The sequence below is a fragment of the Triturus cristatus genome, chromosome 1_2 (genome assembly GCF_964204655.1).
Source record: "Triturus cristatus chromosome 1_2, aTriCri1.1, whole genome shotgun sequence".
Classification (NCBI taxonomy): Eukaryota; Metazoa; Chordata; class Amphibia; order Caudata; family Salamandridae; genus Triturus; species Triturus cristatus.
Window position 1 is genome coordinate 109,672,013 of NC_140580.1, and position 144,179 is coordinate 109,816,191.

A 144,179-nucleotide genomic window follows, 5' to 3' on the forward strand; every position below is an offset into this window, starting at 1 on the left:
TGCAGGGGTGGGCGAGTTGAGCAACTCCACCCACTCATGGAACTACGCAGAATTCTACAGTTTTTTTGCAACTCGTGGAATTCTGTGTAGTGCATCTCTGCGAGCTCTGCCCACCCCTGATGATTTGTAAGATTTTCAAATGGATCCCCGTCAACACCAAGAAAACAGTGACTCAAGCCCTCTTTGCACGCCAAATGGACTACCGAAACACTCTCTATGCCAGAACAACCTCCCATATCCTCAAACGACTACAGACTGAACAGAACACCTAAGCCAGACTCCCCAAATGGACCAGCATCACTCCTAACCTCTGAATCCCCGTCCAGAAGAGATGCCAGTTCAAGCTGCTGACCCAAACCTACAAGGCCCTCCACAACACTGGACTCTCCTACATCAACTACCGTCTGATTTTCCACCAGCCAACCAGACAACTCCATTCTGCTTCCTCGCCCTCGCACACATTACCCGCATCTGGCGGGGATGCAGCAGAGGGCTCTCCTTCTCTTACTTTGCCACCAGGTCCCTGGAGCAACCTCCTGCTCCATCTCCGATGCTCCCCCTCACTCACCGATATCAAGAAGGGACTCAAATCCTGGCTCTTCCACTAAGGTTCCCCATTCCTCAGCGCCTGGATACCCCACGGGGTGATAAGCCGGCTATACAGATATTGATTGATTGATTGATTGACTTCTCTCCAAGGGAGAATTGGAGTTGGTGTTCAGGTGGTCATTTACCTTTAAGTTCAATGTAAAGAAAATGGTTTGAAGAAAGATAAAAATTAAACTACTAGTACAAACAGCTGTGGACTTTCATTCCTACAATAGCCATACCAAATCTTCCATAACCAAACTGAGTTATCCAAAGTACAACTTCCTCGAGCTATGCCAAGACCAATTAAACCAAGCTGTATCAAGTACAAACGAGCTAATGTATGCCAACAACAAGTGAACTCTGTTATAACTAATTCAGTGAATCAGGCTGTGCCTATTACCTTTGATGCAAGCTGTGCTAAGTACAACAGTTTGGAGCTGTTTCAAGCATAGCTGAACTGAGATGAACAAAGTTCATTCATCGCAGGCAGCGTCAAGTAAACGTGTGTGTAATGTGCAAAGCTGCTTTAAGAATATTTCAACCACACTGTGCCAAGTACTACTGAACAGAGCTGTGTCAGGCATATCTTAATCAGTGGTCAAAGTAGACAGGATCTGAGAGGAACTAGGAGCCCATACTTACTTTACTTGACCCTCTTTATGTTAAAAGACAACTTTCCTGGGACGATTAATTCCAACATTTAAGATGCCTCCGCTGAAGCTTCTGCTGTGAAGCAGAGCAAGAGAGAGACAGCTGAAAAAGAAACAGGACTTCTTGCCAGGTGTTTGCTGCCTGAAACAAATGTAAATGTGCATGTTTGGTTAATCTGCAAATGTAAAGTCTTCTTGAAAACTGGAATTGGCTTTAATTATTGGAGTCATTTGAAGATGGGATGTATTGCAGGGTGCAGTTGTTAATTGTAAAAAAAAAAAATGAGTGCTAGGGCTCACATTGGGAGGCAGCTTGCACCAGCCCATTTCTCCTGTTAGTACCGCCTAAAACAGCCAACTACTAACAATGAAAGTGAAGAGAGGGTGTGGCGTAATGGCCAGAGTTGCCAACTTTGGAGCTGAGGAAAAAGGCTCAATCCTCAAGGTCGGCTCGACATCCTGTGATTATGGGCAACTCACTTAATCACTTGGGTCCACCATAAATTAATGTGTCCTTAACTGGTGCTCATGAAAAGCGTCAGTGTTGATGTTTAACTGCTGGTGCTGAGCACCCGAAACTACTGGCTCAAGTTAACCCCTTGGCTGCGGCGGGAATTCCGCCGCAGCACTGGGGGGGGGGTTTGGGGGCAGCGCGGTGGCGCTGTGCTCATGACGGAGCCACTCCGTCATGAGCCACGGTTGAGCTGTGCTCATGACGGAGTGGTTCCGTCATGACTCCGCCCACTGCGCTAATCGCCCGCACAGGCGGGGAATCAGCGCAGCGTGGGCGGAGCGGCGGCCAACGGCCACAGCATGACGGAACCACTCCGTCATGAGCACACGGCACCCGTGGCTCATGACGGAGTGGTTCCGTCATGAGCGGGGAAGGGTTAAGCACTGGTACCTGGCAAAATTCAAAGCAAGCTTTATTAACTGTAGTATGAACATTGGTGCTCTGAATTGGCGGGTCTCCCATATGCTCGGTTGAAAGTTTAATTACACCGACATAATTGGCATAATTTTGGTAATTTCCCATTAGACTTGTCATTCCCGAAATGATGGCTTTACGCCACATCATGGAAGTACATGCCTTTAATCACAAAATTGTACAAGCGTTTATAAACAATCGAACAGGACGGAAGGCAAGCGGACGTTGTTCTCTGCTCTTGTGTATTTTGTGCTATGTTGTAGCTTTAGATGCATCCTTGTGACAAAAATTGACATGAAGCACTTCACGATAAAATATTTCACTAACTGGCGTATTTGCTTCTCATGCAAATACTCATCCTGCGCCACCGGGTGGTACCTTACCTGCAGATGAACCATACCGATCACCCATGGAGAGCCACCCTCCACAAGCCACCGTCTAGCCCCTGCCCAATCACATTCCTCTGCTTTCCTCCAAGACTGGACTTTGGAAGTAAAAAACAGGGGGTTGTTTCACCCTTGCCTGGCATCCAAACAGTCACTGCCCGGTTTTCCCTTCATTTAGTCTCTAATTTCACAAAAGGGAGTAGGAACAAGCCTGACATCTGAATAACATTAGATCTCCTTTTCTAAAAATTATTGAGGCCACTAACATTGTCGACATCACCCCTACTGACCTGGACAGACCATTATTTAGTCACCTTTTCTGTATCGTTGCATGGTGATAAAATAAATCGCCAGACCCATCCGTAGCCCCCAAAAACCCTGGAGTTGTATAAATGGCAAACATTCTCCAGACACTTCCTTCCACTGTCTAATGACCAAGATAAACCGTTATTAATCGCATTGAAAACCTCAACACTGCCATTCTTAGTTCTTTAAACAGGTGCGCTCCCCTGAAAGTAAATAAATTAGCCAGAGGCTCACTCTCATAAAAATGGTATTCCACCGAATTCAGACTAGCAAAAGGGAAATGCAAAAATCTTGAACATACCTGGAGGCACTTCAGAAACAAAACAGATCATCTAAAACATGAAGAGGAAGAGAAAAAATACCATAAGGCTCGGAGGAGAACCAAGAAGGACTATTTTATTAAGAGAATAGAAGAGAATAGCTACTCTTTAAAAGAATTGCTTAAAATCATGAAAGAGCTTGCCCAGCCAATATGTCTTTCCCAGTTGATTTTCACACAGCAGCCCACTGTAGGAAAATCTGGAATTTCTCTTATGACAAAATTGAGAAAATGTATTCATAATTTGAGATCCAACCCTCTCTGGATGAGCTCCCAGAGGAATTAATAGGCCCCCATCCGGGTCTTGCCACCCACATGGGCTCTTTCGAAATAATTACAGAAGAACAGGTAGTGAAGTTGATGGCTGAGGTCAAGTCTGGCTCCCCTCCTGACCCCTGCCCACACTTCATCTACTCTCGATTAGATACCATACTGAGCCCCACTTTATCCAAATTTTTAATCAATCCCTATCAGAGGCAACTTAACCAGACACATGGAACGAAGCCTTAATGCTACCCAAAAAAATGGTAATTGATGTTTCCAACCTTTCCAACTACCGGCACATATCTTGGCTTCCTTATATGTCAAAAATACTGGAAAATTAGGGAATGGGCAGCTAACTAATTTCTTAGAAAATAACAAGCTTTTAGACCCAACTCAAAAGGGCTGTCAAACAAAAAATAGTACTGAGTCTACTCTTCAAGCCGAACTGGACGATATTGGGTCAGTAGTTGATCAGGGCAAAGCTGCCGCCCTGATTCTACTTGACCTGCCTGCGGCCTTCGATACCGTCTCACATAGCCTGTTGACGCTGGGGAACATAGCATGTTGATTAACAAACTCCATGAAATTGGCCTTCATTCTAAATCTGTACAATGGTTTGGCTCTTTTAGAAAGAACATAACGCAAACCGTCCAACTGAGCACTTTTAGATCGCGCTCCCACGTACATAAATGTGGAGTCCCTCAAGGTTCCTCCTTTTCATATTTAAGTCTCCTCTCTAGCGAAACTTGTAAGAAAATTGGGTTTTAAGATCTGTTTGTATGCAGATGACACCGAGTTTGATATATTTTTTGGGGAGAAACATGACGAAACCTGAGGGAAACTAAGTCCCTATATGCAGTAGCAGGGTGGATGATAGATCACTGTTCAAAACTAAACGCTGGCAAAGTAGAGATCTTGCTTTTTGGTGGGGCCCACCAGATTTGGGACTCCCCCTGGTGGCCTTCTTCACTAGGAGTTGCACCAAAACCCAAGAAAAATAGCAAAAAATGTTAGAGTAATCATTGACGACTCGCTTTCCATGCAGGAACAAGTCAGTGTTACCTGCAGTAATTGCTTTGGTATCTTCAAACTCCTGAGAAGGTTGTTCAGGTGGATACCAGCTGTCTTGCGAAGAATGATAGTCAAGGACCTTATAACTAGCAGACTGGACTAAGGCAGTGCCCTGTACATGGATATAGCTGATTACCTTTTCACAGACTACAGGTGATTCAAAAAGCTGCTGCCAAGCTGGTTGTAATATGGACAGATTCAGCTTGGCTTCAGAGTGCTTGGCAACCCTACATTGGTTGCCAAAGCGAAAAAGAGCTAGCCTCAAGCTTCTCTACCATAGACACAAGGCACTATTTAACACTGGACCTTGAAATTCTACAAGCCACAGTAGAATTGTATAATCCAGCGTGATCTGAGGTCTTGGAACCTTGCACATGCCAAAGCCAAGCAGATTTTTTAAAAAGTCAGAGCTGGCGGCCGCTCGTTTTCTCATCTGGTAGCGACCCACTGGAATACTTTAGCCTTAGATCTACATCTTACCAACAACCATCTCTGGTTTACAAAAAAAATCTAAAAACATGTTTTTTCAGAGGATGAGCTTTTTCTGTAGATTATCATATCATTTCTATTCTCACTGTCGAAAGGATAGGGAGGCTTCTAGCATCAAGATTTCCCCTTGGGATGAATGTTGCAGTCTGTTAATACAATAAATAAACAAATTAAATAATTAATAATTACCAGCCAATATCAATCGTCTAGAGGCAATTCTGTTCGTAATAGGTGCAATTCAAGCTGCCAATAGGATTTGTTCACATAACTAAGTAGTATTTCTTAGTTGTTAAAATCACTGAGGATGTTACCGAGGCGATACTTGGGACTGAAATATTTGAGAAATGTGATAGAATAATGAAAGGCCTTCCACGCTGAGCTGAGCCTCTTCGTTTCTAAATGCAAAAAGTGTGGGTGCTGAACAAGGGGGCAAAACCAGGGTCGGATTGGTAACGCGGGCACTCGGGCAATGCCCGAGGGGCCGGTGTCCAGTTCCCGCTGTGGGCTGGTTTTTTTTTAGCAGTCTGGGGGGCTGATTTGGGTGGTTTCTGTGTTGTTCGATTTCCGCCAGCGGCCCAGTCGGGGCCTGAGCGGCCTTTCTGGAGGCAGATGGGCACCCAATACTTCCCTTTTACCAACGAGTAGAGGTGTCACTCCCTTTCTCTCGCTTGGCCGGCCCATTAGTGTATGCATATTGAACGGGGGCAGGGGGCCTGAGCAGAAGTGGTCTCACTTGTTTTCAGGTGTGTTTCACCAGTGTAAACGAATCTGTGCATTTGTTTTACCCTACGCCGACTTTTTTTAAATTAAATTTCGCCAAAGCAGTGTTTTGCGGAAAGGCAATATGCAAATGTGGGCCACTTTTTTTTAGCGTGCCCGGGCCGATTTTAAATTCCAATCCAACCCTGGGCAAAACACGAGGAAGGAGAGGGGTGGGGTCTGGAGGAAAAGACAGGCACTAGTGTCCATGATGGAGTCAAAAAACAGACCATGAGCTAAAAAGATCCAGGGTAGACCCCATGGAACGCAAGAAACCCCCAACTCCACTCCCCTCACCCGTGGGCTATGGACCAGTGGGTGGACGGACGGGTCAGCAGCTATGAGGCCTGAAACCAGTGGTCGAAGTGGGGAAAAAAAGTAGGGGAACTGTGGGCGGAGAATCAGAGGGCGGGAATAACCTGAGGATTGGATCAGTGGGCGGAGTTAGAGGTGTGGCCAGGATTGGCAAAACATCCCAATCTTTAGTATTTGTTTGGCATTTCACTGACCATTTACAGCTTATTATGTTATGTAATTCAACCAATGGATACACATGTTTATTTAACGATTAATATGAGTTATTGACATTAAAATAAATTCACAAAGTGGGATATGTTTCTAATCACAGAATGTCCCAAATATGCTTAAAAGTGGAAGAACAAGCCATTTGTTTCTGAGCCATGGATTTTCTGTTGTCAGCAATATACACAGAGACAATCAATTTTACGTGTGTAAATCACTGTATGGGAAATGTTACATCAGACAAAGGACTACAAGGTGTAGGAGTCACATGACAACCATATTAATAGGCAGTATAGATTAATAGTGATTGATCTGGAGAAACACAAACTCAGAATTTAAAACTTAATACCATGATTGGGGGTCACTTTAATAATCATTATTGATTTCTATCCAAATGAACACTTTTTGCAACATTAGGATAATCAAAGGCTTAGGGAAAAAAACATAAAGCTCTAGTTTATACCTTGCAGTTTGTATGCAGCTCTAAGATGAAAGCTAATAGCTCACTGTTCTTTGTTAGGATTTTAACTTATAAACTGCAAGTAGCAAAAGGATCTTACTGTCAAAACAGTAACCCACTAACCTATTTACAATATGTGCACTTTGTGATGGGCATGGTACATGTTCTTAGCAGCAGGCACATTAACCCTCTGCGCTATCTTTCCATTAGTCAAAACTTCCACTAGACAAAACTCCGATCTCGCTCTAGTAAGACGTTTATTCACCGGAGTTATCATTACATTTTTATTATTGCCGAAAATTGCTGTAGGCCAGGAAGGAGGCAGCAAGTGCTTTTAAATCCCATAATATACAATGCCCCCACTCAAAGTCAGCACCCGTTGCGGTCACACCGGTCGCATCACCCTAGTGCCAGCTCTTCTCAGAGGTCCTGTGACCTCACTGTTGCTCTAGGGTCTGCTACTTCTTAGGCCTGCCAGCAAGACTGGAGGTGAACTTCAGTATGGATTGTGGTGGGCAAGCCTTCAAGGTGAACCCACACGCCACTGCTAGGGTCCACCTGCTGGTGTTAAGACACCAGGGCTTTTCCGGATTTGCAGGGTCTTCTAAGGTCTAGCGTGGGAATGTGCTCCCTCAGGAGAGTGGTCTGGGGGACTGCTCATGAAGGCTGAACCTCGTTTCTCAGTTCTAAATTCGGCAGCTCTGCCCCCAGTGCTACATCCACTCCCTCACTGAACACCATACTGCCCCACTGAGAGAAATTCACATTGCCTTCAACTACAATCCAATTTGACCTGCTATAAACAACTGGATGCGTCTCAATTCAAATTAAGCATTGGCAAGAGCAATATGCTCCCTAAAGGTAAAAGTAACAACATCCTGGAAAAAGCAAACACTCATTGGGAATGAAAGATTAAATAAAGCTTGTGAAATGTAAGCAGGAACAACATGGTGAACTTAACACTTTTACACTCACTATTCAGAAATCGGTGAGTGCTTCTGCCTGAAAACTACAGGGCCCAGAAAGGACCCATTTCAATGTCCACTGCTTATATGCTTACAAAACGTAAGCAGTATGGTTTAAAAAGACCACATTCGTGAACACAACGCCGCCGTACACATTTTGTTTTCCAATCCACCCATCAACCAGGTATCGCAGTACCTCCAGGTTTGGCGCACTTCCCCACCGGGGGAAAACAGCGCTTCACTGGCAAACTGAGTAAAGTGATGCTAATGTTTTTGGGGTTTGAATAAAACTGATCTGGGCGCTTTAAGAACATTCCGTCTTGCTTCATTTATTGATTTTTCATATTTTGAACCTTTTATTTCCATGGCTGCACTTTGGAATAGAAAAATGTCGAAACGGCATTTCCAGCAAAAGTGTTTTTCTTTTTTGCATTCATTTCACAGGGGAACAAATGAACGACAGGAAGAAAGAGAGGGTGAGAACCATTTCTTGAGTCACGGTTTTCGGTAAGTGAGGAGGAGTTAGACAGACAGAGAGGGAATAAGAGTAAGAAAGAGAGGGGGGGGCAGCTGCCAGCGGCAGAGCAGAAGCGGACACCTTCCTTGTCTTGTCTGGGCAGGAAGCAAGAGACGGAGACCTTTTCCTTCTCTGCTCCCCGCCCGTCCCTAAACAGCCACTAATGCCAGCCTTCTCTGCAGTGCTTGGATATTTCTTACGTCCAGGGACACATGTTCCAAATAAAAACGTAGGGGCACGGAATCTATAGAATTAAAGAAGTAGGGGCACGTCGTGCCCTGCCGTTCCCGCCCCCATCCCGACACTCTATCCTCCAGGGGACATCCGGGCTCCCTCAGTAAACCCACTTTCTACACTCACATGGTGCCCCAGGGAGCGGGTGTGAACATGATTTCCAATGCTGCCTTTAGCTTTCTTCCACCACTGATAGAAATGAGAGAGTAATGGTCCGGGATGTTGGGGAATGAGAGGTGGAGTGCCAGAAGGCAGGGGAAGTTGAGCAAAAGAGCACTCCTGAAATTTGGTTCAGTTAACGCTAGCCTTTGACATCTGAATTGATCCTTAAGTCACAAGTCCCGGCAAGGCCTGCTCCGCTGTCGACCCTGCCCAAGTTGTTACTCAAGTGCCATTGAATTTGGATAGTGGTAACATTTGTTATTTTGCATCGCTAAGACAGCGAGGAGGCGCTATAAAAAATATCAGAATTATGTGAGAGGTGATTAAAGAGGAAATAGGAGATCACAAATTTGTACAGCAAGATGGGAATATCAACTGCTTTAACCAAGAGGTTTATAGTACATCCAGAGCTGCGTCACCAGCATGGAGGCTTTAAATGTTCTTCCGTGTTTCGACCCATGGTGAACACATGAGATCCCCTGAGTTTGTGCTCACTGGAAGGCCCTTCAAGTGTACGGTGTAATTGGTGTGAGTCACAGATCGTTGTTAGCATTTGTTCAATTTCATAGTACTCTTTTCTAATATCGCAGCTGTATTGCTGAGTGTAGTGGTCTAGTTGCTCACCGCTAGCCACCCTTAAGAACCCTACACGGAAGCACACCCATACATTGTAGCACCTTCTGGCCAGGCGTGGCCAGAGGGCTTAAATAAATGGGCCAGGGTTGCTCGGGACTTCTGGCCCACATGAGTGCTCAACCGACGTGTGTGTGTCCGTTATTGTGGCGCAAGCCTTCACCATGGCGCGACCCCAAGTGCGATAGGTCTGCATCGTGACACTGGTGACGAGGGTGGGATGCCAAGAAACTGCCATCCCCCAGCTGAGGTGAAATTGTCCAGCCCGGCGCCGAAACGCAACTGACATCTGTCACGTCAGCAAGTGAGGGTCCGAAGGCATCAGCTTGGCGAAGGGAGAACAAGAAGTTGCCGGCCGGTGGCTTAAGGTACCGCCTGACACCCCGTGCCCTACTGGGAGATAATGCCCCTAGCGTGAAGCGGAAGTGCGATGGTGCTCCCAGTGAGGCCCCAGTAGAGCTCGCGTCGAAGGCTGAGGCACGCGCATGCGCATCAGCGATCGGCCACGCTCAGCACAGAATCCTCAAGCCCTGAACTGCGCTGTCAATATATAGCAGATATGCTGCAGCGAGCGCGGTCAACTGCCTAACGAGGGAACAAACAAGCATTGGCCAGGCATCCCAAGCCAAATAAGGAAACAAACAAGCATTGGGAAAAACCCACCGCTAAAAGAAGCATAGAACTAAACAAACAAGCATTGGCAAGGCATATCACGTCAGTTGAAAGGCACCAACAAGCATTGGCAAAACCCACCGCTCTACCAAGCATAGAGCTGGGGGAAAAAAAAACAACAGAGAGCCCTGAGCCACGAGGACCATCGTGCCACACCCAACCATGACTGAACCAGCTACAACAGCAGCAGCTCCACAGCCAGCACCCCCGTGGCACCACCAGCGCATGTGCACTCTCAAGTCAGCGTGCTCCCACCATTTAGTGAACTGATTGATCCCGCCACTGCGTCACCGAGGTGGAAGGTGTGGATCGGCCGCCTAGATAACTACTTTATTGCCACGAGAGAGACAAACGGCGCAGTAAAGAGGTCATTGCTGCTGCATTTTGCAGGAGACGAAATCTACAAATTATTCACGCATATGCCAAACACAGGAGCTTCCATGGACTACGATGCTGCAGTCTGAGCGCTTAACGCTCACTTTGACCCCCAACTCAACCCTGACTATGAGCGTTTTAAGTTGCGGCAAGCCCGTCAAAGGGAGGGTGAGTCCATGGACACCTTCCATGCACGCCTTAGAGAGCTGGCCAGCACGTGCACTGAGGATGACCAAGACAAAGAAGTACGGGCGCAAGCCATCCAAGGTTGCCACAATAAGGCCCTGCAGACCCTCATCCTCAGGCGACCGCGCATCTCCCTAGAGGATATTCTCATCCTGGCATGCTCCCACGAACTATTGGAAGTCAGGGCTACGGCCATGAAAGCAGCACTTAGCCACCCGCAGAACTGACAGTGACAGTCAAGACGAAGCGAGTGGACGCGGCTCGCACTCCAGTTTGCGGAAGCCGGGGACGATGGCCCACCAGAAGACCACGGCAGCCACAGTGTGGATACTGTGGGAGAGAGGAACACCCCCAAAATGACTGCCCAGCAAAAGGCAAGATATGCTCAAAGTGTGGAATCCCCAATCATTTTTCGAGTGTATGCCGAGGTGGTATGCGAAACAAAGGGACTCCTGGACAAAGACCGCTGGCTAGATCAGTGAGACACCTCTCACTAGATGAGCACGACGCTTCGAGGATGCCGAAGACACCGACACAATGTAGACCATACATCGAAGACTCATCCACAGATGAAGAGGAAGAATGCTACCTCATATCTTTCGCAAGTGACCTCAATCGGAGGCGGCGTCCCCGGCCCACATGTGCCATCGAAATCGCAGCGTCCCCCGTCACCGCCCTCATCGACACCGGAGCGTCGGTGAACGTCATTGGAAGTCAACACTACAAAAAACTCAACCTGAGGCCAGCGCTCGTACCTTCTAAGGTGAGGATCCTCACATATAGTAGCCAAACACCACTCCCTCTGAAGGTGAAAATGACCGTCCAAGTGAAGTCAGAAGACCGCGAAGTCACAACGACGTTTCATGTGGTCGACAGGGAAGCAGGTATACTGGTAGGAAGTCATACCACAGAAGACTTAAGCCTGATAACATTCGCAAACGCCCTAAAGACACTACAGAAAGAAGACATTCTAGAACTATTCCCACAGCTGTTCAAAGGCTTGGGGAGCATGAAGCGACCACCAGTAAAGCTACACATCGACACATCGGTAAAGCTGGTTGCCCTGTGACACCGGCGCATCCCGTTTCATCTACGACCACTGGTGGAACAAGAGCTGCAAAAACTTGAGCAACAAGGAGTAATAGAAAAAGTCACTGGACCAACCCCCTGGGTGTCACCCATGGTTATAGCAGAAAAACCGAAGCAACCCGGTCAAATAAGGCTTTGCATAGACATAAGAATGCCCAACCAGGCAATACGCAGGGAGAGACACTTGACACCGACGGCTGATGACATACTAGCTGACCTCAATGGGTCCCAGTGGTTCTCAAAACTGGACCTCAATGCCGGATGTCACCAGTTAAGATTAGCCGAAGAAAGCAGGTACATCAGCACATTTTCAATGCACCTGGGGCTCAGGTGTTATAAAAGACTGAACTTTTGGATTTCGTCGGCTGCAGAGATTTTTCAGAACGCTGTGAGAGAGATTCTGTCCGGTCTTCAAGGGGTGCTCAATGTCAGCGGTGACATTCTAATACACTCAGCAACACTTGAGGACCATCACCGTCGGCTTCGAGCCACCCTCCAACGCCTTGCAGATCATGGGGTGACCCTCCACAAAGAGAAGTGTCAATTCTTCAAAAAGTCCATCGAATTCTTCGGATACGTGGTCAGCCAAGAAGGGTTGAAGGTCGACCCCAGGAAGTCTCAAGCCATCCAGTTTGCTCCTGCGCCCACAACAGCTTCGGAAGTTTGGAGTTTCTTAGGCATGGCGACATACTGCGAGAGGTTCATACCCAACCTCACCACCATCGCAGAACCTCTGCAAAGCTTGACAAAGAAAGACGCCGGATGGAGGTGGGGCCAGGAAGAAGAAGAAGCGTTCCGTAAGGTGAAGTCAGCCCTGCAAGAGAAGATGACCATGGCCTACTTCGACACCACATGACCAACGGAACTGATAGTGGACGCAAGCCCAGTGGGGCTAGGAGCCCTACTGACGCAGGAAACGGAACCAGGGACGTGGGTCCCTCTGGCATTCACAAGCAAAGCATTGACTGTGACGGAAACCCGATACTCGTAAATCGAATGAACGCGCTTGTCATCAATTGGGCATGCAACCACTTTCATCTATATATCTGCGGGCACCCATTCCGCGAGGTAACTGACCATCAACCACTGCTCCCGCTGTTCAAAGGTACTGCTCCTCATCCGCCACCCAGAATCGAGAGATGGGCGATCCAGCTTCAACACTATCAACTAGAATTGGATTACCGACCTGGCCCAAAGAACCCAGCTGACTTCTTGTCGTGCCATACGGCTGATCCCACCGAAGGAAACTCAGATCAAGAGAGGCAGACTGAAGATTTTGTCAACATGATCACTCAGTGGGCATTCCCAATAGCCCTCACAATCTCAGAAATCGAAGCCCACGCGTGAACTGACATGGTCCTCAAAAAGGTATTGGACGCATTGCAGAAAGGCTCCTGGGCAGGTATCCTCCACGATGTCAATGGGTGGAACGAGGCAGACCGAACTCGCTAAGGAAAAATCTGGAAAGTCCACGAAGAGCTAAGTGCCGCAGCAAGTGGCATAGTATTGAGGGGGTCACGCATCGTAATACCCCTAATTCTCCAAGAGCAAGCTACTACTCTAGCCCATGAAGGACACCAATGCACGAGAATAATGAAATCCAGGATGAGGGAAAAGGTGTGGTTCCCTGGTCTGGAAGAAGCAGTGGACGACTTTGAATGCAAGTGCCGAGCGTGTCAACTCGCTGGAAACCCAGAGTCGCCGACCCCGGTGATAACTGAGGACCCAGCTTCGTCACCCTGGTCATGGGTGAGTCTTGACTTCGGGAGTTTCCTAGATGGTCGGACCACTGATGTTCTGATTGATGGCTACACGAAGTACCCAATCGTGGAATTACTCCCCTCCACCACGTTTGACCATTTGCTACCGATGCTGGAAAAGACTTTTGGACTGTTTGGGCTGCCGCACGTAGTCAAAACAGATAACGGGCCCCCATTCTAAGGCAGTGAGTTCAAGGAATTCCTAACACGGCTAGGAGTAAAACATCACTGCATAACTCTGCAATGGCCCCAAGCCAATGGGGAGGATGAACGATTTATGCGGACCCTAAACAAAGTCTTACGCATAGCGGTGGCCAAACAGTCGGACCCGCAAATCGCCCTCGAGAGGTTTCTGTACCGGAGCACCCCTCATTGCACAACCCAGAGGTCCCCATGGTAGCTGATGCTGTCCGGACACCGATGTGACACCATCCCGTGGCTGAGAACTGGGAGCCAGAGCCATATGATCCCGTAGACACTCAAGCCAGAAGGTCAGCGACCAACGAGAAGGCCAGTCGGCGGCGAAAAGCACGACCACAGCGATAGTGCCTGGATGTGCTGTCCTGGTTGAGGAACCGTCGGAGTGGAGGAAAATTCTGCACGCCCTATGATCCGGGGCTGTGGATTGTTAAGACGGTCAAGGGAACTGCTGTCACTGCTGAAAAGAACGGAGAAGTCATTACCCGAAATGTCTCCTGGTTCAAAAGAGTCCTCGCTCCGGAAGGCAGAAGGATAAGGCCCGAGTCGTCCTGCAGCAGCGGGATGGCGTGGAAAACTCAGGCCCGAGCCCCGCTGATGACCAAGCGCCAAATCCAGCAGTGCCAGAATTGCTGTCCGACACGGGGTCGAGAGATTTGCCCAGCGAAATAGACGCAGCCATGCCGCAGACGCGTCTAACCACCCGTCAACGTCATTACGATTTGAGGCCAAATCCAAAGCCGAACCAAAGACTTGCTGATTCTGTGTGCTAACTAATCTTTAGTTTAGTTTTGAACTGATTTGGGATGGGATGTAGCGGTCTAGTTGCTCACCGCTAGCCACCCTTAAGACCCCTACCCGAAAGCACACCCATACATTGTAGCACCTTCTGGCCAGGCGTGGACAAAGGGCTTAAATAAACGGGACGGGGTCGTTCGGGACTTCCGGCCCACACGAGTGCTCAACTGACGTGTGTGTGTCCGTTATTGTAGCGCGCAAGCCTTCACCATGGCGCGACCCCAAGCGCGATAGGTCTGCATCGCGACACTGAGGATGTGATCAATACAAAAGTTTACAATCCAAAGTTCATATTGTCACCATCACAACTAAATCAGCCATCTGAATGCTCTCTTTTTTTCTGTGCATGTACACCAGGGGAATTATATTTGGAATGAAAAGGCTTGTAGCGAGAAGCAGATCGAAAGGGGGGAAGGAGGGGCCTGAAAGAGAGATGCGGGTTGGGGTGTGAGCTGAGGTTGGTGACGTATAGTGTTCGGTTTGTGGCACTCTATCTATTCTGAACATGCTCAATAGAGCCTTCAAAACAGACATTAAATATTGAGAAGCCACAGTGGAGGCCGCTCCTCGAAAGCCTGTGACGACCTTCTCCTTCACCTCCGAACTTCACCTTCTCTGACCGAGTTCAGAAAGGAACCCAAAACCTGGTTTTTCGAATGAGCGCGAGACCTCAGCACCTGGATACCCCTATGAGGGTGAACCCGCAAATATAAACATTGATCTTGAGAGATCGTGCGCTCGTACATTCGTGTTAAGTGTCCCTGAGGGATTACATTAGTTGGTATATTTCTATTTCCGTGTATTCGCCCCCAGCCCTCTGTGGACGCCCATAGGTAGCAGAAGCGGGTGGCCTTTAAAAGCAGCTCCAGTTATTTCAGGCCCAGAGGCCCTGCCCAGAGTGTTCAATGCACGCGACCCCTCACTGCCATCAGTGACGACAGCTCTGGTCGTTACGGTGACGCCATAACGTGGAGCCCATCCCTGCGCAGGCACGTAGTCATTGGGGGGAGGGTGGGGGGGGGGCAGGGCGAGCTCGACGGCACGGTGTAGAACGTCCGGTCTGACTTGTGGGCCCCGCCTGTGGGGACACGCCCTGGTTTGGGGGCACTATTCAACACTTTGTAAATGTGTTGTCCGCGCACACATATAGATGCATGTAATTACATATTTACTTTACAAATTGGAAGAAAGTTGGTCACAGTGAGAAAAGTCTATTTATATACTCACGCGATTTGAGTTCAAGGCCTTGGGGCATGGATTAGAGGTGCGGGTATAGAGCTGCAGAGTCCGCGAGGGATCTCTGGCCCACGCCTGAAGACAGAAATACTGACAAATATCTGTAGATATCGATAAGGCTAAACGCGGAGCTAGAGATACAGATAGGTGTCTGTGACGGCAGGCCCTGCCTCTGAGAGGCCACAACAACAGTGACGGCACACCCTGCCTCACGTCAGGATCTGAGGCAGAGCATGGACCAGCGCCGCCCGGGACGTGCGACCAGCACTACCTCCAGCAGTTCTCAGAGCCTGGGCTCTCCCAGCTCTCTCCCGCCCTGCACCGAGCGGGTTTAACGTTCAGACCTGGCTCGATTAGCTCCCCCGGGTCGGATTATCCAGATCTCCCAGCCCCGGCTCCCCAGCCCTGACCCTCCCAGTCCCGGCTCCCTAGCCCCGACTCTGACAGCCTGGGCTCCCCAGCCCTGACCCTCCCAGTCCCGGCTCCCCAGCACCGACTCGCTCCCCCTGGCTCCCCAGCTCTGACTCTCCCAGCCCGGCTCCCCAGCCCTGAGTGTCTCAGCAGCCCCTACTCTGCCAGTGTTGGCTCTCCAAGTCCCAGCTTCCACAATGCCCGTCCCAAACACTTCTGGGCGGTGCTTGCTGTTTACTGCTGGATGAACGTTCATTATATCTTTTTTTCTGACCAATTGCTGGCTTCCAACGCGGATCAGCAGCAGGTGTTTTGTACGTTTGCAATTAGTGATAAAACCCTGACCTGCTTTAGATCTATTAAGGAGGCTATGTAATTTAGCCACAGCAGGCAGAGGTGCCAAGAGAGGGCGCTGCTGGCGTCAGCGCGAACTGTGACACTAGTACGCAGATCACGCCGTGCGCGCGGACACGTCTGGTCGCCTGTGCACCGTGACCGGGCACTGGAAAGTGCAATGACGGGGAAAACGATGATAGTAATAATAATTATTGTTTTTATTATTATTATTAATATTGCTATTATTATTATGATGACGGTGACGGTAATAATATTGCGCACTCACATGCGCTGCCTTCTCTCTGGTGAGACAACAAGCAGACATTCCGTTTCCTTCGTTCCTCGGCCATTGCCACTATCTTGTAAAACTATTTAAAAAAATGTAATGTTTAATATTCCCCTTAAAAGGAGTACGTTTTGTTTCTTTTTTTTTTTCTTTTCTTTGTCTCTTGTGCACACTTTTTAAAAATATTTTTATTTTCTTGCATGTTTTCCCCTCACGAGGTAGCGCAGAGTCAGAGACTGGGGTCTCCGAGACAGTGATCTCGGTCCTCAAAGACTGACAGCAGGGGCGTAACACAGGCCCCTGAAGCCCCCGCGGTGCGGGGGGCCCCAAGCTCCATGGGGCCCCCGCAGCACAGCACTCCGGCTGCAGAGCTCCTGATTGAGCCCGGAGGGGGCCCCTGCACGACCCTTACAGGGAGGCCCCTTCGAGTTTCGTTATGCAAGTGACTGACAGGCCTCAGAGACCGTGTCACCAAACCCGAGATAAGGGGCAGACTGACCGACAGCCCCGCGAACACCAGAGACAGAGGCTACAGAGACAATTTGGTCTCAGATACCGTGTCCACAGAACAGAGAAGGGAGGTCAAGAGACATCGACAGGCATCAGAATTTCTGAAAGCGTCTCACCAGACCAGAAACAGGGGCGGCGAAGCAGACAGTCCTCGGAGACCGTAGCACAAGACCAGAGACAGGGGCCAAAGAGACTCTCGCACACCTCAGACACTGTGTCACCGGAGCAGAGACAGGGCCCAAAGAGAGTCTCACGCGCCTCAGAGACCTGCCACCGGACCAGACACAGGGGTCAGACAGTCTCACACTCCTCAGAGTCGAGACCATGTCAGCGGACCAGAGACAGGGACTAGAGAGATCTACAGCGAAGAGTCATTGTCAACAGAAGAGACAGGGGCCAGAAAGACTGTGTCACCAGACCCGAGACAGGTGTCAGAGTTACCGACAGCGCAATCTTATACAAGCAGTATGTTTATGTATTTTCAAGAGGGGACAGCGAACGCGTTCCTTATAGTGTGTATTTTTAACATATATAAATGTATTCTGCATTTGCATATGTGTGAATAAATGTGCAATGTGTCTCAAACTATGTTTTATGCCTGTATATACAATTAGCAACAAAGAACACAACAAAACTCCCGTATCCACTAAAACCGTACGTTCAATTACATTACGCACCACATACATGCGATGTAATGCTACATAACGCATTTATATAGAAAGAAAATATAAATATATGAGAAACTGTGTTAATTGTATGTCAACTTTCGTGACTCGAAATGGCATTGCTATCACCTCCGCGGCCCTGCGAACATGTATTTTGGTTTGTGCCGTCCACCCCACCAGCCACCTACGAATGTACCGTGAATAATGGTATGTTTGTGTCTGCACTTTTGTGCGTACGGAAATATGTGTGTACATCCTTGTGTATATGCGCCTGTGTGTTTGTGCACGTGTGTCTGTGTGTGTATGTCTGACTGCGCATTTGCATGCATGCGTGTCACTGTGTGTCTGAGTGAGTGTGCTTGTGCGTGTCAGCTCGTCCGTCTGCTTGTCTCTGCATAGGTGTCTACGTGTTGTTGAGCATCAGTGTGAGAGTGTGGATTGTGTGTGTGTCCGCCTGAGTGTGAATATGTATGCGTGCAGGGGAGGGGTGGCACACATTGCACGAGGGCAGTCGTGACGCCGTCGTGCCCCGACAGGAGTGCACTTTCCCGGGACACATTCAAGTCATTCAAAGGATATTTAAAGTCCGCCGTGTGGAAGAAGCGCACCTGGCCGTCGATGCTGAGGCAGCGGGGCTTGAACATTAACTGCCGCCCGGCACGGAGAGGCTTGTGGGGGAGGAGGCGGCGGAGGGCAGGCACCGAGGGCACAAAAGCAAGATTCACACAAACACACCAGAAGGCGTTTCCTTCCTTCACTCGGACTTTTCCAGGCGCTGGAAGGAGCCGTGTTGTAACTGCATTAATCTCAGGGAGATTTTGGATGGTTTGGGGAACTAGAGGGTCGACTCAGACGTTCATCCTTAATGTGTTGACAAAGGGCAGAGAAAGAAACAGTTCAATGCCGAAAACAGTGCGTGTCGTGAGCTGTTGTGCATTTTCCAAATATTGGAGAGAAAATAGATATGGGATAGAAATGCGAATTGTGGTGATTTGTTGCCCATTATAGCCCCCACCCCCACCCCGTTTAGGGGCCTTGGATATAATCAGTGTTTGAAAGAAAATGATGACATCCCGCTGTTTTAATACTATTTTATGGGAAGGGAACATTTTCCTGTGGCTGGAAAAACAGCAGGAAATCAAAACCCCCAATACCTAAACGAAATATTGAGTGTGTTGTTTTAAAAGTTTTTATCACGCCTCTGATCTCCTTAAATAAACTCGCATTTCTCTGGGAATTCTGTAATTCGAATCTCCGATCACGTCACCTTTGGACCGCAATTGAATTAGCCACTTACTTAAAAATCCTTTGTCCCAGCCTGGGAGGTTGTGTGTGTGTGTGTGGGGGGGGGGGGGGGCTGCAGGGAGGGGGTGCAGCAGATCGGCCAGGCTTTGGCCCCAGAGGTAATCCTGGCCTTTGGTGTGTTTGCTAGTGTAATCTGCCTCAGCACAGTGTGTGCACTTTTCATTTTGTCTCTCCTGTTTTTCTAAAATGTAGCAACGCTGCTCGGTGAAGAGTTACACAGCCGGGTTCTTGCATGCGCTGGGGAGGGGTGTGTGATCTGGCCCTTAGAGCAGTTAAGTTACACGATTTAATTCGTTATATGAGTCCTAAATAACGATAAATAGGTTTAAGCGTGCTCTAAAGCCTTTAAAAGCATATTAAGTTGGTAATGTATGGTAATTCATGCGCCCGGCCCAGCAGAGCCATAAAGTGCGTGTAAATGATCTCAGAGGCCGGGGCCGAGCCGTGCCGGGGCATAAAGCAGTGGGTTACTGAGTGCTAGACATGGAAGAGAGACTCCTGCTGCTCCGGGGACTGGGTGCTGCAGCAGAGAAGAGGGGCCCATTCACAGTAGGGGAGGGAAGGGGGGGGGGGGGGGTCCGACCAGGGGAGGGAGACCTGCTCCGGGGTAGGGGATGCTGCACTAGGGAGAGGGACCCGTTCATGGGAGAGACCTGGAGAGGGAGAGCTGCACTAGAGAAAGGGAGGCCTGCACGAGAGAGCGAGAGAGAGACTACCGCGAGGGACATCTGCATTCAGAGATTGAAACACGTTCACTAGCGAGATGGACACCAGCATGGACCGAGGGCACAGGGAGAGTTGGCACCTTCTCCAGGGGCAGGGCTAACTGCGCTGGAGAGAGGGAGGCCTGGGCCGGGAGTAGGGGCAAGACAGTGACATATTCACCAGGGAGACTGAGATATGCACTGGGAGACGGAGACCTGCCCCAGAGTGAGATTTCTGCACCAGGGCTCAGGAGATGCAGAGGGGAAGCGATGATTAGGGCGATGCACCTGGGAGAGGGCCTGGAGCACCCGGAGAACCCGGAAGGGGGCGCCGGAAACGTACGTCAGACAGCCAGGCTCCTTCACCAGGGCGAGGGATGTACCTGCCGTGGGGAGCATGGAGGGGGTGGGGGTTTCAGCTGCACAAGGGAGATAGACACTGGCTGCTGCAGCAGGAAGAGGGGCTCCTGCTGCGGGGGTGGAGGGGGTGGGCTGAAGGGAAGCTGCACCAGGAGACATGAAATGGGGCCCCTGCAGAGGGAGTGAAGGGCAGCTTCCCCGGGTGAGGGGCACCTGCAGCGGGGTAAGAACACCTGCAACACGGAAGAAGGGCTTCAGAGGAGGGAAAGTGACTGACTGCTCAGTAAGAGAGCGGGCGCGGCAGGAAGACGCCAGCTCAACCAGGGAGAGGTGGCTTTGACACCGCGGCGGAACCGGGCAACTGCATTCAGGACAGAAACTGCCCCAGGGTGGCTTGCTGTAGCATCAGGGTGGGCACACGTTGTTGCACCGCGTTCACTGGGCATGCAGCTGGCAGTGCTAGGTTGGGTATGGCAGCACCGAGGTGGCACCCGGGGCCCTGCTGACCGGACCAGGGTGGGGACTGGCAACACCAGGGACAGGACAGTTGAACTCGTGACCCCAGGAAGGGGGAGGGGGGAGGTTGGCAGCACACACAGGTGGGGGTGCAGAATTATTTCCCCCCCCCCCCCCCCCCCATCGCCCCTGCTAGTTTTTACAGAGTCTGTTCTCAGCCAGAGCAGCGCTGCCTGGCCCAGGACATCACGCCAAGGCACTAGATTGAACCCTGAGGGGGCTGCGCTGCTGGTTGTTGGCATCGATTTCATTTTTGTCTTATAATATACTTCTTTTCTGAAGCAAGACACAACCCTAAGCTCTTAAAGACTGTTCTATAAAATGCGGATAATTCTGCATCATAAATTAATGTTACATAACTGGAAGAAAGAAAATGTTGGATGGGAGTTGAGACTGCTGGTGGTGAAGGCTAGAAAACCATACTTAACAAGAAATGCCCGCCATAGAAACTTGTGGTAGGGCAAAATCTGTCCCGTCCTGGCAGATGTGGTGACATCGCTTTCCGAGGTGGTGCTGTCACCATAATGCAACACGCGACAGTCATAACACGAGCGTAAATCCTGGTGTAGCACACCCGTCGCAAACCTACCACATTCACGTCAAAGCCCGCATTTAGCCCAGGCCCAGAGCCTCAAAGATCTGAAATGACTTTACCTTAAAAATAACGTCACCGCGCCATACAAACACGCAAGTCGCGCTTACTACTCCACGTGACGTGTCGGTTCAGCGCTGTGATCACACTTTTCAAAGCACATTTATAGATGTGATTCAGTATTTAAATATTATACCCTTTTGAGGGTTGTAATTCCTTTTCAGCACTCAATCCAATCGAAAATGTATTTTTTTCAATGAATGTCCCTTTTAATCCCAAAGGCCATGTACACTGTCCAGGTTTCTTTAGTGATGCTCGTCTGAAATGATGTCCCCCCCCCACCCCCCCAGAATCAAGAGGGATAATTTTTGGGGTGTGTTCACTACAGTCATCTTTTAGTGCACCTGACGGTCTGAATGCACCACCTACAGGGAGAGTGCACGCGCCTTCCAATGCGGGGTGAAAGTTCACCTGTTTGTATACAGCAGCTTCCTCAGTGTGTTGGTCTCATGTCCTCGTGACCCGGGGTTCACTTCCGCTGACACCATCTGAGCATGACTCTGTCATCACGTCGTTTCCAGTGTGGCCTCGGAATGACTTTGGGAGCACTGGGCACCCCCTGATTCTGTCCAGTGCATTCCTGGCTCCCTCTTCACACACCCTCATTGTATGTGCACCTAAAGCTTATGATTTCCTGCAACGGATCGTTCACATTAAAAAAAAAAACCCTCTATATTTCTAAATGAATACGATTTTTAGTGAAATTTGATGTTGACGACGTGTTCTGTGGAGTTCATGTTTCAAATAACCTCAAAAGTGACCTTAACCAATGTTCACAAACTTACGTGTTATTTCAGAAGACTTCTGTTTAACAATTAATCAATATATTTACTGCATAGTTGATTAAAACATTTGCAATCAAGCAACCATAGTAAAAGACAGTACACAATACAAGTTTAAAACTAGAACCAATGCGGTCAACATTTCGTTTTTTTAAAACATAGGCGAGGCATTATTTTTTAATGGTTTATAATATATATAAATGGTAATTTAAGCAAGGTAAGTTATTCGTTTTTATTTTACCCAGAAGAGGTGCTGACGAATGAAAGAATTTGATGAAATTATAATGTTTATTTTCTGAGCCAGAAATATTGACACGCATTTTCAATTATGTTTACATTTTTACACGTGCATGAATATTTAGGCGGCACATCCGTTTATATCTTGTAGGTGGACTCTTCACACTGGAAGAATATTCCCTTTCTCACGGAATTTTAAGGAAGGAAAGTAACAGCTTACAATACTTCAGGCTGGGCTGACCCAGGTTTAATTTTTCCGGTCGTCATCCTTGAGAAAGGTTTATTTTTTTGTTGTTCTTGTGATGCACGAGGATGAGAGAAGTAGTTACAAAAGACAAAGGTGAATTTATGGTGCCCTCTCAGACACGCGCGCTCCCGCGTGCGCGCACTGTGCGTTGTTTACCAAGTGACGTAAATGCGCCACTCGGAATAAAGCCCCAGTGCTTCCATTTATTTTCCCTTGATATTGTGCTTTTTTGGTTTTTAAGAAAATTTCGCTTTGATTGAAACAAAAGAGACCGAAATTACTATTTTCGCGCTAGAACTGCATTGAAGTTCTGGCCCTTGTTCGAGCTGTTATCTTACACATCACGGCGGCGGCTGCGCGGCCTTATCATCTGATTACAGAAGCGGTTTATGAATAAATATATATGCAGAGCCTGCTGCCAGGCGACCGAGGCCGGGTAGCGATGCCAATCTCCTTAAATAAAGAAACAGCCGAGTCAAAAAAAAAAAAAGTGGCAACAATTTAGGATTGAGTATACGGACAAACACAAAAGGGCCAAAGACGTGTTTTTAGTTTTGTTTGAAAATGCACACCTTTATTCCGCCTTCACATGTATTCTATGAGAGGTAAAAATATGTAAGGAAAAAATGTATTTGTAAAGCTTTTATTGTTCTTATTTTTTTTACTGGCTAGCCAAGTGCCTCAAGAGAAATGTTCAATTTTACGCGCATTTGCACATTTAGTGCACACATTCCCCTGTAATTTGAAGACGAGTTTTACTAAAGTGTTTAGCTCACCAATAGAACACAATGAATGGAAAACGGTACCAATATGTATCTTTTTATATATATATATATATTTATACCACAATTTCATAATTTAGGGCTAAAGAAAGTGCGACTCAACAAACAGGGTCTGGAGTCATAAAGACGAAACATAAAACATTAACAGGATCCTTAAAAACACCTCTGCGGATGATAGAAAAAGCACCCGTTGAATTTTCACTTCTCGGTTTTGGATGCCGAACTATAATGAAAGAAATACAGCCTGGTCCATTGCCTGCCATAGTTTCCCGAAAGTATATTCTGCACATTTAAAAGCTTTTGTGTTTTACCATGAGTTGTTGGGGGTACGGCGCTTTCTTTCAATTTTTTTCTGTGAGCTCTCTCAGTGGACCAACAATTGCTCTTCCCTAGCAGATGAATACGTCCGTTGTGGCAGGGGACGAGCAGGCGGTGTTGTCTGCATCTGTGTGTAAGCAGCGACCCCTAGTGGCCAGAATTCCAAAATAAGCGTCTCGAGCCGGAGACAGTAAAACTCTTCTTAGTACTGACTGATTTTGATTTCAATACGTTTATTTTCAAAGTAGGGTTCTCCATTAACAGCCATCGAGATATACATCTGTCGTATACAGTATCTACTAGAGTATAGAGTGTACTATACCATTTTTCACCACTGTCGACATGAGAACAGAGGGGGACATTCTTTTATTCCACCGGGCATTTCCTTGGTGGGCTGGAACACCTGGAGGGCGATTTTGGAGAGTCGAGGGTCTCGCCTGGTGCCCCTGCCGCTTTCGCCAGTTCCCGAATTGCAGCAGACAAGGGGAGGCTTAAAGAGAAAGGAAGGGAGGGGGAAAAGAGAGAGAGAGAGACTATAGGTTCTCAATCATTCGACAACCCCCACACGCCCAGCAAGCGAATGTATCATGTTTTATATTCAGCAAACTTTCAGGGGTCACCTGTTCAGGGGTCAGGAATGTCCCCTGCATGGTGCACAGGTGTGTTTCCCTGCTCTGAATGGCCAACTGAGGGGGATATTCACAAGGATCTATCTCTGATTTAACGGCACTTTAGCGCAGCCAAAGTCGTGATAAACTTACCTCCCCATTAACAAGCCGGTGCAAACAGCCCACATCACCAGTTTACCCGCGGTAGCAGCCGAAAAAAAACATCGGCACCAATGACCCCCACAACTATCGCTAATGAGATGCAGAGTAGGCGTTACCGTGCTAAAAGTCGTGACAACACCACTCACAACATTCACAACGACCAGAGAGAACTGCGATAAGAACACGAAACAGGCGATAAGGCGCGTTAGCAGCAGGAAAATAACACCTGCTCTGAACTGGTGCAAAGTCGGACCACAGCCTGCACCACAAAAGGGAGCACAGCCCACAGCCACATCGGAAGGGCAACAGTTGCACCCGGGCAACTGAACATGCAGGCCGGAGGCCCGAAAGTGCAACAACACCCGCCGCCACCACCCCCAGGACTCCCCCTCCCCAGCACCCCCCGACAAAAGACATGCCATATTAGCTACACCTAAACACATCCAAAAGAATCCGTTGATGTCGCACAATCACAACTGGTGACATAAAAATGAGCATCACACATTCACTTTCGAAGCAACAAATGAAATCCTGGGCCCGCAGACATGGCCCCCTCAACACCATGCAGCCCCACTCCGCAGGCCACCAGGTCTAACGTTTGGTGCTGGGTCTTGATTACTCCATGGCATGGGACATACCAGTGCACCCGGCATCATCGCAGGCTGCACACCTGCTCAGCCCAATGGGTGCCACTAACTCTGGGAACCCGGAAGCGACACCACGTGGTGGTAGGCCCGCGCTGCCCGCTGGCTCTGGCCTACACTGTGGTCCAGCAGGGCACACAAAACCTGAGCTCTCCGGACTGCCGGGACGGGGCATCATCGCAGGCTGCACACCCGCTCAGCAGTTAAAGGTACCACTGACTCAGTGCACCCAAAGTCACCGTCCCGTGGTGGGGTGCCTGTGCCAGCCACAATGCTCCAGGTGCCACTAACCCTGTGCAACGCCAGTCAGCGACACGTGGTGGTAAGCCCATGCCGGCTGCAAGGCCTCGGGTGCCACTAACCCTGTGAGCAACAACTCATGTGGCCTTTATGATTGAGAACCGTGGAGCGTCTGTCATCCAGTCAACACCAGCAGAGGGGAATGTGACGTCGTCGGCCCCTTATGTTGGCAGAGTCACATGGCCTGTGGCGCCTGTGCCGGATGGGTGTGGTGTGCGTGCAAACCTGCCCTCAGGAATTGGCTGTGGCATGTGGACAACTAGACCAGTGACCTGCACACCACCAGCGTGTACGCCTGCGACGGGTAGCAATGATGGCCCCCCCTCGGAGCGAAAGCGGAGTGGTCTGGCCTGCCGTACGCCAGACCAGCGCAGGGCCTGCAAAAAATGACTCATGGGCTCTGGGCGTGGTTCAGTCCATGTCCGGACATTGAAGTGACTGATGCTTGTCTCCCTGTTGTAGTGTTCACAGGACCCGGTACACAATATGCAATGTGGCAACCTCTGACTGGCATCTCACAGGATGAGCATCATTGCTGCAAGAGAAATCAGTGTCCCTACATTCATCCACACATTCATACGTGAATGATGAAAGAAATAACACAGCAGTGCGTCACTGGATGTTTATTGCACATCCAGTGCAGTTCTGCAGCTGGAGCGGTACAGGGCAATGCCAAGCAGACTACACAATATGGGCATGTGGAGGGCCAGCCAGAGTCCATCTGGGGATGAAAAGTACTGCGGAAGAGGGAGGGTACAGTCCGCTGTCTGGTCGCTGTGTCATTGGTCATGAAACAGGATATGGCAGTCCATGTCGCTGTCCAAGGTGAGTGCATCGGAGTGTATCGGGGGTCAGTGGATGGTCCTGAGGCCATGTGCAGCACCAAGCAGAAACAAGCCTGGTGGCGTAAATGAATGCTAGTGCCTCCTGATCACAAACCCATCCACGTCCTCGTCCCCGGATGTGTGCTCTGCCCCACCTGTGGGTGCTGCAGTACCGGCTGAGGCACTGTGTGCCACTGACACATCAGGTGCCATAATGGATACGTCTGCTACACTGTGAGGCAATGGCACACCAGGGGGTGGAGATGTGGATGGTGTGGGGGCAGCAGCATTCATCTGCGTCACGCCTTGTGGCAGCAATGCCATGATGATGATCTGCAGGGCATGGTAGATCCCAGCTACATTTCGCTGATGTACAGCGGTGGCTGACATCCTTTCCGCCTCCATCCGCACCATGTCCTCCATAAGCCTCCGCATGTGTGCCAGCTCACTGCTGGTATCGCTGGTGCCCCTCTGAGCAGACAGGTGTTCTTCTCTCCACGTCAGGACTCCAGCGATGTCAGTCAGGGCTCGTTGGAGACCATGGAGCGGGCCTAGACACCCATGGATGGCGTCCAGTTTGGTGGCCATGAGATCGAACCCCACCCGCACCTGCTCAGCCGTCTCCCTCTGGGCCTCCAGCACGCGGCGTTGGAAGGCCGTGTGTTGTTCCTGGGGGTCTTGGGAGACTGCTGGGGCCGTGGGTGCCTCCTGCTGGGTGGTTTGGGTGGTGGATGGGGTCTCCTCGATGCAGCTGGTCAGCCCTGATCCTGGAGGTGAGTCGCGGATGATGTCAATGATGTCTAGGAGGGCTTATGCATTGATTCTGGGGCTGTTCTCTTTGTCATCAGTGAGGAGTGGCTGGGACTGCTCTGCAGAGGGTGTTGACGGTGGCCCTGCAATGTGAGGAGGAGATGTGTATTGAAATGTGTCCACATGTATGTATCCGCATGGTACATGTTGACATTCAGACAGCATGGCATTGTACATTATGACAGTTTATGGATCTGGGCAATGACCCAGAGTCATTGAGGGTGTGCACTGCGCTGTGCTTGATTGTGCATGTGTGTCATCATGGCCTTCTTCACCCGTCCCCCAGTACCTGGTGGTCACTCACCCTGTTGCGGTTGTGTTGTGTCCTGTCGAGCAGTGTCCGATTCCCCGACTCCGGCCACAGTATCCACACTGATGACTGTTGACACCAGCTCCTCCATGTCATCCAGCACGAGCTGTGGTGCTGGGCCCCCACCTCCAGTCTGCATTGCTGCCTTCTGGGTGGCTGTGAGTTTCTCCTTGGTCTTTCTCTTGATGTCATTCCATCGCCTATTGACCTCGTCCATTGTCTTCTTGTGCTCTCCGACGGCATTCACCTTGTCCACGATGTCCCGCGATATTCCAGTTTTGGTGCCCAATGACACGTTGGGGGTGATGAACAGTTGTTGATGGTTTTCCATCACCTCCGTGACTTTGATCCTGTTTGCCTGCGGACTGAACTTCGTCTTCGTCTTCTTCTTATTCTTGCCCTTCCCTGTCCCCGAGGTCCCTGGCTGGTTGTCCGGGGTGCTTGTGGTGTTGCGCTCATCCTCTGCGCCTGCTCTGGCTACCTCCATGGTGCTTGGTTGTTGGTCAGTTTGTGTTTGGGTGCTTTTTCTACTTTTATGGTGATTTTTCCCGCCTGCCAGGTGTGTGTTGCAGGCCTGGCGCTGCTTATCGCTGAATTCCTCATCGCGCTTTGGCCCATCGCAGGTTTTTTGGCGTTGGGGTTTGTGCTTTTATCTCCGTCGAGATGGTTGTATTGCGGGCATTGGCCGCGGTTTCGACAAACTATCGCATGGGGCCGCCTTGTTGTGAATTCCACGTTGACACGGGGTTGTTTTCCCGCATTAGGCTGCGATGTTGAGAGTTGCGTTACGCTACTCTTGCGGTAGTTATCACACATTCTTGTGAATATACCCCAAAGTGTATCTGGTTTGGTTACGTTTGAATTTGGGCCATGGCATTATGCTAATCCAGTGTGTGCAGAAAGGCCTATGTCTATTCCTAATGTTAGTAGGCCCTGGACTTGTCCTGTGACCTGGAGGGGTGCACAAAGTGTGCACTCATTTACTGAGAAGTGGACTACTGTACCTGTCATGAGCTTAGCACATAGAGAAGTGGTGGCAACATACTAGGGGATTTGGTGAATGAGGTCCGGATGCCAACGAGGGACACCACTTGGAGTCTGGTTGTAACCGCTTACTGAAGTGGTCACCACGCCGAACTTCATCGACCAGCATGCAGCGGGTCCAAGCCCAGCGCGAGGTGTATCACAGTATGCAGAGGAGGAGCTGAAACATCTAGCTTGTGGGAGTGGCTTCAGTAACACCAGGAGATTTAAACCTGCCACAGTTGTAACGAACTGTTTGAAACCAGGCACTGAGGAAAGCCTTACGACTGAAACGCGTCTGCCACAGCGTTTCTTGAACTCTGATCCCTACGCGCTGTAAGTGATTCGCTGAATAAAATCCAAATTGTTTTAATCCCTGCATGTGTCGGGCTCATTCCAAGGAGTGAATGAGTGTTGGACTTTATGTTTAGACCAGTAAGCAGGCACTGGTAACCGGCACGCCCTTTCGGTCAGGTGTGACACGTAAGCCAGCACCTTTTGGACTTTGTATTGAATACGTGTCACCCCCCCAAGCGGTTACACTACCACGGTGTTTATATTGACTGCACGGGGAGAGAGGCTGCAGTGTTTACTGCGGGGGATACAATTGGTCTCAGCCTGAAACCTTTCATCTTACTTGGATCCGCAGTTTGGTGAATGAGGTCCGGATGCCAACGAGGGACACCACTGGGAGTCTGGTTGTAACCGCTTACTGAAGTGGTCACCACGCCGAACTTCATCGACCAGCATGCAGCGGGTCCAAGCCCAGCGCGAGGTGTATCACAGTATGCAGAGGAGGAGCTGAAACATCTAGCTTGTGGGAGTGGCTTCAGTAACACCAGGAGATTTAAACCTGCCACAGTTGTAACGAACTGTTTGAAACCAGGCACTGAGGAAAGCCTTACGGCTGAAACGCGTCTGCCACAGCGTTTCTTGAACTCTGATCCCTACGCGCTGTAAGTGATTCGCTGAATAAAATCCAAATTGTTTTAATCCCTGCATGTGTCGGGCTCATTCCAAGGAGTGAATGAGTGTTGGACTTTATATATATATATATATATATATATATATATATATATATATATATATATATATCACTGAAAAAACCATAGGTTTCACACACGTTATAGTTAGGTGGATATTTCACTCGTAAAAAAACAATGAAATTCCCCCGTTATAGTTAGTTCAGATAACTATAACTCGCGCGCCCGCAATCCACTGCTCATGACGTCACATATTACATCACTCATGACATGGTCAGTAGCATCACTCATGACATCACTGATGACATCATCCTTGTGATAGAGTGGCGGTCGCGCGAGTTATAGTTATCTGAACTGACAATAACGGGGGAATTTCATTGGTTTTTTACGAGTGAAATATCCACCTAACTATAACATGTGTGAAACCTATGGTTTTTTAAGTGAATTTGCAAGGTTTTTTAAATGCTAATTCCTAACTATAACGTGTGTGAAACCTATGGTTTTTTCAGTGAATTTGTACAGTTTTTTAAATGCTAATTTATTTATGTATTATTATTTTTTTATATATTTATTTTACAATAAACTACGTATTAACATTTTTTTTGGGGGGGGGTTTTACCGTGCGCGCATGGTGCGCGCACCCCCGCGATTTAAAAAAAATAAATAATTACTGCCTTCGGGGTCCTTCAGGGACCCCCTGACAAAGGCTAGGGGGTCAGGAACTCTCTACCCTGCCCCCTTTTCACGTTCGCTACCTTCCTTTTTCACTCTCGCACTGAAAATAAACAAAATGGCGGCCGACACTTGCTGATTTCGACCGATTTGAACGTTGACTAACATGTAACCACCAATCAGAATTACGCTCGCGCACGTTAGGGTGCACGCACGGTGCGTGCACGGTGCGCGCCCGGTGCGCGCTTATAGATATTTATATGCTTTTAAATGCTATTTTCTCAGGAACTACTGAACAGATTGACACCAGACCTGCAAAAGGCACTTCCCTGACCTGAGGACTACCTCTCTGCCAAATTTCAAGTAATTCTGTTCAGCCGTTCGGGCTGTACCTTCAACTAAAGGTCCTATGGAAAAATGCATGGGGAAAACGCGTTTTGGGACCCCCCCTTTTTTCTCGGCCCCCGCTTGATGAATCACCCCGAGACTTTCAGGGTAGGAGCTGAACGGAGCGCCCCATTAGTTTTGACAATTTCGCGAGGATTCGTCAACCGGCGCCAAAGTTATTCAAAATAGAATTTTCAGATTTCCTATGGAAACTCGGTACTAACTATGACTATATATATATATATGAGGAAGAAGGAAACTTTGAAACGCGTCAGGTTGCCGAGAAGTCAGCTGTTGATTCAACCAACGGACGCATTCCCTCCATACCAATAAAGGCTTATGGCAGAAACGTGATGTCTCGAGTGCTGCCTTACTGAGGGGCTCTGGAGCAGAACATATGAAGGCGGCTGTCCTACCGCCAAAGCGCGCACCACCCCTTCGGCGGGGGCCATGGAACTTGGTAACTACTGGGTTTCAAATGTGGAGCATCACAAATGGATTGAGGATAGAAGCGTCGGTTGGGGGCCCATCTGAGGGCCTTAAAATACAGTTATAATGAGTGCAGCCATTTGGGGACTTAATTTCGGGACTCGAACTCCCAGCATGCCATGCATTGTCTCATACGAGCGTCCCAATCAATGGGCGTGCCATATGCATAAATTATGGGAGTAGAGGCTGTCCTGCACTCACCTGATATCGTCAGCCTCTGAGGAAGAAGGAAACTTTGAAACACGTCAGGTTGCCGAGAAGTCAGCTGTTGATTCAACCAACGGACGCATTCCCTCCATACCAATAAAGGCTTATGGCAGAAACGTGATGTCTCGAGTGCTGCTTTACTGAGGGGCAAACTCTGGAGCAGAACAAATGAAGGCGGCTGTCCTACCGCCAAAGCGCGCACCACCCCTTCGGCGGGGGCCACGGAACTTGGTAACTACTGGGTTTCAAATGTGGAGCATCACAAATGGATTGAGGATGGAAGCGTCGGTTGGGGGCCCATTTGAGGGCCTTAAAATACAGTTATAATGAGTGCAGCCATTTGGGGACTTAATTTCGGGACTCGAACTCCCAGCATGCCATGCATTGTCTCATACGAGCGTCCCAATCAATGGGCGAGCCATATGCATAAATTATGGGAGTAGAGGCCGTCCTGCACTCACCTGATATCGTCAGCCTCTGAGGAAGAAGGAAACTTTGAAACGCGTCAGGTTGCCGAGAAGTCAGCTGTTGATTCAACCAACGGACGCATTCCCTCCATACCAATAAAGGCTTATGGCAGAAACGTGATGTCTCGAGTGCTGCTTTACTGAGGGGCAAACTCTGGAGCAGAACATATGAAGGCGGCTGTCCTACCGCCAAAGCGCGCACCACCCCTTTGGCGGGGGCCACGGAACTTGGTAACTACTGGGTTTCAAATGTGGAGCATCACAAATGGATTGAGGATGGAAGCGTCTGTTGGGGGCCCATTTGAGGGCCTTAAAATACAGTTATAATGAGTGCAGCCATTTGGGGACTTAATTTCGGGACTCGAACTCCCAGCATGCCATGCATTGTCTCATACGAGCGTCCCAATCAATGGGCGTGCCATATGCATAAATTATGGGAGTAGAGGCCGTCCTGCACTCACCTGATATCGTCAGCCTCTGAGGAAGAAGGAAACTTTGAAACGCGTCAGGTTGCCGAGAAGTCAGCTGTTGATTCAACCAACGGACGCATTCCCTCCATACCAATAAAGGCTTATGGCAGAAACGTGATGTCTCGAGTGCTGCTTTACTGAGGGGCAAACTCTGGAGCAGAACATATATATATATAACCTACTGGCGGTTGCCAGTAGGTAGTTAAAGTTAGGACCTTGTTTCTATTCAAAAAGCTTTTTTTGTTTTCTCAATAACTTTGACGAATCTTCGCGGAATTTTCAAAACTTATGGCTTGCTATGGTCAGCTCATATTTTGAAAGTTTCGGGGTGATTCGGCAAGTGGGGGCTGAGAAAAAGGGGGGTCCCTAAACTTGTTTTCTCCATGTTAATTCCCATAGGAAATTTTAGGCACGACTACAGCCCGAACTGCTGAACGGAATTACACATTTGGCAAGAAGGTAGCCCTTGGTTCAGAAAGAGACCTTCTTTTAAATGGTGTAAATCCGTTCAGTAGTTTCTGAGAAATTAAAAAAATAGAGGTCGGAAAATCATTTTTCTCATAGGAAACTATAAACAGAATTACAGCTGACACTGCTGAACGGAATTACACCAAATTTGGCAAAAAGGTAGTGCTTGCTTCAGAAAGAGACCTTTTGTCTGAAATGGTGGAAATCCGTTCAGTAGTTTCTAAAATATTTGCGGGGGGCTCATGGCCCCCCACAGCCCCGGGGACCGCCACCCCCAGGGTTTGTATTTTAAATGGGTGGGGGGCCTCCAAGGTCCTCCAAGCCCTGGGGACCGGCACCCCCTGGGGCTTTCGTTACATATTTGTGGGGGGGCACATGGCCCCCCTCAGCCTCGGGGACTGCCCCCCGGGCCTTTTTTCCCCTTTAAACTACCTGCAAGGGGGGGCTCGAGCCCCCCTCCATGCCCCGGGGACCGCCACTTCCCCGGGGCACTAACTATGCAAATGTGGGGGTTCGTTATGGACCCCCGAGCCCCGGGGACCACCCCCTCCCCGGGGCTTTGCAAATGTTAGGAGGGAGACCGCCACCTCCCATGGCCGGCTCCTGCAGTGTCCCGGGGTGCCCACCCCTGGGACACTGCTGTTTGCAATGACAGGACGGGAACCTCGCGGCTCCCGCCCTGTCATTGCAAACTCTGGTTTGGGTTTTGAAAGCGAGAGCAGGAAACCTGCTCTCGCTTTCAAATCCAAACCACATTGCTTTTCCACACGGGGAGCTGCATTGTAGCAGCTCCCCGTGTGGAAAAGCAATGCCGGCTCCCGCAGGAGGTGGGGAGCCGGTGAGACCGTGGGGGAATTGGGGACCCCCCCATGGTCCCCAATGCGAGGCCAGGCCCCGGGGGTGGGGTCCCCAGGGCCATAAGTGGCCCGGGAGGGGGGCCACACGGCCCCTCTCTCCCACTGTTAAAAAAAAAAAAACGGAAAGGCCGGCCCCGGGGGATGGGGTCCCCGGGACTTAAATTGCCTGAGGAGGGGGGCCACGCAGCCCTGGGGGATGAGTTCCCCGGGGCCGAATATGGCCTTGGGAGGGGGGCCACGCGGCGACCCTTCCAATTTTTTTTTTAAATAAAAGGGGTTAGGGATCTCAGGGATGGGGTCCCCAGAGCCAATAAAATAGGAAAGGAAGGGGGCCACATAGCCCCACTTCTTAAAAAATAAATTTAAAAAAAAGACCGGCATAGCGCTGGAGGCCCCGCCCCCTCCCTGCAGCACTCTTCAAACACGCCCACTGGCGCGTTGCAAGTTGGGGAATTAATTCCCCTTGAATACTGAGGGTCCCTGGGGGCCAACTAGCCCACTAGGTAAATCCAGTATGTGCCAGGGAGCTGCGTTGCAGATAGGTGTTCAGAGGCCACGCCCCTTTTTACACCTCTCTGCAACGCAGCTTTGTGGCACTTACTGGAGGTACCTCATGGGATAGTTGGACCCCAGGGACCCTCAGGATTCAAGGGAACGTTATCCCCCAACTGAAAACACACCACGGGGTGCGTTTGCACAGTGGTGAAGGGAGGGGGCGGGGCCTGAGGTGACGTGTGCAAACACACCCTGCAGTGCGTTTTACGTTAGAGAATTAATTCCTCCTCAATCCTGAGGGTCCCTGGGGGCCAACTAGCCCACCACTTACCTCCAGTAAGCACCACTGTGCTGCGTTGCAGAGAGGTGGTCCAGGCCATGCCCCTTTTTACACCACTCTGTAACGCAGCTCTGTGGTACTTACTGGAGGTAAGTGGTGGGCTAGTTGGCCCTCGGGGACCCCAGGACTCAAGGGGACTTAATCCCCCAATTTACAATGCACCAGGGGGTGTGTTTGCGCAGTGGTGCAGGGAGGGGGTGTCGCCTGATGTCACCAGTGTGGAAACGCGCCCTGTGGCGCGTTTTAAGTTGGGGAATTAAGACCCCTTGAATCCTGAGGGTCCCTGGGGGCCAACTAACCCACCAGATATGTCCAGTAAGTGCCACAGAGTTGCATTGCAGAGAGGTATAAAATGGGGCATGGCCTCTGACCACCTCTCTGCAACGCAGCTCTGTGGTGCTTACTGGAGGTACATGGTGAGCTAGTTGGACCCAGGGACTTTCAGGATTCAAGGGGACTTAATTCCCCAACTTAAAACGTGCCACGGGCGCCTTTGAACAGTGGTGAAGGGAGGGGGCGGGGCCTGAGGTGACATGTGTGCAAACACGCCCTGTGGCGCGTTTTAAGTTGGGTAATTAAGTCCCCTTTAAGCCTGAGGGCCCCTGGGGGCCAACTAGGCCACCAGGTACCTCCAGTAAGCACCACAGGCCTGCATTGCAGAGAGGTGGTCCAGGTCACGCCCCTTTTTACACCTCTGTGCAACACAGCTCTATGGTGCTTACTCGAGGTACCTAGTGGGCTAGTTGGACCCCAGGGACCCTCAGGATTCAAGGGGGCTTAATCTCCCAATTTAAAACGCCCACATGGCGTGTTTACACAGTGGTGAAGGGAGGGGACGGGGCCTGAGGTGACGTGTGCAAACACGCCCTGTGGCACGTTTTAAATTGGGGAATTAATTCCCCTTCAATCCTGAGGGCCACCAGGTGCTTTCAGTAAGCGCCACTGCTCTGCGTTGCAGAGAGGTGGTCCAGCCATGCCCCTTTTTACACCTCTCTGCAATGCAGCTCTGTTGCGCTTACTGGAGGTACCTGGTGGGCTAGTTGGACCCCAGGGACCCTCAGGATTCAAGGGGACTTTATCCCCAAAGTAAAACGGCCACAGGGCGTGTTTGCACACTTGTCACCTCAGGCCCCTCCCTTCCTTCACCAGTGTGCAAACGCGCCCCGCGGCACGTTTTGAGAGGTAGTTTTAACCCCCCTGCCCTATTATGTACTAGGGTCTTACAGAGGAGGTCATGCTAATCACAGGGTTACCCCAACACATAGTGTTCCCTAGTGTATGTAGGTGTTTTCACTGTATTCAAAGTGTCTTTTAGCATAGCACTGGCTCTAGGCCTGGTTAGTCAGAGTCAGTTACCACCAGTACCCGTCTGAAAAAGTTGTGGGCACAGGAGGACTTTCTGCTCCTCTTTTGGTTCTTTCTGCACATCTCTTCTTCTTACTGCACTTTTCTTCGTCTTTGTGGACTTCTGTTGCTTCTTTCTGCATTTCTTTTTTTTCTTTCTGTGCGTTGATTCTTCTTTCATCACATGTCCTACCTCTATAGGCATAGTTAGAAACTAGCGTTTAAAAAACCTTTGAAATTCACTGAAAAAACCATAGCATTCAGGCACGTTATAGTTAGAAATTAGCATTTAAAAAACCTTTGAAATTCACTGAAAAAACCATAGGTTTTAGGGAAAGTTATAGTTAGTTGGACATTTCACTCGTACAAAACCATAGAAATTCCCCCGTTATGTTTAGTTCAGCTAACTATAACTCGCACCCCCGCAATGCACTGCTGATGACGTCACATATTACATCACTCATTACATGTTCAGTGACATCACTGATGACATCACTGATGACATCTCAAATGAGATCACTGATGACATCATCCAGTGACTGTGTGTTTCTGTAAAGTTTAAATATGTTTAATATATATGGGGAAATGTGTATTGAAGAATGAGTGGTTGTATCAGTGTCTGAATAGATGATTTAGTAGGTGCGTGACTGACTCTATAAGTGAGTGATTATACTTATGTTACTGAATGCATGGGTTAGTGAGTAAACTGTGTGAATGTCTGCATCCTTCTGTCTGTTGGTGTGTAAGCAGCTGCATGGGTTTGCGAATAGCTATATGAGTGTCTATATGGATTATCAATTGGTTTTCTGAGTATCTGTATGGATGCCTGAGTGTTTGTGTGGGTGGGGTGTGTGTGACTCTGTACATAGTTGTGTGAGTGGGTGATTCACTGGGTGCATGGTTTCAAGAGTGCATCTGTGATGGACTGTATGGGTGGGTGAGTGTGTGTATGGGTGTGTTAGTGAGTGAATGTATATCTCACTTGTATATGTGTGAGTAACTACATATGTGAGAGGCAGTATATATGTGTGTTGGAGGATATAAATGGCTATAAGTGAGAGTGTGTGATTGTGAGAGTGACTTGAATTAAGGCACTCGAACCGTGCTCCAGGAGGAGTTTGACGCGATTACACAACACCCGTCAGCGCTCTCGCGCTTTTAAAATCATAGTTGTTATTTTTTCGTAGCGCTTAGCGCTTTTTAATATTACCTCGTTTTTAACGTGTAAATTGTGTTTTCTGCCTGGACATATAGCGCTTACCCCCACATAATAGATAACAAGCACCGCTGTTGGGAGCGGACTCACTTAGCTCTCTGGACACACTCTCGGAACGGCGTCCGCCATCTTGGGTGAGGCAGGGACTCCTCGTGGTGACACTCGGCCAGCGCACTAGTTTTCCGCAGACCGGACTCCACGCCCTACTTAAGGTGAGCCTTGAGGTTCGTTCTGCCTTGAATTAAGGCACTCGAACCGTGCTCCAGGAGGAGTTTGACGCGATTACACAACACCCGTCAGCGCTCTCGCGCTTTTAAAATCATAGTTGTTATTTTTTCGTAGCGCTTAGCGCTTTTTAATATTACCTCGTTTTTAACGTGTAAATTGTGTTTTCTGCCTGGACATATAGCGCTTACCCCCACATAATAGATAACAAGCACCGCTGTTGGGAGCGGACTCACTTAGCTCTCTGGACACACTCTCGGAACGGCGTCCGCCATCTTGGGTGAGGCAGGGACTCCTCGTGGTGACACTCGGCCAGCGCACTAGTTTTCCGCAGACCGGACTCCACGCCCTACTTAAGGTGAGCCTTGAGGTTCGTTCTGCCTTGAATTAAGGCACTCGAACCGTGCTCCAGGAGGAGTTTGACGCGATTACACAACACCCGTCAGCGCTCTCGCGCTTTTAAAATCATAGTTGTTATTTTTTCGTAGCGCTTAGCGCTTTTTAATATTACCTCGTTTTTAACGTGTAAATTGTGTTTTCTGCCTGGACATATAGCGCTTACCCCCACATAATAGATAACAAGCACCGCTGTTGGGAGCGGACTCACTTAGCTCTCTGGACACACTCTCGGAACGGCGTCCGCCATCTTGGGTGAGGCAGGGACTCCTCGTGGTGACACTCGGCCAGCGCACTAGTTTTCCGCAGACCGGACTCCACGCCCTACTTAAAGCTCGCTATGACGACGCGCAGCGGAGATGCGCAGCGGAGTCGCCGGACCCACGCCGGAGTCCAGCCAGAGTCCTGCCCGTCTGGGCTCGTCCGGGCTCAGGCGGGCTCAGGGCATGGTACTATGTCATATGTTCAACCACGGCGTATCATCTACTCACGAGAAGAGTTACTTGCATTACGCATTAGTCCCCCGGAAAAGTACCCTGTTACCAACTTGGGTGTGCGGACACTCCCCCCACGAGGATGGGACGCATTGCTCCATCCTCCCCCTGATTCAAGTACTTTACTATGGGGCATGCTTAATTGCAGGTCACTCCCGTGTCATGCCGTAGAAATTAACATCCTTATCCAAGAGCATGAACTAGACATCTTGTTTCTGTCGGAAACGTGGATTACTCCTGGTTCTGATGCTGACATTGTACTTGCCCTCCCTCCAAGTTACCTTATTGGTCATGTGGACAGACCTGAGGGACGAGGGGGTGGACTCGCCGTTATCTATCGGGATAACCTTAACTGTAGGGTCTGGAGGGGCTTGGTGGCAGACTGTGAGAGTTGCCACTTTTCCATACAGGTATCACCAACGACTACATTGGCTGGCCTGCTTATTTACCGGCCCCCGGGTAAGGTCGGCAACTTCGTAAGCTCTGTGATGGAAACGGTAACCCTCTTGGCTACATCCACATCCTCCTTCATTGTGCTAGGGGACCTGAACCTGCACTTTGAGGACACTGCGGACATGATCGCGGCAGACCTCAAAGGTGATTTATCGGCTTGTGAGCTCCGGCTAGTCAACTCAGGAGCCACCCACGTGAAGGGCCATCTGCTGGATCCGGTATTTTCAAATATCCCTCGGCTGAAGGCCAGACCAGCTCTTCCGCTCCCATGGTCAGATCACTCCTTAGTGTCGATAGTATGGCAAATCAATCTGCCCTCTAAACCGACACCTCAAGAGGTGGTGGTGGACCGTATATGGTCCAGACTACCGATCGGTGACTGGACTCAGGCCCTGGCAAAGTCACAACCTGTAGCTGAGGCAGACCCGATTCAAGGAGATGCTGACCTCAACCGATGGCTGACCGCCTCGCTTGATGGCTTCATACCGCTGAAAACCCTACAGAAGAGAGAGAAACGAGTGGGTTCCGCCCCCTGGTTCACGGATGAGCTCCGCCTGCTCAAGAAAGGTTGTAAGAAACTGGAAAGGGCCTGGAGGAAGAAATTTGATGCGGCCAGGCGTAAGGATTATTGGGCAGCCATGAGAGCCTATAAAACGGCCCTCCGCCTGGCAAAAGCACAATTTTTTGAGGAGCGAATACAACTTGCCTCAAACTCCTCCAGGGAGACCTTTAAAGTGGTGCAAGAACTGCTAAAAGTCCCTGAGCCAGCAGTCACCCGTGACCCTGAGAGGTGTAAGGAGTTGGCTAATTTCTTCCACACTAAAATAGTAAAAATACTAGACTCTTTACCCCAGGTGGCTATATCTCATGGGATTCAAGAAGAACCCCTCCCTGTGGGGATAAAAAAGTGTCCCTTCTCTCTTGACATGTTCGGCCCAGTTTCAGAAAGTGAAACATTAAAAGCTATAGTTTCTATTAAAAGCGGTTCCCCCATGGACCCTGTCCCCTTTAAAATTCTAAAACAAGCGGCAATCGCTGTGGTCGGGCCCATTACGAACCTGATCAATGCCTCCTTCTCTCGTGGTTTGGTGCCACCCACCTGGAAAAAAGCCGTGGTCAAGGCTCTCCTAAAAAAATCTAATCTCGACGCGACTGAGCTGGCCAATTTCAGGCCCATTTCTCTGTTGCCAGGTCTCAGCAAAATTGCCGAGAAACTTGCCAACCATCGTCTGTCCAACTTCCTTGAGTCAAATGGTCTGCTCCGAGACTCGCAGACCGGCTTCCGTCCCGGCCATGGCACCGACACGGCCCTCTTGGCGGTCGTTGAGGAATCGAGGCGCATCTTAGATTCGGGAGGATCAGTGGCAGTGATCCTCCTGGATCTGAGTGCGGCATTCGACACCGTTGACCATCAGGTGTTGACCCAACGGCTGTCAGGGGTGGGTGTGACAGGTGTCGCCCTGAAATGGCTTTGTTCATTTCTGGAAGACCGCTCCTATCAGGTCTGGGAAGGAAGCAACAAGTCTCCATCTATTTCTCTCCAGTGGGGGGTGCCGCAGGGCTCGTCCCTGAGCCCGACATTATTTAATGTCTACATGGCCCCCCTGGAGGATGTGGTGACCCCTTATAACATCAAAATCATCAGCTATGCTGATGATACCCAGCTGGTGGTCGCCCTTCCTCAACTGGTGGAGAACCCTGACTTGTTGCACTCATGTTTGGCGGACGTCTACACCTGGATGAGCAGCTCAGCCCTGAAGCTGAACGGCTCTAAAACAGAGATCATGCTGCTTGGAAACAAAGCGCCATCATTGCCACCTTCATGTTGGCCAAGCTGTATGGGTGACTTCCCAACCATGAGAGAGGAGATCAAGAGCTTAGGAGTCTGGCTGGAGCAAGATCTTTCCCTTAGAACTCACGCTAAAAGAACTGCGGGAGTCTGTTTTGCCCTGCTGCGGGCGGCGCGGAAAATTCTTCCGCTTCTTCCTTTTCCATCAAGGAAGTTGTTGATTCAGGGTTTGATAACATCTCGCCTTGATTACAGCAACAGTCTGTTTCTGGGCGCCCCTGAATCGACTTTTAACAAGCTTCAGCAGGTGCAAAACGCAGCAGCCAGACTCCTTATGGGTATCCCCCGAACAGAATCCGCCAGACCCGCTCTCAAGGCACTGCACTGGTTACCGGTGCGGGAGAGAGTACAGTTCAAGGCACTGTCCATCGCCCATAAAACATTCCAGGGCGGTGGGCCCCCTCTTTTGGGGAGCTTGGTAGTACCCTATAAAGCGAATAGAGCTCTGAGGTCTGACCAGAGGTGTCTGCTCCAGGTCCCGAGAGTAAAAAGATCACGCACGGGAGGGAGGCGATTCTCTGTGCATACAGCAAGGCTCTGGAACTCCCTCCCATTAAAACTTCGCGCTGAGACTTGTATCCTGCGTTTTCGCAAATACTTGAAAACACATTTGTTTCCCCGGTGAGTTGCTATCTTCTCTCCATGGTCCCACGGTTGATGCATTGTTCATAGCGCCGGGATGCCCCAGGGTAGCTGCGCGCTATATAAGTCTTAATAATAATAATAATAATAATAACTGTATGGATGAGTCCGTGCTTGTATCAGTGATTGTATAAGAGCGTAAGTATGTGCTAGTATTTGTATGAGTAAGTGAGCTGGTGTGTGTATAACTGTGTAGGTGAGTAAATGGCAGTGTGATTAATTATTTGCGTGACTGACTAGGTGTGTGCGTTTCTATATAGGTGTATGAGTGCATATGATAGTCCTGTACTGAGTGACCATAAGTATGAGTGACTGTACAGGTGAGTGAGTGGATGTGTGAGTAAACCTAAGAATCAGTGAGTGGGTATGTAGTTATTGGTGTTGGAGTGTCTGTGGTTTTGAGAATGGCAGTCTGTAATTTAAAGTGGGTGTATCAAAGGTTATATTAGGGTGTGAGAAGATGCATCTAATTATCACATGGATGATGTCATCAGTGATGTCGTCAGTGATGTAATCAGTGATGCCATCAGTGATGTCACTGACCATGTTATGAGTGATGTAATATGTGACGTCATCAGCAGTGCATTGCGGTGGCGCGAGTTATAGTTAGCTGAACTAACTATAACGGGGGAATTTCTATGATTTTGTATGAGTGAAATGTCCAACTAACTATAACTTTCCCTAAAACCTATGGTTTTTTCAGTGAATGTATAAGTATTTTAAACATTTACCTCATTTCATGTCAATACTGCACAGCCTAATGCATTACATGTTTATATCCACCCAACCAGTATTCTGATATGTACCCAATCAAGCACCTATGATAAGCGATGTGCTAGGGTGCTATGTTAGATGAGATTACAATTTCACAAAGTTAATGAAATGATAAGAAGTATTTTGTAGTGAATGTATACTACAATATTACTGAAATCACGTATGGTGAGAAGAGTTCTACGAGTGATTAGTAGAATTCAAACACTGGTTGGTTGCTGCTTATGTTTTACAGGTCTCCTTCCCTGGTGTACCTTCCCTAAATTCCCTTCCCCCCATCTAGCCACTCTGATCCTGTGTTCTTTTATAATCATGATAATGGTCTTTCAGTGGCTGTGAGGTGGTCCTGGCCATGGGGTCAACTTCCCGTGAAGTTCTGTTTGGCCTGGTAGAAGTTTATTCACCACTGGGCTACCAGTTGCCGGTTTCGTGGTTGCTGCCAAGTCCTTCCCCAGGTTGATAACTTGTCTTCTGGGTGACCAAGCAGCTCTCTGACAACACTCTTATGTCTTGCGGACACATGTGCAGGTTTGAGCATTGGGCCCTTGTCTCTGGTACTGCACCACAGTGGTTGGGGCAGTGTGAAGATTCTGGGCTGCCAACCTGCCCCAGCAGGCTTCTTCATTTGTTGTAGCCCTGTACTGCGAACAGGAGGTCAGCCAACTGACCTTTACAGTCTCTTACTTCGGGTGGAATCCAGAGATTACTTCTCCGTGAGCAGTACACAGCTAGCACTGTTCCTTCTCTTTTGCTAGCCACCAGGTTCAGCATGTGTAGTTGACACCAGTGCAGCCTCTCTTTGCCAGGTCGTTGGTGCAGCAGGGCAGTTCTCCTTCAGTCCTTTTTCAAGTCCAATTGAGATCTGAGTTCTGGGTGAATGGGGTGCACATTATATGCTCAGAAAGTGCCCTCAGGGTAAACATGGTCATTAGCCATGGGGCTACTAGGCTCCCTCCCTCATGGTGACCTCTTCCTGGGAAGTGTGGCACCTTGCTATCCCAGGATGCACCATTCTGCCCACTCCCAACAGAGTAGAACCCATCTCTTGGCCTCTAGAGCTCCCTGGCCCAACCCAGAGGTGTGGCTACCATTGGGGCTTTGTGGTCGTGGAAAACCGGTTTGATAATTGGCTTCCCCATCCCTTTCCCTAGTGCCAGCCTGACTGTCTAAACCATAGAGGTGCCCCACTCCCAAGTATTTCCCCCTTTTCACACTTTTCTCACTTTCCCTTCAAAGGTGACTTCTCCTGTGAAGCTCGCCTTTTGGGCTAACACCCGTGTGACTCCCTGCAGGAGGTAGGTAACATCTCTCCTGTGCAGGCTTTTATTGTAAATTTACTGGGAGTATCAAGTCAAGCTTAATATAACGAGTTGTTTGATACCTTGGAGTATCAACTTTTCACAATCTTCCTGAGTTAGCACAGCTGAGGTGTCAGCGTGTAACTCCATATTCACCAATTGAGCAACTAGGTCTTTTCCACAGTAAAAAAAACAGTTTTGTGTTTTTACTGTCAGAACATGTAAAATACATGTTCTGCTGGTGACGTATGCCACACCCCGCCATAGAGATCTGTAGACCTTCCATAGGAATGACTTAAAAATATTGCAGGAATTGCCAGTGTTTTTTAAAGGCAAAGTCTGGCTAAAAGTTGAAAACTGCTCTTCAAGTCTGCAATGGCCGACTAGGAGACTCGTTTTACCTGTTTCACACCTCCCAGGGTGGTACTATCAGTGTTGCAAACCCTGGGATGACCCTATAACTTACATGCCCTGAGTACTTTGGGTACCATATACTAGGGACTTATAGGTAAGTTAGTTTATGCCAAGTGGGTATACGCCAATTCAACATACATGTTTTAGGGTCAGGGCACTGGCACTGAGGTCTGGTTAGCAGGCCTCAATGCACTCTCAAAACCAGCAACATCAGTCCAAAAACATGGAGGTGACTATATAAAAAGAGGCATTTCCTTACAGTTAGAAAGTAATATAATAATAATAACCCAGGCAGAATCACTACTACCTCCCCAAACATGCCGTTTAGAAGTCTTTCCACATTGGCAGCGCCATTTCTAACCTCTTTAGCAGGTCATGGTAGTTAGCTTTATATAGTGTGTCTATTTCCCTCATCAGGCTGAAACCCTAAAATCGCAAAACTCTGGCACCCATGGAAGTCCTACACCCCTTTTCCAGCTTGGCCCTCTCCTCTTCCATCATATTAAATCTAACATTTTGGACAGCTCAACATTAATACTGAAGTCCAGCACTTTTCGAAATACCTCTAGTTAACAAAATAGTGGTGGCAGAAGTTGGGCAGGCTCTGCAGTATGACCTTGAAAAGGATTTATGTTTTGCTCCTTAATCCCTAAAGTAAAAACAACAATGTTCTTGTCATCTCGTATCTTTGCTGGGAAGGATCCAGTGCCCTACAAGAAGGAGGGGGAAAGCAGAATCTCTTGGGGGCATATCATCAAGGCGATGCGATAAAATTATCGCCGCTTTAGCGTCCGTTTTTGGACGAAAAGCGGCGATAATGTTATTGCCCTATCAGCATGGACTCGCTAACGTGTTAATCCATGCCTTAGCGCCTGTTTCCTGAACGCCCAGCTTTGCATCTCTAATGAGATGCAAAGTGGGCGTTCCTCCCCAAAATAACTGGAGAAATGTCGCTAACCTACATTTCTCCAATTATCAATGGGCACGCTAACAAGCATAGCGATAAGAAAAGTAGCGCTAACCGCGGTTATCGCTACTTTCCTTAAGCCTGCTTTTAGTTTGACTTAGCCATGATATCCAATGGAAGGTGGATATCATGGTTAAGTCTGCCCTGCCCTATCAGCAAGCTATCGCCAAACGTTGTGCGATTATCGCTGGATTTCCAGCGATAATCGCACATTTGGCAGCTTGCGCCTGGTATTTTATCGCTTTTGAGATAAGCGTTGGTGATAGCACGCTATCTCAGCGATGAAATTCAGCGTTAGCCGGCAATAATTATCCTCGTGCTAGGCGTGCTGAGCGATAATTATCGCCCGCCCTTGCTGATATGCCTCTTGTTTTGTCCCTGTTGTACTTGGCCCTTTCTGCAGGGTCAACCTCAGACTTTTTGTCTTCCTCTTTCTATTTTTGCTGAATTTGTTTTTTTTGGCAATAGGCTCTGCACATCTTACCACTGCTAACCAGTGCTAATTTGATTGTGCTCTCTCCTTAAAACATGGTAGAATTGATTTACACTCACGTCATATCTAATTGACTTGTAAGTCCCTAGTAAAGTGGCACTACTTCTGCCTAGTGCCTGAAATGAAATGCTACTAGTGGGCCTGCAGCACTGATTTCACCACCCACCTAAGTAGCCCTTTAAACATGTCTCAGGCCTGCCATTTCAGCTTGTATGTGCTATTTTAAACTGCCATTTCGACCTGGCACAATAAACCTTTTACTAGGCTCAAACCTTCCTTATGTCACCCCCAGGCTAGTCCCTAGACCACCCAGAGGACAGAATGCAGTTTAAAAAAACCCACAAACATTGGAGTCACCTTATTACATTTATTAGGCTGTCATTTCCAAATGGTAGCAGGTAACCAGTTCATGTTTTGTGTCTTTGGAAGGACTTGTAATGAGAAATCCTTTTTCTTAGCGAAATCGGATTTTAAATTACAATTTTGAAAATGCCCCTTTGATAAAGTTGGTATTTTTCTGACTTAGCCATATAGGGCCTGCAGCCTGTCTCTGGGCCACATGGCTGGGTGTAGATTACAGCTGAGCTTTGTGTTTCCTCCTAGACAGGCACACACAATAGAGAGCTTAGGCATGCCTGGTGGGCCATCACTGGCAGGATGGGAGGACGGGGCTGGGCACAGTGCTATTTACACTTGAATAGGCTGTGTGCTGCTTTCACACAAAGGGGTGCATAACCCCTGTAGTTAGTCCTGTGCCAGGGCAGGGCAGGGCAAGTAGGATGCCTGTGCACTTCAAAGAGAATTTCTAGAAGCTTCTGCCACCTTCCAGAGGAAGGGCACCAGCTATGAATATTTGACCTCAGGCACCAACTCTTCAGTACAATTTTGGAGCTGTGGATATTCTGCCAGGAAGAAGGACTGCTATGCTGCTGAAAGGACTTCCACTCTGCTGGACTCCTGCTCTAAAGGACTGTTGCACTGATGAGCTGACGTTTTGCCTGCTACGCCCTTGCCTGGGTGAGACGGACTGGGCCTGCAATTCTGAACTTAGAACCCCAGAGTGACTCCAAGGGCTAGTCAGCTAGCCTTCTGATCAGAGGCCTCACGGACATAACAGACTTCCAACAACCCTGAACCCAGCATCTGGACTCTGCCATCTGTGATTTCTGCCCTCCCAAGTGGTGTCACCCCAGTCCTGGTCCCTTGGAAGTGGGCCTGAAGGTGCTCTACCCAGATGTGGTCCACATCAGAAATGACGTAAAGCAACATGAAGTGATGCGAAGCTCCACAAAGCCTCACTGCACAGCTGCCAGCCTCATCAAAATTGATGCAGAATGATGCAAATCCCTGCAAAGCCTTGCCACCCACCTGCCAGATCCATTAGAACCAATGCCAGCTATGCCACACAGCTCACAGGAACCAGTGCAAAGCGAAGTGAAACCCCGCAAAGCCTCACAGCACAGCTTCATTGGAACTGATGCAGGAGAACGCAAAGCCTCACAAAATAACGCAGCACAGATGCATACTAGGATTTAAGGTACTTTGCTCAGCGGGCCTAACTCAGTCCCTGTAGCAAGCCCACACTCCTTCACGGTCAACCTTAACTTGTGACTTTGTCCCAGTCTGGCACGATCAGATAACGACAGTTGGTGCTTTGAGCTTTTTGATGCTTTTTTACTTAAATCTTTGGAATTGCATATCTCTGGTTCTACCAATTGGATTGCTGTCATTTTGCTCTTGATTTATTTATTACAATTTGCTGTATGTTTGTAAGCTGGTGTGGGATTTCTCACTCCTTCACGGGCAACCTTAACTTGTGACTTTGTCCCAGTCTGGCAGGATCAGATAACAACAGTTGGTGCTTTGAGCTTTTTGGCGCGTTTTTACTTAAATCTTTGAAATTACATATCTCTGGTTCTACTAATTGGATTGCTGCCATTTTGCTCTTGATTTATTTATTACAATTTGCTGTATATTTGTAAGCTGGTGTGGGATTTCTCTTGTGTTGTGTTTTCACTTTATCTACTGTTTGAAGTGCTGTATAAATACTTTACACATTGTCTCTAAGTTAAGCCTGTCTGCTCTGTGACAAACTACCAGTGCTATGAGCCTCACTGTACCCATTATAGGGTACACATTTGTCCTATCTTGCTCTTCTTAACGGCTCTGGTGCTGATGTTTTACATAGTTAGGTGCCAAATAGATGTGTGTTTTTCAACAACTAGCCTAATGCATGACGATCCTTAGTATCACAGCAGGATTACCATCTTCTGCATAGTAACTCTGTACAAGAGTCACCACTATCGTCTTCTTTGGCTGACAGACCCACAGTACCATGACACATCTAGGTAGAACCCCGGAGGGAACCTTTCGGGTATATAAGTACCACATCTTCACTGGGCAAAAGAGAGGAGAGAAACGTCCATGCTGACACGCTGACATGAGACGTTGAAGTCCCTGCCCGCAGACACTCCATGACGCAGTGGTCTGACATCCCTTGCCGGGTGTCCAACTCGAGACCAAGGCGGGGTTCTTCGTTTTCTCCCATTAGGTAATGGAGTTGGATTCTTCCTAGGGTGATTCTTGGCTTTTACACCTACATACATTCTAGGCACACTTAGGTACATCTAGTTAGGGTTTGCATCTTAGGAGTACTCATGATTACTGCCATGTCTCTACATGCCTGCATATATTCATTGTTTAAGTTCCATGGTAGAATTCTGCCTTTTATTTACTCTGTTGGTGCTTATTACCGTATATATCCGTTTCTGTCTAATGGTTGTTGCAGCACACGTATTTCATACTAGAATGACGGTGGTTCAATAAATACTTATTAAAAACGTCCCCTCCATTTATTCTGTATATCTCTCTGAGACCGCGTGAGCATTAGAGACTGAGCGAAAAGTGCTGTGCTGTTTCAACAATCCCTGAGGGGTCAAGTTTGTGATGTTCAATAGTTGCCAGAAACTATTCGCTCCTTGGTAAGTTTGTGGGGATTATAGTGGCACTGTGAGCTAACTGGTCTACAGACTAACATATCCTTTGGGGGTGTCTGAAATCAGTCAGGACACCATTCCCTTAGTTTATGTAGTCTAAATACGCAGATGCTATATAGATTTGTAGGAACTACACAACACCAGAGGGCTCTGCATAGTTTAATTTGGGGCTCCTTGTGCCTTCACCGTGACAAGGAATGTGGTTCCTGCATGAGAAGGGTTTCACCCCTCTCAACCAGTAAACCAATTTCGTACACCCCTCTACCAGGTTCAAATTGATCCAAAACCCCTAGTCCTAGATTGAGGCCATGTATACTGGACATCGGGCTTTCCTTCTGACCGTATTGTGCACACCTAGACCAGATGACCTGCAGACTCACAGCGAACCCACTCTGCAAAGGGTAGTGTTGTGCACCGTAGGTATAGTGTGCATGACTTGGCCTTCAGCCCAGCCAGGTTTCTATGTCCTGAACAGTCACTTCACATGGGGGACCTATTCACAAAGGAAAATTAGGTCATAACCGTATGTTTTTGAATGATTGTACCTCTTATACACCTTCCCAGAATAAACAAAGAACTTGTGTGCATTGCTAAGCTCTTCTCCATTCCATTTCAACTCTGGAAATGATCGGAAATGTATTCCAGCACAGGATAGGATTAGCTAATTTTCTACGAAAAGCAGAATGGATCACTCCCAGATTTCGTGAGGGTGTAGGGTATGGAGTTTCTCCAGAGGAAAGAGGGCTTAATTCTGCCTGCCTGGACTTCTCCGCTATGGAGAACTCTACACAGGGGGATTAAGAGACTTTTTAAAAAGTTGTCTAACATCCTTGGTAGTGTACCTGTAAACTTTTGCTTTCCAGCCATACTACCACGTATGCTAGTGAATAGGTAATAAACATAAACGTCTGCTCCGTTGGAGGTGTAAATCTCTGCTGGTTTTTTTTCTGACACTCTTATAATTGTTGAACGATTTCACCTAAGTGCATCAAATTGGTGCACTTGGGCTTATAGTTTGTATGTTGCACTCCCACAAGTTTGGTTCAAATTTGTCACATGGAAAGAAAGTAAATCAATCAAATATCTTTATTCGATTCAGACAAAGTGAATCATAAAAGAGTACATGCATTTAAAATTTCTTAAAACAAATACATACATATAAAATTCATTGGTCTAAAAAATGAAAAAGTGCAGTTCACATTTCAGCCAAGAGAACATATATCAACACTTTACTACTATTGTTTTCATTCTTGCTTGAGTCGCCCTAAGAAATCTTGCAAGTACCACACACGTGTACAGGCTGGGGAGCAATTGTAGGTATAAAAAGGCCGGCCTGCATTGTTTAAACTGTAGTGATTTCAATAAAGGTACAATAAAAAAACTTCTCACATCCTTGTAGAATTTACAAAAAAGTGCGATGTGCATGGTTGATTGGTTTGATACATTATCAGATGGGCAACGTTGTAAATCTTTTGACCAGTCATTGGGGTTTGGGAAACTTATCAAGCGGTGGAAGATGTTTAGTCTAAAACGAGTTAAAACAAATGTTGTGCATTAAGAACATTAAAAAGGTATGGTTGCATGGAGAAAGTAGTCAGGACCGTTTGGTTGTGTTTCACAGTTGTTTTGCCTGATTCCACGCATAATCGCAGATCCGCCAGATGGTTTAGAAATTCTGTTTTTAATCCTTTCCTCTAGATGTTTAACAGGGATTCTGGATGCTCATAGAAATCCAAATGTCCATATCTGTCAAGGAATTCTTAGTAAACTTTAGCCAGGTGATCTTTAGGTCCATTTCAGAGTCATAGCAGTCCTTGACTATGGCACGATTCAAGTCCATATGTTCCGAGGTCCATATTTTGTGCCATAGCAAGAGTGGTTGAGTCCTTACCAAGTCTATTAGGTAATTAGTCCCCAGGTCCGAGTGACATACATAGTTTGAGCAACTCAAGGGAAGTGCTAAAAGGTTTTTAAAAAACACATTTTCCACCGCCTGTAATGGTTCAACGTTAGCATAACCTCAGATGTCCGAGACATACATTGCAATAGCTCTACACTTTGCATAGTAGATAGATAACATTTCTTTAAGTTGTATGTTCCCCAATTTTCTAGCAAAATTTCGAAGTGCCACAATCGATCTTAAAAATTGCAATCTTCTGGATTGAATTTCACTTTTCCATGTACCTTCGCTATCAAATAAAATACCCAGATAGGAAAATGTTTGCGTTTCGGGTACAATTTCCTTTCCTAAATCTATATTCCGGTATTTCTTCCCCCCCCACCCATTTTCATAACAAATGTCTTGCTTGTTTTAATTCGCAACCCTAGATTTTCCATGAACAGGGTAAATTTGTCAAGAAGAAGTTGCAGAGCTACAGGAGTGCGTGCCATGAGAACGGCATCGTCCGCATAAAGTAACACCGTAATTGGTCGCTGTTTTACTTGTGGCATATCCGCACACAAACTAGCCAGAGTGTTACCCAGATCATTTATATAAAGATTGAATAGAAAAGGGGTGAGCACACACCCCTGACGGACCCCTTTTTCTATTCTGAATGGGCTGGTACAGTCTCCTTTAATGCCAAACCGTACCCTGTCGTGGCTGTTCGAGTACAGTTGTCATAAGAGAGCAATAATTGCACCGTCGATACCCATTGAGCTCATCACTGACCACAGTTTCTCATGGATAACACATTCAAAAGCTGACGACAAGGCAACGAATACCGTGTACAGATTGCTATCTTTAATGCGTGTATACTGGCCCAGTAGCAAGTTCAAGTTAATTGTTTGCTCAGTAGTGCCTATACCCTGGCGGAATTCGTATTGTAGGGCAGACATCCTGTTGTTGCTGTCAGCCCAGCTTTGTAACCTGAATAAAATTATCCGACCCATCACCTTTACTAATGAGTCAAGTAAGGAGATTGGTCTGTAATGCGATGGGCAGTTAGGGTTCCCTTTTTTGAATTTAGGTACAACTTGAGACTCTGCCCCGTACGTCGGTAAGATCTAAAAACATCAGTAAGAAGGGGAGCCCAGAGATCGATATTAGCTTTGAATAGATCGATTGGGACACCATCTGGCCCAGGAGCTTTATTTCCCCTACTAGATCTAATAGCAAGGGAAACTTCTTCCGAAGTAAAGTTTAGAGCAGCCCAGTCAGGTGCGGGGACAGACACCTGTATGGCAGCCTCGTCACTTAATATCGGAAGATAAGGTGCACTAGTTTCATTAGACGAATAAAGGGCAGAGAAGTGTGTTACCCACTCTTCCTCGGTTACAGCAATCTAAATTTTGGGTGTATCATAGTTCATGAGGAAAGGGGAGTTAACCACACGCCAAAATGTTGTGCTATCATTATAACTGCTAGCCTCGTGCAATTTCTCCCACATTTCCACTTTTAATATTTTCTTACGTTTTTTTAAAAACGAGCTTATATTCCCGCCTCCAGTACTGAATCTCCTCCGTGTTTCTAGGGTGTTTCTTCAGTGCTCCTATAAGTTTTGTATGGGTCTTGCTACATGCGTGATCGAACCATCCCTTCCTGTGTTCTGAACCTGCCTTCTGCCGTGATAGTAACCCTGCCTTAATGGCACCAGTTATTTGTTTGAAGTATTTTGTAATATCGATAGCCTCCTTTGTGTTATCCAGACAAACATTAAAGGTGCTTTCATGTTTCTGAATTAAGTTCTCTAAAAAGACAATTGGTTTAACCATTGACCAGCATAGTGCAAATCCGTTGTTACAAGTGATCTCTAAATTCTCTGCGGCAAGAAACCCTCCGCTCATTTACTAATCCTAGATTTAGTGAAAGGCTCTGGGGGTAGTGATCACTTAGTGCACAATCATGTAAGGTGAAATTGTATATGTGAGATGAGTAGCGGTGTGGGAAGTGCAAGAAGTCAATAACACTTTTGCCCATAGTGCCGTCAAAGGTACAATGCACCTCAGTTGGAAATGTACCAAGCTCATTACAGTAACCTAGATCATATTTAAAAATGAGCTTGTTGAGCTTCTTACCATACTCAGAGTGTGCAAAGAGGGTGATATCTCCGTTTGTTGATAAAGTCAACCCACAAAGGGATTTTGAAGGCATTTTACATAATTGAATGTTAAAATCCCCCACCCAGAGTATTATTTTCTCCCCATCCCCCTGTAGGAGAATGGCATCCGGGTCACTTTCAAGGGAGGACAATGTGGCGAAAATATCAGAGCCACAAGCATTATTATAAAATTTTACTAAGCAAACCATGAGCCATCCTGAAAGAACAATTCTAACAATTTTGTAAAATAAACTACTAGCCCTAAGTTTTACGGGAAAAAATGAATATTTATTTGATACATACATACAAAGTCCACCCCTATTTCTACCATGCCTAGATTGAATAGCCGACAGGTTATAGGTTTTAAATCCATTTAGATGACAAGGATCTATAACCCATGTTTCTTGGAAGCAGACCATAGAAAATGTACTTATTAGTTTTAGCCACTCTGGTAGATTAAGCTTACTGCGCAACCCTGCTAAATTCCAGGAATTTTCCTTGATATTAGTAGGGTCTAGAAGCGTGGGGTCACACGAGAGCTCTTTAGTTTGCTCAAAAGGTGACAAGGTCGTTATATCTCCAGGGCTAGGACATAGCTGCGAGTTTGTATCAAAAACGGGGTGCCAGACCTTTGCATTGGAATGATCGTAGATAAATTATCATTGAGTCAGTCTACCCCAGCGAGATTAGAAAGGGTGTCATATCTATTCAAAGTGGGGATAGAAAATGGGGGGAAAATGTGCATAGTTTGCTCCAACAATTTGAGGTGGATGGTACTGTGTGCCTAGTGTTGGTGGGCAAAGTGGGGTCAATACAATCGGTTGACTATTACATTGCATCGGGGATTTGTAAAAAAGCTAAGCGGGAGAACCATAATTTGCTCTTCATTTAAACGCAGGGATTTAAATCTGCATAATATGTCATTAACTACTCTTGGAGATTTAAATGATAGAACAATACAGTCACCCGCAAACGCCTTAGGGTCTCTGCCGATCCAGCCTATCCACCTAGCCATTTTAAGGTCAGCAAAAAGTATGCCCCCCAGCCCCAGTTTAGAATTAAGACAGTTGAGGGATTTATTCCTTAGTGACTCCCAAGTGTCATACTGGGGGGACTCTGTAGGTGGAACGTTAGCCAAAATGACCACATAAGGGGTAGCGTCTGGTGGCAAATCTAATTTATCCCTTGCTGCAGAGGGAGGGTTGGGAGTTCTGCCCTCTTCATTCTTATTAAATTTGGGGATTAATGGAGTCCCCTTATTTGTAGGCCCCCTCATCTCTGTTGCAGGAGTAGCTGTCTGTTTAAGGGGTGCAGCCCTTGTAGCCTTCATGGTGATTTCTATATGAAAATCAACCCCCCCTTCGTATAATTTCATAATTGCCCCTGTCCCAGATAATATATCCACAACCGTTTTATGCATTAGTTCCACACTTGATTCCAGTTTTTTTATTCTAGCCAGGATTAGTAAAAAGTGTTGGGCAATAGTACTTTCGATACATGATATTAGTGTCGTAATAATTTGCGAGGATAATCCTTCATATTGGAAGGTTGAGTTAGTGTTAGAGTCAATCAGAGGAGGTGGACTATGCAAACTGTCAGCTGTGGCTTCTGGGGCCAAGACTTGAGTCTTTTTCTTCGATCTAGCCCGTATGGCCCTCAGAGGTTCCAAGTGTTTAACATTCTTTTTCTTTTTTGCTGGGATTTCAAGTACAGGAATAGTAGTGGGTAATGGGGAGGGGCACTGATCGGTGGGTTTGGCTGATGGGCTTCTAGTACGTACTTGATTTATTAATGTAGAGACACTTGCGGGGGAAACATGTATGATACCCTCCGCATTGTGGCCAGCTGAATCCCCTCCACTGACAAACGTCGCTCAGCAACCTGTATCTCCTTATCAATAGCCTTAGCGGCCCGTAGGAGGAGGCAGACTAGTGTGGAATTTATTGATGTTTTTGGGGTACCCTCTTTCCCCCCAAGTGGTTTCAATTTGGCCGCCATTCCAGGTAGAGGAGTAGTAGAAAAGTAGATCAACTTACTTAGGCAGAGATGTTCCTGTCAAACTACCCCTTGTTGTGTGACAAATATTGAAGTCAGTTAAGGTCAGTTTGATAGCCGGATCCAAAAAAAATAAGGGACAGGGCCCAGCCCAGCCTCTTCCAGGCTTCGACGGGCGTGGACGGGCCCGCCCTTGGCCCGGGCAAGTCCACACGTGTCCCGCGCTTCGGGAGCCATGCTGAAGCTTTGTAGCGCCTCCAGCGCGGGAAAGACGTCAGCGCCTCCTGGCGCGCATAGCAGCCTGAATCTGGGAGTCCTCGAGGGCTGGTGTGCTGGTATAGAGTTGTCTCGCGCTGAAGCTTTGTAGCGCCTCCGGCGCGGGAAAGACGTCAGCACCTCCTGGCGCGCATTGCAGCCTGGATCTGGGAGTCCCCGAGGGCTGGTGTGCTAGTATAGTGGCGTCAATAAAAAGTCATAAATGGGCCTATTCACAAAGGTAACTTACACTTGTAAGTCATTTAAATGTGTATTTTACACTTTTGAATAACTTTGCTACATTGAGCTATTCACAAAATCCGAGTGTAAAGTGTAGATTTACAGATTTCCATTCCCTGGAAAAGTGATTGGAATCAATTCTACAGGTGTAAGTTACTACTGTCAAAAAGTCCACCATCACAAATGGCCAACCGTTGATACTGCAACATCCTCCATTAGAAACTAATGGAGTTAAGGATTTAAAAATCCCATAGGAAAAAATACTTAATTAAATTAAATTATTCAAAATAGTTTGAAATATAAATAAATATCATTAAAAAAATGAAAGACATTTAACATGTCATCATTGTAAGCTAAGTTAACAAACTTTTTTAAATTTATAAATTCATGTAACATTATTTTTATTAAAACATAATTAAATTACTTTTAATTAATTCTTTAAATCACTTTTAATAATTATCAATGCACAATAAAACATATTTTTTACATTAAGTAGACATTTATTTTTTAATTAAAACCTCAGAAATATAATTTTCATTTTATTTAATATATTTAAATGAAATACAAATTTAATTCAAAATTAAATCGTGTTGTAGCATTGTATATTTTGCTCTACATTTAAAATATAAAATAATTTACATTAACATTTAACAGAAAAATATGTTTACTATTTACAAGTTATGGTTAGGACCACAATTAATAACTAACCCATAATTTGCCCAATAGACATTCAGACCATAACTGGAATTGCTGGCCACTCACAGCGGTTGACTGCAGCCAACCCACAAGCTCCACATGGCTAAAGATCATGCACAGCGTGGGCCTGGGTGGGTCAACAAAGATGAGTATTCATTGAAAAACTAAAGCTTAAAGTGTCATTATATTAGGTGTTGAAATAAAAACGAATGCAGAAAAAACAATAAACACTGAAATTCACCATTCATAGTTTACTGCAATAGCTGTAACATGCACCCCTACCATGCACTGCTTGTGACCTCACATATTACATCAGTTCATGGTATGCTAGACGATATCATTGATGACGTCACTGATGACATCAGAAATGACATCATTGATGACATCACTGATAACACCATAGTCATTTGCAGCCTAGAGTTACTGAGTGTACAAGTGTAGCTCTGTAGCATGGAGATAGCATAAGCCTTGGAGGCAAGTGGGATTGTGCTTGTTGAAAGCTATGTGGTGCACTGTGCTTGTTGAAAGGTATGTGGTGCACTGTGGGGGTGCAAGTATGCAAGCAATATTCCACATATTATATATATATATATATATATATATATATATATATATATAGAGAGAGAGAGATATATATATATATATATACACAGCAAAACGATACTCCTACCGGGGTGTTGGAATCCGAGGAGGGTGGCGTACACACCGGTGGAGCCAACCGGAAATGTAAATGTCCCAGAAACTAAATATAATTCGTACGCTCTCAGGAAGAAGGGCACCGCAACAGTAAGTGGGTCCAAAGTATTTAATTACACAACGCGTTTCAGCACACAGCCTTGTTCACGTGTAATAAGAACACCACCACATCGGGCATTAAATAAAGTTTCCTCATTTGACAGTCAGTCAGCAAAATCAACATAGGACTAATGCAAAATACATAAAGAAAATTCAATGGCCATCTTGGAATGGTAAAGATTACGATAACAGTACATAATGGAATCCCCTATCCCACTGTTCATTCCAGCCCGATTCAAAACAGTTTAAGATTTATGTAATCATGATTTAAGACATTCATAAATTCAAAATTGTAATTAAGCATTTTTTTAAGCATTTTTTGCGAACAAAATAAGCAGGCAAATGTCAAAATATATACGTGCAATCTCACAGTATATGCTAAATACGAATCTACAAAGGACTTCCAAATGGCGCCCTAATAAACGGACTGATCAGGCATATGTAGGGATATTTAAATGCAAATTCGCTGTATATATTAAATAAATACATACATACAGCCGAATGACCGATCACGTGACCGACATAACAGCACTGCATTGTGCTGTACATGGCAGTGTTCTAATATCCAAAATGCTAAATAATGAAGGACAATTGCCAATCAATAAGAAAACCGCTGTGTAAAGGAAATCCAAATACACAACCGTATGCCCGACCATAGTGCCTCCATAATGTTATAGGTCAACACTGATATCCCCATCTGAAGACAACTAACAGTCCAAAACCCTGACGGGATGTACACAGATCGCAGTGCACGTGCCAAGAAAATCACATTAAGCAGATATGAATAATCAATACTATTTGTTGTTCATGCCACCGAGCTCCTGCCATGTCTCAGTTACTAATAACAACATATTAACGTCACTCAGGCAAGTGCCCTAATGAGATTTGCACAGGTAGCAGTACGTTATTTATCACATAATGACCCATCTCGGGCAAGTGCCCTGATAGAATTGACAAAGGTGGCAGTACACTAGTGTCAAAAATACAATTCAGAGAGAAAATGGACAAGTGTCCAGTTATTGGCAATGAACAATCAATATTGCAGTTATAGATGACACCATGTTCATGCTATAGCTCTTCAAGTTCGCAGCTCATAATTCTTCATGCTAACAAAATTTATCTAGGGGCTTATACACCCTCATGTTGACAGCTGTTGAGGAAATATTTAATGTACCAATACCACGTGTAGAGGTGTAGAAAACTTAAACGGAGGAAAGGGTAGGATGTCCGTGTTGGTGAGTGCAATTGAGAGGGCTCCTTCCTTCGCTCCTGTTAAGAAAACAAAAAACATACATAACAATCCATTAAGATCAATATAGATACAATCATCAGCATAGCACATCAATAGAGTCATGGGAAGCAGAGAGAAATTCAATAAAACTTCTAAAAATTGGATATTCTAGAATAAACAGACACAGCAAAAAACGCAGGAGACAACAAGAATTACACAGCAGCACAGTAGTACATCTATAAAGATGAATCAAATAATTCAAGTTTATCAAGTTTTTAAATGAATGGACAACTCCTCATCCATATTAAGGCCTCCTGGGTTCTTAGTCGAAAACTCAACTATGTATCTAGATTCCTTTTGTCTTAAAATAAGAACCCTATCCCCACCTCTTGGGTTTCTCGGGATATGTTCTAAAATCACAAAACTTAAATCAGCATTGAGTTAGTGGGAATATCTTGACTTGAAATAATATATTTGTATGATATTATCGCTACTATCTTCCAACTATCTATAATACATGGTTTACTACATACTGTATACTATCTTTATCATCTTCTCCCTAGTCCACCTTTCCTATTTCTTCCTTTCCAGGTTTTATGAATACCTCAACTATTGTATCTTTTGATATCTGTATTATCCTTTTTATATTTAAAAATCTGAGAAGGTAACATTTCATAGTAATTTATTGTGTGGCCATAATTTGATTTGTTTATACTCCCTTTTTTATGTATTGTTTATAAACTGACATGTACTTCTCAATAAACATATACCAAAAAAAAAAAAAAAAAAAAAAAAACTTAAATCAGCAGCATTCGCAAAATGATGGTCATTAAAATGACGAGCAACCGGGTACTTAGGATCATTATTCACTATGGCTCTAAGGTGCTCGAGAACCCTCTTTTTTGCAGGACATGTAGTGCTTCCAATATACCACAATTTACACGTACATTCAATTGCATAAATAACAAAATTAGTACTACAGGTTAAAAGCTGAGTAATTTTTTTGGAAATACCATTATATTCGATGGTTCCCTTAAATTTGCTATTTCTGCACGCTTTACAGTGTCCGCATGGGAAGAATCCCACTAACCCATGTTCAGTGTTGGAAGGGTATTGAGTGATGTCATGTTTAACAACCAGATCACGTATGTTTTTATCCCTTCTATATGTTATAGTCGGTTGTTCAGGTAAGGTTGTCCCCAACACCCCATCTGATTTCAAAATATCCCAATGTTTAGTGAGAATACGTTTGATTTTTTGTGCCTCAGAGTTAAAAGTGAGGATCATGCGGGTGCCTGCCTTATCAGCATCCTCTTCAAGGGTAGGTTTATCTTGAAGGGTGTCAATTCTTTGTACACTATCTACCCGATCATTTGCTTTTTTGAGAACCCAATTAGGATACCCTCTATCCTGAAATCTTTTGATGATAATGTCTCTTTCTTCAGAAAAAGCCACAGAGTTGTTGCAATTCCTTTTTGCCCTCAGCAGTTCCCGATAAGGTATGCTCCATTTGAGGGCTTCTGGGTGACTGCTGAGGGCGTGAAGGATGCTATTACCAGCAGTTTCCTTATGAAATAAGGATGTACAGAGTTTGCCATGTTTTATCTCTAAGCAAACATCCAAATACTCAGGTGCCGATTCCGACTCGTATCTGTATTTTTTCCCGTACGAATCGTACAAGTCACGTCCGAAACGTGAAGTACGATTCGTACGGGAAAAAGTACATACGGATCTGCCCGATCCGTACAAATCGTAGCGGGAAAAGTTGTACGAGACGTACCCGGACACTTTTCCGTACGATTCGTAAAAATACGGTCCGAGCGTACAAATACGATCCGGACCGGCTATCCGATTTACGAATCGTACGGAAAACGTCCCGTACACGGTGAATGACTCTATCCGCTACGAAGCAAAGTTTGCACAACTCGTAGCCCGGGAAAAGTTGTTCCCGGGGTATGAGTCGTACAGGCCCCCACGTATGTACGCACCATACCCCCCCCGCATATGTACGCACCGTACCCCACCACCGTACCCCCCCACGTATGTATGCACCGTACCCCACCCGCGTATGTACGCACCGTACCCCACCACCGTACCCCCGCGTATGTACGCACCGTACATACGCGGGTGGGGTACGGTGCGTACATACGTGGGTGGGGTACGGTGCGTACATACGTGGGTGGGGTACGGTGCATACATACACGGGTGGGGTACGGTGGTGTGGTACGGTGCATACATACGCGGGGGGTATGGTGCGTACATACATGGGTTTGGGGGGCCTGTACGACTCGTACCCCTGGGGACTCAGCTTTTACGGCTGTTTTTGGCTCCCGTAAAAAAAGAGCCATACGGAGTGCCGTAGGGACGGATCGTACTTGCTAGGCCATAAAACGCTGCTTACATACGTACGGACGTCACGTACAGGCTGTTCCGGATCAGATTCGTAGGGTTTTTTTTACCCGTACGGTCTTTTGTATGATTCGTACGGAAATAGGCTTTCTGTAGGAATCGTACTTCCTAGGTTGTACGGACAGTTTACCGGGTACGAGTCGTACGGAGAAAACGCTCCGTATGATGATTCATAGGGCCTTTTTACAGGATAGGAATCGGCACCTCAGTCTTTTGTGCATTGATGTTACCTGACAGAAAGATGTTGTACTTGTTGGTATTAAGTTTGGAATATGAAATCCTCCGCTTCTCCCTTCAGCCCATTCCAAACGATGAATAAATCGTCAATATAACGAAGCCATTTGATTACCTTCTTAAAGTCATCGTGAAGGGTAGTGCTGGCAAAGATTTCCTGCTCCCAGTACCCCATGAATAAATTGGCGAAACTGGGAGCGAAACACGAACCCATCGCAGTACCCTTCACTTGCCTGTAGAGGGCGCCATTGAACGAGAAAATATTGTTGCTCAGGCAGAAGTGAGTCATCTCAATTAACATCTGACTGTGACCACGATATTTCAAGGGTCTATTCTGAAGGAAGTGTTCACATGCTTCCAATCCCTGTTGGTGGTCAATTATCGTATACAGGGATTGTACGTCCAGAACTATAAAGACGTAATTAGAATTCCATGTCAGATTCTCTATTTTGCCAAGAAAATCCTTGGTATCCCTGAGATAGCTGGGTAGTTGTACAACAAAATCTCTCAAAAAATTATCGACATATTTTGAAATATGTTCAGTCACACAACCTATCGACGAAACGATAGGGCGTCCCGGAGGTTTAAGTTTGTCCTTGTGAAGTTTAGGTAAAAGATACAATATGGGAAGTTTAGGATGGTCTTTCTTTAAAAAACAGAATTCTTCCCACTCAAGACGACCTTTCTTTCGCCATGTTGTTAATTTCTCCCAAATGCTAACAATACTCTGATTATATACGTCAGAGGAAACAGGTATATAGAACAAAGTGTCATCCAGTTGCCGAAGGGCTTCATTATGTAGTCTTCCCTGTTAAGTATGACCACATTACCCCCCTTGTCTGCTGGACGAGTCACAATGTTAACATCTTCAGTTAGTTTTCTGAGAAATTGTCTTTGGACAAAGGAGAGATTATTCTGAGAGTTATTATTACCTTTCAGGTTACTCTGTCTCAAATCCATCAAAGATTTTATAATGCAGTCATGAAAAGTGTCAATATCATCATGAGGAAGAGGGGGTACACAAGTAGATTTAACCCTAAAAGGAGTATGTACCGAAGCCCCTTGATCTAATTCCATATTGTCAAGAACCTGGGTGGTATTCAGTTCTGAGGTATTGCCCTCATTCTCTTGGGCCAAAACAGCTACAGTAATAAGATTATCTATGTCACTAATCGTAAGATTATCACCAATGTTGGTATTACAACTATTACTAGATTGGTCTTGACCTGATCTTCTAAGAATATGCCACTTTTTCAGTTTGAGTTTCCTCACATATTTAAATAGGTCAATCCTAGTATCAGTATACTTAAAAGGGGAGGAAGGGCAAAAAGACAGACCTAGACATAAAGTTTGTTTGTCCATATCACTCATAGGTCTAGTTGACAAATTTACCACTGTTTTGTTTACCGTGTCTTTATCCATTAGTAGTTTTTGTTGGAGCGTGTACGACGATTTCCTATAGCGCCCCTTCCTCTGCCGGTATTCCTACCGTTCCAAATTTGTCCAACAAACGGAACTGCACTCAATTGCAGGCGGGCCCCGCAGTCTCCCGCCTAGTCCTTTATTCTTTAAACACCAGCGTACATAGTTGGACACACCAAAGCCCAACGCGTTTCGGGGATCCTTCCCCTTGATCACTGGCATACGTTAGTAGGATGACGCGTGCACACAAAGTCTCATGCTATTTAAGTATCAGGCCCACAGATGGGCCGCCTGGGACTTGTAGTGCTGCTATTTCCCCACAGATGGGCTCCACTTCTTTAGTGAAGTTGTATTCCTTTATCAAAGCTCAAATGAGCCTCCAATTATTTCCGCTAGTGTTCTTTCTCGATACCTGCATTTCTGTATTACTTTCCGAAATCCTGAAGGCAACAGTCCGCCCTCTTATGGTGGCGGTGCAGTCCCCCGACCTTGGACAGGCCGGAAATATATACGCTCCAAATTTGTCCAACAAACGGAACTGCACTCAATTGCAGGCGGGCCTGCTAAGAAGGAGCCCAACGGCAGGCGAGTCAATGACCAACATTCTTTAATGGAGGAACACACTGGAAGCACTGCAACACAGGTGTGAGTCTAACCTGACGCGTTTCATGCCGAAGGCATTTCTTCAGAGGTGCCGAACTTGTGAGGCATCAGCACAGCATTTAATGTCAAAACCCATGGCTTTGTGGATCTTGTAGTACCAATTTTCCTACAGTGAAGTGTTGTGCTCAAACCTCCGTGCAAAATTTAAATATATATATATCCATCGAGCACCACAGAGGCCCAATACTGGAGTTCACAGCTTTATTTTCAGAGCAAAGCAGCACATCATGCCTCCATTCTCCTTTTGTGTTTCAGCCGTAGCCTTGATCACAGGTGGGGACACTTGTGCAAAGTGCGTCGTGCATGCTTTTAAAACCAATAAAACGCGTGACTTACTCAGAACTTCATCTCCCATAGTGCAATTTAAAAGTTATTTTTTTCATTTCATAGGAAGTCCTTACTTCTTGTGGTTTTATTTTGATATCACTTGCCACTTCAAAGTGCACCAGTAATAGCATAAATCCAGATGGAAGTAAGTCATACACTTCGTTTTGTATGCATAGGGCTGGAATTCTGGATCCTGGATACCTCGCTGGACCTGCGCCTGGAGCCTGGAGTGGGATGCGGAGGAGCTGTGGAGTCGATGAGCCATGGCAGTAGACATTGAGGGGCAGCAATCGTCCGTACCTGGTGGTGAAGCCTGGCAGGTTGCATGAAGACACGTTGATGACCTGTGTGAGAAGACTGCCATGAGCCCCTTGGAGCTGTGAATGGTAGAGGCGCTCCTGCGCACCAACGTAGGGAGGTCTGCATCGCATACTACGATCCACCACTACGCCGGGGTGCATGGAGGGATCACCAAAGGTGGGCGGCGCCTCTCTGCATCACAGGCTGGATGATGTTGCGCTGACCGGACACTGTGGAGGGTGAGGCCCCTGAGCTGCACCGAACTTGTGTGGCCGGAGCGCTGCAACTTCATGCCTAAGGGGGCCCTGCTGCATCAACTGCATTGGGAGGTTCACCAGCGGACTTTTCAGTGACTGCTGTACCCAGGCTTATGAAATCACACCTGGCTGAGGCTCCTGCTGGCTGAGTCACAGATTTGGAGAGAGTGCAGCAGATTGCGCCACTGTGTCAATGTCCGGGTAAGGAGAAGGTGGGATGCATTGCGGAGGAGGCCCGAGGGTCAAGTCGCCCAGGCCTAGCACATGTAGATGACGCATCCCCAGTGGCGGCTCATCCATATTGGTGGAAGAGCATCGTCCCACGGCTTCCAAGCAGTGCAAGAATAGGAAAAATCATCACATGATGATAACTTCCTAATGTAATCTTGCTATGTTTCCTTTGCGGGCAGGAGGGTGGGTTGTGCTGCTCCACTCACGGAGCAGGGCAGAGGCGGAGTGGCATGCCCACTCAAGTGCGCAATGACTGTTCGGTCAGCCCACTCAGGCCACCCAAAACCACCCAAAGCAGTCATGCACACTGTCCTTTTCGCAATACAGGCTGCATTATAGCCTGCATAGAGAACATGCCCACCCCTCCAGCCCCTGGCAGAACGCCTTAGCCCGACACCAATGCCCAATCCCAGCCACATTGCAGCATTGTGATTGGCTTAGGGGAGAGAGCCTGGCTGACTACTTCCTGTTCCTGGAAGCAGACTCAGGAGCAACGAAGACACGGGACCCGGCCTCGAGGTAAGATTTCTCTCATTTAAATATTCACAACACCCGCTCACACACACCCCCATGCGTCCATGCCCCATCCAGTGTCCTTTCCGGCGTTTTCCACCTCCTGGCTGTCCAGTCCCCCCGCAGCACTTCTCAATGGCTACCGCTGTGCGGCCATGCGCAGCAGGCGTACCACTGGTGTGTCAAAGGTATATATGAAGTTACGACGCATACCATTACATCGCACTCCGTTGCAATGCATACTAATACTAGGCATATTGCAACAGTAGGGAAGGTGTTGGATAGTGGAGATGAAATATTACTATTCCCACTTCAATGAGTGAAACCCTAAAACTAACCCTTGCACCCCAAAGCAAACCCTGAGCCATAACATTCTTCTTTGAGCCCCCAAAACACACTCTAAAAAACATATTTAACCCAAATGCACACCCCAATTTTCATAATTGACCCCAAAACACACCCCAAATTTCAAATTTTACCCCATAATTCACCCCAAATTTAATCTCCGACACTTAAAACCCATACCCTCCCCAAAACTTAAAAATGTCCCATTACTGTCCTCACAATGCGTTGTAAGGGCACCTGCATTGTTGGAATTACGTTGTAAAAGCATTACGATGTAATGCCTGCATTGTGATGGACGTCTACCGTGCCAAAGGCAAGCCATAGGCAAGCCCATCAGCGTCCGTCTGCTCTTGGACCACGCTCAGCATCAAAGACCTTTCCTCTCGGACACTCCACCGCTACGGCACCAGCCCTCTACTCGGCATCAACCCTGGACGCCACATCGCCTGTTAGGACCAACATCTGCTCTGGACCGGACATTGCCATCGCCATCACTGACGGCTACTAAATCACCCGCAAGGACCACCCGACCATCCAGGAGGAGGCATTGCCCTCACCTACAGAAGCACACTCCAATTAACCACACACTCTAATGACCCAACGGTGACCATGGAACACCTCAACTTCCAGATCTGGACCAACCCCAACCCCATCCTCTGCTGCATCCTGATCTGCATGCCCCCCGGACCATGGACCCCCATTCTCCGATACCATTGTAGACCTCATTGCACCCCAGGCTCTCCCAGCCACCAACAACATCCTACTCGGCGAACTCAAGTTCCACCTGGACAACCCCAGTGACCAGAACAACACCCCCTCCTGGGGAAGCTCCCCAACATCAGACTCAAGCAGATAGTAACCACAGCGAGAGGGGAGGAGTTGGCCTAATGGCTAGGGCGCTCGACCTCGGACCTGGGGAACTGGGTTCGAGTCTCGGTAATGACGCTGAACTTCCTGTGATTCTGGGCAAATCACTTTTATCTCCCCGTGCCTAACAAAAAATGAATGCGTGTCCTCATGTAACATAACTGGTGCTATGTAAAGCGCTCTGATACCTGATTGGATTGAGGTCAAGTTCGAGCTATATAAAACTATTTAAAAAAAAAACAAAAAAAAACAGCAAGCCACATAGCAGAACACACGGTCAAGCACATCTCCTCCACCAGCGGGAACTTCAACTACAACCACACCACCGGACTCTCCTGGACAGACCATTATTGTATACATCACGCCTTCACCATGCCCACCATACACCACCGCAGTCATGGCCCCCCCCCTCACAGCTGGATCAAGGCCACTGAAGAATGTCTTGTCAACTCCTTCAGCACCACCACTAAGCAAACGCTTACAGACGATGACACCGCAGCGCGTAACTTCCACCGATGGCTCTCCAACTGCGCAGACACCCTGGCTCCACTTTAGGACGGCACTGCATCAGTACCTTATGCTTGCCTCATGGCAGGCATAAGGGTGAGGCAGTGCCATAGGGATAGGCTGACCCCATGCATTGCTGGAGTTGCGTCATGGTTGTGACACAACTGCAGCAATGCGTGTCTTTAGCGCAGACAGATACGTCAGGATTCCAGACGTAACTGTCATTGCTTGCGTCATGGAGCGCTGTCCAGTGAATACAGCACACAGTAGTGTCGCAAGAAGGGGGTAGTGAAAAGTGCCTATAACTTTGGTGCCATTTGACCAATCTTCATGAAATGTTTCAAACAAAAGTGTCAAAGTAGGTTCTATGTGTCATTGAAAGTCTGGGGGTGATTTGTGCAGTGGGGACTGAGAAATAGGGGCATGAAAACAGGGTGCGTTTTCATGCCCAGGAACACGTTGTCAACCTTCAGCCCGAACCGCTGGACAGAATTACACCAGATTTAGCAGAAAGGTAGATGTTACGTAGATTGTGCTTTTTGTTATTTGGTTCAAATCCGCCCCTTAGGTTTTGAGAAACGTAAGCCAAAGATTATAGATATATCTCTGGCCACAGATATTTTGCGGTGGTTTTGTGATTAATCGTGGATGCGTGTGCCATCGAGAATGCTGTGATTGGCTGGACGCAACCTGAACAGAAAGTTGCGGCTGCCATTTTATCTTTCAGGAACAGTTCCCAGGGCTGAAAAGTTGTGTGAAAGTTAACATAAGGGTTCAGAGTGGAGATACTCTGACCCCATGTTTGAAAAATGGGTGTGTTAGTGACACAAGTTATGTGTCCAAAATATATTATTTTAATCACCCACTATATTCACGATGCCCACCAGCGTGGCCCGGGGTGTACCGTAATGGGGACATTGCAATAATCATGACATCATCACGAACATTAGTGAAAATATATTTAAAAAAATATATTTTTACACACTCGTCAGTCACTGTTACACACTCAAGTATCAACTCACAAACACACTCATACACCCATTCACATACCCATTCACACACTTATAGATCCAGTCATATTTCCACTCAGATACTTATGCACTCACTCAAATACTCAATTAGGTACTTATGCACCCAGTTACTGACTCACTGGGAGAGTGACACTCCCATGTATAGACCCACTCAGAGACTCATGCACCTACTCAGTCATAGACTCATGCCTACAGTCTCATACCTACTTAGAGAGTCTAACACCCACTCACAGTCCCACCTGGATACTCAAACACCCCCTCACAAACCTACTTAGATACTCATGCACCCACTTACAGACTCACTCGGAGAGCCTCACACCCATGTACAGACCCACTCAGAGACTTGCACCCACTTACATACCCACTCACACACTCAAGTATGTTCTCAAAGACCCACTGAAACACTCATACACCCACTTACAGGTCCACTCAGACACACCAATACAGTCACTCACACGCTCAGTCACAGACCCTCTCAGACCCTCTCAGACTTATGGACTCAGCCAGTCACTCATTCACTTAGAAACTCACACACCCACTCACAAACTCAGTCAGATATACACGCACCCACTCACCCACCCAGTCAAGGCTCATGTATCCACTCACAGACCCACTCAGGTACTCGCCCTCCCAGTCAAAGACCCACTCAGACACTCATCCCTGCACCTATTCACTCACCCACTCAGAGACGTATGCTCTCACTCACAGACCCATTGAGACACTCACATACCAACTCCCAGATCCACTCAGACACTCAAACATCCACTCACAGACCCACTCAGGCACTCGCACACCCATGCAGTCACTCACATCGCCTCTCATAGACCCACTCAGAGATTTATGCACCCAGTCAGTTATACACTCAGAGATTCTTGTACCCACTCACAGTTGCACTCAGAGACCCACGCACCCACTGACAGAACCACTCAGACACTCATGCTGTCAGCCATAGACCCACTGAGAGACTTATGCACTCACTCACAGTAACCACTCACTAATGCACCCACTCATTCACCCACTTAGACACTCATGTATCCACTCACAGATCCAGCCAGACAGTCATATGCTTGCTTTCAGATGCACAAAGGCACTCATGCACCTACTTACAGATTGAGTGAGAGACTTACGCAACCAATCACAGACCCATTGTGACACTGATGCACCCACTCATAGATGTACTGAAGCAGTCACATATTTTGTTACAGATGTGTTGATAGACTGATGCAACATCTCACGGATCCTCTCAAATACTTATACAGTGAATGAGAGACATAGTGATACAGTGATGCATGCAGTCATAGATTACACTGAAAAAGTTATGCACTTTGTAATAGAGATATTAAGGGAGTAGTACATGCTATTATACAGTCCTTTAGATAGTAATGTGTTTAGTGTTTTGGATATAATCAATATTGCGGTTATAGGTTTTGAATGTGTGGTAGCTATTGAATGTCTGCATTTGTTTTGTCATTTCGTGATGTATTTGCGGTAAGCACGGGTACCAATATCATCACGACACCCAGTGTCACCGCAAAAACAGAAAATTGGTTTAGATGGTTGTTTTTATAAAAACTCCCTACAAAAATATGACTTTAACCCCTTGTGTGCCCCGCCCTTTCCCCGCCCTGTGCCGGGCGTTGAATTAGCGGGCGGGGTTCATGACGAGATAGTCTCGTCATGGGCACAGCGCAACCGCGGCCCATGACGAGACTATCTCGTCATGGGCACTCAAGGGGTTAAAGTTTGCTGTAATAAAAGTGTCTGAAATACTGTAAAATGTGTGCATATATGTGTTTTGCACCCCCTAAAAAAGGCGAGATCATAGCAGTTACCGGAATCATCGCGACTCTGGGAAGTAGGGTTTAAAGAGTTTCTTATGGGGACGTGGCCAAGATGGTGAGCAGGAAAGACATGTCTTGATCGTCTCCCCACTCAGGTTCGCCCGCCGCATCGCTTCTCGGCACTCCTGAAACGCCACAAACACCTTAAAGGGACAGGGAAGATAGCGGGAGCTTGGAAGAGAATTTGAAAACCCAGGTTCAGTGCGAGAAACACCCCAAACGGAGAAGCAACGACCACCGAGCAACAAGTCCCAAAATGGCCGCACCGCTTGTGTCCAGGAACTGAGGGGCGGCACTGGGAAGGACATCGCAGCCGGCGCGTGTGCGATGGTGGACTCCGAGGTACCCTTAACAAACAGAGGGTTTTAATCTGCCACTCCTGACAAGCGGTGCCTCCCATGACCGGAACATAGAGAGGTGCGACTGGTGCACAGAGTGCCGCGGGGGAGTGATGGGAGCGGACGCCCATGCGACTACGGGCGGAGCCCCCTGGCATCTCAGCACAACAGGGAGACCCCAGCGTGAGATCCAGCATTGATTACGCTCTAACAACACTTGCCAGCCCCCAGTAGGTGCAACATTACAAGGATCCCCCTGAATCGGACTTACTGAAGAGGGGCAGGGGAGCCGGACGGCTTGGTCTGGGGAGCGTAAGGGATTTGCATCCGAGAAGAGCCTGGGAGCAAAGGTTATAGCCCCTCTGAGAAATACTCACAGCACACACAGCCCAGAAACTTGAACAGCCACGCGTTTCGTGAATGTTGAGAGGAAATGGCGGTCACAAGGAGCTGGGCCTGGGCAGCTTTCCCGAGTGAGGCGCCAGAGGCGACGGCAAAGATTTTAGTGGCGCACACAGCCCAGCCACACTACACAAGGCAGGAGGCTACCTGGAGCATCTCCCCTTATGGATGTGCTGATCCGGCGCCACCTGCGAGAGGACGGAAAGACATAGTGAGAGCTGGGCCATAGCCCATGGGCGTGCTGCAGGTGAAGGTGAGGTAGCCCAAATTTATCGGCGTTAACTGCACTGCTTAGGGGGAGCGATTGGAAGTGGCTGACCAAGAACACTCCTGTGACGGTTTGCTTAGTAGTTTAGAGCTCCCGCTCATACAGGGCGGTTGGCTCAGTGGCTTAGACCTCCCACCCATACGAGGGGAATGGGCCCCCATCACCACAGAGCAGCTCCCAGCACACTGCCATACCCCAGCAATGTCAACGACACGTGGGAAGAAAGACAGGAACGTGAAGGACATGTTCACTGAAATGGCCGGGGTGAGTGGAGGTGACAGCCGTGAATCACCAACTGTTTCAGGAGGGCAGGAGATTGAGATTACAGAGGAGCAAGTCACGTGCACTTTCCTGGCGCAACTGTTCTGTACCCTACTTGAGGATCTACAGGCCCTCAGAAAAGACTTTTCTAAGGAAATAAAGGATGGGCGCCACGATATAGATGAAGTAGGGGAGAGAGTCGCATCCATGGAGGAGCATGAACAAGCCCGGGACGAAGAGGTGGAGCACTTGCAACAAGAGGTGTTCCGCCTCCAGGCACAACAGATAGAAATCCAAGCCTACGCGGAGGATTTAGAAAACCATTCCTGCAGGAATAATATTCGTATTAGGGGTGTGCCGCCTAAAGAAGAGGGAGCAGACATCACTCACTACCTCCAGGGCCTCTTTAGACATATATTGCATGAATCCCAAGACATTGACATCAAAATCGACAGAGCTCACAGACTTGGCCTGCAGAGGAAAGCACAGGCATCTCCCCCAGATATCTTGGCATTCCTACCGGATTTTCAACTTAACGAACTTATTCTGAAAGCAAGGGACGCTCAACCACTGACCTATCAAGGTCATGCAATTGCTCTATACCACGACTTAGCAGCGATTACTTTGCAGAAGCCACAAGACTTCTGTCCAGTTACGAAGCACCTCCGTGGGGTCACCCCTTTCGAATAATCTTCAGATGGGACAGTAAATTGAAGCAACTTCGGTCCTTACAAGAAGCTTGCTGCTTCCTTGGCATCGAGAACCATCAGCAGGAAGAATCGGGGAAAGTAGAGAAAAAAGGACAGAGGGAAAGGTGGCGCCGAATACATGAAGGTAGAATTTCGAGGTGGCGTTGACACCGAGCTCAGAGACCATCGCGCAAGAGAGACAGGCCGTGCTGAACTCTTTGTCCCATTAATCTGGCTCCAGAGACAGCGATTGATTTGACGCAGGGGTCAGATAAGTGGTAAAATGCTGTGTCAGGGGGGCGGTGGACGGAATTCAAGGGAGCAGGGGGGATTATACTGGCCACAAGATGCGCCCTACAAACTGGTTCACCAATGATGCGCGGACGAGATCTGCGGACCCCGGACAACTCGGGGGTATATTTATTGTTTTTTCCGTTTGGGTTAGAGGGGGGCAGGAGATTCCTGTGTCCAAAGAGTAAGTGCTTCATGGATTTCAAACAGACGGTTACAGTTCAGACCAGAGGAGGGGGAAGGCGGGAAGGATCGATTTGCCCTGAGGCCCAGCTGATCACCGAACACCAACACCTGATATGGCCGGGTAGGTAGTAAAAGTACTCCCTCTTAATGTCAAGGGGCTTAATAACCCCATTAAAAGACGAGCAATTCTCTTCTATCTGGAAAACGCAGGAGCCGATGTGTGTCTCCTACAAGAGACGCACCTTTTATCCAAAGACTGGCATCAAGGGCGTTCCCTCAACAGTTCTTCTCTTCCACGGGGGAGAAGAAAGCGGGGTTGTCATCTTAAGTGCTAAACAATGCAGGGGGGAGGTGAAAGAGCAAGCGGCCGAAATAAGAGGGTGAGTGTTAGCATACACTATTCAGTTTGGGCCCAAACTATGGTTCTGGGATCCTTATATGCCCCTAATACGGGACAGGAGGGATTCCTTAAAGCAGCTGTAGCGAAAGCTATGGTCCTGCAAATTTACATGACATTGATAGGGGGAGACCTGAATATGGTTATGGATATGGGCAAAGATAGATCTAAAGCTACTTTTCATCCAAAAGGGGAGGTATCAAGGGAGGGGAAGAAATGGCTGCAAGAACTGGGGCTGGTGGACATCTGGAGGGAGACTCACCCTACTGCATCACAATATTAATTCTTTTTGCATGCACACAGATCACATGCCTGCCTGGACTACTTCTTAGGGATGACAGAGGTCAATAGCGCGGTAAAAGACATGGACATAGAACCCATGGCCCTCTCTGACCATGACGCAGTGACCGTGCAGCTACAGGTAACAACAACCCAAAGTAAGACGGGAGGTTGGAGGCTTAAGGAATTCATGCTATATAAGAAGGCAGTGGAGCAGCAGCTCACCACGAGTATTTAGAGTTTAATGACTCCCCTGAAGTGGGAAGCGATATAAGCAGTAGTCAGGGGGGAACTAATAGCTCTATTGGCGTCTGACAACAGGGAACGTAAAAAGCTATGAGTGTACTTGACTGCACAGGTTCGAGAGTTGGAGAGGGTACATAGTCTTATGGGGGCACCTAGGGTGTGGAGACAGCTAAAAGCAGCAAGAGGGCAGTTAAGGGTGGTAGACTTAAACAATGCAGAATATGCAGCGCTCAGATTAAAGCATTCCTATTACAGTGGAGGAGACCAGACGGGTCGCTTGCTTGCAAATAGGTTACGGCCCAATGGCAATATGCAAAGGTACTTTCGCTAAAGAGAAATGGACTGGGGGAGGCCACTGATGATCAGAGGATTGCTCACACTTTCCAGGGGTTTTATGAAACGCTCTACACGGCGGACACCCCACCTGGCTGTGACACGACAGCATACTGACAATCGGTTCATATGTCCTCGCTAACACCAGACCAAGCAAAATCCCTAGACGCCCCAATCAGGATCGAAGAAGTGATTTCGGGAATGGGTGGGATGTTGCTATGGAGCGCCCACAGCGTCAATCAGGGTTAATTGCGTTTCCTCGTGCCCCTTTGTTATTCAAAGGGGCACCAGGCAGGGATGCCCGCTCTCACCTTTCTTGTTTGCTCTGTGCATTGAACCCTTAGCACAGAAAATCTGAGACAATCCCAACATTAAGGGGATCCTGTTCGGAAGGGAAACCCCACCCTATTAGTTTATACGCGGATTATATTATAGCGGCACTAACGGAACCAAGAAGTTCACTGCCTTCATTTCTAGAGAAACTAGAGGCCTTCAGCTGGGTCTCGGGTTTCCGGGTCAACGTGGGCAAATCGCTTATTCTTAACCTGAATCCAACAAGTCAGGTACAGTGGTCTGCGGGGGGGTCGGCTCTCGGGTATACAGGTGGTTGACTCTGTTCCATATCTGGGACTGGAATTGGCGACGACTATGCTGCATATGGTCAGAATAAATTATGTCAGACTGGCGCTGCAGTTTAAAAAGGACTTAGGCAGCTGGGGAAAACATCATTTGTCACTGCTAGGGAGAATAGCTGCGGTTAAAATGACCCTCTTACCTAAGGCACTATACCTGTTCCAGACTATACCGGCATCACCACCGGTGGGAGCGATCCCCTCGCTACAGCAGGACATTATTCATTTTATATGGACTGGGGCCCGACCACGCATGAGCAGAGATATAAGCTGCATGCGACCCAAACACGGAGGTCTCGGGATGCCGAAGTTATTGGATTATTACAAAGCAGCCCAATTGCGCTACTTGGTGGAATGGAATAGGCCCGAGTCCGAAAAGAGGTGGCTTTTCCAGGATAGAGCACTCGCGGGAAGTCCCTTATGGAAGGTCCCATTCCTGAAAAAAGCACATAGAGCCTAAAGCCCACTGGGATTGCCGATCACAAAATTGGTAATGAATGTTTGGGATGGGGTGGCGACTGCAAGGAAGCTCACAACATTTCCTTCGCCCTTAATGCCTCTATTTGGAAATAGTGAGTTTACCCCGGGAATGACAGACATGGCACGCCCTGCCGCTCGGTGGGACATCTGTTCGACCTGTCGGGGATAGTCCTGTTTATACAGCTGAAAGAAGACTATGGGGTGTCAGAGACGGAACGGTTACGATATATGCAACTAAGGCACTGGGTGCTCCAACATGAGAAGAGACTGATCTCAGAACCTTATGATTTGATCAGACACTCGCCGCACTCACACGCCACACCCAGCCAAGAAAAGCTGGGGAAAGGAACAAGGCGGAGAGCTAACACAGAAAGATTGTGAAGGGATATACTATAGGGCAAAGCATACAGCTCGCAACATGGCCAGTATTGAAACAGCTATGAAAATAGCTACATACTGGTACCTCACGCCAGTGCGCCTGCATAGGGGTAACCCTGGACAGGAGCCCTACTTGCTGGAGAGGATGCGAGGATGAAGGAACACTAATACACTTGCTATGGGAGTAAACCGATACTAACCACCTACTGGTCCAGAATCCTAGACGACGTAGACCAACTATTTGATACACAGATACCAAGTCTGCCAGTGTATGTGGTCCTGGGCCTCCCCAACCCAATCACATACCCACTCAAAAGTGTAAGGGGACAACAGATGGAGCTGGCACTGGGGGCAGTGCTTCAGAACATTCTGACACATTGGGGGACATCAACTTCCACAGGGTGGCTTCACAGGATATGGTACATCCTGGGCATGGAGCGTATCTCTGCTTCTCTCACTAGTTCTGAGAACTCGTTCCAGAAAGTATGGAAACCATTTTTAACATTATTATCAAAAGAATTTAATGAGATCACCCAACCCAGGTACTTGAGAGTGTTATGCTTAACAGACCTAGGAAAAGAGAGCCAACCTCCTGCGAAGGCCTGATATGAGAAACCATCGATCCATAAACAGCTGCACCTTGTATAACACAAGGACCACCGGAAGGGGAGGGAGGGGAGTTCAAGTTATTGGTTTAATGTGTAGACATAGCATTAAGATGTAATGTTGAGTCATATCTAACAATGGCAAGGCTTGTTAGTACATTGTATTATGAATGTACCACAAGCACGAACATTTATAGCTGGTTGCTGAATGTAAAGCACGTGGGATGTACTGATCAAAACAATGTATTGCTTTCCAATAATGAAAACACTAATAAACAGATTTAAACATAAAGAGTTTCTTAAAAACTTACTAATATGTGCACAAATATGTTTTTAAAGTAGTGAGGTGGTTAGTAATGTGTGTATTGTAGTAGTTAGAATTAATTGTTTAAGATAAAAAATGTTAATGTGGTATTGGTTGTTGAATGTCTGCTTTTGTTTTGCAATTCCGCAACGTTATCATTTTCATTGGGACTTCATCACGGATTTCAAAGATTAAATAAAAAACTCTTTGACAAGAAAATGAACACAAGTTTGGCCTCTTGGGTGGCTCTGACAAGAGCCTTTGTGTTGAGAGTGTGTATAAGACAGCTACAGATAAGACTGTATGCAGCGTTTCAGGTTGCTTAGAAACACCTTTTTCCATTTGTCTGTAAAGTGAACTCCATCACTTCTATATGTTCCATGCATGTCAAAACGCAGATTGCTGTTATAGATAGAGCCCATATTATGGTCTCTGAGTAAAGGAGAATCAGTTTTATGAACATGTTTCCTGCCTCTCTCAATCTGTGGACAGAATTGATTTGATCACTTCCATTTCTCTTTTTGACAAATTATTAGAGTATAATAAGACAGTGTGAGGGAAGAGCAAGATCAGTGCAAAGGTATTCTTCATTAGGATTTCCATCCCCACCCCAGTCAATGTGTCTAGGTCATTGCCACGACAGTGCACAATCATGAGGTAAAGAGCTTGGAAATCCACAATGGTTTTAACCAAATCAAGTAGCTGAAGAAACATTAACTCTTTCTGGCCAAAACAACTAATCTCCACACTTGGCAAACCCAAGTTCCTGTCAATACCGTTGTTTTTTGCAGCCTCTTTAGCACAATAGACATAGCTGTGACCGTCAATAAACACTCCAAGCATTTTGTAGGAATAAGGAGTAGCACACAGAACAGGTCTGCAGTGCACTATCACAGTTGGTACTATGATGGACCGTGAAAATACATGTGTGCTGGTGGTTTGAAAAAAACATGAAAGTTGATTGAATGAAGGGAATATGCAGGTGAACAAAAGTAGGTTGCATTTGGAAATGATTAGTAAATTGATGTTTCATTGGCTCTGGTAAATAGAAAAAAATGTAATACAGAGTTGGATATGCTTTACAGAATGTGCAGTAAACCACATCTGCTGTAGTGCATTTAGTAACTAGTATGGTCCTTCTGGAATGGTTTGTTAACTTGTGACCTACTGGTTCTAGTGGGTTTTTATGTAGAATCTGCAGAGGGTGTATTGGGGAAAGGGTGTTAAAGAAACAGGTTTTCATTTTTAGAAATTGGAGAGGTTTAGGTTCATTGTTTTATAAGGAAGGTAAAATTCCCTATTGAGGATGTTCCAAGAATGCAAAGTATAGTGAGAGAAATATAAAAGTAATAAGGAAGGTAGGTTTTCCAACTCCTGTTTTGTTTCACAAATTCATCGAGATGATTGCAATTACGTCGGCAGTGTTTACACAAAGGCATGTATTTTGGACTACCTTCAAACAGGAGTGAAAGGGTTAATGGACAGTAACCATTCAGAGATGCAGTTACAAGACTGAAATATGAAAGTCATGTTTTTCTTTGTTGACTTTTGCAGTATCAGGCAATGCAAAGTTCAGAAGGCTGCCATTTATAGTTGCTTTTCATGAGAGTGGTGTGCCATTCTTGTGCTAAGGTTTTACAAACCCTGAGAATATTGCATCTACCTAATATGAGAAAAAAGGGTTTTTTTCAACAAACTCAATATTCTGGTATAGACTCAAAATTCTAACTTTACTACTACTAAAGTTAGACTTTTGGTCTAAGTTAGACTTTTGGTCTAAATTTAGACCAAAAGTCTAACTTTAGCAGTAGTAAAGTTAGACTTTTGGTCTACATTAGTCATTTGGTCTAAACTTAGACCAAAAGTCTAACTTTAGTAGTAGTAAAGGTAGACTTTTGGTCTAAGTTAGACTTTTTGTCCAAACTTGGACCAAAAGTCTAACTTTACAAAAAGGGTTTGTGGGGCTGAAATCACAATTTCTCCAGATTTTAGGGAATGACAGATTTTTGGCAGAAATCCAACATTGTTTACACAGTTTTGACATTTTTCTGGGACATACCCTATTTTTGCTATTTTTTGTGCTTTCAACTTCCTTCCAGATAATGTTAAAAATGGGTAGAAAAGCAATAATGGATCCTGGAAAGCTATACATTTTTGAAACGTAGACAAAATTCTGAATTCAGCAAGGGGTCATTTGTGTAGATCCATCAAGGTTTCTTTATAGAAACTAACAGGTAAATATAGGAAAAATTAAAAATTTGTTGAAAAAAGCAGCCTTTTGAGTCAACGTTTTCACCTGTAACTTCTTCGAATTATGACATCTCTTTGAAAGCAATGTACCGTTACATCCGGTGGACCTTCCTGGTTGTGGGGATATATAGGACTTGTAGGTTCACCAAGAGCCCAACGAACCCAGAGTAAAAAACTGAGCAGCATTTTGTAATGTTTTTTTTTTTTTTGTTCCGGGTATATAGCAATTATTGTGGGAAAATGTATACATGGAAAAATCGGTATGAAAGACACCTATGTATTTCTGAAATGGGAACAAATTACAGAGTTTAGAAACAGTGCATATTTGGACATTTTCGAAATTGGGAATACTCATACTTGCATGACAATTATTGGTCATTTTTCAAAATGACTTTTTTGTTACACAATGTCTTTCATTTGGAAGGGAGAAATGCATCAAAAATCAATAGGTAATAAACAGTTGCTTTACAAATATGAACTACCCTAAGTCTCCCGATAAAAATGGTACCTCACTTGTGTGGGTAGGCATAGTGCCCACGACAGGAAGTGGCTCAAAACCTAAGGTGAACACACCACATTTTCACACTGAAAATTTACACTTTTTTTGCGAAGAGTCTAGCTGTAGTTTTTGAACCCTAGCCCTGCCGGCACCTACGGAAACCTAGCAAACCTATACATTTTTGAAAACTAGACACCCAGGGGAATCCAGGATGGGGTGACTTGACTGCCTCCCACTATGGTCTGTTACCCAGAATCCCTTGCAAACGTAAAAAATTGACAAAAAAAACACATTTTCCCCATATTTCTGTGATGGAAAGTTCTGGAATCTGCGTGGATCCACAAATTTCCACCCACCCCGTCGTTCCCCATAGTCCTACGAGAAAAATGGTACCTCACTTGTGCGGGTCGGCATAGTACCCGCGACAGGAAACGGCGCAAAACGCAACGTGGTCACACCTCAATTTTGCAGTGAAAAATGACCCTTTTTTGGCAAAGTGACTAGCTGTAGTTTTTGAACCCTAGCCCTGCTGGCACCTAGGGAAACCTAGCAAACCTATACATTTTTGAAAACTAGACACCCAGGGGAATCCAGGATGGGGTGACTTGACTGCCTCCCACCATGGTCTGTTACCCAGAATCCCTTGCAAACGTAAAAAATTGACAAAAAAAACACATTTTCCCCACATTTTTGTGATGGAAAGTTCTGGAATCTGCGTGGATCCACAAATTTCCACCCACCCCGCGTTCCCCAAAGTCTTACGAGAAAAATGGTACCTCACTTGTGCGGGTCGGCCTAGTGCCCGCGACAGGAAACGGCGCAAAACGCAACGTGGTCACACCTCAATTTTGTAGTGAAAAATGACCCTTTTTTGGCAAAGTGACGAGCTGTCGTTTTTGAACCCTAGCCCTGCCGGCACCTAGGGAAACCTAGCAAACCTATACATTTTTGAAAACTAGACACCCAGGGGAATCCAGGATGGGGTGACTTGACTGCCTCCCACCATGGTCTGTTACCCTGAATCCCTTGAAAACGTAAAAAATTGACCTAAAAACACATTTTCCCCATATTTTTGTGATGGAAAGTTCTGGAATCTGCGTGGATCCACAAATTTCCACCCACCCCACGTTCCCCGTCTTACGAGAAAAATGGTACCTCACTTGTGCGGGTCGGCATAGTGGCCGCGACAGGAAACGGCGCAAAACGCAACGTGGTCACACCTCAATTTTGCAGTGAAAAATGACCCTTTTTTGGCAAAGTGACGAGCTGTAGTTTTTGAACCCTAGCCCTGCCGGCACCTAGGGAAACCTAGCAAACCTATACATTTTTGAAAACTAGACACCCAGGGGAATCCAGGATGGGGTGACTTGACTGCCTCCCACCATGGTCTGTTACCCAGAATCCCTTGCAAACCTAAATATTTAACAAAAAAAACACATTTTCCCCACATTTCTGTGATGGAAAGTTCTGGAATCTGCGTGGATCCACAAATTTCCACCCACCCCGCGTTCCCCAAAGTCCTACGAGAAAAATGGTACCTCACTTGTGCGGGTCGGCATAGTGCCCGCGACAGGAAACGGCGCAAAACGCAACGTGGTGACACCTCAATTTTGCAGTGAAAAATGACCCTTTTTTGGCGAAGTGACGAGCTGTAGTTTTTGAACCCTAGCCCTGCCGGCACCTAGGGAAACCTAGCAAACCTATACATTTTTGAAAACTAGACACCCAGGGAAATCCAGGATGGGGTGACTTGACTGCCTCCCACCATGGTCTGTTACCCAGAATCTCTTGCAAACGTAAAAAATTGACAAAAAAAACACATTTTCCCCACATTTCTGTGATGGAAAGTTCTGGAATCTGCGTGGATCCACAAATTTCCACCCACCCCGCGTTCCCCAAAGTCCTACGAGAAAAATGGTACCTCACTTGTGCGGGTCGGCATAGTACCCGGGACAGGAAACGGCGCAAAACGCAACATGGTCACACCTCAATTTTGCAGTGAAAAATGACCCTTTTTTGGCAAAGTGACGAGCTGTAGTTTTTGAACCCTAGCTCTGCCGGCACCTAGGGAAACCTAGCAAACCTATACATTTTTGAAAACTAGACACCCAGGGGAATCCAGGATGGGATGACTTGACTGCCTCCCACCATGGTCTGTTACCCAGAATCCCTTGCAAACGTAAAAAATTGTCAAAAAAACACATTTTCCCCACATTTCTGTGATGGAAAGTTCTGGAATCTGCGTGATCCACAAATTTCCACCCACCCCGCGTTCCCCAAAGTCCTACGAGAAAAATGGTACCTCACTTGTGCGGGTCGGCATAGTGCCCGCGACAGGAAACGGCGCAAAACGCAACGTGGTGACACCTCAATTTTGCAGTGAAAAATGACCCTTTTTTGGCGAAGTGACGAGCTGTAGTTTTTGAACCCTAGCCCTGCCGGCACCTAGGGAAACCTAGCAAACCTATACATTTTTGAAAACTAGACACCCAGGGAAATCCAGGATGGGGTGACTTGACTGCCTCCCACCATGGTCTGTTACCCAGAATCTCTTGCAAACGTAAAAAATTGACAAAAAAAACACATTTTCCCCACATTTCTGTGATGGAAAGTTCTGGAATCTGCGTGGATCCACAAATTTCCACCCACCCCGCGTTCCCCAAAGTCCTACGAGAAAAATGGTACCTCACTTGTGCGGGTCGGCATAGTACCCGGGACAGGAAACGGCGCAAAACGCAACATGATCACACCTCAATTTTGCAGTGAAAAATGACCCTTTTTTGGCAAAGTGACGAGCTGTAGTTTTTGAACCCTAGCTCTGCCGGCACCTAGGGAAACCTAGCAAACCTATACATTTTTGAAAACTAGACACCCAGGGGAATCCAGGATGGGATGACTTGACTGCCTCCCACCATGGTCTGTTACCCAGAATCCCTTGCAAACGTAAAAAATTGTCAAAAAAACACATTTTCCCCACATTTCTGTGATGGAAAGTTCTGGAATCTGCGTGATCCACAAATTTCCACCCACCCCGCGTTCCCCAAAGTCCTACGAGAAAAATGGTACCTCACTTGTGCGGGTCGGCATAGTACCCGCGACAGGAAACGGCGCAAAACGCAACGTTGTCACACCTCAATTTTGCAGTGAAAAATGACCCTTTTTTGGCAAAGTGACGAGCTGTAGTTTTTGAACCCTAGCCCTGCCGGCACCTAGGGAAACCTAGCAAACCTATACATTTTTGAAAACTAGACACCCAGGGGAATCCAGGATGGGGTGACGCGACTGCCTCCCACCATGGTCTGTTACCCAGAATCCCTTGCAAACGTAAAAAATTGACAAAAAAAACACATTTTCCCCACATTTCGGTGATGGAAAGTTCTGGAATCTGCGTGGATCCACAAATTTCCACCCACCCCGCGTTCCCCAAAGTCCTACGAGAAAAATGGTACCTCACTTGTGTGGGTCGGCATAGTGCCCGCGACAGGAAACGGCGCAAAACGCAACGTGGTCACACCTCAATTTTGCAGTGAAAAATTACCCTTTTTTGGCAAAGTGACGAGCTGCAGTTTTTGAACCCTAGCTGTGCCGGCACCTAGGGAAACCTACCAAACCCATGCATTTCTGAAAACTAGACACCCGGCGGCTTCCAGGGAGGTATGGCTTGCGTGGATCCCCCAACGTTTCCTTACCCAGAATCCCCTGCAAACCTCAATTTTTGCTGAAAAAATCACTTTTTTCACACATTTTGGGGTGGGAAAGTTGTGGCATCACCGGGCTCACACAAATTTACCACCACCCAGCGTTCCCCCAGGTCTCCCGGTAAAAATGGCGCCTCACTTGTGTGGGAGGCCCAAGTACCCGCGGCAGGCAAGGGCCCAAAACGTAGTGAGGCGACATCAAAATGGCCTATCGCAAAACCACCTGGTTTTGCAAGGGGGGTCACTTGGGTTTTTGGCCCGGTGCTCGGCGGCCATCTAGGGAAACCTACCAAACCCACACATTTCTGAAAACTAGACACCCGCGGCAGGCAAGGGACCAAAACGTAGTGAGGCGACATCAACATACCTCCCTGGAAGCCGCCGGGTGTCTAGTTTTCAGAAATGTGTGGGTTTGGTAGGTTTCCCTAGATGACCGCCGAGCACTGGGTCAAAAACCAAAGTGACCCCCTTGCAAAACCAGGTGGTTTTGCGATAGGCCATTTTGATGTCGCCTCACTACGTTTTGGGCCCTTGCCTGCCGCGGGTACTTGGGCCTCCCACACAAGTGAGGCACCATTTTTACCGGGAGACCTGGGGGAACGCTGGGTGGTGGTAAATTTGTGTGAGCCCGGTGATGCCACAACTTTCCCACCCAAAATGAGTGAAAAAAGTGATTTTTTAAGCAAAAATTGAGGTTTGCAGGGGATTCTGGGTAAGGAAACGTTGGGGGATCCACACAAGCCATACCTCCCTGGAAGCCGCCGGGTGTCTAGTTTTCAGAAATGCGTGGGTTTGGTAGGTTTCCCTAGATGGCCGCCGAGCACCGGGCCAAAAACTCAAGTGACCCCCCTTGCAAATCCAGGTGGTTTTGCGATAGGCCATTTTGATGTCACCTCACTACGTTTTGGGCCCTTGCCTGCCGCGGGTACTTGGGCCTCCCACACAAGTGAGGCACCATTTTTACCGGGAGACCTGGGGGAACGCTGGGTGGTGGTAAATTTGTGTGAGCCCGGTGATGCCACAACTTTCCCACCCCAAAATGTGTGAAAAAAGTGATTTTTTCAGCTAAAATTGAGGTTTGCAGGGGATTCTGGGTAAGGAAACGTTGGGGGATCCGCGCAAGCCATACCTCCCTGGAAGCCGCCGGGTGTCTAGTTTTCAGAAATGTGTGGGTTTGGTAGGTTTCCCTAGATGGCCGCCGAGCACCGGGTCAAAAACCAAAGTGACCCCCCTTGCAAAACCAGGTGGTTTTGCGATAGGCCATTTTGATGTCACCTCACTACGTTTTGGGCCCTTGCCTGCCGCGGGTACTTGGGCCTCCCACACAAGTGAGGCACCATTTTTACCGGGAGACCTGGGGGGATGCTGGGTGGTGGTAAATTTGTGTGAGCCCGGTGATGCCACAACTTTCCCACCCCAAAATGTGTGAAAAAAGTGATTTTTTCAGCTAAAATTGAGGTTTGCAGGGGATTCTGGGTAAGGAAACGTTGGGGCATCCACGCAAGCCATACCTCCCTGGAAGCCGCCGGGTGTCTAGTTTTCAGAAATGTGTGGGTTTGGTAGGTTTCCCTAGATGGCCGCCGAGCACCGGGTCAAAAAACAAAGTGACCCCCCTTGCAAAACCAGGTGGTTTTGCGATAGGCCATTTTGATGTCACCTCACTACGTTTTGGGCCCTTGCCTGCCGCGGGTACTTGGGCCTCCCACACAAGTGAGGCACCATTTTTACCGGGAGACCTGGGGGAACACTGGGTGGTGGTAAATTTGTGTGAGCCTGGTGATGCCACAACTTTCCCACCCCAAAATGTGTGAAAAAAGGGATTTTTTCAGCTAAAATTGAGGTTTGCAGGGGATTCGGGGTAAGGAAACGTTGGGGTATCCACGCAAGCCATACCTTCCTGGAAGCCGCCGGGTGTCTAGTTTTCAGAAATGTGTGGGTTTGGTAGGTTTGCCTAGATGGCCGCTGAGCACCGGGCCAAAAACCAAAGTGACCCCCCTTGCAAAACCAGATTAACTATTGTTCCTACAGCGTGAGAATTTTGGAGTAAAATTGCAAAGAAAATGTGGCAGACATTTTGAGGTTTGCAGGACATTGGGGATAAAAAAAACTTTTTAAATTCACAAGAGAGACATCACCATGAACTCCCATGGGTTTTCGACAATATCTACAGTTGGTGGGTTATTCTTACATGGAAAGTGTACCTTGGCAGAGAAACTAAAGACAAAGATTGCTGCACAACCATCTATTCCTCAAACACACACACATACTGGTTGGATTTGGCACGAGGGCGAGTCATGGTTCAGTGTATTAAATTTTATTAACTAGAGATTTCACAAAAATGAAATGCACTGTCAATAATTAAATTCACAAAAAACCAAACCAATGACTCGCAGCTCGTGAGCTGTAAAGCCACGTCAAGGCACCAACCACTTTACAGGCCATTCACACACCTTTCATACGTGATACAAACAAGACCATTCGCACCACCAGGTACAAAAGCAACACAGTACAAAATTCACCAAAAAGGGACAAGGTACACCCTGCTTCAAAAAGACAAATATTACTGCACAGCCATCTAATCCGCAAGCACACACACATACTGGTTGGATTTGGCACGAGGGTGAGTGATGGTTCAGTAGATACAATTGTATTAGCAAATGATTTCACAAAACATGAAATGCACTGGTAATAATTGAAAGGGCGAGAAACTGAACCATTGACTCACAGCTCGTGAGCTGTAAAGCCACGACAAGGCACCAACCTCTTTACAGGCCATTCATACACCTTTCATACGTGTGAGACATACAAAACCATTCACACCGCCAGCCACGGGCCCATCACATAACAAAACTCACACCAGCACACAGCGCCATTCAAGGGCCCATCACTTTCACACGCCCACAATCCAGACACAGCAACTACACATGCTGATGGATTGCGTGGAGTGACACTCAGCTAGCAGTGTGTGTAGTGACCAGCAGAAAGTCACTACTCACACACAGCCAGCCGAGCTCCAGTCCACACACACCGCTAGCAGAGCGCCAGTCCACACACACCGCTAGCAGAGCGCCAGTCCACGCACACCGCTAGCCAAGCGCCAGTCCAGGCACACCGCCAGCCAAGCGCCAGTCCAGGCACACCGCCAGCCAATCGCCAATCCACGCACACCGCCAGCCAAGCTCCAGTCCACGGACACCTCCAGCCAAGCACCAGTCCGCACACACCACCAGTCCACGCACACCGCCAGCCAAGTACCAGTCCACGCACACCGCCAGCCAAGCACCATTCCACGCACAACGCCTGCCAAGCTCCAGTCCACGCACACCACCAGCCAAGCTCCAGTCCACGGACACCACCAGCCAAGCACCAGTCCGCACACACCACCAGTCCACGCACACCACCAGCCAAGTACCAGTCCACGCACACCGCCAGCCAAGCACCATTCCACGCACACCACCAGCCAAGCTCCAGTCCACGCACACCACCAGCCACGCACCAGTCCACGCACACCGCCAGTCCATGCACATCGCCAATCCACGCTCACCGCCAGCCAAGTACCAGTCCACGTACACCGCCAGCCAAGCACCATTCCATGCACACCGCCTGCCAAGCTCCAGTCCACGCACACCACCAGCCAAGCTCCAGTCCATGGACACCACCAGCCAAGCACCAGTCCGCACACACCACCAGTCCACGCACACCGCCAGCCAAGTACCAGTCCACGCACACCGCCAGCCAAGCACCATTCCACACACACCGCCAGCCAAGCTCCAGTCCACGCACACCACCAGCCACGCACCAGTCCACGCACACCACCAGTCCATGCACACCGCCAGTCCACGCTCACCGCCAGCCAAGCACCATTCCATGCGTACCACCAACCAAGTGCCAGTCCACACACACCAACAGCCAAGCGCAAGCCTACACACACCGCCATCACATTTAGGATTTAAAAAAAAAAAAAAAAACACAAACAAATCGCAAATAGATACAAATCTTCTAACAGAAAATCAGCCACTAAATACATTGCACTAACACCAACCTTGAAACAGAATCAAATTATCCAAAGAATACAGACCAGGCAGTTCACTTTACCACTCATGAATGCTCCCAATAATTCTTTCGCGTGTGGTGCGCTCTAAAACAAGCAGGGAGACACAGTGCAGGATGAGAAGGACAGTCGGGGCAGTACATACGACTCTCCTTTCGCGAACCTCTTCGCCAACAGACTCTACATCTCCTACTGGGAAAATCTTTTGAGGGTGTGGGAGGAATGTGATCTGGAAAGTGGCGATCTTTCAATCTAGCAACACCCTCCACCACTCCAACTCTAGGAACACTTGCCTGTTCCACTACAACAAGGCTGCCTATTACAGACTCCTGAAACTTAGCAAAAGTCATCTTTGACTCAGGGCAAGAATCCTGGAACACAACAAAAGCATTAAACATTGCCAAGTGGAAAAGATGGATAGCCAACTTCTTGTACCAAATGTAAGCCTTCCGAAGAGCAGTGTAAGGTTCCAACCTCTGATCTACTCTGTCAACACCACCCATGTGCCTATTATAGTCTAAAATGCACACAGGTTTGCGCGCTTCAGCGACCTGACCCCAAACAGTCACAGGTGCAGTGCTTTCATCATGGATGGTAGTCAGCATGTAGACATCTCTCCTGTCTGAAAACTTCACAGCAAGAAGCTCCTGGCAACGCAACGCACTGCACTGTCCCCACACAAGCTTTTGACAAACAAGTTCTTTCGGGAAACCTTTATGGTTAGAGCGGATTGTGCCACAAGCAACAGTGTCCACTTTGGCCAAAACAACCGCACACCAGTGTAGAAGTTATCTACATATAAATGGTGGCCTTTGTTAAAAAATCCTCTACCAAGTTCCCAAACAATTTTCTCAGTCACTCCAAAAGTGGACGGACAACCAGGGAGGTTCATCCGAGATTCCTTACCGGTGTACACCCTGAAATTAGACACATATCCAGTCCTACTGTCACACAGCATATACAGCTTTATTCCATAGCGTGCCCTCTTACTAGGAATGTATTGTCTAAAAACCAAGCGGCCCTTGAACAACACCAAAGACTCATCCACTGCAATTTCTTTCCCAGGGGCATAAATCTCAGAAAATCGATCAACAAAGTGATCAAGGACAGGCCTAATCTTAAAAAGACGGTCACAATCAAGGTGATCTCGTGGCAACGCTAAACAATTATCAACAAAATGCATCATCCGAAGCAGAAGCAAATACCTGTCACGACTCATGACTGCCGGAAAAATAGACGTTGCCATCAAGGGACTGCTAGACCAATATGAAGACATTGATGGCTTCCTTAGCAAGCCCATCAAAAAAGTTAAACCCAAGAACTTCTTCATCTCTTCAACATTTGTGGGAGTCCACCGGGTAGCTCTAGAGTGTGGCTTAAGACTTGCACTGTTGTCCCTCAAAAACTGTTCGGCATACAAATTAGTCTGCTCAACAATCTCTGCCAAAAACACATCGTCCATAAACAACTGAAAAAAATTTACCGGCAAAAAGTTTTCAGTATTCACTCTAGACCCTGGAACACCAGTAAACTCTGGCAATGCCGGCTGCACCATGCCAGGGGCAACCCAGAGGTCATCACTTTCAAAGGGAAGCCTTGCAGCCCCAGCCTGCAGCCCAGATGCCTCTTGCCGCACTACACCAACGGGAAGCCTTGCAGCCGCAGGCTGCAGCCCAGAAGCCTCTTGCCGCACTACACCAACGGGAAGCCTTGCAGCCCCAGGCTGCAGCCCAGATGCCTCTTGCCGCACTATCGGCACATCAGTCTCCTCCTCTAACACAGGCACTTCATCCGTACTAAGAGTATCTTCATCATCCGATGACTCCATATGGAGAGAAAACTCACTGCCAGAATCGTCCCCTGCCTCCTCTCCCTCAGATGCAGAGTCAGTCTCTGAACCATGGTCAGAGGAAGACTCAAAAAGCAAACCAACAACCTGCTGAGCAGTAATCCTGCGGCTAGCCATTACACTTTCTAAGATAGAAAACTGCACAAACAAGTCAACAACAACCAACAATGTGCAAACCAAGTAAGTAAAGAAATGTGTACCTTTATCACAATGATCAATGTACTCAAAAACTATAGAATTCAATTACAAGAGACAGCTACACTCACCAGAACCTACTCTGCAGTGACACAGCAAAAACCAACGATATCCAACTAGAAAGAAGAAAAAAAAAACAAATTACTCATATGACAACAAAATACACATCGAGCACAAATGCAAACAGTTTTTGCCAAGGGGTCATTTCCTCATGCAGAAAAATACATCCCTGGTGTCTAGTGGGCTTTTCTGCCCCCCCCCCCCCCTGGGAGCAGAAACGGACAGAAAGACGACCGATCTGCCCCCAGGGGGGGCAGAATAGTCTTCCCATTATTTATGCCCCAAAGGAAGCGACCCTTGCCCAAGGGGTCGCTTCCTAAATTAGGAAAAGACATCCCTGGTGTCTAGTGGGCTTTTCTGCCCCCCCCCCTGGGGCAGAAATGGGCAGAAAGACGACCGATCTGCCCCCAGGGGGGGCAGAAAAGTCTTCGAATTAATTTGGCAGCCAAGGAAGCGACCCTTGCCCAAGGGGTCGCTTCCTAAATTAGGAAAAAGACATCCCTGTTGTCTAGTGGGCTTTCCTGCCCCCCCTGGGGGCAGAAACGGGCAGAAAGACGACCGATCTGCCCCCAGAGGGGGCAGAAAAGTCTTCGAATTAATTTGGCCGCCAAGGAAGCGACCCTTGCCCAAGGGGTCGCTTCCAAAATAAAGAAAAAAACATCCCTGGTGTCTAGTGGGGCATCCCTGCTTCACGATCGCGACGCTGTGCGCGATCGTGGAGCAGGAATGCCCAACATTGAGACATCAGGGGAGAGGAAATACTCTTTCCTCTCCCCCGATGCCTCAAGGCCTCGCAATTCCGCCCCCCCCCTCCCCCGCCAAACACCTACCTGATCCGTTGGACGCGCTGGAAGAAATGAATTCCAGCGCGTCCAACACTTCCTGATGACGTCGGCGCACGCTGTGCGCACTGACGTCATCAGGAAGCGTGGGGGGGCTAGGGGGTGGGAGCGGAAGCTCTTCCGCTGCCATCCCCCTCTGTGGGGGCACGATCGATGCCCCAGGGGGAGAGTGCCAGCGCTTCCCCCGGGGGCTGTGCTCATGACGGAGCGGTTCCGTCATGAGCATCGAAGGGGTTAAACTGAATGAAGAACGTGGACAAAATAGTGTTGTCTCTGAGAAGACAGGGCCAAAAGAAAAGACTTTTCAATAGAAGTAACTTTTGCAAAGTTTTTAGTGGTGAATGGATACATGCTTCAAATAGTTGGCCTTTCTTTAATGAAGAAGGCTATTTCCAAGACAACACATTAGTGCATGCAGTTGATGAATCTGGATGATGTTATGAGATGAAAAATTGTATTCCTGTTACAAAGGAAGTAATGGTACCTAGAAATGTTGAGGAAGAGATTGCTGAAGAAATGCAAGGAAGTCGTAGACAGGACCCTGTGTACAAATGGAATTGTAGTAGTGTTATTAGTATTTGTCAACAATCAATTGATATATTGAGAATGTCCTCCGTATGTTTGCTTCCAGACGTTTAAAACAGAAAATATGTACTTTTCAAAGATTAGATCCATGCAAAGTGAGAAAACATAATAATTTACAAGGACACTCACAAGCTTATCAGTCAAAAAAAGTAAACTTTTATCAGAAGACTTTATTATGTAAAAACTCCTGCTGTATGTCTAGGAGAAATGAATAGATTTTTTTTGCATTGTAGTGTAGTAGAAGTAGAAAAAGTTTGTGATGTTGAATTTTGTTTTTTGGATCGAAACAGGAGTGTAGGGAAAATGAAGAGTTGGTAACAACAGGAGTTGTGGAGCAGAACAAATATATTAGTAATTTTGTAAAAGAGATTAGAAAGTTTAACACAGTTTCTTCAGAGCAACCAAAACTGGGTTTGTATTCATTGTTGATGCACTCACTACAAAAATCAAACTCGTAATGTTGATTTGCACATTAAAACTGAAAAGAAGAATTATATTAAGTGGCGAGAATTTGCTGTTTATTTATTTGTAGAGGGACGATTTGACTTGTAAACCCGAAAAGTTATATGTAAGTACTGCTATAAAAAGGTAGAGGAAAACAAAATGTCTACTAGAGCAGTACACAACAACCTAGAAATAGTGCCTGTTCCATAAGTACTTAAATATGTGAATGTTTATGAATCCATATTCATACAGTCTATACATCCATTTTAAGCTATAGTTCGCACGGAGCCAAAGACAGGGAAATTACCTCCAACTGAGCTCCAGAAAGGTCTCAAAGGTAGAGAGGTATACTTGTCATTAGATGTTAAGGAAAATATTGAAGCTATACGGGTACAGAGAAATTTGTAAGAGGGACTAACAACATGGCTAGAGTTAGTAGATGTTCGTAAAGTTAAAAATGCAACTTCATATCTGGTACAAAATAGCATATATTATAAAAATGCAGAAATTCTTCAAGATATCACACATCCGGAGGACAACACATCCTCATCAAAAGGTCAGATAGAAAAAGTGCATTCATCCCCTACATTCAAAAGAGATTGTTGGTGATGCTATTGATCTATATCAACTAAAAGAAGCAAAAGGAACTCCCTTAACAGTGGCGGCTCGCAGAGGGAGTGCAGCGGGGCAGCAGGGCGGGGCGGGAGAGCGGCAGGGTGGGGGGTAATGGAGTCAGACATACGACGGCATGGAGTAAGGTAAGTAAATAAATAAAACTATTTACCTTGCGCTTGCTGCATTGCCGAGTTGGCGATGCAGCGAGCGCAAGGTAAATATTTGTATATATTTACTTGCCTTACTCCATGCCGTCGTATGTCCGACTCCACTACCCTCCACCCTGCCCCTTCCCCGCCCCACCCAACCACCCCACCGCACTCTCTCTGCGAGTGGCCACTGTCCCTTAAGTGTGTGGGAAAAAAGTTTAGAAGCTCACTGTTACCCTCATCTCTTTCCTACTGGAGTAGGTGGTAGGTATGGTGATTGGTCTGTACAAATACATGCAGCCGAGTACAGATCTACTAGACTTTATTTAGAGAATCCTAGATTTCATCAATGTATCCCCTATAGGTTTCATCTATTATTTGAAAGTGATTTGCCTTCATTGTCTCATGCTGTGACCACATTTTGAAAACAGGTGTAAATCTGGAAAATCTATCTGCAAGAGAATTTCCATGGAAAAGATGAACAACTGGAATACAACTTGATTAATCTCATGGCATGTCAACGTGGAACCAATGAATATTGGTATCATCGTCATGGTGAACTAAAATGCATGTTGAGAAATTGAGGGTCACCTACATGGTTTCTAACACTCACTTGTGCTGAGCAAGCATGGGATGACCTGCTTCAATTCTTGCAAATTCAGATGTATAAGACTTTGATCTAAAGACTCCAGGAGAACTCTGCTAATTGGACCCTGCAAATGTTTGCAGATATTTTAAACGCATATTTTAAGCCATGATGGCTTTTATCTGCAACAACAGCAATCCACCTCTCTGTGAAGTGACTGATTTCTTTTGGTGCAAAGAATACCAAGCAAGATGTGCTCCACATATTCACATGCTAATATGGGTAAAAGATGCTCCAAAGTTCGGAACAGACACTGATGAGTCTGTGTTGTCTTTTATGGAGCAGTATGTCACTTGCATAATAAAATATTAAGACAACAAGTTCTAAGATTCCAAAACTATAGGTGTGGAAAATACTGTGGTAGAAAATATAGATCTGATGGGAAATTTTATACAAGATGTTGTTTTGGATTTCCACGATCTGTGATGTCAGAAGGAAGAGTTAAAAGCTTTTTGCCTGCAGTCATACACACACAATCCTGTGATTTTGTAGATGTGGAATGCGAATATGGATCTACAGTTTGTTGCAGATAACTCAATGGCTGTTGCTCAGTGCATCACCTCTTATATAACAAAGTCAGAGAAAAACAAGTTGAAGGAGATCTAGGAGGAGATTTCAGCAGAAAAGTCTCTTACAAAGAAATTGTACAGTTTTAGTTTGAAAATCCGTTCTCACAGAGAGATCAGCTCTTAAGCTAAGCTAGCTTTTTTTCTAAATCTAGAGGAGTTCTATGGGTGAGGTTGGGGCTTGCTAATACTCGTAACAGAGTACTGAAGTCTTTTTCTGAAATCCAATAGCTTGAAGAATTTGAGCCACACAGTACAGATATTCTGAAGACTAACATGCTGTATGTGTATTATCCAAGAAGGAGTCTTCATCTAAAAAGAATGTGCCTGTTGAAATATTTCAACATTATACATACAGAAATGTCAGTGAAAACATAGAAGAAGGAAAATTTGCCATTGATGGATGAGATGGATGTTTGGTCAGACATAAGAAAGGAAGTTTAATCAACCATTGAAAGCTAAGTTGCCAAACTCCAGACAAATGAGAGTTTCTCTATTGAGCCTGGTTACAGTTGTTCAAGCCATGGCAAACTAAAAGTGAGCTACTTGGAGAATTTGACTGTTATGAAGACTCTTTCAACACTGTGAAAGACAGTATTGAGTCCTCTGTGTTTATGGTGTATCTTCAAATGTTGAGAGATGAGATTGAACAAGAAGAAACAATTGCTGCTGAGATAGCAAGAGAGAGTTCTTAGAGCTGTAAAAGTTCAGCACCTGGAAGTCAAGATCCTCTTGGACAGACAATCACTCAAAACAAAGCTGCAATTGCCATAAATGAAGTGGAGAATGCAATGCAGCAAGCAAGACAGGAAACTCTGGATGTAGAACAACTAATACAGCAATTCAATACAGATCAGAAAGACATTTTTGATTAAGTAAAAGGTAAAATAGAACATGGATTTCTGCGTGAGAAAAAAGAGTGTGGTTGTTCTACATATAAACCAGTTCTTTTATACATAAGTGGTCTAGCTGGAACTGGAAAAAGCTTCTTGATTAAAGTACTGACACATTATCTACAGAAGACAACAGATTCCAATTTGCCATGTGTAGTTACAGCACTAACAGGATTAGCTGCACATGATATTAAAGGAGTTCCCCTTCATCAATTATTAATGTTGCCTGTTGAAAATTACAACAAATTAGAAAACAACAAATTATCTGATGATGCTTGTCATGAAGTGGCAAGAGTATTGAATATATTAAAGCTACAAATTATTGATGAAGTCAGAATGGTATCTAACCTAAGGATAGCTTTTATACATTTAAGAATGCAGCAAATATTAAAAGCTGACTACCGCATGCTTTTTGGAGGAAAACTCTTAATAGTCTTTGGAGACCTGCTACAACTAACTCCAGTCAAAGGACAACCTGTCTTCAAGACACTGCTACATAATGAAACTAGGAATTCTCTAAGAAGTATTGGAAATGGAAATATTTGGGAAAACTTTGAATACAAAGAGTTAATCACAAACATGCAACACGCATCATATATGCAATGTGGAGATATACTAAAGGACATTAGAGTGGGAGTTCCCTCAAAAGAAGGAAAGAGAGTATTACAACCCCGTCTCATCAAACATCTGTTTCCAACAAATGTTTCAGCTGCAGAAGTAATGTATAACTTTGTTAAGGAAGAGAACTTTATAGTTTGATGCCGCCAACTCTTGAGGAGTGTAGTAAATTCAATGAACAATTATTGCAACTGGAAAAGAAGAGATAATTGAAATTCGAGCAAATTATAAAATGGAACATCAAGGAGTTACAGTTCTACTAACAAAAAAACTGCAATCAAAATTCGAGAGTTTAGAAAAGTCTGTGCCAAAAATTGCAGGATTAGAAAAACAGTTATGTATCTCTAAAAATTGTCGTGTAATCTTATGTCATAATTTAAATGTTGAAGAAGGGCTAGTGAATGACGCAATGGGTAAAGTTATAAACATTATTAATTATCCAAACAGAAATCAAGTCGAATACTTAGCCATAAAATTTGATGATGTGGTGCAGTTAAGCAGATTGGTAGATGCGCTGTACGTTTCCTACTCGTGAAAGACTTGAACGTCCAGCGAAAGCAGTTCCCAGTCTCTTTAGCATATGCATTAACTAATCACTAATCACAAGGTTTAAGCATAGATACAGCTGTTGTTCATATTGGTAGTAGTGTATTCAAAGAAAGAATGTCATATGTAGCTTTGTCATGAATTAGAACATTGTCTGGTTTATTTCTGATTGATTTTGATGAGAAGAAAGTAAGTGCTGATGTGAGCTGGGTAAGGGAGTATAATTGGTTGGTTGGTTAATATGCTCCTCATTTAGGCCAGTATCCTGTGTTTGAAAAACCGATAATGTGTCAAAAGTGGAAAATATCAAAGCTGTCTATCAGAGCTGAACAGAAAGGTGAACAAAAATAAAAACAGCAAGAACCAAAAACTACAGCACAGTGAGGAAATAGAAGGGTATGACTTTGATAATAAATCTGGAGTGAACTGTTATGCAAATGTAGTGTTAAATGGACTATACCATTTGCAGATAAAAGAATGTGTTCATAACTATGTAGTTTACTCGAAGAATTAAGAAGTGACAGAAGTATTATACATTCTGCTACTGTAATAAGAAAACTTACAGATGACTGTACTGGATCAGTAGTGTTTTCTCAAAATCTTCAGCAGGATGCTCAAAATTTGTTAATGGTAATTCTAGGACTATTAGAGGAAGAAGATGCGAATATCAATGGATCATATAGTTTAACTTGTAAATGGAACCATAACTATGAAGATTGTGAATTTACATCTAGCACTGAAATCAATTTAGACGATTATTCTACTTGACATTTACCAGATTGTAAAGCTGTGCCCTTTGAAAATGTAACTAAAAATGCCAATCAAGATATGACCTGTTCAAACTGCTGACCAGAACTTAGGTCAACGGTGTTTCTACAAAAGTATGCAAAATACGTCATAGTCATGCTAGAACGATGCAGAGTGGATGGTAGTAAATTAGGAACTGAAATTACAAACTTTGTAGCTGGACAAATTTCCATTTCAAAAAGAACTTCCACAACTATAGCAATCATATTTCATGAACGAGTTAATATACCTCTGAACACTACACAATATATTTAAGATGTCAAAGTGGATGGACAGAGTGCAATGACATAAAAGTGACATTCAGATCAAGACTACCTAAAAAGTTACCAAACTCATATCGGCTATTTTTAGAACCGAAGTTCTAAGGAGAATTTAGGTTAAGAAAATGTGGTATTGTGTTGACATATATATGGATTATGTGTTTCTGAGACATTTTTTGGCTTATTAGGGATATCGTATACAGCAAGCTGTTAGAAATTAAAGACACTTTTTAACTGCAGGAAAGGAATTTATGAAAAATTTGAGGACTATGTTCTGTTACAACAGATAAAAACTAAGGGGCCAATTATGATTTCACCAGGAAAGCATTCCCACCGAATCAGGTTAGGAATACTTTTCAAACGATTCATATCTGGGAGTCCTACCGACCGATTACGATGTGTCCAGATGCTTACTGACTCAGTTCGGTCAGACTCCCATTGACTTCAATGGGAGCCTGTGTTACGAACGAGAACACAGGCTCCCATCGCAAAAAAGGGGTGGGTGGGGACAACCTTGCACTCTGTGGCGGGCACCCCATGGTGCCTGCCACACTGTGCTTGGTTGGGAATAGGGGTCCCTTGGGTACACCCACGGGCCCCATCCGGAGGCCTCCGGGTGAAGGGGGGCCTGCTATAGGTCCCTAAATTCTGATTCCCACAGCTGTTTCATCTCAGTCAAACCGATTCGGTACGGCTGTCCGAAACGGTTATCTTACTTGCTCATTCGGAAACCGTCTCCATTGGGCTGTATGATTTGGCTCCGAATGACTCGGGCTGCCTGAATCCCTTTCCGAACCAATTCGGACAGTGGGACAGCTTCCTAGCACCGTACTCAGTCGCCCGGAAGATGGCCGATTCGGTCGGGAAGAGAGGCATCCTGTTCAGAGCCTTTCCTGATGACATCGTAATCGGCCCCTAACTGGAGGTGCTATAATACCAGTAGCCTTAAGTTGCATCTAAAAAGTCTCTTCACCAGTAAGAAAATTCCCCTTTTTTTCTGGTACAGCTACTTGTACGTAGTACGGTGTGTTATGTTTTTCGTACATGGACCAAGAACATTTTAGACATCATTTGGCCTAACAGGGATGATGTTTATAAAAGGATATCAAAAATCGAAAACTGCTTCATAATTGTTGGACATTTTGTACCAGATATAAAAATATTAGAAACAGTTTTAACATATATTTGTTTTCATTAAGGTAGTAACCTATCAGCAAGCCACTATTCAAAAATGTGTAGTGAGTGGAGGACACAGTATGACATATTTGTAATGATGTATTGAGCACATTTTTTTCTTTTACAATCAATTGCTTGTTTTTCCCCACTGTTTGATGATGCTGCTGCATACAGAGCACTGTTGAAAGTGAAAAAGTATGAAAGCTGAAAACAGTAAAAAAAAAGGAAAACATTTGTCTATGTTAAATTAAAGTTTTAGACTAAAAATATTGTGTGTTGTTAGGTTGCCTAATGTACAAAATGAAAAGCCAATACATTTTTCTCTGTTTAGATTTTTTCACAGTGGTTGGAAATCGAGATATATTACGTGTGTGAAATCCCTAATCTAGTGATGGATTAATTGAGTCACTACTCATATAGTCATTCCATCTCCTAGGCACTACAGTTCACTCATCCAATCACCCATCCACTACCTAGGCAGTCATCCAATCACTCAGGTAGTGCATTTGCATTCAACCAATCTCCCAGCCACTACTCAGGCACTCATCCAATCACCCAGGCGGTAACCATGGAGTCATGCCTACTTTCAGGCACTACTAATGCAGTTATGGAATTACCTAGGCACTACACTTGCACTCATTCATACATCCAGGCACTGCACATGCACTGATCAATTCACCCAGGCACTACACCTGCAGTTATCCAATCACCCAGGCAGTACCCATGGAATAATCCATTCACTCAGGCAGTGCCTATGCAGTCATGCAATTACCCCAGCACTGCACTTGCACTCATTCATTCACCCAGGCACTACACTTGCACTTATCCATTCACTCAGACACTACACTTGCACTCATCCAGGCACTGCACTTGCACTCATGCAATCATCCAGGAAGTACACTTGCACTCGTACAATCACTCAGGCACTACCCATGCAGTCATTAAATCACCCAGGCACTGCAGCTGTACTCATTCATTCGCCCAGGCACTGCACTTGCAACCATTCATTCACTCAGGCACTGCACTTGCACATATACATTTACCCAGGCCCTACACTTACACTAATGTAATCATCCAATCAGTGCACTTGGACTCTGACAATCACTCGAGCATTAACCATGCAGTCAGGCAATCACCCAGGCACTGCACTTCCACTCATTCAATAATCCAGGCACTGTACTTGCACTTACCAATTTACCCAGGCACCGCACTTGCACTCATACAATCACACAGGCACTACCCATGCACTCATCCATTCACCCAGGTGCAACACTTGCACTCATTAAGTCACCCTGGCAATACCAAGACACTCATCCAATCATCCTGGCACAACCCATGCACTCATCCAAATACCCAGACACTACTCATGCACTCAACCAATCACCCAGGCATTACTGCTGCACTCATGCATTCACCCAGGCACTACACTTGCACTTATCCATTCACCCAGTGCAGTACACCTGCACTTATACAATCACTCAGGCACTACCCATGCAGTCATGGAATCACCCAGGCACTGCACTAGTACTCATTTATTCACCCAGGCACTGCAATTGCAATCATTCATTCAACCAGGCACTGCACTTGCTTTTTTCTATTTATCCACACACTGCACTTACACTAATGCAATCACGCAACTATTACCCATACATTCATCCAATTATGTGAGCACTACTCATGCACTCATCCAATCACCCAGGTACAACCCATGCACTCATCCAATCACCCTGTCACTACCCCTGCACTCATGTAATCACCCAGGCACTACCCATACACTCACCCAATCACCCAGGCACTACCCATGCACTCATCCAATCACCCAGCCACTACCTATGCACTCATCCATTCACCCCATCACTACCCATACACTCATGGAATCACCCAGGCACTAACCCTGTGCTCATGCAAATGCAATTAACCAGGCACTACCCATACACAGATCCAATCATCAACCAGACACTACCCTTGCCCTCATCCAATCATCCATACATAACCATGTAGTAATCAAATCAACTTGGCAGAACCCATACACTCATGCAATTATCCAGGCCCTACCCATGCAGTCGTACAATAACCCAGACACTACTCATGCACTCATTCAATCACCCTGACACTACTTGTGTACTCATACAACCACCCAGGCACTACCCATGCACTCACCCAGACACTGCCCATGCACTCATCTAATTACCTAGGCAGTTCCTATGCACTCATCCAATCATCCAGGTACAACACATGCAGTCATGCTATTACCCAGGCACTACCCATGCTCTCATAGATTTACCAAGGCACCACTCCTGCACTCATTGAAGCATCCATGCACCAGTAATGCACTCATTCAATCATCCATACAGCAGTCATATACTCATTCCAACATACATGCATACTTTATCTTTGTTTAACAGAAAAAGGTTGTTCCAACAGGAACCTTTTTTGTTTCCTAATTCCCCCCCTCCTTTTTATAATTTATTTATTTCTGTTCTTTTTGTGCAAACAAAAATGGCAACTGGGACAGGAAAAATTACAAAAATCTGCACTAAGAAATGTGCAAAAATTATTAAAGGGGGTAAAGAAGATTAGCACTTGTGGTTTTTCGCAGCAGTGCAAATAGCAGTAACAGACCTCTCCCCAGCATTTATGACAACCTCACACTCCATACAATAAGTGGCCATTGTCGATAACTCTGGAGCGAGATCAGTGGAAGTAGTTTGGACATTTCATGGTACTTTCCTGTCCAGGAATTGTTGCTGCTGCAATTGAAGTTGACGATCCTCCGCTTTCTCTTTGCTTTAGTTGCAGATGTTTTCTGTGGTAGGTTTCGAGGTGGTACAACATGGAAGCCGTCCCACATGAACATTTTTTGTTCGTACCTCTGGAGAGGGTCTTCTCACAGATGGTGCATTGCACTATCTTGGCCACTGTTTTAGATTCACCAGATGGGATTTTTACAAAGTTCCATGCTACATTGGCTCACTTTTGTGGGGGCTCCTCTTCTAATAACTCTTCAGTCTCCACCGCCTCCACATCCTGGTCCTGTTATTGTTGCTTCTGAACCCCATCTCCTGCCTGTGTTGCCATTTTTAATGTAAAAAAGGGCAAACACTCTCCACACTAAGATGGATCCACCTGTTAAGAATAAAGTTCAATGAAAGAAGATACAAGAAAGAGGCGTGGGTGTGTACTTCCTATTAATTTTGCTTGCACAGTCATGTGATATTCGCGGTGACCTACATATTCGTATCGTATTGTGCGTATTGTGGCTGAAAGCCATGCCCTGGGCTTGAGGAGTACTGTTAGCAAAAGTCTATGTTTTGTGCCCAGTACGTAGCCAGTGACAGGGGTTCTTGGTGCAGGACTGGGCCACGCACCATACCCTGTGCCCAATATATTCATTTACACCACACACACATATTCACAAATTTACTCTGACACCTTCTTGTTCTTTATAAAACATCCACACATATTCACACAAAATATCCACTAGCTGTGCCAGTTTCAGTCTCAGGCACATGTCCTTTCACACAATCACATGATTGCTTTCTGTTACACATTTTCTTTTTTTTAATCTTTTCCTGATGAACTATAAGACTTTCAGTCTATCCTTTATAATTAAACACACTCATATTCACCAAATAATGCTTTGGCTATGTAATATGTGGATTAATGTGGCTTTCGTAAGCATGTGTAAATCTAGTCATTTGGCTGCAGTTGATACATTATAGACAATGCACTTGGACTCTGAGCAGGGTCATTAAAAACACTAAAATGTGAAGTACATGGCAAACACAAAAATCTATTCAGATAATGTGAATTATTCAGCTTGCAAGATGTGTGCATTCCTTTCAGTATTCCCTCTTTTTCCCAGTCCCACTGGGGCCTGTGCTCGAGCTGCATTCCTCTATTCCTCATGTTCCATTTGCTCCCTTGCCACAGCTGCTAGGCAAACAAGCACTGGCAATGCCAATAGGTCTGGCTTTTAACTAAAACGGCCTCTTTAATGAATGGTGAGTTTAAGCACTCAATAAATCATCATTGTACATACACTCATTCAAACATTGCTACCCTCATGCTAGCATTCAATCACCCACTAACATATTCTTGCATTCACCCACTTACCCATCCACAATAAACCACATTCATAATGTGAAGCAAACAAGCATACACAAGATAAATTAAAAGAATATATGACGAAACAAGAAATCATGCCACTGACTAAACATGGCAGGTATAGTGTGCAATAAAATATAAATATATATATAGTAGATGGCGTCCATTTTGTAACTGTATTGTACATAGTATAAATAAAATTCCAACACGGCTGCCAAGTTTAGAAGCGATGTATTGGCCTCCTTGGGGCACTAAAACAACGACACACTATCCACCATAGCAATCCAAGATGATCATTCAGTAAACATCACACTTGGTGGCCATCTTGGACTAGTCTTGTGCATTGTGTATTATTGATGCACAGATCCAAAATGTCTGGCATAATGCATCTAAGCCATGTAGTCATTTTGCAATGGTAAACAATCATACACTGAGGCCAGTTCATTCCAGGATGGTCACCCACTTTAGAAGTAGTGGCCACTCACAATGCGACACACAGCAGCTAGCGCAGCAAGAAAATGGCCCTATGCAAAGAATGGGGAGTTGCAAAATGTTACACAAAAAGAAAACAAAGGAAATAGAAAAAATGAAAAGGAGCCTATAAAAGAAGAAATAGAAAACTGAATGACTAGCCCACCATCGCTGGCACTGACTTCAGTTATTTAAGCGGATGTGCACCCACAATTAGGCAAAATGTTGCCCTTCAAAGCACAATACAACCAGTGACTGAGGGGGGCTGATGCATTCCCCCATGCTCTATGCTTTGATCGGCAGAAGAAGAATGTGAGATACACTCATACAGACCACTGGCACAAGAGGACTGACTCAAAGCCCTTTTACGTACATATTTGAATGTAAGTCTATATATGGATGGATTTGTAAGATTTTCTATGACAGTGCCTGGCATAGAACTAATTCTGTCACGCCCTCCTTTGAAGGCTTGGCCCGGAATTTCACAGTGCCAAACTTCTGTTCCCAGGGTTTGTGAAAGGGTTATCCTACACCAAAACCCTTTCCTTAGAAGATCATTTGTGAGATTCCTTGTAATAAAATATTAGGCCTTCATGCTTTTAGAAAGTGTAATAACAATCAATCCTAACAGGCTTATTGGTTTTAATATATGTTTTTATGCTAAGCAAGTTATTATTATTATTAGAAAAAAGACTTTAAAGCGCGCAGCTACCCAAAAAGGGTTCCCTGGCACTGGAGCGCGGCAGCAAGCAGAAAAGCAGAAAAAGCTGCAGGTAACACAACAGCTACCCCGTGAAGCGGAGTTCAGACATGACAGCTGAAGAGCAGAGTCCTCAGGTTCTTACAAAAGATAAGCAGGGAGTGACAGTTCCTGAGAGCTACTGGAAGAGAGTTCCAGAGTTTCGGGCCCAGGTAGGAAAACAAACAACCCTTCATGTGGGCAAGACGAAACCTGGGTGTCATGAACGGTGAGAGGTTGGATGATCTCAACTGTCGGGTGGGCACATAGGGTGGCACCATTCATTGGATATATGAAGGGGCCAAGGTATGTCTGGCTCGGAACATATGACATAAGTCCTTGAATTTGATACACTTATCGACCTTAAGCGAGTGTAGTTTATGGAGCAGAGAAGAAACTGAAGCAAGTTAGGACTACTGCCCTTGTTGTATCTTTTTATACTAAACATATCAAACCTATGGCATCTAACATAGCCTTAAGCAACTTATTCCAGCAAAGTGTACATGCGCTTTCCTATAAGGCAACCATCAGATTATAAATGTATGAAATTACAGTGGGAAAACAAAATACAACTTCTGTTATGTGCTCTAATGAGGATTCTAACAGTACACATCTACCGATAAGTTTTGCCAGAGGGGTAACCAACACCCAACCCCTGGCCTACTAAGTAAATAGTGAGATTTTAAGTAGCAAAATATCTTTGTACAGGCCTTCACATAATGTAATAACAATCCACCCTTAAAGGCATACTGGCTTTAACATATAGCATTCAGCCTTCTACTTTTATCAGAACTTTTCAGAATAAACAGGTTAGACCTATGGCATCTTACATAATATTTCACAATCCACCAATCAGACCTAAAGCCTTTCTGTTTGACTTTTCAGTGTGAGAAACTCAGGCTTCCTGTATTGCACCTAAGCTTTCATTCAAGACACCCATCAGGCATGCCATCATAACTTTCCAATTGTGTACAAAATGTAAGTTAGCACACATTGCTCAACTTCTTTTAACAGGGCACAGCTTATACTCCCAAGTTTTGTCAGAGGGAGTGGCCAACATGAAATCCTTGTCTTCTAAAGAAATATATGAGACTCTATGTAACACAAAACCTTCTCTACAGGTTTTAGCACAGTATACTAATAATCAACCCTCGGATACCCATTGGCTTTCACATATTCTTTTCACAAAAGATAAGTGAGACCTAATGCTTTTTCGATAAGTTTAAAAAAATAGAAAGATTAGACTTATGGCATTTGGCATAACTTTCCTTTTGACTGAACAAATAAGGCCTCTAGTTTTCAGCATTTTTTTTATCCTAACCAAATCATATCTGCTGAATAAATTGTAAACTATCCCACAAGGCAACTATCAGACATGCAGTCAAAAAAATGCAAATATACAAAATTAAAGTTTTCAAAATTATATATTTGCCCTTTTATGAGTGCCTAACACTGATTACCACACTTCAAATACCCTATCGCCATGGGTCATCAGAGGGTGCAACAAAACCAATTGCCAACTATGGTAATCTGTGACATTCCATGTGCCAAACTATTTGTCTATAGGGTGTAACACTCTATAACAACAGTCCACCCTCAAATGTCTATTGGCTTTGACATATGTTTTTCACAATAAATACATCAGGCCTATTGGCTTTGTCATAACTTCTCACAGTAAGCAGGTCACCCCTTGGGCTTCTGAATTAACGTTTCCCAATGAACCAAACAGGCCATTAACATTTATCGTTGGCATGTCACCAAAACCACCCCAGGGCCACTGAATTGAACACAAGCTGAAGAGCATCTACTCCGGAGCCCCCTCGGATCATGTCCGCATAACATCTTCCACAGAGCAGCCACCACCATCACCCGAGCACCACTGTACCATCAACTGCTCCATCGAGACTGCCACCTTCCCCGACCACTGGAAACACGCATAGATCAACCCCCTGCTAAAGAAACCCGAAAGACCTCAAGAAATTCAGACCCATCTCCCTGCTCCCCTTCCCAGCAAAGATCATCAAGAAGGCCATCAACGCCAACTCTCCGGCTTCAGGAGCAACCACAGCAACGAGACCGCACTCGTCGCTGCCACCGATGACATTCTTTCCCTCCACGACCGAGGCAAAACTGCAGCTCTAAACCTCCAGGACCTCTTGGGTGCCTTCGACACTGTGTTCCACCGCACCCTAATCAAGAGACTCTGCGACAAGGCCCTGGACTGGATCCTCTCCTTCCTCACCGAGCAAACAGAGAGAGTCAGACTACCTCGGTTCTTCTCCGAACCCACAGATATCAGCTGCGGAGTTCCCCAGGGCTCCTGCCTGAGCCCAACCCTCTTCAATGTCGACATGGCCCCTCTCATGACCATCATAAGGAACTACAGACTCTTCTCCCTCACCAACGAACCAACAACCACCAAAAACAACTTCCACAGCGGAACCTCCACTGGCTCCCCCTCGAGAAGAGAGTAGCCTTCTAGACACTCACCCACTCCTACAAATGCCTCCACAACCCCGGACCCCAATACCTCAACGAGAGAATCTCCTTCCATGTTCCCAGGAGAAACCTCTGATCCGCTGACGCTGCCCTCGCTGAAACCCCACGCATCTGCAGAGCCGGACTGGTGGAAGAGCCTTCTCCTACATCATGGCCAAGACCTGAAACATGGTCCCAATCGACATCAGACGTGACCCATCTATGCACATCTTCAGGAAGACCCTTAAGACCTGGCTCTTCGACTGACCGGAGCTGCTTTCCCCCTTTCCCAGTGTCTTGAGACCCTCACGGGTGAGAAGCGCGCTCGACAATTCCCTGATTGATTGATTGATTGATTGATTGATTGATTGAATGAAGGCTGTCGCAACCTGGAAGAAGAGCAGCTGCCTCAAACTGAATTTGGACAAGACCGAAGTGCTCATCCTAGGACCCTCACCCTCCGCACAATACCTTTCTACAAGTTTTAGTTCAACATATTAACAATCCACCCTTGAATGCCTTCTGGCTTTAACATATGCTTTTCTCAATCAATATGTCTAGCCTACTGTTTTTATCATAATTTCCACAATAAACAGATGAGTCCTGCAGCCTCGATCGCTGGCTTGTCACCATATCAACTCAGTCCTGCTGTACTGAGCATGAGATTTCTACAAAACAAAAGTGCCATATAAGCATTCTTTTTCCCTGGAAGCACACATCTGGCCAATCAAATGAGGCCTCGGAAGTACTTTTTAAGGTTCTTTTTCAGTTGATCGCACAAGGTAATGCAAAAGCTGAGCTAACGAGCTCAGTGGCGGCTAGTAGTTCAATCTGGTGCACAGAGGTGGGCCACACACACATACACTCACTCATCTCCATGGACACTCACTGACTGAAACCCATGCAATTACAAGCATGCACATATACATCCACCATTCACCGGGTGGGTAGAACAGACCACATCTGTATCATGCCTTTGATAGCTTGCAGGGCACAGACCTATGCTTTTCTTTGCTTTTTTGGTTGTTGCTACTCTTGGCAAGTACGATCTCTTTGTACAAAAACTATACAATAGCAGTGCTGGCCATTTTGATATCGCACTAGTGTATTTTTTCACTATTTTGTAACTTCACTGCGCTCAACTTTTCGTGACCCCACTGCTTAGGAGCCACGGTTAGTCAAATAACAAGCACAACAACTGAATAGGGGCGTACAATGTATCATAAATACCACTCAATTAGAGCATTGAAAAAAGCACATCAGCCAACACATGCTTTGCCCCTTCCCTGTACGCAGGTTTTGGGCTTTCTCAAGGCTGCTGAAATGAATGTGTGTAGGACTTCACGATTCTCCTCCTCGCTAATTTCACAAGCCTTGAGAAAGACCCATAACTGTGTGCTGGGAACAGGCGAAAAATGTGTTGACTGATGTGTTTTCTTCTAAATCTGGTTCAATGTTCAAATCAGCACATTGTATTTGTTTAAATAAAGCAGTGTATTTTAAATACTACGACGTCATTATAACAAATGACTTCCTATTCAGAGTATGACCAAGGATATTACAAAGTCTGACTGGACCTCCAACCCTCTCAGGGGTTGTTCTTCCTGTAACCTGTCTTGCAAGTCGCGAGATGGAGGACAGGAAGCAGGAAGTTGCCAACCTGACCAGCGTGTCACTTCCGGCCCTGATGCCGCAATGGGGGCTATGTAGGCTTGGCTCGACCTGGCTTCCTCCTTTCATTTGGCCATCATGATAATGGGACTGACTGAGTAGATGTCAGAGTACATGACAATGTTGATACCCACCCATCCAGCTTCTTAATCTTGAAGTGGTTGGGGTTAATAAATCTAAAGAGGTTTCATGGATGGAATAGCGACATGCAACATTATATCTACTCAGCGAAAGAGGGACTCTCTCTGTAATACTTCTTAGGTTAGCACTGAGGGGATGGGCAGCAATCCTTTTCCTGCAAAGGGCATCCACACAGCCTTGGGGGCATAGGCTCACAGTTTACCACTTTAGGGCATGGGGCTTTGTCCCTGGTCTCCCATCCTGCGGCTGCTGTGGCAGCGTGGTATTGGGGGGCCGGACCATGCCAGTGGTCAGTGGTACAGAGAGTTAGGACAGCCCCTCTGGGATACAGGTGGTTTCACCTGTGTTATCTGAGTAGGATGAATTGAAGCATGTCCTTAGTGCTGTGACATTTTCAGGGAGTGCTTCATTGGGTTAATCATCTTTAATCTGACAGATTGTTTTTTATAACTGTCCAGAACTTGATATTTTGTATTGTGTGAATTATTGTCCTCTGGTGTTATCTGTTTACACCTTCTTGTGATTTACTAACGTTGTGTTTATGATTCTTGGTAAATAAACATACCCAATACCCATGACACATTCTAGAGTGATAACTTGTCATTGATTCGTTTGAGTTGGAGAGGGGCGTGGTCCAGATTGAGGGTCACCAGGTCCTATTATTTGGTCAGAAAGAGGCTCCATTTTAAAATATCTTACAGTGTCAGGCCCCTGCTGCAGAGATCGTTGTGTGGCCCGTACTTCTGAGGGGATTTTAATAGTGATAACATAACTCTAGTGGTTAACACAGTTCTGAGAGAAATCCTTTTTTTCCAGTCATAGTTTTGACTCAAGATGTAGCAAAGGGATTAATGTGCCTGCTGCATAGCACATTGTGTAAGATGCAGATCACACATTTGCATTTTATTTAGATAGGCAAGTGGGCTGCTGCTTTTGACGCTGAGATCATTTTGTTACTTCTGGTTCATAAGTTGCAAGCTTTATCAAATTGCACAGTAAACCTACTTACCGGAATCAAGGAGCTGCATGCAAACTGTAAATCAAAGGTTTAGATCCATATTTTTATTCTAAGATTGCAAAAAGGGTTTCTTTGGAAAGTAATCAAGTCTTATTAGTACAGACAACCGCAATCACTATTTTATGTTTTATATCCTGACTTTGTTTTTATCCCGACCATTCACTCATAACATAGAATGTCTACCCGTATGAATGATACGCGATTCCTAACCTTATAACCCTAATTTTCTTGTTTAACATTTCCTGTACATCGATTTACACATGTGTATGATTTATAGTGTCTCTGTGTGATATAAAGCACTCTGCCCCTCTGCACTGTGATGAGTGGCACTAAAAAAGAATTCAACAAAACTAATTTTTAGGTGCCATTTAAATCAATATTTGTGTATTTCTGATACAGATAGATAACTCTTGCATTCTTACAGTGTAAGCACATCTCTTACATGGAGAGATGAACAACGTTACAAAAAACCGCTTGCAAAGAATAGCTTTTCTGAAGAAGTTGTGAAGTGATACCAAGGTGTGTGCCTTCATTTCCTTCCATTGCACTTGTGTGTCGCTGTTAGGCTCCAAATGACTCCCAGCCAAGTTGATACTTAAACAAAAGGGCAGTCGCTCACCCGATGTCCGTCGTGTAATAAAGTGTTGTTTTATTATGAGGCTTTCCTTATAAATGGAGTAATATTTGCCAAACGAATTCTCAGCAACATTGTTCAAAATTGTGGAATAGGAGTAGCTTGCAGTGGCTAAACGTTCCCATAAAATCACCCGTTGAAGAAAATAAAGTTGCAAAAACGTGGGTATCAGTTTTATCATCTGAATAGGATTAGCATTAGTACGAACTACAACTCCTTACTTGCTCCAGGGTGCACAGTACTGAGGAGCCTGGTGCTAAGACCCTGCAGAAAAGAGGAGCAAAACCTAGCTCCACAAATGTCAGCTCTCCCCTCTCGCCGGCTGTCCCGGCCAGGTGTGCACAGGCTGACCTTGTGGGGGTCCTCCTCCAATCATAGTCACCATGTCAGCGCGCTGCGCGCTCATTCACCATGATGGACCTCGCAACACAGATGAGCCAGTGTGATAGGCACACACTACCGGCTCGTCGTAGTCGGCGACACCAAAGCCAGTATTTTACGCACACTGGCCTTAAATCAGCCCAAAAAGTAGCCTCCGCCAGGTATGGCTTTTTCCGGCACAATTGGGAAAAATGTCGCCCAATTGTGCGGCAAATAGCCCAATCTGGCAACATTGTTCCCAGAGTGTTCTAAAGAACAACTAGCGCGCTAACAGTCCTACTTATGACAAACGTATGGCACACCTGAAGCCATCTTGATTGGAATAAAGTGGTAAGTGTTAAAACATTTAATTTAAAAAGGAACAAAATGAGGGGGTTCATTTTGCCATAGAAAGTATGATTAGTGCTGCAGAAAGAAAAAATAGGGCACATTTTGAGTGACTTCTCAAATCCTCTTCTATTTCATCAAAAACTTCTGACATGCACACTGAAACATGCACTTTCAATACCAGCAGCAGACTTCCCTGGTGAGCAGTAGCTTTACTACAGTGATCTAATGAGCAACTAAAGTGCTAACATTCTGAATTTATGGCAAATGTGTGACACATCTGAATGCCTTCTTGATGGAATCAAAGTAAAAAACTGAAAGTATATTCTACTGAGGAGACTGTAGTAAATGAGGAAATTAGGAAACTTCATAACAAATAAGTCTCCCAAGATGGCAACCAGAGACAAAAGAGCCCAAATGTAGCACAAATATCACCCAGATGTAGCCCAAGTATAGCCCAATGACAGAATGTCCCAGAGTGCTCTAAAGAACAACTAGAGCGCTAACAGTCTTACTTATGACAAAAGTATGGCACACCTGAAACCATATTGATTGGAATAAAGTGGTAACACTTAAAACATTTAATTTGCAAAGGAACAAAATGAGAAGGGTTCATTTTACCATAGAAATTATGATTAGTGCTGCAGAAAGAAAAATTAGGGCACATTTTGACTTCTCAAATCCTCTTCTATTTCATTAATAAATTCTGAGATGCAGACTGAAACATGCACTTTGAATACCAGCAGCAGACTTCCCTGATGAGCAGTAGGTTTACTAGAGTGATCTAATGAACAACTAGAGTGCTAGCATTCAGAATTAATGGCAAATGTGTGACACATCTGAATGCCTTCTTGATGGAACCAAAGTAAACAAGCATTGAAAATGCAATAAGTCTCGCCCTCGTTTAAGTTAAAGCAATTCTGTTTGTAATTAGGTGGCTTTTTAGCTTTGCTTTTATTAGTGTTTTTCAAACTTTCATGTACATAACATGCATATGTATTCATATATGTATATGTATATGTATGAATGCATTTATATTTGTATTTATATAGATATGCAGATTATATATCTATATTTATATGCATGTATATATATATATACACATACATATATAAATGCATATGCATATATATGCATATATATATGTGCATATGTGTGCGTGTAGAGAGAGGTAGAGGTGTAGTGGTGTAGAGGTAGAGGTGTAGAGGTAGAGAGGTAGAGGTATAGAGGTAGAGGTAGAGAGGTAGAGAGGTAGAGAGTAGTAGAGAGAGAGGTAGCAAGAGGTAGAGAGGTAGAGAGTAGAGGTTGAGTATTAGAGAGTGTGGCGAGATTAGTAGAGAGAGTAGCAGAGAGTGAGCAGCAGAGAGTAGTAGAGTGAGTAGTAGAGAGTGAGTAGTAGAGAGTGAGTAGTAGAGAATAGTAGAGAGTGAGTAGTAGAGAGTGGGTAGTAGAGAGTGAGTAGTAGAGTAGAGAGTAGTAGAGAGTAGTAGAGAGTGAGTAGTAGAGTGAGTAGTAGAGAGTAGTAGAGAGTGAGTAATAGAGAGTAGTAGAGAGTCAGTAGCAGAGAGAGTAGTAGAGTGTAGTAGAGAGTGAGTAGTAGAGTGAGTAGTAGAGAGTAGTAGAGAGTGAGTAGTAGAGAGTGAGTAGAAGAGTGAGTAGTAGAGTGAGTAGTAGAGAGTAGTAGAGAGGGAGTAGTAGAGAGTGAGTAGGAGAGAGTAGTAGAGAGTGAGTAGTAGAGAGTGAGTAGTAGAGAAAGAGTAGTAGGGAGCAGTAGAGTAGTAGAGATGGAGTAGTAGAGAGTGAGTAGTAGAGAGTAGTGGAGTAGTAGAGAGAGAGTAGTAGAGAGTGAGTAGTAGAGTGAGTAGTACGGAGCAGTAGAGAGTGAGTAATAGGGTGAGTAGTAGAGAGTAGTAGAGAGCGAGTAGTAGAGAGCAAGTAGTAGAGAGTGTGTAGTAGAGAGTGAGTAGTAAAAAGTAGTAGAGAGTGAGTAGTAGAGAGAGTAGTAGAGAGTAGTAGAGTAGTAGAGAGTGAGTAGTAGAATGAGTAGTAGAGAGTAGTAGAGAGCGAGCAGTAGAGAGTGAGTAGTGGAGAGTGAGTAGTAGAGAGTAGTAGAGAGCAAGTAGTAGAGAGTGAGTAGTAGAGAGTACTAGAGAGTGAGTAGTAGAGAGAGAGTAGTAGACAGTGAGTAGTAGAGAGTAGTAGAGTGAGTAGTAGAGAGTGAGTAGAAGAGAGAGAGTAGTAGAGAGTAGTAAAGAGTGAGTAGTAGAGTAGTAGAGAGTGAGTGGTAGTGAGTAGTAGAAATTAGTAGAGTGAGTAGTAGAGAGTAGTAGAGAGAGTAGTAGAGAGTAGTAGAGTAGTAGAGAGTGAGTAGTAGAGAGTGATTAGTAGAGAGAGTAGTAGAGTAGTAGAGAGTGAGTAGTAGAGAGAGAGTAGGAGAGAGTAGTAGAGAGCGAGTAGTAGAGAGTGAGTACTGAAGAGTGAGTAGTAGAGAGCAGTAGAGAGCGAGTAGTAGAGAGTGAGTAGTAGAGAGTGAGTAGTAGAGAGTAGTAGAGAGTGAATAGTAGAGAGAGAATAGTAGAGAGTGAGTAGTAGAGAGTAGTAGAGTGAGTAGTAGAGAGGGAGTAGTAGAGAGAGAGTAGTAGAGAGAAAGTAGTAGAAAGTGAGTAGTAGAGTAGTAGAGAGTGAGTGGTAGAGAGTAGTAGAGAGTAGTAGAGTTAGTAGTAGAGAGTAGTAGAGAGTGAGAAGTAGAGAGTAGTAGCGAGTGAGTAGTAGAGAGTGAGCAGTTTAATTTAAAAGGAACACAATGAGGGGGTTCATTTTGCACAGAAATTATGATTAGTGCTGAAAAAAGAAAAATTAGGGCACATTTTGAGTGACTTCTCAAATCCTCTTCTATTTCAATAAAACATTCTGACATGCAGACTGAAACATGCACTTTCAATACCAGCAGCAGACTTCCCTGGTGAGCAGTAGCTTTACTACAGTGATCTAATAAGCAACTAGAGTGCTATCATTCCGAATTTATGACAAATGTGTGACATATCTGAATGCCTTCTTGATGGAAGCAAAGTAAAAAACTGAAAGTATTTCCTACTGAGGAGACTGTAGTAAATGAGGAAATTAGGAAACTTTATAACAAATAAGTCTCCCAAGATGGCCACCAGAGACAAAAGAGCCCAAATGTAGCACAAATATCACCCAGATGTAGCCCAAGTATAGCCCAATGACAGAATGTCCCAGAGTGTTCTAAAGAACAACTAGAGCACTAACAGTCTTACTTATGACAAAAGTATGGCACAACTCAAGCCATCTTGATTGGAATAAAGTGGTAACACTTAAAACATTTAATTTGCAAAGGAACAAAATGAGGGGGTTCATTTTGCCATAGAAATTACGATTAGTGCTGCAGAAAGAAAAATTAGGGCACATTTTGACTTCTCAAATCCTCTTCTACTTCATTAAAAAATTCTGACCGGCAGACTGAAACATGCACTTTGAATACCAGCAGCAGACTTCCCTGGTGAGCAGTAGCTTTACTACAGTGATCTAATGAGCAACTAGAGTGCTAACATTCAGAATTTAATGGAAATGTGTGACACGTCTGAATGCCTTCTTGATGGAACCAGAGTAAACAAGCATTGAAAATGCAATAGGTCTCGTCCTTGTTTAAGTTAAAGCAATTCTGTTTGAAATTAGGTGGCTTTTTAGCTTTGCTTGTATAGAGTTTTTCAAACTTTCATGTACATAACGTGCATATGTTTGCACGACGACTCACAGAAGGAAGATACGGCACTACATTAACCAACAGGCCACTCGGGTGGCCATGCCCACCTGGGCGGGAAGTAATATATTTAAATGTACTGCCGAGACCTGCCGTTTGATGGAACCAAGATAATGCCCTGAGCCCTTGAAGAAGTGTCCCTGACATGAAACGCGTCGGGCAGGACTTTTATTTGGCTAAGCACCGAGCTGTTCACTTTGTTTTCCCTGAATAAACATGAGGCAAGATTCACTCACCTGTGTGGGCTCCCTCACTGCAGGTGAACTTGTGTGTTGATGTTAGCGGTCCAGCCTGAGCCGCGAGGTGAGCCCCATCGCACCCTTGTGCAGCCCCGCTGTTGCGCAATCAGGTGTAGCAGCAAGAGGGACATGGAGTTGCCATTTGAGGAAGGAAGACAGCAATCTGTGCAGCAACAGTGTGAAGCAACCCACTTGGTATTTATAAGTTTAAAAGGGACCACACGGCAACTCACAGAAGGAAGATACGGCACTACATTAACCAACAGGCCACTCGGGTGGCCACGCCCACCTGGGCGGGAAGTAATATATTTAAATGTACTGCCGAGACCTGCCATTTGATGGAACCAAGTTAAAGCCCTGAGCCCTTGAAGAAGTGTCCCTGACATGAAACACGTCAGGCGGGACTTTTATTTGGCGAAGCACCGAGCGGTTCACTTTGTTTTCCCTGAATAAACATGAGGCAAGATTCACTCACCTGTGTGGGCTCCCTCATTGCAGGTGAACTTGTGTGTTGATGTATGCATATATGTATATGTATATGTATGCAGGCATTTATATTTGTATTTATATAGATATGTAGATAATATATATGTTTATATATGTATGTATATATATACACATACATATATATAAATGCATATGCATATATATGCATATATATGTGCAAATGTGTGCTGGTAGAGAGAGGTACAGAGGTAGAGGTGTAGAGGTAGAGGTGTAGAGGTAGAGAGGTAGAGGTAGAGAGGTAGAGAGTAGTACAAAGAGAGGTAGAGAGCGGTAGAGAGTAGAGAGTGAGTAGTAGAGAGTAGTAGAGTGAGTAGTAGAGAGTAGTAAAGAGTGAGTAGTAGAGAGTAGTAGAGAGTGAGTAGTAGAGAGTGAGTAGTAGAGCGTAGTAGAGAGTAGTAGAGAGTGAGTAGTAGAGAGTGAGTAGCAGAGAGAGTAGTAGGGAGTAGTAGAGAGTGAGTAGTAGAGTGAGTAGTAGAGAGTAGTAGAGAGAGAGTAGTGGAGAGTAGTAGAGAGTGAGTAGTAGAGAGTGAGTAGTAGAGAGTAGTAGAGAGTGAGTAGTAGAGAGTTGTAGAGAGTGAGTTGTAGAGGGTGAGTAGTAGAGAGAGTAGTAGAGAGTGAGTAGTAGTGAGTAGTAGAGAGTGAGTAGTAGAGAGTGAGTAGTAGAGAGAGAGTAGTAGAGAGTAGTAGAGTAGTAGAGAGTGAGTAGTAGAGAGTGAGTAGTAGAGAGCAGTGGAGTAGTAGGGAGTGAGTAGTAGAGAGTAGTACAGAGTGAGTAGTAGAGTGAGTAGGAGAGAGTAGTAGAGTGAGTAGTAGAATGACTAGTAGAGAGTAGTAGAGAGCAAGTAGTATAGAGCAAGTAGTAGAGAGTCTGTAGTAGAGAGTGAGTAGTAGAGAGTAGTAGAGGGTGAGTAGTAGAGAGAGTAGTAGAGAGTGAGAAATAGAGAGAGTAGTAGAGAGTAGTAGAGTAGTAGAGAGTGAGTAGTAGAGTGAGTAGTAGAGAGTAGTAGAGAGAGAGTAGTGGAGAGTAGTAGAGAGTGAGTAGTAGAGAGAGTAGTAGAGAGTAGTTGAGAGCGAGTAGTAGAGAGTGAGTAGTGGAGAGTGAGTAGTAGAGAGTAGTAGAGAGCGACTAGTAGAGAGCGAGTAGTAGAGAGTGAGTAGTAGAGAGTGAGCAGTAGAGAGCAGTAGAGAGAGAGTAGTAGAGAGTGAGAAATAGAGAGAGTAGTAGAGAGTGAGTAGTAGAGTGAGTAGTAGAGAGTAGTTGAGAGCGAGTAGTAGAGAGTGAGTAGTGGAGAGTGAGTAGTAGAGAGTAGTAGAGAGCGACTAGTAGAGAGCGAGTAGTAGAGAGTGAGTAGTAGAGAGTGAGCAGTAGAGAGTAGAGAGAGAGTAGTAGAGAGTGAGTAGTAGAGAGTAGTAGAGTGAGTAGTAGAGAGTGAGTAGTACAAAGAGAGTAGTACAGAGTGAGTAGTACAGAGAGAGCAATAGAGAGTGAGTAGTAGAGTAGTAGAGAGTGAGTGGTAGAGAGAAGTAGAGAGTAGTAGAGTGAGTAGTAGAGAGTGAGTAGGAGAGAGAGTAGTAGAGAGTAGTAGAGTAGTAGAGAGTGAGTAGTAGAGAGTGAGTAGTACAGAGAGTAGTAGAGAGTAGAAGAGTAGTAGAGAGTGTGTAGTAGAGAGTGAGTAGTAGAGAGTGAATAGTAGAGAGTGAGTAGTAAAGAGAGAGTAGTAGAGAGTTAGTAGAGAGTAGTAGAGTGAGTAGTAGAGAGTGAGTAGTAGAGAGAGAGTAGTAGAGAGTGAGTAGTAGAGTAGTACAGAGTGAGTGGTAAAGAGTAGTAGAGAGTAGTAGAGTGAGTAGCAGAGAGTAGTAAAGAATGAGTAGTAGAGAGTAGTAGCAGAGAGTAGTCGAGAGTAGTAGAGAGTGAGTAGTAGAGAGTAGTAGCGAGTGGGTAGTGTTGAGTGAGTAGTAGAGCGAGAGTAGTAGAGAGTAGTAGAGAGTGAGTAGTAGAGAGTGCATAGTAGAGAGTAGTAGAGTAGTACAGAGTGAGCAGTAGAGAGTAGTAGAGACTGAGTAGTAGAGAGTGAGTAGTAGAGTGAGTAGTAGAGAGTAGTAGAGAGTGAGTAGTAGAGAGTGAGTAGTAGAGAGTAGTAGAATAGTACAGAGTGAGCAGTAGCGAGTAGTAGAGACTGAGTAGTAGAGAGTGAGTAGTAGAGAGAGCGTAGCAGAGAGTAGTAGAGAGTGAGTAGTAGAGTAGTAGAGAGATGTCAGTCAGTGTCAGTCTGTGTCAGTCAGTGTCAGTCAGTCAGTCAGTGTCAGTCAGTGTCAATCAGTCAGTGTCAATCAGTCAGTGTCAGTGTCAGTCAGTCAGTGTCAGTCAATCAGTGTCAGTCAGTGTCAGTCAATCAGTGCCAGTCAGTCAGTGTCAGTCAATCAGTGTCAGTCAGTGTCAGTCAATGTCAGTCAATCAGTGTCAGTAAGTATCAGTGTCAGTCAATCAGTGTCAGTCAGTGTCAATCAGTCAGTGTCAGTCAGTCAGTGTCAGTCAGTCAGTGAGCTCTGCTGACCTGGTTCTCTGGCTCTAAAGCAGCTCTGCTGACCTGGTTCTCTCCCTCTAAAGCAGCTCTGCTGACCTGGTTTCTCTGGCTCTACAGCAGCTCTGCTGACCTGGTTCTCTGGCTCTAGAGCTGCTCTGCTGACCTAGTTCTTAGGCTACAGAGCAGCTCTGCTGATCTCGTTCTCTGGCTCTGCAACAGCTCTGCTGACCTGGTTCTCTGGCTCTAAAGGAGCTCTGCTGACCCGGTTGTATGGCTCTAAAGCAGTTCTGCTGACATGGTTCTTTGGCTCTAGAGCAGCTCTGCTGACCTGGTTCTCTCCCTCTAGAGCAGCTCTGCTGACCTGGTTATCTCCCTCTAAAGCAACTCTACTGACCTGGTTTCTCTGGCTCTACAGCAGCTCTACTGACCTGGTTCTCTGGCTCTAGAGCAGCTCTGCTGACCTGGGTCTCTGGCTCTAAAGCAGCTCTGCTTACCTGGTTCTCTCCCTTTAAAGCAGCTCTGCTGACCTGGTTTCTCTGGCTCTACAGCAGCACTGCTGACCTGGTTCTCTGGCTCTAGAGTAGCTCTGCTGACCTAGTTCTCTGGCTCTAAAGCAGCTCTGCTGACCTGGTTCTATGGCTCTAGAGCAACTCTGCTGCCCTGGTCCCTTGGTTCTAAAGCAGCTCCGCTGACCTGGTTTTCTCCCTCTAAAGCAGCTCTGCTGACCTGGTTCTCTCGCTCTAAAGCGGCTCTACTGACCTGGTTTCTCTGGCTCTACAGCAGCTCTGCTGACCTGGTTCTCTGGCTCTAGAGCAGCTCTGCTGACCTGGTTCTCTGGATCTAAAGCAGCTCTGCTGACCTGGTTCTATGGCTCTAAAGCAGCTCTGCTGACCTGTTTCTTTGGCTCTAGAGCAGCTCTGCTGACCTGGTTCTCTGGCTCTAAATCAGCTCTGCTGACCTGGTTCTCTCCCTCTAAATTAGCTCTGCTGACCTGGTTCTCTGCCTCTAGAGCAGCTCTGCTGACCTGGTTCTCTGGCTCTAAAGCAGCTCTGCTGATCTAGTTCTCTCCCTCTAAAGCAGCTCTGCTGACCTGGTTTCTCTGGCACTAGAGCAGCTCTGCTGACCTGGTTCTCTGGCTCTAAAGCAGCTCTGCTGACCTAGTTCTATGGCTCTAAAGCAGCTCTGCTGATCTTGTTCTCTGGCTCTAGAGCAGCTCTGCTGATCTGGTTCTCTGGCTCTAAAGCAGCTCTGCTGACCTGGTTCTATATTCCTCTAAAGAGCTCTGCTGACCTGGTTCTCTGGCTCTAAAGCAGTTCTGCTGACCTGGTTCTCGTCCTCTAGAGCAGCTCTGCTGACCTGGTTCTATGGCTCTAAAGCAGCTCTGCTGACCTGGTTCTCTGGCTCTAGAGCAGATCTGCTGACCTGGTTCTCTGGCTCTAAAGCAGTTCCGCTGACCTGGTTCTCTCCCTCTAAATCAGCTCTGCTGACCTGGTTTCTCTGGCTCTACAGCAACTCTGCTGACCTGGTTTTCTCCCTCTAAAGCAGCTCTGCTGGCCTGGTTCTCTCGCTCTAAAGCAGCTCTACTGACCTGGTTTCTCTGGCTCTACAGCAGCTCTGCTGACCTGGTTCTCTGGCTCTAGAGCAGCTCTGCTGACCTGGTTCTCTGGCTCTAAAGCAGCTCTGCTGACCTGGTTCTCTCCCTCTAAAGCAGCTCTGCTGACCTGGTTCTCTGCCTCTAGAGCAGCTCTGCTGACCTGGTTCTCTGGCTCTAAAGCAGCTCTGCTGGCCTAGTTCTATGGCTCTAAAGCAGCTCTGCTGATCTGGTTCTCTGGCTCTAGAGCAGCTCTGCTGATCTGGTTCTCTGGCTCTAAAGCAGCTCTGCTGACCTGGTTCTTTTCCTCTAAAGAGATCTGCTGACCTGGTTCTCTGGCTCTAAAGCAGTTCTGCTGACCTGGTTCTCTGCCTCTAGAGCAGCTCTGCTGACCTGGTTCTATGGCTCTAAAGCAGCTCTGCTGACCTGGTTCTCTGGCTCTAGAGCAGCCTTTCTGACCTTGTTCTCTGGCTCTAAAGCAGTTCTGCTGACCTGGTTCTCTCCCTCTAAAGCAGCTCTGCTGACCTGGTTTCTCTGGCTCTACAGCAACTCTGCTGACCTGGTTCTCGGCCTCTAGAGCAGCTCTGCTGACCTGGGTCTCTGGCTCTAGAGCAGATCTGCTGACCTGGGTCTCTGGCTCTAGAGGAGCTCTGCTGACCTGGGTCTCTGGTTCTAGAGCAGCTCTGCTGATCTGCTTCTTAGGTTCTAGAGCAGCTCTGCTGACCTGGTTTCTCTGGCTCTACAGCAACTCTGCTGACCTCGTTCTCTGCGCTCACGATGCACGTACCCGACTTCGCAAAAATATATTTAAAAATAATATGTTTATTATAAGTGCAAATATATTATTTTTATGAATATCTTAGATAATCTCTTGCCCTAATATGTATATTAAAGAGACATACATATCATTTTGGAACCTAAAAATTTTTTGCGTGAGTCGCGCACCCAACGCGCCCCAGCATGTATATGACGTCACGCGGGACCCGCAACCACGCAAACATCTCGTACCGTAATGCGCATGTGTCGCAAATGCGCGGGAGCTGGAGTCGTGGACTGGTCGCATACCAATCGCGCACATCACGTAATATTAAATGTATATGATGTAACTGAAAAACACGCAGCCATCGCACACCGTACGCGGATCCTTCACAACTTTTCTAAAATGGCGGCTAGAATCCGCGCACCCACCATAATGTGTACGCTTTGAGTGCGCTACGCCGAAAAAAATGTGGATTTTTTTTTTTAAAGAAAATAATATAACTATATTAAAATAAAAAAATGACAAAAAAATTAATCAATATTTCAGTTTGATTGTTTTTAAGACATTTATTTTTGCAATTTTCAGAAAAATATATATTGTTATTTAATGAATAAAATATTTATAAATAAACAGTTAAAAAACTGTAGAAAATCAGTACAAAAAATAGGTATAACTACTATCACACTTAAAAATTTGCATTTAAAAAACCTTTGAAATTAACTGAAAAAACCCATAGGTTTCAGAGATGTTATAGTTAGAAATTAGCATTTAAAAAAGCTTTGAAATTCACTGAAAAAACCATAGGTTTCAGAGACGTTATAGTTAGAAATTAGCATTTAAAAAAGCTTTGAAATTGACTGAAAAAACCATAGGTTTCGGAGACGTTATAGTTAGAAATTAGCATTTAAAATACCTTAGAAATTCACAGAAAAAAACATAGGTTTCAGGGGTGTTATAGTTAGCTGGCCATTTCACTCGTACAAAACCATAGAAATTCCTCCGTTATAGTTAGTTCTGCTAACTATAACTCGCGCGCCCGCAGTGCACTGCTGATAATGTAACATATTGCATCATTCATGACATGGTCAGTGACATCACTGATGACATCACTGATGACATCTCAAATGACATCACTGACAACATCACTGATGACATCATCCACGTGACAATATGTGTATAAGTGCATTTGATAGTGTTCTATTAATTAGTGACTGCATGTATAAATTATTCTGTTGTTGAATGGGGAGTTGTGTGTGTAGACTTAGGAATCAGTGAGTGGGTATGTAGTAACTGGTATTGGTGTGTCAATGGTTTCAAATATGGTACTCTGTATTTTACAGTGAGTGATGAAAGGTTATACTAGTGTAAGATGAGGTGTATCAGATTGTCACGTGGATAATGTCATCAGTGATGTCATCAGTGATGTCATTTGAGATGTTATCAGTGATGTCACTGACCATGTCATGAATGATGCAATATATGACATCATCAGCAGTGCATTGCGGGCGCGCGAGTTATAGTTAGCAGAACTAACTATAACAGAGGAATTTCTATGGTTTTGTACGAGTGAAATGGCCAGCTAACTATAACACCCCTGAAACCTATGTTTTTTTCTGTGAATTTCTAAGGTTTTTTAAATGCTAATTTCTAACTATAACGTCTCTGAAACCTATGGTTTTTTCAGTGAATATGTATATGACTGAACTGCTATGGTGCATATACCTCAGAGGAACTGTAATAAAATCAATAAAATTGTGTTTTAAAAAAAAATCACACTTTTGCTTCCTCTGATAATTTAGTTGTATTGCTCTACTGCATTCACTGCAACATCATCGTCTACTGTAACGTTTATCACCCGACTGTAAAGGCATCTGTAACAGAAAACGTGTTTATGGTCAGTGCTGTACAAAAACATAGAAAATAAATAAGAAAAAGAGATGCTTAGAAGTCGATGTAATTTATGTATTTAATAAATAAACATGACTTATGAGATACACCGTACTTTGCATGGGCTTTTACAATAAATATAGAATACATCATCTGTTATTGTAACACGAGTCACAGGCAAGGGAGATGGCCTTAAACAACCGGTATAACCAGAAGTATTATAATGCTATTAAAAAAGACAAACATTACAATGTTGAAGCAGAACACCAATAAAAGCCAATATTGGCCCGTAGCCATCCAATCGCCTTCAATAGAACTCTCAACATTCCAATGTTCTAATTTCCCTTATTGCATGCAAAGGGTGAGCTAGGAGAGACCTTTTATTCCATGTCATCGGGACACAGTGGGGCACATGCATCAAGGTAGGCTTTTGCGATTCCTTAATTGCGGTTATTAAGGAATCGCAATTAGGGAATCGCAAAAGCCTATGCATGTAGGAATCGCTAAAAAAATAGCGATTCCTACACATTCCTTAATTGCGACTTGCAAATTGCGAGTCGCAATTAAGCAATGTCTTTCCATTCATTCCTATGGGCCTACAGGCCCATAGGAATGAATGGGAATTGCATGCGCAATTTGAGAGTACCCAATAGATTCTTGCAAATTGCGCATGCAATTTCAAGGGTGCAAGGGTACCAAAAGGAGACCTTGTTGCACCCCTGAAATATGCATGTTTGCAGATGTTGCGCACATACATGGCTCAAGCGCATGTGTGTGTGTAACATGGAATTTTTCAAAGTTTTTGCAAATTACCATCAAGTTCAAATTGATGGTAATTTGCGACCCCTAATAGCGAAATCGCTATTTGCGATTGTATCATGCATTGCATTTAGGGAATCGCAATTTGTGATTCCCTAAATGCAATTTAAGTAATCGCTATTTTAGCGATTACTTGAATTGCGATTTTTGCATTTGGGATGATGCATCCCAAATTCAAAAATACCGGTCGCAAAGGGGAAGATTCTGCTAATCTGCCCGTTTGCGACCAGTTTTTCGGTTGATGCCTGGGGCCCCAAGTTTGTTGTAGTCCTGTCATTTCATTTAATAGCAACTACTTACTGACGGTTGTAGTTCGGGTGCACTCCACTGAAAAAAAAACCAGGATAATAGTTTGTAATAGAAAAGCTCAGGGCTGAAAACATGGTTCTTTGAGGCAGAAACTGTGCAGGAGGTTCCGGGCGGTGGGCTCCAGCACTCACTTATAAACCGAGACTTATCTCATCAACAGATTTGGGTGCAGAGGGAGAGAGAGAAAGGGTAAAAGAGAGAAATAAGGAGTGAGACGAAGATAGGAAAAAAGAGACAAAGAGAGAATGTGTGAAGGAAAAATAAGTAAGGGTGAGATGAAGAGAGGTGGAGTGCAGTGTGTTAGAAGAAAGAGGAAAGAGTTAGTATCAAGGCTGGACAGCCTTAGTACCGTAGTGCAGGCAGCGGGCTCCTAAAAAACATCCCTAGGCCGCCACATTTGGACGTTTTCTACACATTATACACAGGTTCTTAGTGAGCTAGATGTCATCTTGGGGTTGCTCAAGAGTGAACACGCTACTGCAACCTTCCCCACATTAAATGAGAATGAGCAGTATTGACTTATACAGGAATTATAACCAACGTCCTTCCGGCACTCTGGCCGGCCTATCCGAGTGCAAGCGTCGTAGGTGAATCCTCGCCGGCTGTGTACAGATGGCGTCCGCTGGGATCTCACTTCTGAACGTGATAACAGACACCGCTTCCCCTCGCGGTTGTTTTGCAAAGTGCACCTGTTCTTGTGGGGGAGGGGGCGCTCCGCGGCCTACTCGTCTCTGTGTCCGGAGGGGCCGGTGACAGACTGATGGGCAAGTCCTGCTGTCCATGCAACGAGACCCTCGTGCGGATGGAACAGTCACCCGCGCATCCACGGCCAGCTGTGCGTCGAAATCCAGCTGCTGCGCCCCGCGGCCGGCTCTGCCGTGCACTGCCACTTCTGTACCCAGCGCAGCTCCGGCATTACACTCTTCGCTTCCGTGAACAAAGAATCCCACTTCAACCCAGCCCCTGTCCGTGACATCCGCTTGTGGACCCGGTAGATATGCCCCCGTGCCAGCTTGGCATCCGCACCTCACAGCACAAACGGCAAGAGATCCACACACAGCCTCGTCTTCTGCATGCTCTGCACTTTTGTAAATACATACTTGCTCTTCAACCCAACTCCGGCGCTCCACACAAGCACCTATGCAATGTCAGCTGGGCATCCACGCCTGCTGTTCGCACGCTAGCACCTCACATCCAGTAGAGTCAGCTCTGCCCTCACAGTGACCCTGTACACCCAGATGCCATTGTCACTCCTCTCCCCCCTCCCCTCCTCACACCACACTCTCCACATGTTCAAAGAGCATACATGTGCAGCTTGCTTCCAAATCCACTCAGTATCTCAGTGCCCCTGCATATAACTGTTGATACGAAAGTTCACTGGTTCTTCCTTCTACCAACCGCTGTAACCTAGAACTCCGGAATACTTATTTCAGGAGCGAGGAAACACGTCTTCTTGTAACCCTGTATACTTGTTTCTTTCACTTCAACAGTTTTACATTGCAGAAAACACAATACCCACATTATGTCATGTTTCCTGTTGGTTTCATACCCTCAAAACATGACAACACAAGCAAACGAACTTTGTTTGGCCTGCGCACAACCACTTGTAAATGTAGATATTTGTGAACAGTTTTTTCGGGTTTTTGAACCGTTTTTTGGGTGCTCCCGGGGTGGCGTCTTCCGTCCTGAAGAACGTCACTGTCGTAAATACTTTTTGGTGCTCCCAAACACCATTGGTTGTATCCCCCTAGGCACTCCTGAGACCCTGTGACAAGGATTGATCAAATCGTGTCGATTTGTAGTTTATGTTGCAATAAACATTGACTCATGTGTCATTTTTTCAATTGAATTATTTTCATTTTCACGTCGAAATTAATTTCCTCCGCGGAGGCTGTGGGCGGTAAAGACCATCCGCCGTTAGGTAATGCTCCCTGAAGAAGGGCGGGTAGCCCGAAATGCATTGGAGCCCATAGAAAGCATGTTGTAACTAAGATGCCGTAAAAGCAAGTTGAAATGAAATTAATTTCGACGTGAAAATTAAAATAATTCAATTGAAACAATGACACAAGAGTCAATGTTTATTGCAACATAAACTACAAATCGACATGATTTGATCAATCCTTGTCACAGGGTCTCAGGAGTGCCTAGGGGGATGCAACCAATGGTGTTTGGGAGCACAAAAAAGTATTTAACACAAGCAAACGAGCCATAGAAAGGGAGAACAAACGAGTCTACGGTGTTCTCCACACAAATACATCCAGAGCCTCCCCAGGGGTCCACGAGCACCGTGATAAAGGGGCAAAGACACACTTCGAAGGGGGAACCCCATATGAAAAAGGAGAACACAAAGAACGCAAAACAACTTTACCATACAAGAACCCTATCCAAACACTAACAGTTGACAACCCGCTGATTTTTTTTAGGTTATATCTGAAACCAACCAAGAGGGACTGCCTGTGCAATCACCCCTTATGACCTGCTCAGCTCTGTTCCAGAAGCGCCCTCCGGTGACACCCACCAACCCTACCCTAATTATCCTTGTCACTAGCTGGCCTTCCTGGTAGGCAGAACTTTCTCAGCCCCTTCAACAACACAAGCACTCCACAAGAACGGACCTAGACCAGCGGCAGGACATTCAGCACAAGCCAACCTTCTGACAAAAGCAGCTGACTTCAGCATTTGCTGCATAGACAAGCAGCTCCTCACAGCAGGGTCAATGTTGCTGCTCGCACCCGATGCACACACCTGCACCGAACTGCCCTCAGTGCAAACAGTTGCACAGTTGAATCAGCAGTCTCACGGTGAGAGCCCCAATATGGGCCTAACCCAGGTATCATTGGCCTCCAAACATTCCCGTTAAATTAACATCTTCCTGGAGGAGGAAAGACGAATCCCACTGGGTGGGATGGAGTTCCGGCTTGACAATAGCACACCTGCCATCAAAGATTAACTCCTCTAGTCATTTAACAAAATCACATTTTGGGAGACGGGAGGGGCGGTGCAGCCGATGTGATCATTTTGACGACATAACCGGCAAATAAATTGTAAACTCCAACTACTAAAGCGTTTAGTACTTTATGATAACATACCCCACCGGCCTGAACAGATCATTTAGTAAGTCAGCAATCTACTAAAAGCCAGGGTAAAACTTCAACTTTGGGAGTATTGCAGAGTGGGCCTTTTAAACATGGCGGCTGCTCTGCAAGCCTGCTGTGATGCGATGGGAGCCAGCTAAGCCCTGTCTCCCTTCATAGCTGAGAGATCCCCTCCAATCAGGCAGAGATCTCTTAATTGGTCGGACGGTCAGGTCCTGACATCAAGGTGTTTCGAATTTAAAAGGTGAGATCGTTATTGCCTTTTCTGAGTTTTGCCTGGAAAAATGGGGCAGGGCATGCATTTTCTGATGCATATTACACCAAAATCCACATGTTCCACAATTTACAGGGCCTTGTACTTGAGGAAATGAAACAGTGAATGTGAACTTCATCGCACCCGGCAAGTACAAGGTGCAATATTAATTGCTTATACACCGTATTCTCCCACAAAAGAGCAAGGAGACTAGGGGATCATTTAGTATATATGAGACTTAAATGACAAACAACACAAGAAGCACAATACACAGACATCTGGGCCATCCGGCAGTATACAATGCAGCATGTGTCATCTTCTGCCCACCACCAAGACAATTCATCTAGTCTTACCTTCCCTCTGGCAGATCAGAAAACACACTTGCTTCAATTCAAAGCAAGTGATATGTATGATCACATGCCCTTGTGTGGACATGTATATAGGAATGACCACCCACAAAGTGAAAACTAGGATTTGAAAACACAGGAGCAAAACATGCCCTACAAGCGGAATGCCACAAAAATGGCAGAATAGTTAATCTCTAGGGTACATACAGTAAAGGATCTCAGATGGGTAGCGATCGAACAAGTACACGGGGGCAACATACATATAGAAAGGATCCTTTTTGAAATGTAGCAATGTTGGATATATGGATTATCAACACTCAGAAGAGGCCTAAATGATGACATCCCCTGGTGGAGTGTGCTATAAAGCATCTGCATTAGGATGAGTTGCTTGTTCAATCGATAAGAACCTGTCACATACATACCAACACTGGGCTAAGCGATATGGACCACACATCGGATAATTACTTTATATGAATGACAGTCAGACGTATACTCACTGCTCAACTTGTTGGCAGCATATGTTGCTTCCTCCTTTATTATTGCAAGAGAAAGAAGGTTTAAAATGTTATCAAGGTCTATTTTTGTTAGTTCCTCATTTACTAGTCGCAGTGCCAGGGTGCGTCTCTCTGCCTCTTCTGCTACAGTTAGCTGCATGGGTTTTTTGCCTGAGGTGAAGTCTCCATGCACATGATCTTTGTTTACAAGGGTAGCCGCTGGTGGGCTTCTCATCCTACCCATTATTATGTCTTCTAGCTCTGGATCTGCTTCTTCCCCTTCATCCTCTGGCTGTGCACCCACAGGAATACATGGGAAGACCTCAATTACATCCAATTGATTTTCTCCCCAGTTTACCCTAACCTTCTGATCTACTGCTTGTTTCCAAAGCCCTTTTTTTAACCACAACAATTCGTCAGGCACCTTGTCTTTCACATCACTAGTTGCCCGCAATTCTTGCAAGCTCAAGTCCCACATCCAAAAGGAGTCCCACCCTGTTGGACTTCTTTTCTTCCCTTTCAAAATCAACATCTGCCTTAGATATGACAACCTAGCCATGTCATAGGTGCCATGCAACGGAAACTGGAAGTCATTTCTTGTTGCGTTTAGTGCATTCCACTTTTCTTAAAAGAGACATGCACTAAGGCTGTGGTGGAGGGCCACTTGATAAGCAGGGGAGTGTTTTGGCGGAGCGGGGTTACTGCTCTGTAAGTCACTTTTGCTCATGGTATTGCCCATTGTATGAGCGTGCAAGCAGCTGAACCTGTAGTGTTACAAACAGTTCAGTTATACTGATCACAATGGAATGAAGGTAAACTAACTCTACCGCTCATACCCCAGGAGACACGGTAGGGGGGACGAACACATTCAGGAGCACCTCAGGCATTCAATCAGCCAGCTACTGGTTTGTTAATTTAACCCCTTCGCCGCGGGGGTAATTCCCCCACGGCGCGGGGGGAGCAGCGGCGGCGGCGTTGTGCTCGTCACGACTCCGCCCACTGATTGATTCTACGGCACAGGCGGGGAATCAATCGCGGGTGGGAGGAGCACGACCGTTATGACGAGCCCAGCTCGTCATGAGTACAGCTCCACTGTGCCTCATGACGAGCTGGGCTCGTCATGAGCACACAACGGGTTAAGCAGAGTGTGCAATTCAGGATTAAAAAGGACAATTCATTTGCTACTAGTTCACCGTAAAAGCTTTCACAAGTGAGAGGAGAGAAAAGAGCTGGTAGGTGCTAGGTGACCGGTGTCCTTTCAGCCGAAAAATGATATGACAAGAAAGTAAGAATGAGTACAGTATTTAAATGTCCTTGCTACCCTCCCCCACAACGGGGCGGCTAGATCCAAATGAAACCATCTGAATCCACAGTAGGTGTATCATTCAGTAGTACAGTTCAGAGGATGGTGAACTCTGCATGCCTTCACACATTCATACTGGGAGACTCGCCCTTAATATTACCGGTGTATCCTACCCTTACACGGTACCCAGGGTCCTAATCCCAGGAAATGAGGAATTGTAGCAGCAGGCGTGTGATGGGGACATCGGTCAGTATGGGAAAAATAATGCAGGCTGGGGGTAATGTGCAATATACCAGAAAGAGTAAGAAGTCTGCAAACAAGTCTGGCATTGCATATGAACAACACATCATTGGTATTGAAATATACTGAACCATTAAACAGTAATAGAGCTTTAGTAAATAACACAATGCATTTAAACCGTAGCAGCAAATTATTGCCAGTTCACATTATTGTCAGGAAAGTGGTTGTCAGACCTCTCCGGCCCAGGGCCAAGGCAGCAAGCCATTATTAGCATTCAGCAGTCCAGGAGCCACCTTCTCTCGCCAAAAGTAGAAGTCTACATAAAATCAGAGACAGACTCCGTTAGTTCATAGAAAATAATATTTATGTTTACGTGATACAGGGACAGCTGGCATAGAAAACTAAGGGGGAGATTTACTAAGATTGCGCTGTGTATGTGTCACAAAAGTGACGCAAAATCTTTTTTTTCCTAATTAACTTTCCAGCGCTAAACTTGTTTAGCACTGGAAATAACGTAAAACTATTGCGAAGCAGCGCATTACGCTGCTTCGCATTACTTTGCGTCTTGGAGCCGTGCCAAGGGTGGTGCATGGGTGTTCCCATGCAACCACCCACGCTTTCTCACGCTAAACCCAAATTACTAAAAACAGTAGATGGAGATTAGCGTGAGAAAACTGGGCCCTTTTCAACTAGGCGCAAGGAAGGAGAAATGCTTTTATTTCTCCTTCCTTTTCCGACTTTGCGTGCGTGCTGCACTGTGCAGCATGCATACAAAGTGGGGAAAGTTTTCCCTTGTGTCTAGCATAGTATTTTATATAGGAAGGGTACCCTTCCTGTAAAAAACCTATGCTACACTCATGCACACAACCTAGCGCTACAGCTCTTAGGTATGTGCATGGCGCATGGCAGCTGAAATCAGCACCGGCGCGAGGGAAAGGGGCGGAGAGAGCAATATCTTTAAAAATATGGCGCTCTCCTGCTCCCTCGCGCAACGCAGCTCAGCCTCAAGGGGGCTGCGCTGCGTTGCATGACTTATTTGTAAATCTCCCCCTAAGTGTCCAAAATGCAGAAGTTCAGCACATCTTTTATTCCTGCAAACCTCAAAAAGACGTTTAAGTACATGTCCAATAATATCACAAGTGCAAGAGAATTTCTCGGCAACTATGGACCAATACATCATATATCCATCGTCAGACTGTACAAGTTACACAATTATTAGATACAGAGCCAATCAGACGAAGCTAATAATGAGTGCTACCTGCATGATACAGGGTGGTGCATCCCCATGTGTCCAGTTTGTGACAGTAGGGTATTTCCAAGCCTAAACAATGCAGTCATAGCCAATTAGAGGCAGGTGATTTATCTCATCCATGTATGGTGTGGTCACAGGGACTAACAATGCCTTGTTGCTGGACTTGCATGCAATTGCCAGTCACGGGTGATGTATTTGAGCAGGACTTGCACTGTGTTGCGCTAGAAGCTGTTTAATCCAGCAGAGTACATTGGTTTACCAAAGGTCATAATTTGCTGTGCACGTTCCACAAGCTTCATCCTCATTGACTATCACAGAACCAAGCAAGACAAAATGGATTCCATGCATGATGGAAAAACATAGTATCACAGTACGAGTGCTTATATACCACATACTGTAATTGTTATGAACATACTATGGCCGAGGGCACGACACCCTACGGTTTCATAACCTCAGGGAGTCTCGCTATCTTGTGATCCATGTCTCCCACAGGATGTGTCAGGACAAGGTCTGCCATCATTGAAAGACGCCACTTTACGTATTTGGTTGTTCCAAAGAAGTGCAGCGGGCATAGCAAAATGCGCCCATGGGACTCCATTTCTCAGAATGGGAGCATGGGGGGCGGACGAGCAGAGCGAGGTCCGCTCCCCGGGCAGATTGGGAGGGGGGAGGAGGGGGCGTGGCCGAAGCGGCCATTTTGTAATTTTTGGGCTACATTTGGGAATAGCCCAAATGTAGCCCAATTTTAGTAAAAGTAGCCCAAAAAGTATATAAGCCAGTTACGCACTTTCCCAGCCACCATTTTAGGTGTGGTGACCTGGTGGCTGGGAGCGCTGGCAGTAGAGTTTAAAAATTTTTTGGTCAGGTTTGGTAGAGTAGTTGCGGCGTTATGGCGGCTGGCGGCGCCTAAAGGAGTTGGAGGCGATTCGCCTGCTGAGCGAGGCGGGGATGGATCTCCTGATCCCGGAGGGGCCGTTGGCGGTATCGGCGCGCCCCGTGAGGCGCGCATCGGCGGGTGTGGCGGCCGCCGTCGCGGCATGTTCGCCCCCTGCGAGTGGTAGGGGCGGCGCGTATGTGAGGAGCGCCGCCCCGGGGTTCGTGAGTGGGAGCCCGGCTGGGGCGTCGCTGGTGCGGGGGCAGGGTCGAGCGCCCCGGCGGGGGAGCGCGTCTGGGCCTCTCCCGCTGTGGGCACAGTCGGCGTCTGACGGCCGCTCCCGGACACGGGGAGCGGCAGTGAAAAGAGCGGCGGAGGGGGCGCGGGGGCATTCGTAGCAGGGCCGCTCTGCTGACACGGGAGCGGCCCTGGAGGCGTCGGGTTGGTGGGAGGGGGCGGAGCTTGGGGTTTTGAATGAGGACGAAGCGCGGGAGAGAACGAGGCGGGCGGTGATATCCCGGGGCAGCGCGGAGCAGAGGAGCGCTGCCCCGTTTGTAGTGGAGCTGGGGGACGGTGTGGGGGGCCGGGGCAGTGGTGGATGGCGGCGGTATCGTTGGGCGGCGCAGGGCGGAGGAGCACGGCCCCGTCCCTGGCACGACTGGGGGAGGGTGGTGGGGGGGGACAGGCGCATCAGGCCAGGGAGGAAGGCGCGGGGGGAAGGCATGGGCCCTCAGTTGGGGTGTGCGGGGGAGGGGGAACGCCAACAGGGGGACGGTCCTGTCCCCAGAGGGGGTTTGCGGCAATATGGCAGAATGGCTGGCAGAGAGGCTGGCCCGGGGGTGGGAAGGGCGAGTGGGGGAGCACACGGTGTGGGGGGGTTCAACCGGGAGGGGGGGGCTCGGGTTGACGGCATGCGTCGGGGGGAGGGTGGGGGAGCAGGTGGACGGCGGGGGAGTGGGGGGTGCAGCAGGGGGGGATTCTCCGGTGTTGTTCGAATCGGAGGGAAGCGAGCGGGATTGGGAAGGCTTGGACATTTTTGAGTCCTGGGCGGAGGGGTTAGGGGGGGCGTCCGGGGCGGGGGAAGAAGGCGACGGGGTGGGGGGAAGCTCGGAGGGGGCGACAGAGGGGGGGGTTTCGGGGGGTGGACGGGGGACGTGGAGGGAGCTGGACCGAGCGGGCACGGGGTGGGGGGGTCGGGGGCGTGGGAGGGGGGCAACGGGGAGGAAGGGGAAGGTGAGGGGGGGAGGCAGTAGATCTGAGCACGGTGGGGAAGGCGTTGGTAGCGGGTAAGTGGGGGGCCGGTAAGCGGGGATGGGATGGTAGGAAGAAAGGAGGTAGGCCCAGCACACCAGACCATTCCTTTTCTTTGCAGGCGGGGGACCGACAGCTGGACCGTCGCGGGGTGCCGGACTTGGTAGGGCTGGGAGCGGCTCGACGGCACCAAGGAGAAGGGAGGGTGGAGCCTTGGGCGGCGTATCCTGTACCGGCGAGGGATCACGGCGCTGCTGGCATAAGTAGGCCCGGTACGGGCTCGCCAGCCCCAACACCCATGGGGTCACAGCACCCCGGGGGACACCGGCAGCGGAGCAACACAATGGAGGATGTTGGTTTACTGACCAGGCAGTTGGTGCCTCCAGCGGGGAGTGCTGGGGGTGTAGGGCAGGAGGAACTAGACTACGAGGAGGATAGCATGGAAGAGGGGGAGTTGCGAGATGTGGATGACAGGGCGGGGGGCCGAGTAATGCTGTGACTAGTTTTTTGCAGGTGTCACGACGCCAGGCGCAGCCCACGGGTCGGACATTGAGGTGGGAGACCAATTCGGCCCTCAGGACAGGACGCCAGGAGCGGCGAACAGAGACACTGGCGCCAGGTAATACACATTTGCTCGGGCGCCCAGTGATGGTATCCAGAGGAGTGGGGGGGCCTGTTGAGGAGGGGGGGGTTGGGGGGAGGTTGAGCAGGGGAGCGTATGTGGTGGATGTGTCTGTGGGCACGGACGGTGCAGGTAAGGGGGACGAAGGGAAGAGCGACACGGGGGTGACGGATAAGAAGGGGACAGGCGACGGTAAGGCAGGGGAGGTGGAGACGAAGTTGGAAAGTAAGGAGCTCAAGATCAAACGGTTGCCGTAAATGGGGGTCACAAAGCCTTTGGGGGCGCATCTGATGGTGACGACCAAAGAGAGAATCTGGAAAGGGTAATACGTGGAGATGCTCAAACTTCTGCACAGGGAGGTCAGGGCTAAGGAGGGCTCAAAAGAAGAGGAGTTTGAGTTGGCAAAGCGGCTGAAGGTGCCGTTGACGATAGAAAATTGGACGGCGGCTTTTCTCATTTACGCTAGTGTGTATTGTGAGAAATTCCCGGAGAGGTCGGTGGCCATGTTTAAATACATGGATGTAATTCGGAAGGCACAAATCACAGGGGGTGGATACGCATGGGCACAGTACGACGAGGAATTCAGGGCGCGCATGGCGTGGGATACGGAGGCAAAGTGGGGAGAGCTGGACACGGATCTGTGGCAGCACACGATGGGGCTCGCGGGGTCGGGGAAGACCATTTTTATGGCCAGCGGGCTACCGCTCGTGTATCAGCCCTTTCGAGGGGGTCCCACCCGAGGGGGGGTGGGAGGAGTGGGCAGAGGTACGACAGGAGAGAAAGGTGCGTGCTGGGACTATAATAAAGGAATGTGCACGCGGGAATATTGCCGTTTTCGGCACGAATGCTCAGGCTGCGGAAAGCGGCATGCATTGGTCAAGTGCTGGGGAGCCCAGGGACAGTTGCCAGGGGGTCAGCAGTGGCAGTCAGGCGCATTTAAGGCTGGGGGACAGCAGCAGTCACAACAGACGGGAGGAGGGAGGGGGGCTAAGGGGCCTGGGCCAAAGGGCTCATACTCCGGTTAAGGTGGAAGTTTTGTTGGGGGCTCTGGGGGGGTATCCGGACAGGACAGCGGCGGAGCGACTACGGTTGGGATTTCTGGACGGGTTCAGACTGGGGTATGAGTGTCCAAGGGTACGTAGATGGGCAGACAACTTGAGATCGGCACGGGAGCACCCACAGGTGGTACAAGCGAAACTGGATAAGGAGGTACAGGAGGGCCGTATGGCGGGACCCTTTCGGGAGTGGCCCCTGCATAATTTGATTGTGTCACCCATTGGAGTGGTGCCCAAGAAGGAGCAGGGTCAGTTTCGCCTGATACAGCATCTGTCATTGCCGGAAGGTGACTTTATTGAGGAAAGTGCGACCACTTTATCTTACTCTTCTGTTGACGTGGCTATGTCACTGGTGGTGACCGCGGGCGCAACAGCGCAGATGGCAAAGTGCGACATAAAGTCAGCTTTCCGGCTGCTGCCAGTTCACCCAGATGACTGGGATCTGTTGGGCATACAATTCGGCGGCCACTGGTACGTGGACAAAGCACTGCCGATGGGCTGCTCCATGTCTTGCGCACTTTTTGAATGTTTCAGCACGTTCCTACAATGGTTGTTTACGGAACGGACGGGTCACCAAGGCGTGACGCATTACTTGGATGACTTCTTTTTTGTCGGCACCTCGGGCTCCGCGGACTGCCAGAAGGCTCTGGACAGTTTCCAAGAGATCACGAGGGACATGGGCGTGCCGCTGGCCCCAGAGAAAACACAAGGGCCTAGCACGGCACTGGCTTTCCTAGGCATTGAGGTGGATTCCGTTTTGATGGACGCACGCCTTCCGGCGGATAAGAAACAACACATGTTGGAGCTGCTGGCGAGTGTGCTGGCACGACAAAAAGTGACGGTCAGGGACATCCAAGTGTTGCTGGGACATCTCAATTTCGCCTGTAGGGTGGTCAGAGTAGGGCGGACGTTCTGTAGGCGACTGGGGAGAGCATTGGAGGGGCAGAGTCCCCCGCACCACCATGTGCGGCTGTCAGCCGGGGTGAGGGAAGACTTGAGGATGTGGCAGTTTTTCCTGCAGCAGTTTAACGGGGTGCCGTTGATGAAGGATGTGAACATGGTGTGGGACGTGCAGATTTTCTCGGATGCTGCGGGGAGCAAGGGTTTTGGGCTGTACTGGCAGGGGAGGTGGTGCGCAGAACCCTGGCCCTCAGACTGGTTTGCGGGCGGCAGGAGTATCGCCTTCTTGGAATTCTTTCCCATGGTAGTGGCGGTCACATTGTGGGGAGCTTTGTTGGCCCACAAGAGGGTCACGTTCAGGATTGACAACATGGCTGTGGTGCAGGTGGTCAACAGGCAGTCGGCAAGGGACAATCAGGTGCTCAAGTTGTTGAGGGTTTTTGTGCTGGGGTGCTTGCGACATGATATGGCGTTTCGCGTGGTGCATGTGCCAGGTGTGGACAATGACATTGCAGATGCTTTGTCTCGTTCGCAGTGGGGGAGATTCCGTAGGCTCGCCAAGGACGCAGACGTGACTCCAGCCAGAATGCCGAACCAACTATGGGAAGTAGGCAACACAGGATGCTACAATTGGTTTTAGGCTCATTAGCACAGTCTACGCGGTTGGCATACCGGGCGGCATGGGAAGAATTTGTCCGTTCGGGGGCGAGGTGGCGGGCTTCCGGGGCGGACAGACAGGAGGATGTGGTGCAGTTCATATTGGATTTGGTGGAAAGAGGCCTGACGAAGGTGACAATTGGGGGCAAGTTAGCGGGGATCGCGTTTGTCGGGAAGCTGTTGTGGGGCTACGCCCCCTCCGCAGGGGAACTAGGGGCACGGATTCTGGAAGGTTGGGCGCGGGAATGTGGGAGCGTGGCTCGGGTGAGGAAACCACTATCCTGGGAGCTCCTGGAGGGGGTGATGGGGGCTCTGCCCGGGGTTTGTCTGGACGTCGGGGAGGCCATACTTTTTTCCACAATCATGTCTTGGATGTTTTTCGGGGCCTTTCAGGTGTCGGAATTGTTGGGATCCAAAGAGAATCGGGGTCTGGCCTGGGGCGAGGTCTCTTTCGGGGCGGAGATGGTTAGTATTTGGCTCAGGAAGGCAAAAACGGACCAAAAGAGCCGGGGGAAGTGGGTTGCTTTGAAGAAGGGGAGATCGCCGTCGGTTTGTCCGTTTCGGTGGGGTTTGCGGTGGAAAGCATGCTCGGGGGGGCGGGGGGACTTGGTCTTTGTACATCGGCAGGGTTGCGGCGTTAAGGCTTCACAGTTACTGGCCGTGCTGCGTAAGGCGCTGAGGAGACTGGGGGTAGAGGAGAAGGGTTTTGGGACGCATTCCTTCCGAATTGGGGCGGCGTCAGAGGCTCATGCGAGGGGTTGGGAGAGTGGGGACATCATGCACTTGGGTAGGTGGTCATCGAATTGTTATCAGCGGTATGTGCGCAGCGAAACGGGGGGTGGGTTGCTGTAAAAAAAAAAAAAAAAAAAAAGGGGGAGAAAAGAGAGAGGAAGAGTTTTAAAGGGTGTTTTCCTGGTTTTCATTCTTGTTTTCTTTTCAGGTTCGGTTATGGGACCCCTCGCCAGGGAGATGGCTATTTGGATTGTGGGGCACTCGTTTGTGAGGCGGGCGCAGGTCCAGGCCCAGGAGAGTTACTTTGGAGACAGCCTGGGTTTCAATAAAGATTTATTCTCGGTGGCATGGCGGGGAAGGGGGGGCATGCGATGGAAAGAATTGGTAACAGTATTGAACGGGATTTTGAGGTGGGGGAGGTGCCCGGATGTGTTGGTCTTACATTTGGGGGAGAATGACATGGTTAGGGAGACAGGTTTGGCGCTGATGCGGGCGATGAAAAAGGACTTCGTCTTGATCAAGGAAAGATGGGCAGGGTGTTCCATTGTATGGACTGAATTTGTTCCGCGGAGGAGTTGGAGGGGGGCCGTAAACCCTGGGGCGGTGGATAAAGCGAGGAGGAAGCTCAACACGGAGATGGTGCGTTTTTGTTCGCAGACAGGGGTAGGACGGGTGGCTCATAAGGACATACGGTATGATGCGCGGGAGCTCTTTCGGGATGACGGGGTACACTTGTCCCGGATGGGGATGGATCTTTATCTGTTGGAGTTGAGGGAGGTCCTGGCGCGGTTGCTAGGGGTTTACAGGCGTTAAGTCTAGCGGGCGGTTCCGCAGGGATTTTTCGGGGAGGGGGGGCAGACAAAAGGGAGGAAGGGGCGTACCCGCCGACGCTTCCCCCTTTTGTCTGGGTGGCGGGTGGTTGACAGTTGGCCGGGATTGGCTAGAGTTTGTTGTTATAGGTTTGGTAGTTTGGGTCCAGGAACAGGGAAAGGGTAACCAGTTTGGATAAGTTTAGATTAGAGGTTGAATAGTTACAGTTGCACAGAAGGCAGGTAGGGGTTACGGTCAGGGGAGTTTGGGAGTTGGAAAGGCTACATGATGTAGGATTGGTTATATGTTGGTTATGGAATGTTATGTTGTATTTTGGGGGATGGGGGAACTGATGTGGGGATCGTAGGGGTGGGGGGAAAGACCAAGGGGTCAGGAAGTTATTGTATAGCGAGGCGTTAGTTTTGTAAGGCAGTGGCCAAGGAGTTAAATTTGTGATATGCACCTGTTTCAATAAAGCGGCCTTTTTCACACACAGTAAGTGGTCTGGTGTCGGCTTGCCCCTCCTCCCCCCTTAATCTCCCAATGGGAGCTTGGGGGGCGGACGAGCACAGCGAGGTCCGCTCCCCGGGCAGATTGGGAGGGGGGAGGAGGGGGCGTGGCCGAAGCGGCCATTTTGTAATTTTTGGGCTACATTTGGGAATAGCCCAAATGTAGCCCAGTTTTAGTAAAAGTAGCCCAAAAAGTATATAAGCCAGTTACGCGCTTTCCCAGCCACCATTTTAGGTTTGGTGACCTGGTGGCTGGGAGCGCTGGCAGTAGAGTTTAAAAAATGTTTCCCTCCCGCCCACCCTAAGGTCAGGGGTGGAAGGGGTGCTAGGTACTTGGTTTGGGGTTTAAAAAAGGGGAAGATGGCGGGCAGCATTTGTTGGAACAGGTACATAGGGGCAGTTGATGTATTGTCGCTTGGAACAGGTGCAGGCGGGGTGGTTGACAGTTGGCCGGGATTGGCTAGAGTTTGTTGTTATAGGTTTGGTAGTTTGGGTCCAGGAACAGGGAAAGGGTAACCAGTTTGGATAAGTTTAGATTAGAGGTTGAATAGTTACAGTTGCACAGAAGGCAGGTAGGGGTTACGGTCAGGGGAGTTTGGGAGTTGGAAAGGCTACATGGTGTAGGATTGGGTTATATGTTGGTTATGGAATGTTATGTTGTATTTTGGGGGATGGGGGAACTGATGTGGGGATCGTAGGGGTGGGGGGAAAGACCAAGGGGTCAGGAAGTTATTGTATAGCGAGGCGTTAGTTTTGTATTGCAGTGGCCAAGGAGTTAAATTTGTGATATGCACCTGTTTCAATAAAGCGGCCTTTTTCACACACAGTAAGTGGTCTGGTGTCGGCTTGCCCCTCCTCCCCCCTTAATCTCCCAAATCTCTATGTACCCTCGCCGGCCTGCTCATGTGCAGCGAGCACCGGATGCGCCGGTTGGACCTAGGCTCCAATGCACGGCGTTTTGGCTCATCTCCCCGAGGCGCATTACTGCCTCAAAACATCCAGATAAAACCAAGAGAAATGTCAGAAGCGAGCAAGATATGAGGCATGCGGGACACGAAATAGGTATCGTGCTGGGCATGAACTCTTGATGAAGTAAGTCTCAGGGGCACATCTCATGGCGGTACTTGTACTTTGGTTACTCTGTTAACAGTACACCTTGAGCTCTTTATGCACTTCAACCTATGAAGACAAGCATACTTTTCACTTCCAACAGAGTGTGACAATAGGGTTCGCCCTCCCCTGAGGCCTTATGGAGCAGTAAATAAGACTTGGGCAGTGTAGGTATTAGGGCTTGTTCCTCTTGCATACAAGTGTATACCGCACCGTACACAACTCTGATTGTGGTTTTTATTATGTGAGAATGTTCTCACTCGAGTGAGTCTACAGCAATGAGTGATGGAAGGAAGGGGATTCACGATTGTGCATGAATGGACGTGAACAGTGCACGTTTACAAATAATGCATACGGTACTCGATCACACGTGTGTGCCACTATATAAATGATAATACATATGTCTCTCTTCTTTTCATTCCAGAAAAACATAGTGAAATTCCCGACGTATAGTTTGTATATATATGCATGTTTCTGAATGTAATCATTTCACACTGCTGTTCTATATTGTAGATTGGTAAAAAATCATGAAGAGTATGGATTATAAGAACTTTTGGTCCTAAAAAAAAAGCCCAATGACCCTGAGGGACAATAAGCAGGGCTCAAATATGTCAACCTCTGATGTTTGGGTCATAACATACCCTAATAACATTTTGTAAACCTGTTTTAAATCTTGCGAAAGGTATGCATAAAAAACAACAGATTAGAGAAACCTGTGGACAATTTTTAATTAGTGATACCTTTATAGTAAGCGCGCCACTCACAAATCGCGTTGAGTCACCCACTCACACTAGGGGGCATATGTATAAGCCCCTATCACCACAGGAACGTCACTTTTCAATACCTTCCTGTGGTGGTAGGGGCTTCGCCTTATTTACAAGTTGGCATTAAGCCACTTAACATGGCTTAACGCAGATTTGTAAATAAGGCACCCTTCCACGCTATACTTAGCTTGAAAGGGGTGGGCAATGGGTGTTGTGGTGAGCGTTCTGCCTCAACATCCATTGATTTTGATGCTGCCATGGGTACTGTATGCAGAAGGCAGCACAAAAATGAATACCAGGGAAAGCCTAAGCTTCACATGGCCAAACGAAACGTGGAGAAATGCTTAATTTCTCCTCGTTTTTGCTGTTTCTTTGTGTGCTGCATTGTGCAGCACACATAGAAACAGCAAAATGCCATGAATGATTGTTTATGTGCAAGAAGTTGTCCCTTCCTGCACATAAACAATGTGCAGTTAGGTGTTCCTTCCTGCACATAAACAATCATTTCAAAAAATGACGATTTGCAACTTCTATGTGTGCTGCACAATGCAGCACAAATAGAAGTTTCAAATTGCCATTTGTGATTGTTTATGTGCAGGAAGGGATTCCTTCCTGCACATAAACAATCATTCCCTCAACGCAGGCACCCTTGCACTATGGTACAAGGGTGCTTGCATTGGCACTAGGCAGCTTAATTTAGCTCAAGCACTAGGAAAAACGCAGGGATGTGCGTATATTTAAAGATACTGCTCATCCCTGCGTTTTCGGAATGGCGGAGTGTAGCATTAGCATTTAGTGCTTAACGCCACGCTCCGCCATTCTTTTGTAAATATGCCGCTAGGGGTGGTGGGTGAGGATCTGATGATGAAGAATGCCATATGGTACCTGTGGATGAGGATCCTTTTAAAAAAATCTAAGAGATTCCTGGGTCCCGCTATCCACCACCCACTGTTTTCAAGGGATGAAAAAGACAGGATAACGCTCTCACTTTAATGGGATTTGGCAATAAACATTGCACCACTTATAATTGTGATCCCTAAGCAAACAGGTGTTTGTGCATTTATCTCAATTCACTGGGCAACTTGCAGTCAGGACCCAATATAACTTGAAGCAAAAGAACCCGAAGTCCTACTTTTGCTTTACCTGTTAGCAGTTTAGGGAAAGACTGACTGACAGATTTTACTAGAATGCCTGGAGAAACGTCCTGGGAAGCCAAATGTGTCTGCACAGTATATTGCTTTAGTAATTATTTCACACAATAGTGACCAGGTTAGAATCAATATCACCACAGTGTAACCAAAGGGGGGAGGAGGTGTAACTTGCTTAATTCAATGTAACATAATTAAACAGAATCATCCAAAAAACCAACGAGATTAGGTTTAGTTATGCGAGAAGAGCGATTTTGCCCTTAGTACTATTTTTTAGCACAAAATACCTCCTCATGTCCAAAATGGGAGCGAGAATGCATTTTGTGCTAAGAAATAGCGCTAAATATAACAGAACACAAATAGTGGACATGAACAGCTGCTCACACTCGCTAAATGTTCTCTTAGGGTAGGATTTTACCTCAACTTACTCCCAGCATTTAGCTCAATTTGATTAGTGCAAAATGCATCCTTGAGTCCAAAATGGACGTGAGGATACATTTGGCACTAAGAAATAGCACTAAATGCAGTAGGACACGGATAGCCAGAGGTCGCTTGCACTTGCTAAATGTGGTCACGCTGTAGAATTCCCCCCGCCCCCAAATTCCTCATAATTACGTGAACAGAAGTAATTGCATAATTCTCGGTAATTCCACATCAAAGGGTAATACAGAATTACCCAGAATGAGTGCAAACCAAACATATCACTCTGTGGCACTCCAGGGCTCTTCATTATCACTGCAGCATTTCAACATCTCCACGTATCACTTGGTGGAGACAATCATGATACACCAACTGCACTTCTAAATATATGCAGGCAATATATTTGTCGTCAACATACTTATAAACAAATCACACCATTACAATAAAATCAAAGCTTGCCTGAGACTCATACACTTCGTAATACAGTGAACTTTAAATGCTTGAGCAGTGTCAAAATCGTGTTCATTGTGTACTGTGGCCCACCCAAGAACCCAATCATGTTCTCAATGCCTACCATACTAAAGGCAATTCACAATTGCATTCAGAAAGAGAAATATGTCAGGGTGTAATTGATAGCATCTGATGGTGAAAACGCTACTTCAACCTGTCAGATGAAATATTAGATCAAATTCATCAGGTCTTCAATTTTATGATACATATATTCCTGCAAACTGCCTAATACAAGGTCACAAAAGAAAGAAAAAGATGTCCCAAACTATTTGAAAGCAAACAATCAGACTGTACTTGAACCTAAAGAATTCAGGTCACATAATCATAGTTTTAAAGGAATTCCACTGGCTTCCCGTACTGTAACAGATGAAGTTCTACATTCAACAAAGCCTTCAAGCGAAATAAATGGAATATCAGCATCTGTTGGTCCCTAAATACATCCCTCTCCCAACCCTAAATCAGGCAAAATGAAGTTGGTGGTGTGTGTTGTATGACAAAATATAGACCATGAAAATGTTGTGGTATGAAAATATTGTTGTCAAAAAATCAATAACAATATCAACTTTACATACACATAAAGGACAAAAACATCAACTACCTAAATATTGTGGTCCAAAATATCAACATTATATTGGTAAGTATATGTATTTAATTGTAATTAACATTATTGTAATGGGAATTAAAAAAGTAAATTATTCTTTAGAAATGTAATCTATATAAAAAATAATATATAAATCTAAAAACTGACGTAAATATTGATGTAATTTAATTAACTTTAAAAAATAATTTATTATGATAAATATGTATTTAACTTTAAAATATATATTTCCAATTAACACGTCATTTAATATTGCATAATAAATTACAAAGCATTTGTTATACAAATTAACTGATTCTTAAAATAAACATGTAACAATATTAATCAGTAATAAAACAATACAATATACATATATATAATAATTAATAACTAAAACATAAAAACATATCAGAAATTAATTAAACCATTTTAAACAATTAAAAAAATATAAAATACAGAAAAGTAATTTGAGAAATAAAAATGATTAAAAACATATGCTTTTAAGTTTAAATGCTCAAAATGTCTCAAAGGTTTTCCAGGATCAAGTCAAATGTAGCAACCTAATAAAATTCAAAGTGATTAAAATACACTATTCGGAGTTTAGTATACCAAAACTTAAGGAAAGTGCATACACGGGGCAATAAATTTACTATTCTACCTCCAATCTAGCAAATATTTTCAACAGGGGATGGAGTGGTTCAGATTTACTATTCTAACTCCAGTCTAATGAATATTGGGAAACGTATACACACTGTGTAGTAGATTAACTACAATCTAATAAACATTGAGTAAAGTGCATAGATAAGGTGTAGATTTACTATTTTATATAAACTCCAGACTAATAAACATTGTGGAAGGTCCAGACATTGAGGGTTTAGATTTACTATTTTAACTTCAGTTTACACATTTTGGGGAAAGTGTATATATTTGAAGGGTTAGATTTACAATCCCTTTCCAGTTCAACAAACAAGAATAAAATGCGTACATTGAAGTTTGAGATTTAATATGCTAACTCAAGTTCGACAATTATTGGAGAAAGTGATGACCATAAAGGGGTCAGGTTTACTATTCGAACTCTAATTCATCACAAGATACTTTGGGGAAAACACATACATTGAAATGTGAGATTTATTATGTTAGCTCCAGCCCAGTAAACATTTGAGTAAGGGTGTATATTTGAATTGGTTGGGGTGGCGGGTCAGAATTGATTATTCCAACTCCAGTCTAACCAACACTGGAGAAAATATATACATTTTTGTTAGATTTACTATTGTAACGACAGTCTAACAAACATCGAAGAAAGTGCATACATTTAGTGAAGTCAGACTTGCTATTGTAACTCCAGTTAAAAGATTATGGGGAGAGTGGATACATTGTACATTTTAATCAAATATCTTAAAATGTGAAAACAATGACAGATATTTTAGAAAAAACTTACAAATATATCTGACTTTTGAATTTTGTTAATAAGCAATTAACAATAATTACTATGCCCTTTAAGAATCACACTACCCACCCAAACCATTCTCCACAGCCCCAAAAATATTAAAAGAAGTTAAAAAAGCACATAAACAAATAGTTTCATACTTTAAAATTATTTAACCATATAAAACTATTTTCCAAATGTAGTATTTGCATAATTAATAAAGTGATCAAGTATACCAATTTAGGGGAGGAGCCTAGCGCGCAACCAAGATGGCCGCGTAGGTGCGAGGCTCCCGAGGACCTCCGCGACCTCCTACATATATCCTGACAATATCCTGTCCTAGATGAGGGGACTGTGTTGGTAAGCCCGAGCTGAGGTGGCACCCGCTTTCCGCTTCCAAATTGGACCTCGGACTCCGGCGGTAGCACCGATTGAGATTTCCGGCCTTCTCCACGCCGGACCCCGGATTGGAGTTGTGGGGTGATCCGGAGGCAAAGTCAACAACAGCGGCGGGCTGGGCGCGGCGGCTCGCGTACCCCGCACTTTCACTTTCGCTTTGCACCCTCCTTGCTGTTTCGGCGAGGTTGGGTCGCGGGGCACTGTGAGGTAGTGTGGCCCCGTTGGGGTGCCCTGCCGACCCGCTGGCTGTGACTTGCCCCGTGGCCCTGTGGTGACCCCCCCCCCCCGGATCCCGTGAACCGGCTTGCCCGCCCTTTACGACGTGCCTGGCACGGCTGTGGGACTGGAACCATGTCCACAAAGCAAGATGGAGATCGGGCAAAGGTGAAATCGACCCGACGTGGCGCAGTCCCCCAGTCTAACAGCATGGACCGCTACACCCTCCAGAAGGGATCTCCCGAGGTGCCGCGTAGGTCCCCTGAGGGTCCGACTGATGCTCCTGCTCTGCCCGCGGACCTGACCCTGCGAGACGTGATGGGCGCCATCGCTGAGATGAAGGCCTCGGTGGACCAGCGTTTTGATACACTGGCGCAGAAAATCGACTCGGTCCTTGTGGATGTTGGCCTGGTAAGGGCCGATTTATCCAAGACTAATGACCGGGTTGATTCGTTGGCCCACACCACATTGGGCCTCACGACGGATGTGGCAGCCCTCCAAAAGGAGGTGCGCCGGCTTGGTCAGGCGAGCGCGCTGATGGATCGTCGCCTGGAGGATTCTGAGGGTCGGGCCCGGAGGAACAATGTCCGTATTCTCGGGGTGCCTGAGGGACGGGAGGAGGCGGCGGCGGATCTATTCGTGGAGGACTTGATTCTCACCCACCTCCAGCCCCGGGGATTGAGTAAATTCTTCGCGGTGGAGCGGGCCCACAGGGTTCCCGGGGGAAGGCCCAAGGCCGGAGCCCCCCCGAGGCCTCTCATCGCCCGGATTTTCAACTTCCGAGACAGAGACGCTATCCTGCAATCCTCCAGACTACAGGGGCCTGTCAGACTCGACAATATGGATATAAATTTTTATCCTGACTTCACCCCAGCGGTCCAAAAGCAGAGACTAAGCTTTCTCGGAGTCAAACGTCGTCTACGGGACCTCAATCTCAAGTACGCTATGCTTTTCCCGGCTAAGCTTCGGGTGGAGTTGGATGGCCGTACGCACTTCTTTGATCGTCCCGAAGCAGCCGGGGACTGGTTGGATACTTTGCCTGGGGATCGGGATCGGGGGGGTGGGGGGGGAGCGGTGGGGGGAGAGGGCCCGCCGGATCAGGACTGAGGGACTAATATTATGCCTCGCTCTGGACGAAATTGATGTCACTTTTGACTGTTCGCCTGTTCGAGTAAGTCTCCTCCTGTGGAGGTCGTGTGGGGTCTCTTGGGGGTTCTCCCTCCTCCTCTGGGGGTTTAGTTAGTTTCACCATCTATGGGGCGACAGGCACACTGCACTTTGGGGGGGCTGTTTGGGCTCATGCAGGGGTGCAGGGAGGGGGGAGTTTTGTTGGGGGGGGGGAGTTGGGGTGGGGTGTTGTTGTTCGTTTTTACCACAAGGCTAACCCTTTTCTGTATTGTTTTTAAGGTGCTCTCCGGGGGACGATTGATGGCTCCTTTGTGTTATGGGGGGTAGGGAGTTGACTTTGTTGTCTTGGAACGTTAATGGACTGGGGGATAGGATCAAACGAGGTGTGGTCCTGCAGTATTTGAAACAAATCTCACCCGATGTAGTCTTTCTGCAGGAGACACACCTTATTGGAAACTCTTTTTGTGCCATGAATCGGCGTGGCTATCGTTTGGTGGCCCACTCGGGCTTCACGTCGGGCTCACGGGGTGTGGGCATTATGGTGAAGAACTCGCTCCCGTTGGAAATTGATGAGGTGCGCCATGATGATAGGGGGCGCCATGCTGTTTTAGTGGGGAGAATGGAAGGCAAAGTGGTGGTTTTTGTATCGGTATACGTCCCACCGGGGTTGCAGGCGACCACTTTTGCAGACCTAGGGCGCCTCCTCCTGGGCCTTCCGGGGGGACTCCTAGTGGTTGGGGGGGACTTCAATGCGGTGGTTTCTGGGACTCTGGATCGTCACCCCCCTAGGGACCTCCCCCGAGCCCAGGCATGGCTACCTGGCCTCTTGGATACACTGGGATTGGTGGACTGCTGGCGCTTAAAACATCCCACGCAGCGGCAGTACACTTTCCACTCGGGGGCACATGGTAGCCTCTCACGGCTTGATCATGTCCTTGTCCCGGCGGCCTATGCTGGGAGTGTGGGGGAGGTGCGCCATCTGGCGCGGGGTATTTCAGATCACTCCCCGCTCCTGTTCCATTTTGATGTCCTTCCGAGGGGTGAGGGCAGGGTAGTTCCCATCAATGCCTGGTACCTGCGCGACCCCACCATTCGCGCTGCTGTGATTAAATCCCTGCAGCGATACTTTGATGAGAATGTGGGGTCCGTCCCTTCGGCTATCTCCTTGTGGGAAGCCTTCAAGACAGTTCTCAGAGGAGAGGCCCTGTCCCTCATTTCCCATGCCCGGAGGCGTGAGCGGGAGGAGGTTACCCGGGTGGAGGCCGAAATTGCTGAATTGGAGGGTGATTTAGAGGGCGGAGTGACGGATGCTGCACTGCATGTCCTACAACTTAAGCAGGCGGCCTACAGGGCCCTCGTTACGGAGGCGGCCAGGGGCCTCAGTAGGGAGCAGCAGGGGCGACTGTATGATGTGGGTGATAAGGCGGGCAAACTGATAGCGTGGTTGGATAAAAAGGAGAGAGTGAATCGTGTGGTCCCGCTGATTGAGAGGACGGATGGTGTGAGTGTCACCGAGCCAGAAGAAATTGTCTCCTGTTTCGCGGATTATTTCCGCGAGGTGTATTCTCCGGTCTCTCCTTGCTCGGAGGAGGACTCCCATTCCCTGCTTAGAGATATCGCGCTGCCTTCCCTCTCGGAGGAGGACAGGGCGTCGCTGGATGCCGCTCCCACATCCGATGAAATTGCCCTCGCCATACGTTCGGTTGCCTCTGGCAAGGCCATGGGCCCAAATGGCATCCCTATCGAGTTATATAAGTTGCGACCGGATGTATTGGCGCCCCACCTCCGCGCGATGTTCCTGGCGGCCCGCTCGCTGGGCTCCCTCCCACCGGACCAGCGTCTGGCTACTATCGTGGTGATCCACAAGGAGGGGAGGCCTCGGGACCGGGTCACATCCTATCGGCCTATCTCGCTTTTGAATGCGGAGCCCAAAATTCTCGCCAAGGTGCTGGCCAATCGGCTGGTCGGCGTGGTGGGCGACCTGGTTCACCAAGACCAGTCCGGCTTTATCCCCCATCGCAATACAGCCCTTAATCTGCGGCGCTTGCACGGGGTGCTCGCACGTGTCCCATTCGTGCGGGAGCCGTCCATTTTGGCGTCCTTAGACGCCACTATGGCGTTTGACACGCTTGAGTGGCCATACATTTGGGCGATGCTGGCGAAGTTTGGATTCGGCCCGGGCTTCATCAGTTGGGTCAAATTGTTGTATTCGGGCCCATTGGCGCAGGTGGTGGTGAATGGAAGAGTTTCGGCCACGTTCGAGCTGGGCCGGGGCACGCGACAGGGCTGCCCCTTGTCGCCGCTCCTGTTTGCGCTGGCCTTGGAGCCCCTGGCGGAGTGGCTGCGGTGGCACCCCTCCATCCGTGGACTCCGATGGACCCCCGAATATGAGGACCGTGTGTCCCTATACGCTGACGACATCCTTCTGTACCTAGCCTCCCCACGTAAGTCACTCATAGTCCTGGTTGATGTTTTACGTTCATTTGGCCGGAACTCAGGCCTTGTCATCAACTGGGCTAAATCATGCGTGTATGTGCTCTCTGGGGAGGCTCCTGTCCTTCCGCGGGGTTGTCCGATTCAGATTGCCTCTCAGGGGTTTCGGTACCTGGGTGTTTACATTACTCTGGACCCAGAGGCTCGCTACGAGCGGAACTTGCTTCCCCCTCTCCAGCGCTTGAAGGAGGACGTCGTGCGCTGGCGGCGCTTGCCGCTTTCGCCGCTCGGCCGGGCGGCGTTGTTTAAGATGATGTCGTTGCCACGTTTCTTATACGCTCTCCAGAACACCGTGGACCCAGTCCCGGCGTGCTACTTCCGTGAGGTGGAGAGTTTACAGCGCCGCCTGTTCTGGGACGGGAGGCCGCGCATTGCCCTGTCGAAGTTGACGCTCCCATGGTATGACGGGGGGATTGC